Below are 144,179 nucleotides of genomic sequence, written 5' to 3' on the forward strand. Positions count from 1 at the left end.
ATTGACGTGTAAACGACGTGCTCATGACGTTCTGACGTACATCTTGTCTTTAGAATTGTGATTTACACGTCATTAAGACGACTCTTATATGACCACCAATGACGTTTTTTGGACAACTTCCATTTGAGCAAAAATACGACATATTGACGTCAGTTTGAAACGTTTATATGACATCCAGTATCTTTGTTTATTTTCGTCTAAAAGATTTTTTTTTGACGTCAGTCTCGTCTTTAAATTAGTAATTTACACGTCTTTATGACGTCTTTGTATAACAACCCAGACGTCAGAAAGACGTCACAAATATGTCGTCTTTTAGACGTCATCCATTAGAGCAGAAATACGACTTTTTGGCATCACTTTAAGACGTCTAAATGATGTCTGCTTTCTTTGCTTATTTACGTTAAACAAACGACAATTATTGCGCCTTTCTGAAGTCTAAATAATGACGTCATTTTTATATCTTCCATTTGAACAAAAATTCGTCTTATTGTTGACAGTTTCGACGTCTTTCTGACGACAGTAATGACGTGAAAATGTCGTCATTCTGACGACAGTATGTCGCATAGCAAACTGATATAACTCTATAAAACTCTATAACTAGTAGGCCTAACTATATGAAGTTATAAAGACGTCGAAAAACTTACGTAAACATAACGTTAATATGTCGCTTATATATAATAACGTCATAAATACGTCGCAAAACAACGTAAATTTAATGTCATAATACGTCATTAATATGACGTGATAAATACGTTGCAAATCAAACTGATATAACTACAAAACAATAATTCGTAGGCCTAATTATATGACGTCATGAAGACGTCGCAAAACTGACGTGAACATAACGCTCACATGTCGTTAATATAACGTCATCAATACGTCGCAAAACAACATAAATTTAACGTTATAATACGTCATTAATATGACGTGATAAATACGTTGCAAAACAAACTGATATAACTACAAAACTATAATTCGTAGGCCTAATTATATGACGTCATGAAGACGTCGCAAAATTGACGTGAACATAACGTTAATATGTCGCTAATGCAACGTTATAGATACGTCGCAAAACAACGTAAATTTAGAGTTATAATACGTCATTAATATGACGTGATAAACACGTTGCAAAGCAAACTGATATAACTATAAAACTCTATAATTCGTAGGCCTAATTATATGACGTCACGAAGACGTCGCAAACTGACGGGAACATAACGTTCACATGTCGCTAATATAACGTCATATATACGTCCCAAAACAGTGTAGCCTAAATTTCACGTTATAATACGTCATTAATATGATGTGATAAACACGTTGCAAAGCAACGTAAATTTTACTTCACTTATGCGTCGTAAATACGACGTGAATAATACGTCACAAAATTAGCTTGAATTTTACGTCTTTAGTTCGTCGCTAATATGACGTCATAAATACGTCTCAAAACTGAAGAAAATTTCACGTTAATACGTCGCTCATATGACGTCATAAATGCGTTGTAAAACAAAGTATATATTACGGTATTAAGACGTCATTTAGATAACGCTATGAATACGTTGCAAACCAACGTAGATTGCGTCATTAATACGTGTTTATGACGTAAAAATTACGTCGCAAAATTGACGTAAACTTTACGTCATCAATATGTCACCAATATTAGGTAATAAATATGTCGGAAAACTGACGTAACACATCAGGAGGTCCATAACATGACGTGATAAATTCGTTTCAAAGAGACGTTGAAATCACGTAATTTTCTTGTCATTTTAAGACTTGCGACAACTTTGACCATGTAGTTGCAACCAAATTGAGAAGTCTTTTTGACCTCCGTCTGCCAGCTGGGATGTTCATAAAGTTTGTTTCATCCCTTTCTGCCAATTCAACCGCTCATATGACTATTAGTGCTATATGTTTTTCCTAACCAATTTCTGTGCATTTTCTGCACGCATCCTAATGCATCCAGGCTGTAGAAACCGACAACTTTTGCTGATCTGAGATACAACGTCAAACGTTGAAATAGATGAATTTACATGTCTGTGTTTGAAACCTAAAGTAAGGGGAAGTCCAAACTAAAGATAACTTCTTTAAAAAAAAAAAAAAAAAAAAAAAAAAAAACCTTGGCAAATAAGAAAATATTATTGGTTAAAGATTGAGGAAAACTTTCTTAAGAAAGGCATCATTCTAATTTTCAACAAATTATAATCGATCAAGAAAATCAGGCAATCTATGACGTTTCCAGCGACTTCCTATACAAGAGAATAGAAAAAAAAAGTACATGTATGCAAAATTTCATATTCTAACGTAAAGGCATCATTTCCTTTTGCATATGAAACAAAAACCCAGCATTGGTGCTTCAAAATAGTTCTTAAATGTGCGTTAGGGATAGAAACAACCAATGTAAATATTTGAACCATTATCATCGATGTTATGTATTTTAGATATACAAAATGTGTACAATAGTTATAATAAAAACGTTTCCAGATTAAACCGTCTACAGTTATGGTTTAGTGAGAAAACTAGTGATATCTCCTTATATTTCATGCTTTATTGAAAACGTTTTATATGGTGGGATGTTTTGTGATACAACGAAATGACCTACACATAATATGCATCAAAAGTGATATCTTGAACATTTTTTAAATCACTGTTCTCAACGGTAAACAGGACCTTTAAAATACATGTTTGTATTCCATTTTAAATTCATCCTCTATAGTAATCACTCCAAATATTTTACAAATAACCTTTGTGACATCAGTTCTATTACTTCATCAAAACATCATGGAAAATACATTTCAAATAAATTTCTCAATGATTTCTTTACAAATTATCAAAATACTCTTCGTAAATTAAGTGACGAGCACATCAAAACACCACTTTTCTGCGGGGGAGGGGGGCAGAATGAATTTTTGAACACTGTGTAGGTGATTAATTCCTAGTGGAGTCAACATCTTGGTTTCGAACCAATGTTGGCTCAACCTTATACATGCACATAGTTATGTCGTGCCACGCTGGACTTACTATTCATGTAAACGTCACATGGATCGATGTTGGCACAATGTTTCACTGAATACTGTCATTGCTTTTAACATCTTTAAACCGTAGATTTTTTATGTTATACAACATAATGCGATCCTATACACTAACCCTTCACAGACAGCTGTTAACGCCATCCTAACAGTGAACTAGCAAATTACTATATCATACAAGCGCGCCGGAACACTTCTGGTTTTGGGGGGGCAAAATGTCAACGGGGGCACATTTATGTGCGATGTGAGATCCTCGGCGCGGGAGCGGAGCGAGCAAGCGGGGGGGGGGGTGTGGAAAGGGGGATTCCCCCCCCCCCCCACTGTAGGGAGCTTTTGTAAAACAGGGTACAAAAGTCGCGTTTATAGACCATTAAAAAGCAAATTTATAAGGAATTAAACATAGTGAAAAATAATCAATGCGAAGGACTATGATTCATACGGGAGTACATAATAATGTGATGGTGTGAGATCCTCGGCGAGGGAGCGAAGCGACCGAGCGGGGGGAGGGTGTGGGAGGGGGGATACCCCCTCCCACGGTAGGGACTTTTTGTAAAAACAGAGTATAAAAGTCGCGTTTATAGAGAATTTAAAGTAAATTTCTAGGGAATTGACATATTGAAAAAATCAGTTGGAAGGACTATGATCATAACATACGGGAGTACATTAATAATGTGATGGTGCGAGATCCTCGGCGAGAGAGCGAAGCGACCGAGCGGGGGGAGGGTGTGGGAGGGGGGATACCCCCTCCCACGGTAGGGACTTTTTGTGAAAACAGAGTACACTTGTATAAAAGTCGCGTTTGTAGAACATTTAAAAGCAAATTTCTAGGGAATTAACATATTGAAAAAAAAAATCAGTTGGAAGGACTATGATCTTAACATACGGGGGTATATTATGTGATGGTGTGAGATCCTCGTCGAGGGAGCGAAGCGACCGAGCGGGGGAGGGTGTGGGAGGAGGATACCCCCTCCCACGGTAGGGACTTTTTGTAAAAACAGAGTATAAAAGTCGCTTTTATAGAGCATTTTAAATCAAATTTCTGAGGAATTAAACATAGTAAAAGAAATCACTGCGAAGGAATATAATAATAACTTATGAAAACTTTTCATTTTACTATAAGTACGGGCAGAACGAGCGAGCCACTTTCACTTTGCAATTTATCTGAAATGTACTCATTAAAAGCTTAAACGTGATCGCATCGTTCGAACAATGAAAAATATTCTTATACTGCTAGAAAACAAAGAAGAAAATGAAAAATGTAAGGTTTACTAAAGGTATGTTTCAGCGGGCACACTCGAGGACACGAGGCTACCATCTATGCACTAAATTTACTCATATGTTCCTATTAGTGTATATAGATACAATACTGTATGTTGTTAGTGTATTATAATTTTCGCCCCGTTAGGGGCGAAAATTTTTGCATTTTCAGTTATGAAATTACTACATTTAGACAAGAAATATGCCTTTATTGTTCATTTTGGTCTTTAAATCAGTGATTAATTATTTGTTACAGGGGGCACTTTGGGGGGGGGGGGGCAAAAACTCGTTTTGCCCCCCCAACATTTTGTTTGGGGGGGGGGGGGGGGGCAAGTGCCACCCCTGCCCCCCGCTTCCGGCGCCCTTGCTCATCTTAGCTGTTGTAAAACAAAAGCAAAAGAACAATCGTATGGATGTAATTTATACGGTTTTGTCAAAAAACATAGACTTACATTTTTGTACGTTCACACACGTATACACATATACACGCACACACACGCACATAAATAGCCTTCGAGATTTTTAATACCATCACTTATTTAGACGTAAAGATGTATTGATTTATATTGTTCAAAAGTTTTATATAGTTATTATAAATCTGATACATGTTTACACACTTGTGTATGTTAATGCACACCACACCCAACACAACGTTGATTTATACAGATTAATATTTCTTTAATGTTATATATTTCTGACAATGACATTGACATTGTATTGCTGTATATCTCTTGCGTGTTTATCATGTGTATCCATGTTAAACGTGTGCTCTGTATATTGTATGTATCGATGTAACTTGTATGCATGCTAACAAAACAAATTTCCAGAAACGGACAATAAAATCGAATTGAATTGAATTGAAATGAAATTTCTTTTACCTCACGGCCTATGTACACATCATTATATCATGCAGCACTATTATCCTACTCTCTCCTCCCCCCCCCCCACAAAAAAAAAATAAAAAAAAAAATCATTCGTGGCTTGTCAACGGACACCACCTGACGCTCACTCCACTTTTGAGGCTGCCGCGTAAGGCAGCCCATAAATAATCTGAACACAAGTGATCGCTGTCAGTGAAAGTGACCAGTGATTTGTAACTTTGATTGAAAAAGGCACCCTCCCGTGTACCAGGGAGGTGAGAGAATTTTAGTCTCACCTCCCTGCTAATATACCAGCAAGGTGAGTCACCTCCCTGCTTATGTTGTACACGATATACCGAGTGCTGAGTTTTGTAAAATGATATACTTGCTAAACGGCTTGCTCATGTGAAACGTCTTCGAATAAAGCTCCAATTTACCATGTACGACTTGTGTCCTCACTTCTCATTTTCCTCTGGAACTTCGATTAATGGGAACGTGTTACTGTTGAGTGTATACTTGCAGTGCCAACAGAATAATACACACACACACACACAAAATATATTCTTTATTAGAATTTCATCGATATCAGGCCCATGTTTACAATGAAATGAATTTGAACAAAAATAAGCACCTGAATTCTTATCTCTTGTGCTTCTAAATCATATTTTTCTCACACACAGTATACAATATAGGCCTATATATACAAATCATACCATGCGTAGCGTGTTACTTGACATAGAATTCTGCATGAATATCTCAGAAAAGGCTTTCTTCAAGCCAATCCATATCTATCTAAATATCCATATTTATACGCACACACTTGTGCTACTGAATCACCTTCTTTTTTAAACACACACACACACACATACGCACACACACACACACACACACACACGCACACACACACACACACGCACGCACACACACACACACCTACACACAAACCCGTTGTTATGTTTGAAGGGCGTGCCATTCACATTCGAATCTGATTCTGTGTTAGCAGACGACCATGCCACTGGTATATGTGTACCAAAGAGATTTTCCCGAGAAAAATCTCTTTGATGTGTACATACTGTATAGCAGTACAGTATGCATAACTAAGTCCAAGCGCATGCGTACAAAACCAGCCAGTACACTGATAGTCTTTGCTCAAGTGACACAATAGGCAATTTCGACGCGTTAGGGTTACGGAAAAAAAAATCGCTCCCTGGCCTGCTGCAGGTAAGCATGCACACTCACCGTACCGTTCTGCACGCATGTCGAATACATACACATGTATACATGTATACACACAGCACATACTTTATCCATACACACAGCACATCCATACTTTATCCATGTCAAGCCAGAACTCCTTGGTCAACCAATCGCTGCTTTAATATTTCAGTGACAGGCCAAGTGGGCGGAGCTTGTTTGTGCGTGCCCGGCTGGCTGTATAGTTTTGTTCAATGGAGGTGGGATGGGCCTGGGAGAGTGTTTGTCTCAAGGTAGGTTGACAGAGATGGCTACCTATGTTGCATCATAGACAAAGCACATGCACATTGCCACATTAGCGCAGACATTCTCAGAACTACGTTTAACTACTAGTATTGATACAAATTCCATGTTCAATTTAGAACAAAATAAGAACATTATCTTCAAGAATAGACAAATTTGAATGCAAACACACACACGCACGCACACACACACATGTATGCAAATGTACTATAATACATGCACATAACTGTGAGTCGAAAAAAAATCGACTCTCGCGAGAGTCGAATTTCACTTAAGTCGACGCATTTTTGTCAGTCCCGAGAGCTTCGACTCATGCGAGGTTTACTGTAGTATCATTCTGGTTTCATCCAAAAGAGCCTTTAAATAGTATTGTACAATAATGTAGATATGAATTGTGTTTGATACTTGTTTGATACAAATTAAAAGTGCCATCAAGTGACTTACATATCAAAAATTATCATTCTCACTCATTGTAAGTGTTGAGTGCCGGTTTGGGACTAGTGATTTTGCTCATTCCCGATATTCAAAAAGCATAGTTTACCGTTCAATGCTTATAATACATTATCGAAAGTTATTCATAATTACTGCCTTTGCATATAGCCTAAGGAAATAGTATTATTTGCAAGGTGAGAGAAAATTACACAATGAAAAGGCAGCGTTTCCTGCAAACTTTTTTGTTTAAAGTTCAGAACACTCTTCTAAGGTTTTCCTTCTATTCTGGTTCCATAAAAAGTGTGTGTAATATCCTTCGCAAGATTTTCCTTCTATCGTTCATTGTTATGTGATTGTTTTTATCTACAGTAATGAGTAATAACCCGACAGAAGTAGGGACGTCGTGGAATTACTCACCAGGTAGGTATGGCACTCATAATGACCCGAATTCACGAAGGTGGCTTAGATTTAAACCATGCAATGTTTATGCAAACGCGCGTCTATATACTCACAAGTCAAAGGTACGCCAAATTCACGCTTATTTCAGACCGTGGTCTACATTCTAAGCTTCAACCACCTTGAACTTGGGACATTAGGATCTACAGTAATATCAATGACAGCAACGTTGAAGCTGAACCAGAAATAAGATCGTCGGCTCTATTATAATTGTAATCTCGATATCGAAATGTCCTCCAATTTCGATTAAATCTTATTTGGAAATTGTTAGAGACGTACCAAGGTTACTGAAAGTCTGGGAATTTCGAATCTTCTTATGGGTCTTCATTGTTTTATCCAGTGAATTCATGAAAGGTGTTTCTGCATGTGTTTGTTTTTTCTATTATAATGCCTGCAGAATGAATTTGCATCTTGAATTATATTTTATTTCAATCCAACAAAAGGATGCATACTTGAAATTCTATATTCTAGTCTTTTTTATTTATCTACGCTAATTTTATTCAGCATTCTTTACTCATCAATGGTCCATACACTGTCATTCTGTGGGGTCGTGCAATATATTAACAAGGTTACATTTGCCTTCTTCAAATTGATTTTGATATGTCGAGTTGAACAGACATTTTGTAACATTTTAGGTAAACGTGCATGAAATCAGCCTTTAAAACAAAAGTACTGTCAAACCATGAACACGATGATCTCGCCTTACAATGTGCGATCATATATTCTTATCAAAAGATGCAATAAGGTCTTATAACTTTTCACTCTTTTCCTTTCTCACAGATCCGACTACAGCGATGAAATTATCGAGCGACTTGATCCCAGTTTCAAGTACCGGAATTAATTCAAATGTTCCAACGCTTCGTATGAGTTCAGAAAAGATCTGCAACAGTGTTGCTCAAGAGGCTAACAATCCCCTTGTCATTACACTGAGTGTTGCTGTGGTAATCTTATTCGTCCTACTTTTGTTGGTGGTAATGAGATATACATGCCAGAAAGGAAGGAGAGACCAGGGAAAAGCTGCTGTCAGTAAAGACGATACAGTGGTTCAGAGCGCTGATAACCAATCGATCACTCACACATACCTCGCCCTCCACGCGGCACCTAAGGGCCCGCCCATGGGAGCACCCTACAGCCCCCCGAAAGCAGCGTGCCATACAGATACACCTCCACTGCCTGCAGGCCACCCAGCAGCAAGCATCGATTACACTTCACCCTATCAGGAGGTCGAACAAGAATACGAAGAAATGCACTCCATAGCTGTGGCTTACTCGCGGTGCCCCGAGCCGGAGTGCCACACCTTTTACACCACCTGGACTTCACCCAATCCTGAAGAAACGTATCCCATCACCCTGCCACAGTTGAAAAACAATGAAAGTGCCTGTCAGGATAATTGCCTCTCTGACGTACCTGCAGGCGTGTCAAACATAGATCACGAATATTTTCTCGGTAGTAGAACCTATGATACTCAAATATTTTAGTCGTATAGAATACTTCACTTTCGTAGTGATTTACCAAATTTTACGACCCAGTTAATCAATGTTAATAAGTAGTAAATCAACGATTTTGTGCGTAAACCTTCGAATTGTCGATTGTGGTGAAGCTGCGCATCACCCGACGTTAAAGGAATTGTATAGCATTGGTTGAGGTGAAGATTCAGCCTTTAACTTTTTGCAAGATACTTGGAAACAACTTTTTAAATGACTTGTTAAAGAGCATACAATTCTAATTGTATTAAATAGAAAGTTTATTCAGGGTAACCCCCCCCCCAAAAAAAAAAAAAACCAAACAAAAAACAACAACAACAACAACAACAACAACAAACCAACCAATAGGAATAATTTAGAGGAGCTATCAAACACTTTGACGTACTTTATGTTCATACATTAAATGTAGATACGTTTTCGTTTTGCTCATGTGTATGCAGACACACATAAACACACACACACACACACAATGTATATATATATATATATATATATATATACATATATACATATATACACATGTATCTTTATGCGTTTTTTGTACGTACAAAGATGAATTAAGTGGAGGAATAAGATACATATAAAACAATAACGCATTTGGTCATAATGCATAATACTTAACGGGCTTGGATGTAGAAGTGCTCACGTAGTTCCCTTTCACATAATATGTGAAAGGGAATAAATATGGCTTGATATCATAAAGCCCACCTAAAAAAAAAACAAAAACAACCAAACAAACAAACAAACACACACCAACTTTCAAATAAAGCACAGTTTGTGATGTTGGCAAATGAATGATAAAAACATATGGGAATACTTTTACTTCTGAGAAAATAGTCTCTGAGGCTTAAGGTTTACTCAGTACAGTGGTACTGAAGTCAATTTGATGTTTGTTTTCATTTCAAACAAATGCTTTTGTCAGATTATGGAATAACTTCGCGATAGATTCACATAGACTGAAAAGTTTGTTACTTTCTGCCTATTCTCAATCGTTATGTTATTTTTAGCTCACTGAGACAAAGGCTCAAGTGAGCTATTGCGATCAATCGTCAGGCATCCGTCGTGCGTCGTCCGTCGTGCGTGAACTTTTTACTTGTTTATCTTCTTCCGGAAACCCCTGGATGTTTTTCACCAACCTTGGCAGGTAGAATATCAAGGTAGGTAGGATCTCATCTGTTCAAATGGACATCATTATGCCATGCTTTCTCATTCTCATCTTCTTCTCGAAAACGCATGGCCAAATTTTTACTATGTATAGGGCGCCTATTTGTTCAAATGGGCACCATTAAATCTACAAACAAATTATCTGTAAGACGAGAAATATTCGGAGAAACTGCATTATTGAAAATAGTTCCAACGTAACTCTTGGTAAATCCAGCCCCCCCCCCCCCCCCTCCCCCTCCCAGGTTGCTATGTCCTCGTGTATTTGTTTTCAAGAATGCGGGAAAGGTGAACTTCCGATACTCAGATACCACTCGGTCTCTTGTTTTCTCTCGTAATCAAATTTATATCAAATTTTTATAGGTACTATTTTTTTCGCGGGGGGGGGGGGTGATAAAGCCGTATTGATAACAAATAAAATGATCAATGTCGATACGTTAGGTGGTTGGTATTTTTTTTTTTTGAAAATCTTGGCGAATAAGCATTTCGGCCGTGATTACAAAATAAACATCATCCACAAACTGAATCGTTTCATAAGTAATATTTAGTGTCTTTAGTGTAATCATTATAATCCACTAAATTAAATAACTTTGTCATCATTATGTCTATTGGAGATCAATATCACGTAAAATTCCTTCCGAGAACCCTACAAGACTTCTGATACTTTTCTGAGGATTCTTGCCTACCCGAACAATGCTGCTTTATTTGGAGTGTTCGCACTCGGTCAGGGACAAGCAGGGTCCCGTTTCATAAACCTTGTTATGAGTGACAACTGTCACATTTTTGTGACAAATTTGCTCTTAGCCAATCAGATGCAAGGATTTCAGTAGCTTATAACAACTAAGACAACTTGTCATGATAACAAGTTTTATGAAACGGGACCCAGATCATCAAAATACTGCTCTACCATTGTTCTGAGCGCTCCAACTACAGCGTGGGACCATATTCCTCCTCATATTCCACAAAGGTAAAGTTCTGTAACGAAGTCCTCGTACTCCACCTTATCTCTCCTCTTCTTGGCTGCTCTGTTGTCTCCGACATCAACGATCATATACATCTTTCGATACGACGATGATATCGTCGCCTGTGCTCGATGACATTGTCCATTTGGACATTGAACTCCTAAGGGTTTTCACGTAATCATTTTCGGATTTTTTTTTTCTTTTTTGTGCGTATACACGTACCATTTTGGTATTTAAGATAAACTCATAGATAAAGCTATTAATAGATAGAGATGAATAGAATGAGAGGTAGACATCTTTTAACGTTAAACATTCTGGAAATATGTGCTCAGGGATATTGTAAACCGTTTGCAGGCTTGCAACTGCAGGCTTCTTTCCCATCGATCTTGCCCAAATGATAAGATAAGATATAGACTGTGAAATTCACTTAAATTGTCGATTTTCTAATTATGTTCGATGTTCAGTTTTCCATTTGAATGTTTTTGTGCTTTTTTTTTCTATGAATGAGTTATGTGAGAAGACTGTAACGTTGAGAGAATATAAATCCAGTACTGTGAAAATTACAGCAAAGATCTGCAGATGTTTTGACTACACGCTTGATAAACGCAGTATGTCCACAATGAAAGCACCAACACACTATGTTCTTTCTCTTTCTGTGGTTATGTATTTCATACTAATTTATTTGGTACTTGTACGAAAGCCGTGATACACCATAAAAAATGGTAAAGTCACATAATAATATTATTTCCAATGCCACCTTCAAAGTGGAGATGAAGATCGAGGTCGAAGTCAAGAGGTGTGGGCCTAACAGAGCATGATATGAATTATGCCGATCCTCTGTCATAACCGGATTTGCTCAGGTTGCATTGCGACTGGCCTTACGGTGCTTATTTCACTGGTGTAGTTTCTAGGCAATCTTTGTTTAATTGAAATACATTGTATACATATTTATCTCGTAAACGAATGCATTATCGACAAATAAAACGTTTTAGGACAAAGCTTTCTTTAACTAAAAGAAGCAGCTTGTAGTATATGTGCCATTGATTTGAAAGAATTTTCATTCACCATGGATAATATATGAGAACTGTTTTAAGTCAGATTTCTCGGTATTTCAATCGAAAACAATCTTGCTCAAAAACTGCTTCCATGCACCATAAGCATAACTGTCATGACAATCAACATACCATTATCATCTATCTACAATTATCCTCGTGCTACGTTTATACGACTATTAAAAAGTGAATACAAAGTCATTACATAAAACTATAAACCAGATATATACTGCGAGAATTATCAAGTTGTATATATTGTTCGCATAAAATGTCCACAGCGACAGTGACAGTAGTACGTAGTCTTACTTTGTTAATAACGTCCAAAGAGAATTGTGCGATATCTCTTTATAACCTATGTAGAATGCGATAAAGCAATGTATTGTGCTCTAAATGAAACTTCTTCCTATAAAATATCGCCTCACATATTAATGATCCCTTACGTAACCATGTTACCGATCGTGACCTGGCATACAAAACAGTTCATTTGCACGTGGGTAAGAACATACATGTTTTTGGTTACGCCTAGATGATCACTAATACAAGTGATCTTACTTTGTGCAATCTTTGGTTGAAAGCAAAATGAACCCATTGCTTTCTTTTTCCCTTTCCTCTATTTTAGCTCTACGCAAGTCATCCCTCCCTTTTATTTTTTTTTTCTACATGCTAATTGTATGGTATCAACAAAGTGTGCACAATATGTACATAATTATATGCGTACAACCATAATGATCGATGCAGGAACCAATAAATCAAATCAATCTACTTATCTAGGTCATGCATAAATTTTGTTAAGGAAGTTATTATTCAGCCTTTAGTTTTTGGTGTTCTGATGGCGTTGATAGAGGATCACACCGATGCTGCAGACCAACATGGCGGACAGAGCGACGTATACAGTCACGGAACTCACGGACGTACCTGATGAATAGGGAGAGCGAAGCAAGGACCAAAAGGTAGAATCATGATGGACATCTCACTTGTTAACCTTAATACTTCTTTTGATAACGAAGGTGTTTACCTTCAGCAATATTAGAAAATGAAACAAGTGTATGGCAATGCAATTTAAAGGTAGGGAATCCCATTTGTATGCCTTAAATGAAGAGTCGTATAAATACAGTGGTATGTTGAAGAGAGTATCATTTTAGAAACTCCCATAAAGTATTGAAAGTGGAAGGTAACATTTAGCACATTTTTATTGACCGTTAGATTTTGAATTGAATTTTGGTCGGGGCTCGCCGTAAATTCCAATACATTACTAGGCTACCTTTGCAGACCCATGCACTGCATGTGTGTCCATCATGTATATTTTGTGAAGAAAGTTCATCAAAATTTACAAACATTTCTATATACATTCTTGCCACACACTCTATATGTTATTACATCAGCTCTTATACTTTTGGATTTGTGTTTATAGATAAAAAATACAGAAGACTGCAACAAAAAGGCTTAAGTGTGGCTGACACACAGAACTACTGAGTAGTTGAGTTTTGTGCATTACTCAAATTGTAGATTACTGTTGACTTCCAAATGTCCAAGCAGTGGCCTAAACAAGTCCCCTGAGGTTCATATTTAATGTTTTGCTGCATTTTGGGAGGTCTGTAAAAGGTATCCCCTACCTTTAAAGTGTAGTAGCATTCGTTTCAGTAATCTAAACATGCCAACATAATACTATTTAAAAGAATGTGTCAATCTTTAAAGACGACCTTATCCAGTGAGGTCGCTCTGAACATTTCATATACAGTTATTGTATGTCCAAAAAAAAAAATAATAAAATCGGATTTTCGCATTGATATCACCCAATATGAATAAACCGTCTAAATGCTACTTCAGGGTCTTAAAACATAACATCCTACCTCTATTTTGCAAAATACCCCCATTCAGTTTGGTTAAGCAGTCACACAGAAATGTGAATTGCTGTAAAGTATGCCATGAGTCCCCTAATTTTTCAAAGTGTAGCACTTGGATGCTCTTGGAACTGCATATTAGTGTGTGAACACAATAGACAGAACTTGGAGGGAAGAGATTGCTGACATGCTCTACAAAATTCCTCATTTCTCTTTAACCACAGAAGCAAATCAAAGGGGCTTTTTGTAAGATGTGGGCGATGAGTTATAGTTTCCTACCTTCAAATTGTATTTGGATTGATTTATCATTCTCAAAGTTATCGTTGCGGAGAGCACCGTTCTAATTTTTGGGATATACGATACATATTATATACATAATTATAATACACCCTCAAACCCTTACGCACATACGCATAATACATGGAATTTTGACGTCACGTAAAAACATATCAATGGAAATATAAAGTGATTTCCACACAATTTTATCTTTATTGAAAATACACAATACACATAGACTATAGTTACTGGCAAAATCTTTAAAGACTGAAAAGGATGAGGATTTCAATTCATTCCCTGCCAACACTGGGGCACATTCAAAAACCACGAATACCATCGATCTGCGAATACGTGCATCGAAGATGATGCTCACTGGTAAGACAGGGCTCGACACTAATGGTGGCCCGGTGGCCCGGGGCCACCAAAAATGAAAGTCGGGCCACCAAATTTCAAAAAAGGGCAAATATGGTGGCCCGCCTTGGGCCACCAAATTTTTTTGAAAAGTATGTCAATAAATTCGTAACTTTTTGCGCCGGAAATTAGCAGTCAAATTTGTTCAAAGGATGGATGAAAAGGATTGAATGAATGCCTGAGAGCGAGTGTTGCAAGTTTGTTAAAGTTTATTTATGAGTAGATATGTCCAACTTCTAATTCTTACTATCATAAATCTTAAATATTTGACTCATAAAAAAAAGGACTTTTAATGTTTTTTTATTGTTTTTTTTTCGGGACACCAAATTTTTCTCTCGGGCCACCAAAAATTAGAAATTTAGGATTTTGGTGGCCCCGTCGGGCCACCAAACAAAAAAGTTAGTGTCGAGCCATGGGTAAGTGATAGATTTTTCGACTGTGTGTATGAGCACTATGTCTTACACAGATATCACTGATTAAGCTTAGCACGATATAAAAACGTTGATTCTCGCAGAATTTGATATATCCGAACAGGGCCATTTTCCCTCTCCAGTAATTTCTAAGCTATAAAGTCTTTAAAGGAATGACATAATTTTGGTTGAGATGGGGGGGGGGGGGTTCATATTTTAGCTTTTTGCGAGTTAATTATCGACCACTTGTGAAATATCAAGGAGTATACCATTCTAAGAGGAATGTAATGCTAACTTGATGAAGACCAGCTTTGAAATAGCTGAGGTATCCAAAAACATAATGACACAAATTGGTTTTAATAAGACGTGGGACCCTCCCTTTATCAAGATCTTTTGTCTTATATCTCAACCCTTTCTAAACCGATTTTCATCGAATGAACTTTAAATTGCTCTTAAAATTGTATGCTCTTCCAAAATTGATAGATTTCTCATTATCTCCCAAAAATTGGAAACCTGAATTCCCATCTCAACCAAAACTATACTATTCCTTTAAATGTAATATCATTCCACTGTTACTCCCTCAGAAGGTAATGACATGCTTGTTCATAGTGCAAGACAGGACGGGTAGAAATATGTTGTGTTTCCCTTTTATACTTTTTGTAAAGTTTTCCATATGTGACGTCACAAATTGTTATATAGAACTATAAAGTTTCCCAGCCTTTCAATTGATTGTAAAATTTTACATAGTCTTTCAAACTCATGTTCAGGCGATCTTGAATATGTATACACTGTAAAAACATGGGTGTTAGATTTAACACCACGGGTGTTAAATCTAACACCGATCAAACTTCAATAAAGGACCACACCCACAGGTGTTAAAAATGCACTGTGATGGTGTTGAAAAGTGTTCACCTGACACTTCGTGGTGTTAATTTGACACTGTACCAGGTGTTATTTTGACACTGTACTGGTGTTAATTAAAAAATGACACCACATGGTGTTGATTTGATACTTGTTGGTGTTAATATCAATGGTTTAACACCCGTCCAGCTTCAATAAGGGACCACACCAGCTGGTGTTACTTTGGTGTAAAATTATTTTCACATTTTTTCAAAAATCTAGTATTTTAATGTAAAATTCTTGATCGTCTTGTTTAAATTAAAAATCAACAAGAAGTGCAGTTACTAAGAAACTCTTCAAAAAACAGTTTAAAATTTGGAAATGACACCCGGGGGTGTTAATTTAACACCATAAATGAGCACCAAAAATTTAACACCAGCTCGGTGTTCACTATTTAACACCGGACTTTTTGCAGTGTACTAAATTTGAATTTACATTCACTCCATCTACATTATATATTTTGATTTCATCCCACTTTAATTACAATTAGAATATATGATACTCCACTACCCAGCGCTTTTAGATTACAGTAGGTCTCCTGTTGAATCAAGAGAATTCTTCGTCACTCTCTCCCTTTCTCTGATCAAATATTGTACAACAATAGGATCAAAGATTATCGGATCCTCTGGAAAGATTGCAATTTTTGTTTTTGTGTAATGCAATCACTTTACCTCATCACCTTCTGTGCTAGCTGAATGGGAAAATAGTGGTATCAGCACTTTCAACTCTACTGTCATTAGAAAAACAATATAGGTAAATAAAAAAGCCTGCCGTAAGATTTCTCACTGGTTCTCATTACATTGTACTTAGCACACATTGAATGTTTGTTTGATGATTTGAAGACTCTTAGAATCTCCAATAAACATGACAAACAGCAATGTTCGTCTATAAATAGAACAATAATCAACTCCTTTTATCATTTACAGATGATTTTATTTCACACTTCAGCATTTACTCATATCACCGTATTCTTTCTTCAAATAAAAATTCTTAGGTAAAGTTAGCTGTTGTTTTAGGTTGTATTATAACTCCTAAACACCATCGTTTCTCTGAACTTAACTGAAATCCTGATGTGTTAATTATTCAAATATGCGAATCCTGCTTTCAAAGATATTAAACTGCATCTTTTGACAAGAGAACTATACTATAGCAAAAGCAGGGGGTCTTTCCTTAACCATCTCAATTGGAATCTTTAACAATCAATACCTTTGTCGCTCTCGGTGAAGAATGGTCCACTTGACAGGAGGTAAGCGTTAGCAGGGTTCCGATTCGAATACCTTTTGGCACGTGGGCCAGAACGGTCCGAAGTATGACAACTTTCCAGTCGATCGTTCTGTTGGCATGCCAGGACGTTACAGTGGATGTATGTCTGTCAAATAACCCAATGAAAAATCGACTACATTCAATGACGAGTGATATCTAATACATAATTACACAGAATATAACAAATCAAATTTTAGACAAAGTTTTCAAAATTCCCTCTGCAAGACTTGGATCGATCTGATGACCAAACTGTTATAAGCCGTTCTTTGTAGTCTCGACAGAATACCACGGCAACTACAATAGGGTCCTATCCTCCTAATGTGAGTAAAATAAGTGAGCGAATGAAAAACTTTAACCTGGTTAATCTGTAGTTTGTTTGTTTTTCTTCAAATTACCATGAGAGGTCCATTATCTACTGCCGATCTTTCACTTCCTTTCAACTGACGGCTTTAAATGCACTTTTCTCAAAAACATGTTATACGAAAGGGAGTTGGGCAGACAAGTTATTAGTTTTTGGTTAGTATCCTGAAAAAGGAGCTCCCTTACGATAGTCAATGATAACGTTATCCTAGGAAGATGACTCCCCCCTCCCCCCACCCAAAAAAGGATAGACGTTAAGATTCAGTACGTCCAAATGTTAAAAGCAATGAGATCCATAATGTCAAAAATTGCTGTCAAGACAAGTAAGAGGGGACTTACTTTGCTACCTCTTGGTCTCCAAAATCAGGACTTTAGACTTTGCCTACACAGAGAAGTAGTTCATTCACCATATTATTATTATTACAATCATACCTATCACGTTCATCATCGCAATGCGACGTGATCATGGAAATAAACGCTGAAAGATTCTCACCACATCTGTGACGCGATTGATCTTAAAGGTCCTGACGGAAAACGCCCTCACAGTAGAGTTGTTGATGTCATAGATTTCCACGTTCGTCGATACAGCCAGTCTGCAATTAATTTAGCCATGTATTTCATACTGAGTAATGATAAGAAATCATTATATCTGCAGACTCTACTCAAAATGTCTTGGAACGACTTGAATTAAAAAATATATATATATATATATATATTGACTGATATTGTTTATTCAGTATCGTACAGACTGGGTAATTTCTATACTCATCTTTTTTTTTTCATAAAAGTTATTTGCTATTCAACTAACCAACTAACAACAAACCTTGCTCAAGTTTTCCTCTACTTGCAAACCTATCAAGACTTACTTTAAAGGGCTCTTAAAGAATGAATTGATGAATAATTTGAAAAAAGTAACGATTTGAAAAGTATATTTTGAATAGTCTGTCTACATATAACTAAGATGTATTTAGAAATAAATTTCGTTTGTATTATACTGATAACTGATAAATGTATATTGAAATTATTTGTATCTCCCGACTGACCCGTTTTCTATCAGATCCCGGTAACTCCGATCTGCTGGGTCCGGAGAATGCGTCGCCCAGCAACGCTTGTTGAAGGCGTAAAGGTTCTTTATGGATGCGATTGTTGTGCCCAGGAAGACGGTATCACCTTCTAACACCTTGATAGTTTGGATTCAGTGAACCATTGATTTGATAAGTAGTTGAGGTAATCCTATAACATAAGGGTATCAAAATGAAACGCTACCGATTCACTCCAGGAAACCGACGTGGAGTGAGAAAAAGCTGCAATAGTAAAACGTATTAGTGAAAGTTTGAGAAAAATCGGACAATGTCTTTAAGAGGTATGAATTTGTAAAATCTCCGTGCCGGCGTTGGTGGACAACGCCGGCACCGAATTTTAATTTGAATTTTGGATATGAATTTGACAAGAAGACTACCAAAGTTTATGACGTCATAATGGACAACAATATCAAGAAAATCTTGGAATAAAAAAAAAACGATCGGTATAAAAAGAACACATTTCTTCAACTTATTGTTGGCATAATAATGTTCATATGTTCATATTCCACCTGCTTCCTAAAAGAGATACGGTAAAGTCAAGCGTACTTTCATCATTCTAGATAAGTGAAATATTTTTTAATTTTCATTACATTTCTTTATATTTCCGTCCATAATGACGTTATGAAGTGTAATATTCTCCTTATAGTAGCGAAACTTTAAAATGCCTGGATTTATAAACGATTGTCAATCAATATTCAAGTTTGAGCTTTGGTTTCCTTTGAGAAGCAGAAGCTACGTCTCGTAAATTTCTTTCTTAAATATCATCACGAGTTTTCTGGAGCAGCACGCTACTGACATAACAGCTACAGTGCACTCCCGTTATAACGAAATGCTCGGGACCGGCAGTATTCTTTCGTTATAACCGAGCAAATACAATATATAACGAAAACAAGGACGCCACACACATAAATTACTGTATATCATATTCTGTTTGTTGAATACTCATCATACGCTGGAAAGCTATGTGAAATGCGATGGTACCTTTTTAATTTCGTTTAGATGTTACATTTAAAAGAGAGCATAAAGTTGTTTGTATTGTCACGCATGTATAGAAACTGATGGTTTAGGATGCGGTTACAGTTCGCTATTCCAAAGGTCCGTTTCTTACTAAAATTCGTTACTCCGAAGGCTCCTAATTCCGAAGTTTCTCCATTCCTGGGACACCGAAGGTTTGCTCATCTGAAGCTTCGCTCTTCCGAAGATTCGTTATTCCGAAAGGTCATAAATTAGATAGAAATATATGGTTCGTTTTTCCGAAGGCTCGTTGATCGGTAAATGAAAATTTCATTTCCATACTTACGGACATTTAAGGTGTATCAGAATCTGTGTGTTTTGTAATAAAGAGCTTTCGGCACAATAAAACGAATAGTTTAATTTCAGATTATTGTATTACAATAACGCAAGTTCCCCTCGGAAACTGTGCGTGACACACGGAGCGAACACACAGTGATGTGAAGCGTTCGCCCATGCAGAGACGCCATAAATGCTTGTTCTGCTACGTATGTTCGAAAGCGATTCGCATTTCGTTATAACGGAGTGCATTTCTTTTGTTTTTCTTTGTCAGTGGCGCTCGGAAAACACTTCGTTATAACGAAAATTTTGCTATAGCCGTGTTCGTTAAAAGCGAATTTTGTACCATAGACTTTGATGGCGATAATGTATTTTGGGACCAGAAGATTAACTTCGTTATAACGAAATTTCGTTATAACCGTGTTCGTTGTAACGGGAGTGCACTGTATAGCTCTCCTGGTGAAAAGGGTTTAACTATTAGTCATCAACCATTCTTCTCTACGATTGAAATTACAATCTCCAATTCACAACAGGTATTGCAACATACTTAAGAATCTCCCTTCACATATTAATGCTGTCTTGATCAGATTAACTTAAATTAGTATTACAAGCTGATGCAGGGGACCTGTTGCGGGGGAGCCGGTTCCGGAAGAGCTACGTCAAAAGTTTGACTAGTGAATTGTCGAATAGCAATGGTGAAATTGCCATGGCCAAACGCCTCTGTGAAAACGGACACAGACGACTGGGCGATGTATGAGGTGTGGATGAGCTGTCTGCGCTTCACCGTGCAATTGACTATGAAACTCTGCATAACCCCGCTCACATCCTCAATCTCATTCGTGAAGAAAAAGTTCTCCTCGTCACTCTGAAAATGCAAAATGTTTGTATTAGAGTTATCTTTTTTTTTTCTTGATTTACATGATTGCTTTTGTGACTTCTTGCACATGGAAACGCAGAGAAAGATGGAGAGAGAGGGGGAGAGAGAGGGAGAGATGAAGTGAGAGAGAAAATAAGTAAAATTTGATGTGACATGGATATACGTTGCATGTCTGAAGCAATAATCTATAACATTTTACTTGCCGCCATCTTTCATTTTTGCCGCAGGTCAGATCAAGGTCACTTTGAAAGACCAAGGGTAGATATCCCCGGCCGTACAAGATATTCTGTGAGTCGACACTTTTTTTATCTGCAATGTATAGCAGTTTACGAGCCTCATTAGAGTGTCGTTTTGTTGACTCTAGTAGACGAATAAAATGATAGATAGAAATAGCTTCACAATTTCAAAGGGCATTTTTGGTACAATTTCCACACAGTAATTTACAAAATATGAATTACAAAATATTGCAGAATCACAGTGGCAGGACTGATTCAAAATCATTACGTCGCGATGTTTTGGACTGACAGTTAAAGAAGAAAATATTGGCATACATAAAAACGTTGATATCATCGCAGAATAAGTAATAACAACTATAATTTGTTTTCTTACATGTCAACAAAAAGACAGGCTTGATTAAGCTGATAACAGTTTCATAAGTCCTATCTGATTGTCGGCACATGTTTCCGCCAGACGTTGTCATATTTACCGCTATGCGCGTTCCACACTCCTCGAAAGATGTTGAAAGGCCGACGTAGTCAGAGTTAACAGCGTAACTATAGCAACGAGAACGGGAAAAGCGGATCTGGCTAGGAGCCGAGACTCGGTAGCTTTCCCTTTTGAGGAGTATTTCCATTCTGCCGTTATCACATGAGACCTTCGGAGCTGCCAGTGAGAAGAGATTCCAACAGAAAAAGTGAAGGAAACGAAGGATAGCAAGTAACAGTAACGATATTTCACAACCACAACAGAATTACATGATAATAAACTGATCGTAGTTGCACAGGGAAATTTTTTATTATTATGTTATGTGATGCTTATAGATTTGTAATAGTGCGTTTATAAATATCAAAATACATACAATGCTGATCAATGATTACCGTCGTATTGGTCATCGCAGGGTCCGAACTGGACGTCATCCACTCCTATGACGCTACGCTCTGGAGTACCGACCACGCCTTCGAAGATGAAATGCCCCTCACCCAGTCCAGAGATTATTACATCGCCTAGCTGCCAAAATGCTCCCTGGTCTCCCCGCTTAACCCAGACGACCGAGGAAAAACTTTGATTCGTGAAGTGCAGTTTGAGAATGGTGTCGCTGGAGACCCCCGGCATGATGAAGGCAAACCGTAGACAGGTGGCAGTCGTGCTTAGAGTGTTGGTATCTGGACTTGTGAAGTTAGCTCGAGCCCCGTCATCCTGTGTCGTGCCGTTGATGAACATACTGTAATCTCCTGACACACACACGCACACACACGCACACACACACACACACACACAAACGTACGCACAAAATGTACAATAAAAGAATTTATGTCGATGGTAGGTAACAGATTAGTTTCATAAAGCAATATGCCTTTAGCAATTTACTGATTATACCTCGTTCTCTGATTATGAACAAATGATTCATGACTGTACTTTCCTTCGCGAGCATTTGTAGTAAGAAAGACAATTTCTGTTTCAATAGCTTACAAGGAGAATATGTTCGGAGCGTGGAATTGTGAAGAATCTAGGAAGTCACTCCCCTTGGCTCTGAAAATAAAACGTAGTCGCTTCAAATCTTCAGTTATACATCACATAAGGTACATTTTACATGTACCTCAGGTACAGTGTGCCCTGGTTAAAAATGCCCCTGTAATCTAGCTTTTGTTTCGTAGATATTCTAGGTTTTCTACGGTGCAAGCATTGGCTGAAATAAGATTGGTATTTCCACTTACCAATAGATGGACCATTCTCTGAATGTCTGCTGACGTTACGTGGCAGCCGCAGCCAGTCAAAATCATCCTGGAAAGCCTGACTCCACCCACAAAGATTGGAGCCAAAGTTGTCGAAATCGCAAGTCCATTGCGATGGATCTGTAGCAACACAATGCTGTCGCTCAACATATGATACGTATAGTTATTTTTAATGCTAAATACGCTATACCAACGCCTTGCATTCATTTTACGTCGTTTGTGACACAATGTATGGTTCAGTGGTCCGAGCAGTTACGATAATGAGCCATCAAAACAAACGAAACCGAAAGTAGGGGAAGTCTTTTCTCTGATAAAGAAGGGGCATTATTTGACTGCGTAATGTATTAACGATTCTTATAAGTTTAATCTCTTCTGTTATACCAATAGGCCTAAGTATTTTTAGGCAATTTGTTGCTGTCGTTGACGTTTTGTTATTATTTAGAGTTACTAAAACCACTTTAACAACACGAATACACTCTCACAGGTGCATACAGAAAACAGAATCTCTGGTACATTGGCCTTTGGTGTCAGCTCGAGCTATATGTAATCGTGAAATCAGCCACTGCAAAGGCAAGTGTGAAACTTCTCAGAGGATCTATGGCTGCTAATATAAGATGATCCCTTTTATACTAATTCGCGAATTTGGTAAAACAGTTTATTATATCTAACCTTTTAGAGACGAGACTACGCAAATATCTCCGGCATCGGAGAAGATCCGATGACCGACGTATCGAACCTCTCCTGAGGTATCGTTCATGATTGCAATGACGTCAAGGGATACTTCTGTCAAGTATATATCTCCACTGTGCCAGGTGAGTCCATAGAAACCATTCCTAGTCAGCAACAGGGTTCTTTCGCCACTCAATAAATCCAGAGATTCGATCCTGTTGGCACTGTCATCATGCCAATACATTTTGGTACCTGCATAGAACCGGACGTGAAATGGGAAGAGCATTAGTTAAGACAATATTGAAAGCATCCTCCACGATAAACAACAGTTCTCTTTCTTTATCATTCTGCTGAAATCAATTAAAGAAACTGTCTAGAACTTTTTTTTTTAATGATCATCATGGGAACACTGTTATGCCCGTCTGTAGGCCTATATTACAGTGCCTACACCATTTGTTTTGTTTGTTTGTTTGCTTTTTTGTTTGTTTCATTTTTCATCTAGGAAGATGGTTGGATAGCCCATGTTCAGCTGCAATAGCTGGACTTCCATGGGGTGGAGTTTTATGTAGGGTGGGATCAATTCACCGGGTTAAACACCCTGCTCTTTGCGATGAATAAATGAAGTGGGATCTTTGACGTGAATGAGTTGTTAAACATGGAATCTATATTTCATGTCCTATCCGAGGGACATGTGTCTGTATATTCCATTTCGTGAAGCCCGAGTTCATATTTTTCAATGAACAAAATGGAACTCTACTGCAAAATAAATAATCTTCAGCATAAATCCCAATTTAATCAGAGGTAAATGAAAAAGACACACATACACGGCATAGGCTAACTAAATTCAAGACTTCTTCTAAATTGAAAGCAGTTTTTTTTTTTTTTTTTTTTTTTTTTTTTTTTTTTTTTTAAACACGGTTGCCTATTCACGAATTCGAATGACCGACGAGATTCCGTGGCCAGCTTGATATGAATTTAAATTTTCATTGCCGAAATGCGTGCTCCTCTCTTAAATTTGAATGCTCCGGTAGTGAATTAGAATGCTCCGACAATGAATTTGAATGCTCCAATAGTAAAGTCGAATTACCGGATTTTAGATTTCATTCCTGATTCAGTGCTGCAAGCGTGGAATGCGTGAAATCGAATGCTCCGAATAGGAACTTGAATGACAAAAGTATAAAATTGACCGGGAAAACCTATATTATACCATTAAGTCATATTCATTCAAATACATTGCATTTTTATTCAGTGGCAAAAAAACAAACAAACAACCATGATATCCCTTTTAAAAGGCCCTTAAAGAGTTGTCTGATAGCAACACAATGTTTGTACACACCTTCATTGTTAAAAGCGAGACCACGAATGGCACCAATTTGAGTTTCAACAACGTTCTTGGGTTCAGCGCTGAGGGCGTCTATGCTTATCCTTTGAATGGATCCTGGGTTTTGGACTCCCCAGCAAAGTTCTCTGGAAGATGGCAAACCAAGATTTACTAACAGTTACAGTTCTCAGAATCACCTGTAAGTCTCCCTTAGCGTCCATACTTTTCCCCTGTTTTAATTAATACACGTACATTGCCGAGGATATGTTTATTCAATCCCAACCGGGCATTAGTCCTAAAATTTGACCTTGGGCCCGTTTTATAAAACTTGTTATCAGTGACAACTGCCACATTTCTATGACAAATTTGCTCTCAGCCAATCAGATGCAAGGATTTTCAGTAGCTTGACACAACTATGACAACTTGTCACTGATAACAAGATTTATGAAACGGGGCCCAGGTTTCTCTTCGTAGCTATAGTACATTATTTTGTGTAATCACGCTTAATTCATATCAAGGAATATGGTTTCAGTAGCATGATTTACATTTAGGTGTCAGGAGATTAGCTTTTAGGGTGGATATATGATTTTTTTTTTTTAAGTTGGCGTCTCTGACTGCATAAATCAAGAATGTTAGAAATAAAGTTATGATCTGCTCATTAGCTTCCAAAGATTTTTCACGCTCTTTGCAAATGGTATACGAATAAAACACAGGTGTCAGTACATTGGTGGAGATGCACTCGAGGGCATTTACAACGGTGTACCATGCACGAGGCGAAGCCGAGTGCATGTTGTAGGGCATTGTGAATACCCGAGCTGCATCTCCACGAATGTGACAAAATTTAATTGTGCATTATTTGGTTTATAAAATGGTTTTACGATTTTTTTTTTCATTTACTTTTATGGGGAAAATGCCAGTCAGCTGCCTGAAAAAAGCTTGTTCAAGAGCCAACAGTTTATTGCCACTTAGTCTACTGTCAGATGGTCCTTTTCCACGATCGTCGAACACCACTATGGCTAAACTCATTTGGTCTACTATCAATTTCATTAAATGTCCGTTTGGTCTAATCCTAACTTGGTCTAATGCCCAGTTTGGCTAATTTTCATTTCGTCTAATGACCAGACGGTCTAATTTTCATTTCTTCTGCTTAGATTTTTTCTCACTTCGTCTAATATCATTTGGTCTTCTGTCAGTTCGTCTAAATTCCATTTAGTCTAGTTATCATTTGGTCTATATAGACATTTGGGCTAACTATACCTCTTGGTCTACTGCCTGATTGGTCTAAATCACACGAGGTCTATTTGGCAGTGAGTCTGCTCCCATTTCATCTAGATTTCCAGTTAGTCCACTAGCCAATTCGTCCAATTAGCAATTTGTCTACACACCGTTTCTGCCAATCACCTTTTTGGTCTGATTTCTTTTGGCCTTATTTCCGATAGGACTTATTCAAACTCTCTCTCTTTCTCTCTCTCTCTCTCTCTTCGTCGACAACATGCAAATAACACATAATATGTACATGTATATTACCGACTTGCCTGTCATTGAGGTGTCTTTCTTATGTGGTATATTTACAAAATGAATTGTGATTTCATCTGTCTATTTCTGCATGCATGTTCTAATTTCTATATTCATCGCCAGGGATTTGGCTCATAGTAATTCAAGGGTTTGCGTTTGACTACTATGCCCATGGTACCTGGTTTGTGGGAGGTTTTAGGGCAACTGATTAAAAAAAAACATTTACTCACGCCACATCAAGGCTTAGTAACATGAAATCAATAGATAGTCAAAACATGATGGTTGGAAGTTGTCGTTTGTGCATTTTTTCACTATCCCATGTTTGACTGAAGAGAGAAGTCTAATGCAAGCTTATGTTGACGTTGTAGCTATCCAACGTGCACATTAGACAAAATGTTCATTGACCAATGGTATTTAGACCAATTAGACATTAGACCAACTGGCTAGTAGGCTATTTTATTGATAAGTAGCTCATGTGGTTATTAAACTGATTGATAAACTGCCGAAATGGATATAGCCTTATCGTGGTTGGAACCCAAGTGCAGATCAGACGAAATAGTAGTTAGACAAAATGGATATTAGACAAACTGGAATTAAACGAATCAAATATTAGACGGACATTGGAATTGACCATGTGGTGTGTGACTTTCAATGCCCAGTTGCTATGCATTAGGCTTCTTATCAGAATTTGAATGAGTTGGTTGAATTTTACTTTTGCACAGATAATACCTTCTGACAAATACGTATTCACATATTCTTTAAATCATTTCCTTTTCGTTAATGCTTTGATGACTTCTTTGGATTGCACAGAAGACGAATTCGAATGAAAGAAAATGAATTTGAAATCGTATTCCTCAAAATATATGTGACCCGCTACAACAAAATGGTCCTAAAGTCGCGCACGGTCGAAGCCGTGAAAATCGAGTTTGAAGTTAGAGCATCAAAATTGGTCAAAACTTACGATTTTCTGAATTTGACAAATCATTAGAGTCTGACATATCTTCTATCATCTGTCGAAATTTTGAAGCAAAATGATGAAAGGAAAGACCAAAAAATAGCGTTTTTCAGGGCCATGTTTTTTTGTTTTTTTTTTTGGCGTTTCAACGAAGCAGAAACTGGTTCGAACATTTGGATTGAGCGCCACACATAGGCTCCGCCCCTAACAACGACCAGAGTGAGCTCATTGGTCAGTTTGCTGCTTGCCGTTAACCGAAGCGTGAAGCTCGCACACTGCCCAGTCGACTGGTGCGTGCGGGCGGGTTGCGCTATGCCTTGCCGCTTCTCCTGACATCCTGGTCACTGATTGGTCGGTGAGGAGACCGCCGACGCTGTGTTTGAATGAGCACTTCGGGGGTTGCTAGGGCTTAACTTCTATTGTCCGGAGGTGAATACTGACTTGCGTGTCTCTTGATTGTGATTGCGTCGCAAGGAGAACTTTTAGGGCGCTTATCTCGAAACAGTGATTTCCCAGACGTCTTGACATGCTCTTTTTTAAACATCGATATCTCCGCAGCCGATTATTTTTATGAGATGTGTTATACAATGTATATCAATGTAAAGCAGAAAGATTAGGGAATTGTGTCATGCAATTTTCAAATAATCGACCTCGCCCGACTTTAGGATCATTTTGTTGTATCGGGTCACATATGTTCTTCTTTATTCAACTTCAGGCCAGTACTTTAAAGATGTTGAAAGGCTTTTTTTTTTGGTAAGGATAAGAAATTTGAATGACATTTGAATGTTCAAACCTTAAATCTTAAGCACGCGGAAATAAATTTGACCCGTAATTTGATTTTTTTGTTGCACAAGCAACAAACTTTAATGAACGAAGAAGAATTCGAATGAAAACTTTCAAGGAGCTGACAACAATTAATTGTGCGGAAAAAAAAAAACACACACGAAAAAATGACTGCAATTGACTGCAAAATAGGCACTCTTCGTTCACATCGAAGCGAAAAGAACATGTCTATTTTTTTGAAGGAGTGCTTCACTTATCTTTACCTTTCTACATACTTCCCTGTATAATGTTTTATCATAATGTTCTTTGTTTGTTTTATTTCCCTTGTTTCATCCGTGAACCATCCAGCAAACAAAAAATAATTTACTTAAAGATAATAAAGTTTTGGTACCTCAAAATTTTCTCTGAGTTTCCTTGTCTTAGTTTGTGTTTCAGGTTAAAGTACCTTTCATATAACTAGCACTGTGAGACTTACTCGCCCCAAAGTGCTCTCATGTCTTAGTAATCATGCAATAATGGTTTCGTACCAGAGCAGAGCGGGCTCTGGAAAATTCGAACGAGCCGTTAGTTTGACTCGACGCGGTACCACGATAATCAATATACACGTATTGTACGAAACCATTATTGCATGATTACTAAGACATGAGAGCACTTTGGGGCGAGTAAGTATCACAGTGTTAGTTATATGAAAGGTACTTTAACCTGAAACACAAACTAAGACAAGGAAACTCAGGGAGACTTTTGAGTTACCAAAACTTTATATTATCTTTAATTTTCATTGAATACTCATAACTGATAAACTGAAGTAAAATCTCTGCAAATCAGTCAAAACACAGACATGACAAATGATTGTACCTACGGACCTACCCTCTTATGGGATTAATGATAACTCCGTATGGGTGCCTTTCTGATAAAGAAACTAAAGTTCTTGCCCCTGATCCATCGTAATTCACCACAGCTATTTTGCCAACAGAGGAGAAATGATCACTCCAGTATACCCTTGCCTCACTGGGATCGACTGCCACTCCGAAGGGTTCTAAAAAAAATCACGTGTGCCTTTGTAGAACAATTTAGCTTGTATCAAGATTTATGGCATACAAGATGAAGTGCAGCAATTAGTGAATCATTTACTAAGTTAACGATGAAGACGATAATATCCATTCCCACAAGCTAACATACAATTAATATATTAACTACCTGGCATGTTTTAATAATTCATTTGAAATTTTAACTGAAGAAAATGACACATGCAATCTTCTTCATGATTACCTTAATGACTGATCACTGATGACTATTATCTTTGCGATGAACACCCTTAAAAATTGTCAAAATTTCTTTACATTAATAACGCCTTCCAGAAATAAGAACACCATTGCCGAAAACCCTGAGCTGGCTCATTGCATGTATAAAATTAACATTATTTCTATAACTTAAAGTAAAAAGTTGGTGCCATAAAGTGAGATTTTGGCAACAAGCTTGTTTTAGCATGTGTCCGATATACAGTATGTCCCCCAAATAATTATAACGGGGCCCTCCGCAATGATATCTTTAAAAAAATAGTGAATCAATCTAAATACAAATTCAGGGTATGAAACTATAACTCATTGCCCACATCTTACAGAAAATCCTATTCGATTTGCTTCAGTGGTCAAAGAGAAATGAGGTATTTTGTAGAGGATGTCGGGAATCTCTGCTGTCCAAATTCTGTCTATTATTCACACACAAGAGCATTGAATTGCTAAAATTGGAAGAATGAGACTCATGACATGCTTTAGAACAATCCACATTTCTCTGTGACCGCTTAACCAAATTGATTGGGGTTTTCTGCAAAATAAAGCTAAGATGTTATATTTTAAGACCCTGAAGTAGCACTTAGACAGGTTGATCATATTGGGTGCTATCAATTCGAAAATCTGATTGTAATTTTTGGGGCGACTTACTGCAGTATGTCCCTCAAAAAATTACAATCAGATTTTCTCATGTGGATTGTTGTAAAGCATGTCATGAATCGGATTCTTCGGAGTTTAGCATTTTGATGATCTTGTGTGTTAATAATAGACAGAATTTGGACAGAAGAGATTCCCGACATCCTCTACAAAATTCCGTATTTCTCTTTGACCAATGAAGCAAATCGAGTGGGGTTTTCTGTAAGATGTGGGCAATGAGTTATAGCTTTATACCCTGAATTTGTATTTAGATTGATTCACTATTTTTAAAGATATCATTGCGGAGGTCCCCGTTGTAATTATTTTTGGGACATACTGTATATTCGTGTTTTTTCTTTATGGTTTAGTCCTATTTCGGGGGCGCAGAATCCCAACCTTGCATCCTTGAGAGTTTTGAGATATTCAAGATGGCCACCAATGTGGCCGACAAAATCAGAAATTCCTGTATTTTGTGGCCGTCCATTATAGCAAAACCAACAAAAAATCGCCGCCAAGATTGAAGGCCTACGTGAGGACTGAAAATAGGTGAAGTGGATGAACCTATAGTCAGTTTCGATTCTTATTTTCTGAAAAAGCAATCCTTCTTCTGCATAGGGCCTATATTTAGTTATTGAATTTGTGATCATAAAAGGAATGAGAAGCTGTGGATTTTTCTCAGTTTTTCCACAACACCTTTTTCGGAAGAAATGTGATTAGATGTGAATCAGAGGCTCCGTTTCACTTTTTGAAATTCTTTACACGGTCTTCTCTTTCAATTACTCCAATAACTTCTGAAAAGATAACTCTACTGCTCTGAAAGTTAGTAATCGTAAATAATAAAATGTCAAAGTGTGCAAAAACTCAGCGCAATCTGTTAATCTCTTCATCGCTGTTGCACGAGAGATTTTTTTTTCGATCGTTGCACAGAGCACAACTTGGTGAAATTAAACACTTAGACTCTTCTCTTTTTATAAAGCTTTTTTTTTCCCCAATGAAAACTTCTCCAGGGTGTGTAAATGCTTTCCATAATTTAGACAGGTTAGAAAAGTCAATTTGTATTGATTATACATCGTTGAAAAGCTTTGAGTATGCTTTTTTCAGCATCTGCTCCTTTCAGAAATCTATGTCTAACGCATCTTTGAGGGTTTTGACATATTATCAAAGGTTTTTGATGGCCACTTTGGAATATCTCAAATTCTCAAATATATAAGAGTTGCATTAACCAGATTTGGATTCAGCACCCTCAAATAGGTCGAATTTTCAGCTTATCTTCATTTTAGTCACCATTAAACAAGGAAAATCTTATATGAAAAATTCCACTTGTAGCGGCCATTTTGGCTATCTCAAAACCCTCAGGGATACAAGATTCGAATCATTTAGATTGGGATTCAGCACCCTGATTTTTATTTTATTTTATTTTTTTTTTGAGGGGGGGGGGGTTGAGGCGTTATTAAGTTTGTTACGCACTATAGTAATTGAGTGGGATTAGTGGGAGCTAGCATTCTACTGGTCAATTCACCCCACTTTAGCCCAAAAGGTTGACCCCTCTGAATTACTGGCACCATTCTAATTACATGATGAAAATGTCTGGACGGAATAGAAGTTGCCACAACATCCAAGAATCCCCCCACTAAAACAGCCCTTGCAGGTTGAGTTTGCCCAATACAGCGTGTGGATAGGTATAGGCCTACATAACGAAATTAGAAAAGCTGACAAGATATGACAGTGGTCAGGGGAAAGAGTTTGCCAAATTGCCCCCTCGTATTAAAACCGCTAACCGCCCCAACCACCCCCCCCCCCCCACGCAGGTTTAATCGTTAATTTACCCAAGATTACATTCGGACTATAGAAATGGTATTACATTTATTTTAGGCCTATAGGCCTATTATCTGGGGGGGGGGGGCCAAAGTCAGATTTGGAGCCTAATATTGTTTAACCGTCTGCCAGGTATTTTTGATGGTTCCATCCTATTTCGAGGGTGCTGAATCCGAAACTGGATGATGCTCCTGCATCCTTGATTGATTTGAAGTATTCAAAATGGCCGTAAAAATCCTATATATTGCCATATAAATGATAAACAGTCGAAAATGTTTGATGGTTCGAACCTATCTTGGGGGTGCTGAATCCCAGTATGGATATGACAACTTTTGTATTAGTGGAGTTTTGACACATCCAAGATGGCTTCCGAAAATCAAAAATTTGATATGAAGTATGTATAAATTGGATACAATTTAAAACAAATTAATGGTTTACCCTATTTCGAGGATGCTGAATCCGAATCTGGTAAATAACATACCAAAGAGATTAGAATAAGGACACAACTGTGAGCTATAATGTGCAAGTTGCGAATGCCTTAAGTGGTTTTTGTTTTGTATAAGGGAGGGGGCACACAACATTTAAATAGATATGTGCTGTATATCTGGTATTTCTGTATGGAATATTAAAAAGATATCATATACTATCCTACACCTTCCTTAGAATAAATTGGTACATGAAGTAACACAGTCATGTGAGTGTTGATAGCTAATGTGGGTAAATTTGTGGTCAGTGGGGGGGGGGGGGAGGGGAGTGGGTGTGTCAGGGGCGATTTGTCAACCGCTTTCTTGTGATCAGATATATTCTCTCAACTTCTCTAATCTTATTATTTAGGCGTGTACCTGTAGTAAAATACCATGTTTTAATTATCCGAAGACTACATCGGGAAAATTAAACCCGCAGAGGGTTGGTTAGGGGTTCCCAAGGAGGTGATTCGGCAAACCCCTTTCCTAATCAGATATCTTGTCAGCTTTTCTAATTTCCTTTATGCAAACCTACACCTGTCCGCACGCTACATTTGGGTAAATTCAACCTGCAAGGGGTATTTCAGGGTTAAGGCGAGGGAGGGGGTAGTCGGCCCCAACCAGATATTTGGTCACATTTTATGTTTTTATCATGTACACACTTCTTCTGACCAATTTTGGACCATGGGTTCCATTGGGCAAATTTAACCCTATGGGGTCAGGCTGAAGTGCACTTTTTAATGACGAGGGTGGCCCTATAACTCTGAGAGGTCAAGCTTTTTTTGATAAGTGGGGTAAATTGACAAGTAGCTACCGTAGCTCTTCACCTTTATACCCTGTTTTATCTGTCATGGAAGGTCAGTTTACTTATTTCCTCCATCGCTGAATATATTGTTTCTTCTTCTTGCAAAATTAGTATCAATTATTTCATACAGCATTCTTGAAGAGGAAAATTGACAGAAACAATACATCACTCATAATTTTTGTTGCTTTATCTGTTAATTTTTACACGATAAAACTATACGTTTTAGCAGGGTTTAATCGCCAGGGTAACAATAACACTTGATAACCAATGTCCCAGGGGCTAAAGACAGTTTGGTGTTGCTATCATAATCACATTTTAGTGGAACACTGTTTTACATCGTTATGATTATTAACTATTTTTGTTGCCATGACAAAGTGTATTGTTCCTTTTTAATGACATCATTCGTGCATAAACTTTACATTGCATTTGAAAAAAAAAAATCTTATCAGACGAATGAAAGACTAATCAAAAACTTGTACCGCTTTGGATCATGTTCCCTTTTTCTTTTTTTAATGATGGAAATTAATAAACTATTGAATTGAGTTGAACTGAACTGAATTGAATTAAATTGAATCGCCGCCTTCTCCTTGTGTGTTCTGCGATGTACAAGACATGCTTTCAGATTTCACGTCAAATGATACACACACACACACATACCGACACATCATCATTATCATTATCATTCATCCCATGCCAATTCAGTTGATTTTTACACACTGCCATATCTATAGAAAATTAGATTTGATAGCTGGATACTTTTTGGTAATGGCAGATTTCCATATCTCTCATAGCATTATAGGCGTACGTTCAACTCTTCAACTGTTTGTTGTTGAGTCCTTGTGTGAAAAAACAAATATGGAAAAAGGAAAATCATGCTCGCATCGGTAAGTTTGTTGATTATTTTTTTTTTTATGTTACGTCTTATGTCTCTTGAAACAATCAGAGTAACGTCTGATCCGTCGAGGTGAGAGCTCTGAATTCGTCCTGGATTCCCCGAGTGCGTCCAGAAGAGAAGTTGGCGAACAGGGTCAAAGTCAAGGCTCCAAGCGCTACCAGCGTCCAAGAGAGGCCCTGGGAGTCTTGTGTATGAGATATTCCTGAGGTTAGAGGCGTACACTGCTCGTCTACTGCTATCCGCCACCAGCATGAACTCTTCTATAACCATCGTATAGATGAATCAGTACAGTAAAGACGAGGAATACCGAATGTAAGAATTCTAGCTGAATGAAATGCCTGTTTTATGTATGTATGTATGTATGTATGTATGTATTTAGTTATTTATTTATGTATTTATTTATTTATTCATTTATTCATGCATTTGGAGGGGGAGTAGGTACAATTATCACAAATTGATAGGAACAAACGAAATGCTTTGATCAACACCATTATATAAATAAACAGGATGTACACATGAGGAAACAATAAAATATCATACTCTCTGGTGAAAAGAAAGTGCGTTGGTCAGTGGAAATACTGGAACCCTTTTTTTTTTTTTTTGCTAAAACATGTTCGAATCTTTAATTAAACTATGAATGTAAATTGTAACCACTTTTGGTCATCGGAAGAAAAGTGAAAAAAAAAATGAGATGAGGGTGAGAGGAGCAAGATGGGGGGGGGGGGGAGATTGGAGATGGAAAGGGGGTTGGAGGGGAAGAGTGCTGAGTACTTGGTTCGAACTCATGTTGCATGATGCTCTTACCTCCCAAACTCCATCGCAAGTTCCCTAGTGGGGTGCGGGTGCGTGCAGAAGGAGAACAGACGTGTGCAGAAACAGAGGCGGAGAGACATAGAAAAAAAAATCAACCGTTAGAAGGAGGCCTGTTGTTTCGTCGCAGGCTAAAAATATGTTTTCGTTGCATAACAACTGAGAAACTTAGGTCGTACTCATGTTGAGGAAGCAATTCGCCTGCGCAGCAAGAGGATAATGACTGGTTGGAAACAGCTACTAAAATCATCTAAGGTTTCTTTTAATATAGTCCAGTCAAAATATAAAATGACCCCCAATTAATTGCAACAGAAATGATTCTACTGGCATTTGACCTGGAAGAGCAACTGAAATAACATATCAATAGTTTCAAAGAAATCGAGTGGTGGATCAGTACCTAATTTGCATAAATTGAAAATGTCCGTGATACAACCTATTTATGCCTATATATCTGGACATAAAACCCGCAGAAAATAGATTCTGGTGTCTATACCTATTTTTTTATTTTTTTTTTGGGGGGGGGGAGGGGGAGGGGGGAGGGGAGGTTGGGGTGGGGAGTCAAGGAATACAATTATGATATTAGCAGTAACTTTCAATCTTCCGTATTTACATTTTCTTCATATATTTGCATATAATTAAATTCAAAATGGCAAACATGTTGCCTCTGGAGGCTTATATCTCCAAGTTTAATCTGTGAAAGGTATACCCAGTGATGGTGTCTTTGGTCTTAATTTTTCTGCTGGGAATCACTGATGTAGAATATGTTCCACTTAGGAATAATTACCTATAAGTCACTAAAACTTTGCATAATATATATATATATATATATATATGTAAATCTATTCAAATTATTACTGTGAATATACTTTCAGATAAATATGAATACAAGCTGCAGAACGGTAATTGTACTGTGATGTCTACATCCACGATTTTAAAGGCAGAAATTGTTAAACTACCATTCACAACCTTAATGATTATCCTTACACCTAGTTCCATATTCTTGTATTGATTAAAAGTATTGTATTACATTGTACTCACACTTTCTTGAGATAAAGCCTCAGAACAAAAAAAAAAAAAACAACAACAAACTGTAAGCAGCATCGCATACAACAGATTTTTATTTATCTGTAGTCTCAATTTAGCTTCCAAAGTGTGCTCAAAAGGTACCCAAATATTAAAGTCTCAAATTATGATGAGGTAGGAATCGTTAAAATATGTCATGATTGCATGATATTACATGTAATATAATATTCGTAATTTGCTTATACTTGGGTCTATGTTGCAATACTTCTATTTCTTTCTCGTTTTTGTCAAAGGGGAGGGGCACGTCATCACAATTATGATTATTCATGAGCTACTCTACAAAAGTTTCATGAGTTTGAAAATTTGTATAGAGGATGTTCTTGTCATATCAGGGTACCTTGTCACTCACTCACTTTCTGAGTAAAAGACCCAGGAGTCCAGCCCTCCTCCGAGTATCTCAAGTTCACCATCCATGCACTCTTGCAGACTAATACTTGTGAGAAAGGAAATAGGAAGACTTTGGGAACCTCTAGGGCCATATCTGGAAGCCTTCGGGGACCTCCAGGGCCCAAGGAGGCATGATGTCTATATATATTCATGACACTAGCAATAAATGCAACTGCAATACTAAGTTTGTTAAAAATTTGGCCTTGTGTTTTCATAAAGATGATCAGAAATCAAAAGTGGCCCCAATAATTTGGTGCCAGCCCCAAGGCGACCGCACCTAGATCAGATTTTAGGTGACTTTGGGAATCCCGTGGTCTATGTTGGGGGGGGGGGGGGGAGGGGTGTGGATGGTACCAATTTTACCAATATTCTACCGACCAAGTTTTGAAACAAACTGAAAGCACCTTTTGTGAAAATGAAAGTGTGAAAATTGATCCCTTTTGGGCAGTAGCCCCGAAGAGGTCACCTCTGGATCTGCCATGAACAATCTTGAAAGTATGCTAAAACACTCACCGATGTGTTTGCTCAATACTGGTTTTATGAAAGCAGCAACTGAACATGCTGAAGAGTTTGTTCGCAAAAACCGATAAGTCCATTTTTGAAGATTTTGAAGTACGGTCTCTGCCATAAAGTACAAAATAATACCTTTTAAATGATAAATTGGTCACTACGTATAAAGATACATTTTTGAAGTTATGGTCAAAAGAAGCAAAAATCTTTCTTATTATTCTCTTTATATTTCTTGACCTTTAATCGCAAATACCTCCATTTGGCAAAAATGGACTCTTCAACTCTAAATTCAGTACGTGCCCACACGTACAAAAATATTTGTGCAATATTTCAAAAAGAAGTTGAAAATGCGAAAGCAAACTATGCCGTCTCCAAGATATTCAACTATGCAGTCTCCAAGATATGCAGTCTCCAAGATATTCAACTGTGTACCTTATACCTAGCTCTGTTACACCTGGATCTACAATTGTTGTTGGTTTTTTTATGTGTGTGTGTGTGTGTGTGTGTGTGTGTGTGTTTGAGAGAGAATTTTTTTCTTTTTAATGATAGATTCCTTAATTTTGGGGTTCATGGACTTTTTGGACATGGTGACTATTTCAACACCTTGATAGTCCGCTTTGGATGACCAGCCTAATTTGTTGAGAATCTGTTATTACGTGGAGTTTTTTAAGAGAATCTGAAAATGATTTTTGAAATGTATGCATGACTGACGCCAGATAAATGATGCCTATTTGCAATACTAGCTCGCTTTCTTGAGCCGTTGGCTAAGATGAGTTTAAAATCTAATGATTAAAAGTTACTTGATTTCAAGAAAACTTTCTTCCATTTCCAGTACATCATTTTCATTTCCCTACTTAAGGCATGTAATGTGATCTCTGAATATATAGATCAATAATAAAAGTGTAAACCAAGTGAACTCGCTTACACATATAGTGTTCCATGCTTTTACAAGAAAATGTGGACTAGGTAATGTGAAATTTCAGTTGATTAATTTAAATCAAACAGGATCTCGGCTTCATTTCGCACAGACGTAAAGAAGTGTGGTAAGTCTCATGTTGTGAACTGCGTCGATGTCTTTCAAGAATGGTACTTATTCCTAGTCACCAATTAGAACAGCATCAACTGACCTCTTCACACATTTTAGACATATAAGATTATAAGTGCCTGATCTACAATGACCCGCATCTTCCAGTGGTATGTGTGCAGTCAAGTCTGTTTGCCTGCAATCTGGCTGTGAATCACAATGTTTGACATTTTTCAGTAGTCACTGGGTGAAATCGCGCAAAAATATGACGAAATCCACTTTCATACAAATTATCACGGTCATATATGCCTACGTTCCGTTGCTCATTGACAAACATGCGTTTACCAAAAGTTTTGCAACAAAACACACAAGTATCGACTAAACATGAATGGAAATCATCACAGGTAAGAAAAAAATGTTTGGAAAAAAATTCTGCTGAATGATTTAAGACCAATTTTTGTGTGACGTAACAACACTTTGGAAGCTATATGAGAGATAAATGAAAATAAACGATACATAAATGAAAAAAAATAGTATTACGATATAGACACATGTAGGCATTTACAATGAAGGAAAATTATTAGATTACATGCAGTTATACGACATATTTAAAAAATTCCTGCCACATGAAATTTTCAGAGGTTTTCTGAAGAAAATGTAATGTAAGTAGTACAATTCTTTTGAATGAATGGTATTATGCCAACATTTTTGCCTTCAAACTCGTAGTTGCAGGCATGAAATGCAACGTTCTGCAGGTTGTAAACGTGTATATCTGTATAAACTTGAGTAAACACGACACTTATTTTGAATAGATTTATAAAATATAAATTTATGCAGATCTTTACCGACTTATTCCTGAGTGTACTACATTAATGATTGTTTTGATAGCAGTAGAATTAAGACCACAAAAAATGGAACCATTTACAGATGAAATATACGGAGATACAGGCTTGCACAGGCAATATGACGGCCATTTTGCATGTAATTATATGCAAATATATTCAAAACCTATACATAAGGATGTTTGAGAGTTGCTACAGATAGCATAATTGTATTCCTTGACCTAAAAAAAAAACAATAACATAGGTTAATACACCGGAATTTACTTTTTGCCGGTTATATATCCCGAAATATATATAGGCATAACGGCTATTTTGAATATATGCAAATTAGACACTGACCCATCACTCGAATTTTAGGGAACTTTGAATATGTTGTTTGTTTGTTTGTTTGTTTGTTTGTTTGTTTTTTTGGATAGGTCTTCCAGGTCAGAGGCAAGTGGAATCGGTTCTGTTGCAATTAGGTTTGATAGCTCTTCCAGGTCAAAGGCAAGTGGAATCGATTCTGTTGCAATTAGGTTGGGCTTAACATGCTTAACCCACTTTTTGTCGAATTTTGACTGGACAAATAGCCGTCAGGTTCTTGATATTGTTGTGTTATTTGCAAGCTAACTTTGATTTTATTTGTCTCTTTTCTCTTCCAATGTGGCGTCCTCCGTACTTTCAGAAATGTGTTAAATTGTGGTCCGTCAATGAAGTTTAGTGTGGCATGTCATTAGAAAAGAAAATGCTCCCTCTGAAAAAGGGAAAAACGGAACTCAATTGACATACGACTTGGAAGCGTTCTACATTCACGTTACGGCAAGGCATTATAAAGGTGCCTTTGGAAGCCCGAATTGATATTGCTCGTGACAGTATTCAAAACGTTGTAAAATCCTTTCCACAGTTACAGTTACCATTCGCGTTTTCTGTCAATCTCTCTTACTATTCCTTTTTCTTTGTGATAGATTAATAATTAACTAACAATTATCTCGTCCAGATCTCTGTAAGATACCCACACTCAAGCGTCAAGGGACACGATGGGCTAAGAAAACAAAGGTAAAAACAAACCTAAACAAAACATGTAAAGCCTCTTTCGTGCTGAAGCCAGATTCTTTTTTCTTTAGATAGAAAATGTCATAAATATAATCATCCGTTCGTCTGTCTCTCTATTTTTGTCACGTCTACATGAAAAGAGACAGAAGATCTATAGAAACATGAACAAATATTCAAATATGTTCTTACAAAAAAAGTCTAAATTTGATAAAGCCCCCACAACGAGACATGAATGGTTTATTTAACGTTTAAATGTCATGATTTACAAGTCTCACATTACGTTAAGCGAACATTCTCTACAGCTTAGACAATCAAGACACTATCTTTCTTCCAAGTTAAAAGCACAAGAGAAAAAATAAGAATAATAATTCGTCATTCGGTCAAAAAGTTGGTAACGATGTACTAAATACTTGATGAAAAGATTACAACCTTTTTTGAGGCTAAGTGACAAGATACTTACCGTGAACGCATGGACTATGGTAGAGTAGAAAGAGGAGAGTTGTGGCAAAGACTGCTGTAAACATCTCAACTTTGCGATCTTCAACTCAGCACAAACGAGTATAGATATCAACCATGAAAGGGGAAATACGCTGGTTTCCTTCAGTGTGTCTCAGTACCTCAACAAATTCACAGCTCGCGATGTTTAGTAAATGACAAGTTAGGTTGGTGCGTCCTCTTACTGATAGGACCTACTTCTTGCTAAGGTGTTCAAAGACAATCTGATACTTTAGGCGTATGGTCACAGGTCTTTATCTCGAATAGAGCTTTTGGGTATAGGATGGATAGACATCTGGATGGCATGCGCACCTGAGAAACTGCCAAGTGGGCGTATTGCTGGTTAAAATGGGGAATTGGGAGATAACTTACTTTTGTTTCATACCGGAGTGAAATTGGACCTACTGCTAGGTAAAATAGGGAAGTGGAAGAATATTTGCTTTCGTTTCAAAACAGAATGAAACTGGATGTGTTGATAGATAAAATGGGGAAGTGTGAAAATATAATTTTTCGATTCAAAAGGCGAAGAAGAATATCATAACAGGAAAATGTGGTACCTGGTGGAGACACCCGTCATCCTATAGATCTTGGGCTGAGAAGGATGTTTTTGAAATCATATCAAAGTTGAGTCCTTAGTTCAAGACAAAGGAAGACAAAAGATCACATGGCCCCCATGGGAACTCAATTCCGGAAAAAAACAGGTATTAATACCCAATGTTCTTCCTGCGACCGATGTACAAACAATTTGGATGAGCTGTACTGTTTGTCACTGATTGAGTAAAGATGTAATTTCAGTCCTATTTAATTTAGATCTTGGCAATTCTGCACATAATGATCATCATTTGATCAAGTTTGATATAGCAATATACACAATAAAAGCAGTTGTCTGTACTCCAGAAAGGGGTTCTTAGACATCCCAGACTCTTCTTGCTTTACTGCATTAAAATAATCATGTCTATAGCAACAGCTTTAAATTGTTACAACTTTAAATCAGCTCTCAAATGTATGCGCAATGTTTCTGTGTATATCCGTTGTGTTTTATAATTGTCTTTACCCTTCGATGGAGGATCATCAGTGAACTACCTATCTTGAAATTGAAATGCGAATGCCCTCTTTAAAAGTAACCAAAATATAAACAGAGCGCACTGGCGTACCGTGGGTCGAGACATTGGGGGGGGGGGGGGTGGGGGCACCTCGTGGAAAAGTAATTTTGAGGGTGTGTATGCTTGTGCGTGTGTGCGTGCGCTGTCAGTCTGCAAACTTAATGGGGACTACAATACATTACGGAATGTGATACATTCAACAGTGCAGTCATTGAGCAACATTGTAAGTTTTCCTTACATGGATTGTGTAATGGCGGTGTGAAACGACAAATTACTGTCAGCAACATCAGGAGAATTGCATAACAATAAAATGCGAGCGAGCTTGAAAATTGTGACATTTTTACAGTCCAAAAACTGCCGTTTGTAGCTATATTTTTCGCTTTGGAAATTAAGGGGGCGCACCGGACGCAACTGCTGGCAATTACTGGCAGCAACATCAGGAGAATGGCTTAACGATTAAATGCGAGCGAGCGAAGCGAGCGAGCTTGATAATTTTGAAATTTTACAGTCCCAAAACTCCCTTTTGTAGCTATATTTTTCGGTTTGGAAATTAGGGGGGGGGGGGGGCGCACCGGGCTCAACTGCTGGCAATCACTGGCAGCAACATTAGGAGAATGGCATAACGATTAAATGCGAGCGAGCGAAGCAAGCGAGCTTGAAATTCTTGACATTCTACAGTCCCCCAACTGCCGTTTGTAGTTATATTTTTCGCTTTGGAAATTAAGGGGGAGGCGCACCTGGCTCAACTGCTGGCAATTACTGGCAGTAACATCAGAATTGCATAACGAATAAATGCGAGCGAGCGAAGCGAGCGAGCTTGAAAATTTTGACATTTTACAGTCCAAAAACTGCCGTTTGTAGCTATACTTTTTTCCGCTTTGGAAATTAAGGGGGGGGGGGGGGAGGCGCACCGGGTGCAACTGCTGGCAATTACTGGCAGTAACATCAGGAGAATGGCATAGCGATTGAATGCGAGCGAGCGGAGCGAGCGAGATTGAAAATTTTCACATTTTACAGTCCAAAAACTGCCGTTTGTAGCTATATTTTTTCGCTTTGGAATTTAAGAGAGGGGGCGGTGCGCCCCGTCCCCCCCCCCCGGATCCGCCACTGGTAGTCAAGGGTGTCGATTTATGCTCATGATTGGGGGAGGTATGACCAGCGAGGGGGCGTCGAAGTGACAAAGCGGGGGAAGGATATCCAAAATCTGCACTACAGAGCATCCCCTAATTTTTTTGTGTTTGTGTGTGTGTGTGTGTGTGTTTTATATACAATACATGGAAAAGTTAGGAAATAGTCTAGGTCAAGTCTTAGTAATGGCAATGGAAGGCATTTTAATATAGACTAGTATGTAAAGCAACACTGCAAAATCAATGATCTGTAGCTTTGATATAACAAAGCGTAAGGTACAAAGGTGTACATTCTACCAACTACATCACATTGCGCAACATTGCAGCGACTCTTTTTACCGTTCGGATGTTATGAGTACACTGCACACATCCTGCTTATATTCAGAATGCAAACAAGGAATCACGCCTCTTTAATTATGGTTGAAAGAAATCTTATAGAGAAATATCTTATTTCTTGATCACCCTTACATGTCGCAGGGGCCGCGGAAGCGGGGGGGGGGGGGGGGGGCTGGGGGGGGGGGGGGCTGCAGCCCCCCCCCCCCCTCCCACACACACACTTTTTGGTTCGTCAAAAAAAAAAAAAAAAACGAAAAAAAACCCGAAAAAAAAAATCGAAAAAAAAAATCACAACACTCATGAATTTCAATTCCCGAAGATTCCGCCCTTAGATTCTTCCCGTCTAAGGGGGGGGGGGGGGGGGGGGGTCTTGACCTTGCCACCCCCCGTCCCCCCGGTCCCGCAGCCCCCCCCCCCCCCCCCCACACTAAAAAACGTTCCGCGGCCCCTGTGTCGATTTCAAAAGCAGTTTACTAACACTTGAATTACCATTTTGGTATTCTTTTTTAAACCAGCGGATTGGGGGGCACGTGCCCCCCCCCCTCCCCCTTAGTTATGTCACTGACAGAGCGTACAGCCGACATTAGGAATATCACTGATTTTGTGCGATATCTAATTTAAACTTGGTCAGATTTCCTAGTGGGATTAAGATATCGTGAGTCCCCGTTTTATCAAAAGATAAATTTAACGTTAAGTCAAGATAATCCATGATTAACTTCTCATATCAACTCTAAGTCCACTTAATCTATGATTAACTTCCAAGCTAAGTTAAAGTCCGTTTTATCAAGACACCCACAGTTGGAAAAAAATTTAACTTCCTCCAAAATCAATTATAAGTTTTCTCAACCGCTCCAAATCCATGATTAACTTAACAGTTGATAAATATCAATCTTAAGTAGAAACAGTCTAGGTAGACTCAATTGTAAGGCAATTTAAAGAAGAAAGATGACTGTCACACTTTCCTAGTCTAGCTGGGGTCTTGTCACAAATGTTTGTCTGTTAACTGCTCACTTTCTCTAACATTTAGTTGCGTTTCTTTCATGTAATTATGGTCTTTTCCTTGCATGAAATTCACGATCGGCACGCATTGCTTACGCGACTGCTGCACGCAAACACCCTAGACTGGGCAGTCTCAATCCCAGCCTGCGTGCCCGGCGCCTCGGCCCGCCCGCCAATAGCCATCGCCAGCAAGGGCAAGTAACCGAGTACGGTAATGTAACTGGAACCGCGTCTGTGTGCAATGCATATCTTGCAAAAAAAAAAAAAAAAAAAAAAAAAAAAAAAAAAAACATATGCGAGGAAACCTGTGATTTCTGACGTGCGTAGGCCTACGTAGAGCTAGTTCGTCATTTGTTACTAATTAAGAGTTTAGTAGGCCTATACAGAAAATAAAGAGGTTATTTCTATAGCACCGAGTACGACAGTTGACCGAAAGATCGGTCTGTATCTGTCCGTCGGGGAATGTTCCGCGGAGACTGCGTCTGGCTTCACGGATCCCCTCCGTACGGAGGACAGCGTTAATGGCAAAATATAAAAGAGTCCTCCAGACAGACGGATCTTTCTGTCTAGTACGACAGTAACTTGAGATCTAAGTTAGGCTAACCAGTAATATAGGCTTAACGTTAGGCCTAAGTAACGTTCAGCGAGTCGTTTGTACTTACCGTAACACGAACTGCAGATTAGAGCGTCTAAGAGTCTAGAATTTCGACATGTTGATGTAGACTCGCGATCTATTCTTTACAAAGCCGATCTGCGCCGTAGAGGTAAAAACAAGCTACTGTAGTCACCACATTCTCACAAGTTTCCATAATCCTACACGTAAACACACAGGACTTCAGCCTATTGAATTAAGACTTGAAACAATGCATAGTGGTAGGCCTACAAGGCCTAGATCTATCGACCTACTTTCTTCAATACATACAACGCAAAACGGCGTATTTTGCGGTTCTGTCGCAAACTTAAATACTTCTAATTCAGCGGCTGTAGCGATAATAATACTGCGTCGCACTAGCAGACTACGCTTCCGTGGCCATGGCAAACAGTCATGTTTTTGTTGTTTGTTTAGCTTAATGTATTGTATTGTTTTTAAGCAGACAGTATCGGAAACCAGCCTCGTCCCGTATTTTTTGTTTTGACTAAATCAATAATTAAGTCATGGTGATCACCTATAAATATATATATATATATATATATATATATATATATATATATATATATATATATAACTCGACTGTTAAGTCTCTTCGGAAAACGGAAACTTGCTGTTGATTTAAAGTTATAGCGAACTTCAAGTTGGATAAAGTTAGCGTTGATTTCATCAACGCTAACTTTATCTTGATAAAACAGGGCCCTGCAAAGATCCGAGTATGTATAAGCCAGTACGAGGGGCAACGTCAGAGGGCAGTATTATGATTCACGGTACCACCTATCGTCACCCTAAGGATCTGCAGCTTATTTATTCCAAAAGTATAGAACGAATTCTCCTAAGTTTTGCCTCAAATATACCATAAATACTGGAGTTTCGAATATCGTGACCGTCCTGTTGATTCTCAATCTCCGTAATGAAATAAGGCCATTTTAGTGTGTGCGATGCATTTTCTTTGCACGGCTTTAAAAGAGTACCTCAACATAGGCACCCCTTCCTCAATAGGTTAAGATACTGTAACACCTTTCCGGGTAAGCTACGCGGGCTTGTTGCGAGTAGGGATTTTCCAGCACGCAGGAGAATTTTCTGCGGGCGGACTAAGATGTTGGCGACTTCCGTGCTTGCGCCTTACTGCTAGACGCGTACTATTTACCTGCTACTTGCGTGTATTCCGTGTGACCTGCTTGAGAGCTTTGAAACCGATACATTTTCAGCTACGAGCGACATACGGGGACTGCGAAGTACCTGTGTCACAGCTGCGAAACATCTGCGTTACAGCTGTGAAGTACCTGCGTGGGAGTTGCCTGCGAGTTGTTGCCGCGCTAAGGGCCTCCTACTGGTGTTCTGCGTGCACCTCTGCGGGCAAACTCCGCGACTCACCCGAAACGAGTTTTGAGCCTGCTCAAGGTCTTGTCAAACCTTGTCTGGGGAAGCCTTGCGGGCTGACTTGCAGGGAAAATTTTTCCAACCCGGATCTCCCAGCAGTTGCTCCGCACCTGACAGTATACTAGTCGCATCTCGCCTGTAGTTGCCTGTAGGTGTGAACGCAAGTTCGATTTACCCGGAGCCAAGTTTTGACCACGATCAATATTTTTTTCCGGGTGAGTCGCGGTGGTTGCCCGCAGACTACTGTAGGTCCACGCAGAACACCAGTAGGAGGCCACTAGCGGTAGCAACTCGCAGGCAACTCCCACGCAGGTACTTCGCAGCTGTAACGCAAACTTTCCAGTTCCCGTATGCGACCAAGATTATGACATTCTGTGGGACTTCTGCCATTCCTTCGGAGGGATTCCTTCATCGAGTTGTTAGCCCTCACTCACCACCCATGCACCTGACACGCAGGTCACACGTAAGTAGAACGTTAGTAGTGTAACACCTTTTTATTTTTAGTGGTGTTATTCGATGGCGTAATATCGGTGTTACATTGATAAAGTTTTTTCTCGACGCTTGACACAAAGAGAAGAAGAGAAGAAGAATAGACCGCGATGCCATTTCATATACAATATCCAATTCCGGGCTCTTTATTTTAAATAATCAAAGGAATGCTCGCTCCAAAATCATTTAAGAATATGACAACAGCTATATAATCAAAATTATGATATTCCAGGCGACGATGGGAGATGCAAGATTTAATATTCATGTAATAGGTACTCCCTATCAGACGGCCATTATGTCTTCCCTAACGAGGGATGGCGAGGGAGACCAACGTAATGTACTAGTCTTTACCCGAAGAAGGTGAAAAAGAGAACTCCTTTTCCCAAGCACATCATGCACGCGGTAACTTTTATAATATATGCCTACTAGAGGGAGGGGCTTAATCTACAATATTCAAAATAGAGGGATTCGAATTATAATAAAATAAAGGGGCAGGTTAGTACTGACCACGGTGATTCCATGGGTCACTTACATCAGAGATTTACATATTACATGATGGGAATGATGGGGGAGAAACTTGCAAACAATTAAACAATTGGGAGACAGGTTATCAAGTAATATTTATGCCCCCCTCCCCGAGTCTGTAGATGAAGCTTAGGGGTTTGTACCAAAAACATTCCTACATTTGATATATTACGTTACTTCCATCTTTCAAAACAAAACGTCCTCGTTTCAAGGAAGTTTATTACAGCGAGACAGGTGATCTAAGAAAGACCAATTGAGTGTATTCTCCGATGAGAAAATAAGAGAGGGAACTGGATACAAAATGTAACTTATGTGTATAGCAAATAATGAAACATACAGAATAATAAAGCATCAGTAAAGGATTATTGAGGAAAGTTGAAAGAGCTAGAAGGAAACAAAAGATCATAGAAATATCAAATAAAACATGGTGTTAATATTACTGCTAAAATATCAAGTAAAATGATAGTTAAAAGGCAATGAGCACATGGTGAACAAATCATGAAACCATTTTCTGTTTCTGTGTCGAAATACTGAAAGTTGTAAAACTGAGGCAGAAATGAGGGAATCACATTAAGTAGTAATTCAAAAACTATATGTAAAAAATATGTATGCACATTGGGTTTAAACAACTACATTAAAACCAGCTTCTTCTAAACAATATACGTAAACTACAATACTGAACACGTTAATCCAAAACAATTAACTCCATGTGTAATATTAAACGTAACACACAAAAAGGAATCAAAGAATTCCAAGAAGATAAAGTAAAAATCAAGGAGAAAGTGATTGCATTGATCACCTTGTCAGCGCATAAAAGGTCAATAAAAAAAAACACACATCTTGGTAGTTAGATAAGTAACAATATGTGCAATTGATATGAACGCAATATCAGTCACCTTGGAAAAAAAAATGTAAGAAACAATTTCAAGTCGGATATCCATACAATCAAAAGCAATATTTCCAAAGAACATTTTACCCCTTTCTTCCATGCTCCCAACAACCAACAAAACCAAGTAGGCCTACATCTCATCCAGTGGTACGACCCTCGTATTTCTTTCGCTACGTTTTTGTTTTGTTTTCAGAGCATAGTTTTGTCAGTCGATATATCATTATCATAAGACATGTATTTATATGACGTCCTTCGACCTCGTTAAAGGTTGAATCGCTACGTACATACAAATAAGTAAATATAAAATCCTTACACAAAATTAGATACCAGACGTACACACTGCAAGTATTATTGTCAAGATGTGTTCGTAATGTATGCTAACTCCGACATAAATGCCCACAGTAACAACGACAATAATGCATACACTTACACTGCTGTAACCTTAAAAGAGTATTCAGAGAAGTACCTTATTTTATGTCCGCGATATCTTGTGTAGACATAACTTACCATGAAGTTTGTTCTTGTTTTTGTTTTTCACACGCCCATGCACGACATGCAGCAGACGTCTGATAAACGTATTAATTTTGATCTACCGTTCTAGGTCATGCATAATTTTCTGTAGAATCGGCAATATTCATATTCAAAAACATCTCGCCTCGCCAGCCTTTAGTTCCTGGTGATCCGACGGCGTTGATAGAGGATTACACCCACTAGGGATGCAATGCAGGCCAACATCATGAACATGGCGGACAGCGTTAGGTATACAGCCACCGAACTCACGGATATTCCTGGGCAGTTAGAGCAACACAGACCAAAGAGTCAAAAAGGAGACCAACATTTTTAACTTACTTCTCCCATAACGAAACTCTCTACCTTCTGTTAAATGATATAAAAAAGTGAGTCAATTACCACGGAAAGCATGTATTGTAATTAGAATTAAGAGTACCAAAATTGTTTTCAGTAGTATTGCTAATGGTAACGTCAATCTCTGATACGGCAATCTCCAGTGATATACGGCACCTAAAAAGAATGTAGCTATCCGATTGGTCGACAGCCCATCACGTTACATTAAGCTAAAAGTGTTATGTGGCTGTCCAACAGTGTAAGTTTATTTGAGCAAAAATGAATATCGCATGTTTTCCGTCGCACAGCCCTGAGGTTTGGTTTGGTTTATTTGGGTTTATTTCTGCATTTTCTTTCTCCAAATACAATAACAAATGAAAACAAAGCAATACAGAGTATGCCAAAAAAAAAGGAGAGCTTAACATACTAATCAATACAAGATATGTCATTTCCATAACAACATTAGTCTGTAATGACATATGAATTAAAGCAACATATTAAGGCATACTGTATTTATGAACAAAGGAGAAATCAGTACAGAAGACCATCATCATAAGCAGAGCTAGACGTGGATGAGACCCGATCTATGAATGTAATACTAATGTAATACAACACCAATTATAAATGTACTCATAAAACTCTCAATCTTGATAAACAAAACACATTTTCCTAAAGAAAGAAAAAAAAACAACAACGGAGAAGAAAAACAGTGATTTGGCGCTTGAAAGAAAAAAAGCACATAGCACCATTGAATACTGGTATGATAGACAATAGAAGTGTAGGTGTGTGCGAGTGACAGTGCGTCGTGGGTGCAAGTGACAGTGCGAGAGAGATTGAGTGCTAAAGTATGCATATTTTGGGGGTTAGGTGTGCGTTTTTCTGAAAGGTATACAATATACAAATAAGTGCCCCCTGTCAAGTCATTATCAACGAAAAGAACGGGAGGGGGTGGACAAAATCGAAGGACTTTTTGTATGGGTCAGGGCTGACTGGGACTTGAGAAAAAAAAATGAAAAATACATACATTGATCAAAGACAACTGGAAACATACTTCGATAATAGATACCTTTTTAGATGAGCCTTAAAGGAAAACAAAGTTAAGTACACTGTTTTAGATGATCAGATAGGTTGTTCCAGACATCGAGACAGTAATGTCTAATTGATTTCTGAGCTAATACAGTTTTGGGGCTCACAAGGTGAAAGTCTGTCGAACGGCAAGTTGGATATGTGTGTACATTCGAATTTAAGTGAAATATATTATGAAGTAAAGAGGGAAGTTAATTTGTTGCGTACATGTACATGAATATACCTAATTGTAAAATGTTGATGTCATGAAGCTTCAGAGTATTCAAAAGATGAAGAAAAGGGTCTATATGAGATGAATATGTAGAATTAGTAATGATGCGCGGTCATCTCACATCGTCGTCTACTAAAAGGTTCAAACATCGTGGTACAAGAACAGTTAACTAAAGCGAACTTGCAGTTGCTCAACAGCGCAAGGAGGAAACAAGTGTCCTCTCTGTGTGGTCAAGTGATGGTCGTGTCATTGTGAAAATGAAGGCAACAAACGGAAAGACAATGAACAGAGTCATTCGAACTCAGAGTGACTTGAATGCCCTGTAACCCTATCGTGTGAAGCTAAAAGCCGATCTATTGTTTGCTTTTTCATATATTCCAATTCATATAATACCCATATACTTGAAATTGGGATGTTCTGCACTGTTTTTATTTTACCCTGATTTATTTGTAATGTGAGTTTTTTTTTTTTTTTTTTTTTGCTATGCCTCCTAGATATCCTTGTATTTTCTGTAAAAAATCAGTGAAAAATAGCCAAAATGCTATGTTGTGTACTCTTTGCAATTGTTGGGGTCATTTTGAATGTTCTAGCGAATCACGATCTTTTTTTGAGTCAAATGATGATTGGGCATGCGATGTATGTCTCTGGAAAATGTTGCCGTTTGGTGACTCTCTTAGCTCTTGTATTGAAGTAGAATCTACAAACACGGTCGCTGAGCCAATTGCAGTGACAACTGAAGAATTAGATAAAGTAAAGAGTAAGATTAGTAATTTACAATTTCAAAAGGGCCTAAAGATTGTTCATTTGAATTGTGCATCGTTGATGAAACATATCGATGAAGTTAGAAATTTTGCTCTTGCATCTGATATGGATATAATAACTCTCAGTGAAACTCACTTATCTCCTGTGGTTGATGATGGTGAAATTAGTACACCTGGTTACACATTATTACGGCGTGATAGAAATAGACAAGGTGGTGGCGTTGCTGTATTCATAAAAGACAATATAATTTTTGTACGTAAGGATGAATTTGATATATATGATAAGTTGGAATTGATTGTAATAGAAGTAAAACTTGAGTTGCAAAAATCGTTTTATGTAATGTGTTGGTATAGACCTCCCAATTCGAGTAATGATTTGTTTGTGGAATTTGAAAAAGTAATGATGAAAATTGATGATTTGAAAATGTCCTATTATTTATTGGGAGATTTGAATTGTGACGTGAAGAGTACATGTATACCCTGGCACACGAGAAAACTTGTGGATATCATGGAGTCCTTTAATGCTACACAGTTAATTCATGAGCCCACAAGAGTAACTCAAAGTACTACGACAACAGTTGATCTTATATTTAGTAATAGTGACGACAAAATATGTGACAGTGGAGTAATTGAAACGTCTATTAGTGATCATTATATGATATACTGTGTTGTTGGAAGGTCCAAATGTCGTAGCACTGGGCAGCATAAATATAAAACCGGAAGAAGTTTTAAACATTTTGATGAAGAACTTTTCTTTAATGATGTTAATAACATTGATTTTGATTGTGTATTTCAATCGAACGATCCGGAAAAGGCCTGTTCTATTTTCTCTTCTGCGATTATGACTGTGGCTGATAAACATGCACCACTACGGAAAAGGCGTATTAAGCAAAGAGATTCACCTTGGATGACCGACAGTATTTTGAGATTGATGCAAGAAAGAGATAAATTGAAAGCCCGGGCCAGAAGATCTACATTAAAGTGTGACTGGGATAACTATAAGAAGAGTAGAAACTTGGTTACAAGCAAAATTCGTCAAGCAAAATGTAATTTTATTTCGACTAAGATTGAAACGGCTGCTTCTAATGTGAAAAATGTATGGAAAACCCGAAGATACTTAGCACCTGAAAAAAAGAGGGAAAGTCAAACCATTTTTGTTGTTCATAATGATAAGCATCTAACTGGACAAGAATTATCAGATGCATTTAACGATTATTTTTGTACCATAGGTTCTAATCTACACAGTGCATCTGACTCTGCGGAGAAGAAAATAAGGTATCCCCAAACACCCCAACTGTTTACCAATAAGTTCCTTTTTGACAAGGTATTGCCCAAAGACACTGAGGAAATACTACGGAACCTCCCATTGAATAAATCTACTGGACCAGACAATTTCCCCGCAAAGCTCCTGAAACCAATAGCCTCCATTATTGCACCCCCACTGTCACACGTTCTTAACCAGTCACTGCAACTAGGTATTATACCTAGTCAGTGGAAGTGCGCACGCATCACTCCAATTTACAAAGGCGGTGACAAATCAGACATTGAAAATTATCGCCCTATATCTGTTATTTCGATTTTGGGCAAAGTAATGGAAAAGGTTGTATATAATCAAGTTAATATATTTTTGAATGAAAATCAGATATTAACAGAATGTCAATCAGGTTTTAGACCAATGCACTCAACGCAAACAGTATTATTAAACGTAACAGAAAAATGGCTGGATGCGATTGATAAAGGTAATATTGTTGGTCTTGTGACAATCGACCTCAAGAAAGCGTTCGATACTGTCGACCATTGCATATTATTGCAGAAGTTAGAAATGTATGGATTTGGCCAACATGCACTGAGGTGGTTCAGAAATTATTTTGAAGATAGAAAACAATATACGTCTGTGAATGGTTATATATCTACTGCATCTGATTTGAAATGTGGTGTACCCCAGGGCTCACTTCTAGGCCCTTTATTATTTTCTATTTTTGTTAATGATATGCCATACAATGTAAATCATTGCGAGCTATCTTTGTACGCAGACGAAACCTGCTTGTTTACTGCATCGAAAGAGCCAACTGATATTACCAGGAAATTGAATATTGATTTGCTTAGGTTATCCAGCTGGTTTAAACAAAATAAACTCACCGTGAATGCAAAGAAATGTGAAGTAATGTTTCTCGGTACACATCAGCGATTGAAAAAGTACCAAACAGTACTTAACAGTTGTTATATTTATATAGATGATAATGAAATAAAGAGAAATGAATGTTGTAAATACTTAGGTGTTATTATTGATCAGAATTTATGTTGGAAACAACATACTATTTATGTGAAGAAAAAAGTGTTAAAGTTGTTATATCTATTTCGTAGAATAAGATTGTATATTGATAGACGCACGGCATTATTGTTTTACAAATCAATTATTCAGCCTAATTTTGACTACTGCGATGTAGTTTGGGCAAACACATACAAGTCCTATCTTAATGAATTACAAGTATTACAAAATCGGCCACTTCGGATTGTACTGTGGATTATTTATTTCCTTCGCAAAAGTTGTATGATGTACTTAAACTAGAAAGACTTAGTGTGCGTTGGAGAAAGCACTCAGCATCCATTATGTACCAAATAACCCATAATTTTTGTCCATCATATTTAAGCAGTATGTTTCATGTGCGTGAAACCCCATATGTAACGAGATCTGGCAAACATAAACTCAAACTCACCCAACCCAAAACTAATTATGGTATACGATCTTTGATCTATCGTGGCGCAAAATTATGGAATGACCTAGATATATGGCAAATTTGTTTCAGTTGAGAGTTTTAAACGTTATTTGAAGACCATTCCAATTGCATTGAATGCTTTACATTATTGAGTTTATGGCATTTTGATTTGGTAAAAAAATGTACGAGATATTATTTTTGCTTAGCTCATTTTTTTTCTCTCTCTCTTCTTTTTTTTTCTCCTCCCTACCTCTGATTGTTTTTTTTTTGCTCCTTATTGTTTGAGTTCTTTTTTTCCTTACATGTACCTCGCGTATATTTATATTTGTTTACTGTTTCAGCTAAATTTGTGTATTTCTTGTACAGTCATTTTTTTCCTTTTGTTGTTTTTTTTTTTAATACTCTCCAATATTGAATGTTTTGTGTATTGTTATGTTGTTTTACTTTGGTTGGACCCCTTCGAAAAACAGCAATTTGCTGAAAGGGCTATCCATCCCACAAGTGGTAAATAAATAAATACAAATACAAATACAAATGCGAATGGCGCGCTTTTGGAGTAAATACAATGGATTCAGTTTAGTAATACATTACAATTTCCCCATACAATATTTGAATACAATATGTGAGGCAAACTTAAAGAATTGTATAAGATATTCCGGGATCGTTCAGATAAAAGATTTTTCATCTTCCAGAGTACACCAATATTCCTTGATAGGGTCCTATGTACGCATGATATATTGTCCAATTTCAATATCAAATCTATTTCCGTTTTCGACAATAGCATAATTGTTGCAGTCTTTTCATTCAGCGATGGTAGCACCGAACCTGTGTAATTCATGACTTTTCAACGGATTTTTCAATTTTCTTCAATCTCTCACTGATGTGTGCTACTAATTTTGCTGCATTCTCTCAATTCACATTATAATTGAGTTTTATTCTCCTTTGATTATTATCATACTCCACTACCTTGTATAATGTATACCCTCTTCTATTTAGGATCACAGTAAGTCTCCTCTTCTTTCGATACGTCTTCTTTGTTACTCTTTCCTTCTCTTTCTCCTTTTGTTGCGTCATTCTATGGAATATGTAAATGCAGCTTTCAATGATGCGAAACAACATGTTTTATACTTTTGATATCAAACCTTTGTCGTTCTTGAGAAAGAATGGTCCGCTTGACAGGAGGTAAGCGTTAGCAGGGTTCCCATTCGAATACCTTTTGGCACGTGGGACAGAACGGTCCGAAGTATGGCAACTTTCCAATCGATCGTTTTGCTGGCATACCAGGACGTTACAGTGGATGTATGTCTGTCAAATTAATCCATTGAAAGACAAAAAACAAAAATAAACAAGCCTAAGTTCAATGTCGAGTGAAACCAGACATATTATTAGACAGAATATAACAAATAAAGTTTTAGAAACAGTTTTCAAAATTCCGTCTGCAGGACTTGGATCGATCTGATGACCAAACGGTTATAAGTCTTTCTCTGTGGTCTTGATAAAATAACACGGCAACTACAATAGGGTCCTATCGTCCTGATGTGAGTAAAATAAGTGAGAGAATGAAAGACTTCAACCTGGTTAACCTGTAGTTTGATGTTGTTGTTTTTTTCTTTGAAATACTATGACAGGCCCCATTATCTACTGCCGATCTTTCACTTATTTTTAATTGACAGCTTTAAGTGCCCTTTTCTCAAAAATATGTCATACGAAGAGGAGTTGGGCTGACGAGTTATTAGCTTTATCAATAATTGTAGTTAGTATCCTGAAAAAGAAGCGCCCTTACAATAGTCAAGGACAATGTTAACCAAGCAAGATGACTTCCCCCTCCCCCCCCCCCCCCCAAAAAAAAAGAAAAGATTCAGTACGTCCAAATGTTGGAGGCATTGAGATCCATGATGTTAAATATTGCTGTCAAGACAAGTAGGAGGGGACCTACTTTGCTACCTCTTTGTCTCCAAAATCAGGACTATCTATGCCTAAACAGAGAAGTAGTTCATTCACCATAATTACGATATTATTGTTATTACAATCATATCCATCACGTTCATCATCGCAATGCGACGTGATCATGGAAATAAACGGTGAAAGATTCTCACCACATCTGTGACGCGATTGATCTTAAAGGTCCTGACGGAAAACGCCCTCACAGTTGAGTTGATGATGTCATAGATTTCCACGTTCGTCGATACAGCCAGTCTGCAATGAATTTAGATTTCATGCTCAGTAATGTTAAGAAATCATTATGTCAGCAGACTCCATTAAAAGTGTTTTGGAACGACTTATGCCCCAGTCACACAGTGCTTCACGATGGGTTACGTCCGAAGCTGATTGATACGGATGAGTAGACGCAAGGGGACGCAGCGTGGACGAAAGCATCCGTAGGGACGTACGTAGACGTAACTTTCCGTAATTAATCCGCAAAGAAACATAAAATGACGGCGCCAAGCCTGCGAAATTTTGAAATGTTCAAAATTTCTCAGAGGGACTCCACGTATGCAGACTTACGTAAGTAATCGTAACTAAACGTAATTATCCGTAACTGAATGTAACTATCCATAACCTGGATGCAGACCATCCGCAAAAGATTTTACCTCCCGTCCATTTGCGTTCATTTGCGTCCACCGTAAGTATCCGAAATTAATCGCAAGTTAACGTATCACCACACTTTCGTCCGCTTACGGAAGTTTACGGACAGTTACGGATGCTGCGGACGATTATGTCCTTCCACGTTTTCCTCTATCCACTCCCATTGGAACAGAAACACGTGGGAAACCACACAACCCATGTTGCCAAGCTGCAGCGCATTTATTTAAAGGAATAACTTAAATTTCTTCCACAAATGGTAATTCTAAGTGGCACCCATATACAAATGACATTGTTGACCCTTAGTGTTGAACTTATTTCTTGCACTCTCTAAATGTATGTTATTTTTGGTACAGAATGAGGTTACAGCATTTCATTTACTTTTCTGGCCGGGGAGGATGTGGGGCAGTGATAAACAGTTACTATATAAAATGAGAACGACTGTATTTCCATAAAGTCCTAACCACTTTACACTTCATGGAATGTGTATTACATTCTTTTTTTTATTTTGTATTTTGAAAATGGAGGGTGTTCGATGTTTATCTTTCTATACCTGGAAACTTATCAAGCATTACGGTAACTTTATTATATTAGTCTCCTTAACATAACCCAGTAAGTCATGACTATCGATGTACATTTACAGCTAAATCAAAGTTTGTCTATTCCATGACTGTAATTTATTTTTTTCTTACACTATTGTTTAACTTATTGATCTATTTCATATTTCATTTGTGGTATAATTATGCTACGTATACTGGACATTGATGATGTATATTCATATTTGAGTTGCACAGAATCAATACAAACTTGGAGTTCAAAATTTCATTTTTCTTCTATTGCTGTAAGACAAATTAAAGGAATACAAAAAGTCTTCACAAGTTTTACGTGACATAATTTCAGCTTTTCCCTATTAGTCTACAATATGAGACAGTCCGATATGTGATAACCTTGTTGTCATAATACACTAACTAAGCAGGGATGGTCAGAGAAAACCGTATTGTCCATAATTATTCATAACAATCTGTAACTATCCGTAACTCTCCGCAAGTATTCAGAAGTATTCGGAAGTTTACGCAAGTCGAAAAAACAAATAAGGTGTCAAATCGTAAGATTATCCGCAAGTGGACGCAGGTGTCCGCATCTGATCGTATCTGTCCATATCGCCTGCATTTTTCCTCTTTTTTTTTTCGTAAAGAAATTCTTGTGACGGCAAGGGATCCGCGAGAGTCCGCAGGAAAAATGACTTTCTTGGACGTAACTCCGGACGCAGAGCATTATGTGACTGGGGCCTAACTATCAAAAAATATCCGCAACTCTCTGGAAATATTCGCAACTCTCCGCAAGTGCTCAAAACTAATCGGAAGATTACGCAAGTTGAAAGAACAAATTACGTGCCAGTTCGTAAGATTATCCGCAAGTATTCGCATTTGGTCGTATCTGTCCGTATCACTCCGTAAAGATGTTCCGGTGACGACAAGTGATCCGCGGGAGACCGCCGAAAAAATGACTTTTTTGAAGGTAACGCCGCGGACGCAGAGCATAATGTGACTGGGGCCTAAGATTATGTTGAATGACATTGTTTATCCATTATCGTACAGGCCGGGTAATTTCTACACTCACTTTTCTCATGAAAGTTTATTTGCTATTCAACTAACTAACAACTAACCTTGCTCGAGTTTTCCTCTACTTGCAAACCTATCAAAAAATACCTTATAGGAATCTTACAAACTGAATTCATGAATTTTTTGAAAAAAAAATATTTGAAATGCGTAGTTTGAACAGTCACTCTACATATAACTAAGATGTATTTGAGAAACGTTGCTCTTTTCCATTATACTGATATATTGAAATCATTTGTACGTATCGACTGACCCGTTTTCTATCAGATCCCGGTAACTCCGATCTGCTGGGTCCGGAGAAGGCGTCGCCCAGCAACGCTCGTTGAAGACGTACAGGTTCTTTAGGGATGCGATTGTTGTGCCAAGGTAGATAGTATTGCCTTCAAACACCTTGATAGTTTTGATTCAGAGAAACATTGATATGATAAGTAGTCAAGGTAATCCCATGACATAGGGGTATCAAAATGAAACGCTGCCGATTCACTCTACCAGTCTTTAAATGAAACCAACGTGGAGTGAGAGAAAACAGCAATCGTGAAACTTATTAATGACAGTTTGAGGAAAATCGGACAATCCATTTTTCAAAGAGGTATGTATTTGTAAAGTCTCGGTGCCGGTGTTGGTGGACAAGAGGACTACCAGAGTTCATGACGTCATTATGGACAACTATATCAAGAAAATCTTGGAAGAATTCCAGAAAAAGAGAAAAAAATATCAGCATGAAAAGAGCACATTCCTTCAACTTATTGTTGACATAAGATCGTTAATATGTTTAAATTCCTTCCGCTTTCTAAAAGATGTACGATGAAATCAGATGTTAATGATAATGATAATGAATAACATTTATATCGCGCTTAATATTGATGTTTCTATGCGCATCAATCCGGAAAAAGAAAAAAAGAAAGTATAACATAAAAATAAGATATAGCGGTATATGTACATATTACGATACAACGACAGCAACAACAGAATTAAGGTGTAAAAAGATACGTTTTCAACAATGACTTGAACCTATCAACATTTTCAACATTAAGAATATAAAGAGGGAGTTTATTCTAAAGAAGTGGGGAAATAACTGAAAAAACCCCATCACCATAACGGGTACTGGTGCGGGGACCACGTGATAACTGGAGAGTGGAGGAAGAACGGAGAGAACGGGTTGAAGTGGAGGAGCGGAAGGAAATTAAGTCTTTCAGATAAGATGGGGTAAGATTATTACATATCTTGTAAACAATGAGGAGGATTGTTGGTTCATCATGCTAGAAAAGTGAAAATATGTTTAATTTTCTCTACATTTTCTTTATAATTTCCGTGAATAATGACGTCATGAAGTGTAATAGTCTCCTTATCCAGCGATGATGGCTCCGTAACTTGAAAAATGCCTGATTTTTTGATCGATTGTCAATCCTCAGTTAGATTTTGAGATTTGGATTCCTTTGAGAAGAAGAAGCTCTCTAGAGCAGCACGCTACTGACACTACAGCTGCATATAAGTCTCCTGGTGAAAAGGGTTTAACGAAGTCATCAGCCATTCTTATGTAATTGACAGTACAATTTCAAATTTACCACAGGTATTGCAACATAAGAGTCCCTTCACATGGTAATGCTCTTTTGATCAGATTAACTTAAATTAGTCGTACAAGCTGATGCAGGGTACCTGTTGCGGGAGAGCCGGTTCCGGCAGAGCTACGTCAAAAGTTTGACTAGTGAATTGTCGAATAGCAATTGTGAAATTGCCAAGGCCAAACACCATTGTGAAGACGGACACAGACGACTGGGCGATATATGAGGTGTGGATGAGCTGCCTGCGCCTCACCGTGCAATTGACTACGAAACTCTGCATAACCCCGCTCACATCCTCAATCTCATTCGTGAAGAAAAAGTTCTCCTCGTCACTCTGAAAAGGCAAATTTTTTGTGTTAGAGTTATGTTACTTTTTTTTATTGATTTACATGATTGCTTTTGTGACTTCTTGAAGATGGAAACGGAGAGAAAGATGGAAAGAGAGGGGAGAGAGAGGGAGAGATGAAGGGAGAAAGAAAAAGTAAAATTTGCATGTGACATGGATATACGTTGCATGTCTGAAGCTGCAATAGTCTATAACATTTTACTTGTCGCCCTTTTTCAACTTTGCTGCAGGTCAGAACAAGGTCACATTGAATGACCAGGGGTCAATATCCCCGTCCAATATACCCTCCCAGAAATCGTTAACACGTTCTGTGAGTCGACACTTTTTCTTATCTGCAATGTATTGCAGCATACGATCCTCATGAGAGTGTCGTTTTGTTTACTGTAGTAGATGAATGAAAAAGAAATAGATAGAGATAGATTCACATTTTCAAAGGACATTTACAATATCAAATTGAAGGATAGAATCTTTTGGTTCAATTTCCACCACTGAAATTTATGTACTTTGAGGTTTGCATTTTACATCTCACAGTGCAGGTCGTGACTGAATTACAGAATATGACAGAATCACAATGACAGGACTGATTCAAAATAATATGTCTCAATTTTTTAGACTGACAGTTAAAGAGGAAATAGTCACATGCACAGAAACGTTGATATCATCGCAGAATAAGTAATAGCAACTAAAATCTATTTTCTTATGCGTCAACAAAAAAAAAGAGGTCTAATTAAGCTGATAACAGCTTCATAAATCCTATCTGATTATCGGTACATGTTTCCACCTGTCGTTGTCGTATTTACCGCTATGCGCGTTCCACACTCTTCGAAAGATGTTGAAAGGGCGACGTAGTCAGAGTTAACAACGTAACTATAGCAACGAGAACGGGAAAAGCGGATCTGGCTGGGAGCCGAGACTCTGTAGTTTTCCCTTTTGAGGAGTATTTCCATTCTGCCGTTATCACATGAGACCTTCGGAGCTGCCAGTGAGAAGAGAAACAGAGAAAGTGAAGGAGACGAAGGATAGCAAGTAACAGTGACGATGTTTCACAACCACAACAGAATCACCTGGTAATATACTGATTGCAGTTGCACGGAGATGTTTATGTGTTATGTGATGCTTATAGATTTGTAATAGTAGGTTTATAAATACCAAAATACACACAATGCTGATCAATGATTACCGTCGTATTGGTCATCGCAGGGTCCGAATCGGACGTCATCCACTCCTATGACGCTACGCTCTGGAGTACCGACCACGCCTTCGAAGACGAAATGGCCCTCACCCAGTCCAGAGATTACTACATCGGCTAGCTGCCAAAATGCTCCCTGGTCTCCCCGCTTAACCCAGATGACCGAGGAAAAACTTTGATTCGTGAAGTGCAGTTTGAGCATGGTGTCGTTGGAGGCCCCCGGCATGATGAAGGCAAACCGGAAACAGGTGGCAGTCGCGCTTACAGTGTTGGTATAGGGACTTGTGAAGTTAGCGCGAGCCCCGTCAAACTGTGTCGTGCCGTTGATGAACATACTGTAATCTCCTGACATACACGCGCGCGCACACACACACAAACATACATAAAATTTACACTATAAAAAATGTGTCGATGGTAGGTCACAGATTAGTTTCTTCAAGCAATATATGAAGAGTTTGTTCGCAAAAACCGATAAGTTCATTTTTGAAGATTTTGAAGTACGGCCTCTGTCATAAAGTACAAAATAATATCTTTTAAATGATAAACTGGTCACTACATATAAAGGTACATTTCTGAAGCTATGGTTAAAAGAAGTAAAAATTTTCGTATTATTCTCTTTATTTTGTTGACCTTTAATCGCAAATATATCCATTTGGCAAATATGGAATTATCGGTTTTTGCGAACAAACTCTTCATATTCCTTTAGCAATTCACTGATTATACCTCTTTCTCTGATTATGAACAAATGGGTCATGACTGTACTTTCCTTCGCGAGCATTTGCAGTATTAAAGAAAGACAATTTCTGTTTCAATAGCTTACAAGGAGAATATGCTCACAACGTGGAATTGTGGGGAATCTAGAAAGTCACTCCCTATGTCTCTGAAAGAAAACGCAATCACTTCAAATCTTCAGTCATACATAACAGGTACATTGTACATGTACCTCAGGTACAGAGTGCCCTGGTTAAAAATCCCCCTGTAATCCGGGTATTGTTTCGTAGATATTCTAGGTTTTATATGGTGAAAGCATTGGCTGATATAAGATTAGCATTTCCACTTACCCACTGATGGATCATTCTCTGACTGTCTGCTGGCGTTGCGTGGCAGTCTCAGCCAATCAAAATCGTCCTGAAAATCTTGACTCCACCCACAAAGATTGGAGCCAAAGTTGTCGAAATCGCAAGTCCACTGCGATGGGTCTGTAGAAAAAGAATGCTGTCACTAAACAAATGATATGTATAGATATTTTCAATGTTAAAGACGATATATACCAACGTCTTGCATTAATTTTACGTCGTTTGTGACACATGTATGGTTCAATGGTCAAAGCAGTTACGATAATGACAAACGAAACCGAAAGTTGGGGAAGTTTTTTTTTTTTCTCTGATAAAGAAGGGACATTATTTGACTGCGTAATGTATTGACGATTCTAATAAGGTAATCCCCTTCTGTTATACCTATAGGCCTAAGTATTTTTAGGCAATTTGTTGTTGTCGTTGATGGTTTGTTATTTTTTAAGGTTACAAGAACCACTTTAAAGGGATGGTACAGTATTGGTGGAGATGAGAATTGGGCTTTTAACTTTTTGCGAGATACCAATAAAACACTTATGATATAGTACAGAGCATACCATTATAAGAGGAATTCAAAGTTTATTTGATGAAAATCGCGTTTGGAATGACTGAAACATAAAAAAAAAACCAAAGTAAAACAAAGCGGTCGTAAGAAAGTGTGGGTCCCACACTTTATTAGAATCGCTCTTTTTGGATATCTCAGCCATTTCAAAACCAATTTTCATCAAATAAACGTGGAATTCTTCATAGAATTACATGCTCTTTCATTATCTCACCAAAAATGTTAGAAACCTGAAATTAGGTCTCAACCAAAACTGTACGATCCCTTTAACAACACGAAGACACTCTCTGACAGGTGCATACAGAAAACAGAATCTCTGGTACATTGTGTTTGGTGTCAGTTCGAGCTACCAGTAATTGTGAAATCAGCCACTGTAAAGCAGGCGTAAAATCTTGTCAGAGGATATAATATGGCTGTTAATGTAAGATAATCCCATTTAAAATAATTCGCGAACAAGTGGGTAAAACCGTTTACAATATCTAGCCTTTTAGAGACGAGACCACACAAATGTCGTAGGCACTGGCGAAGATCCGAGGACCGACGTATCGAACCTCTCCTGAGGTGTCGTTCATTATTGCAATGACGTCAAGGAATATTTCCGTCAAGTATATATCTCCATTGTGCCAGGCGAGTCCAAAGAAACCCCTTCTAGTCAGCAACAGGGTTCTTTCGCCACTCAACAAATCCAGAGATTCGATCCTGTTGGCTTCGTAATCAAGCCAATACATTTTGGTGCCTGCATAGAACCGGACGTGAAATGGGAAGAGCATTGGTTGAGACAATAATTATTGACAACAAACAACAGTTCTCTTTCTTTATCTTTCCTATGAAATCAATAAAAGAAACTGTTTACACCTTTTTTTTTTCTTTACTGATCATCATGGGACCACTGCTATGCAGTGGACACAAATCTGGTTTGTAAGCAAGCGATCCGGGTTCACAGCTCGTTACCTGCTTTGGAAATATGTTTCTCGCTCTTTGATAGTCCTTGGCCAGTAGGCGTGGGTAATGTTCGTTATTCAATTCAATTCAGTTCAATTTAACTCAATGTTTTATTTCATTTTTCGACATGAACATATAAACATCACTTCTTCTTTTTTTTGTAACAGAAAATAAGGTGCGTAAAACTATGTGGGATAAAAAGAATATACAATGATTGTAGCACCTTACAATAATTATCATAAAACTCAAGTGATTTGAAGTAAGTAAACAGTGTGGATAATTCGAAAAATGCAGGGACCCACTAAAAAGACAAAGCCTGTAGAACGTGGGCCCCTCGGAAGAAAAACTTCGGTTGAAAGCAAAGAGAAGGTCTGGAAGCCCACTAGAGAGACAGGACAACAAAACAGAAACATGTAAACACGTGAAAACATAAAACGGGACTGAAACAGGAGTAACAGTACAACAGAGAGTTGACTATGAGACGAGACAAAATGAGACAAAACTAACATAACAGTAAGAGAACAGAACAGAAAAGAACAGAACAGACAAAACAGGCAAAAACGTTCAGCAGAGACAGCGATCTCGTTGGAAGTATGGAGAGAGAGTGAGAGAGAGAGAGAGAGAGAGAGAGGGAGAGAGTGACGCGAGAAAGAACAATGTACTAGAGATATAATCGCGGAAATATCCTAGTGTTATTACATGAGTATAACAATAAGAGAATATACGTAGCTATCAATACGTGGTTCTTAGATAAGGGGTTATAGCAGCTGGTTTATCCAGATCAGTAGAATTATAAGATCGCAGTAAAACAATTTTCAGTTTCCTTTTAAATGAGTATATATAGGGGGCATTTTTAATATCGGAATGCAAGGAACTCCAATAACTTGGGCCGGTATACACAAATGTGTTCTTGGCTAAAATCGTACGAAGAAGAGGTAAATGATATTCATTGGAACGTCGAGTTGGATAGTACAGTGTAACTACGATTGTTGAAAGGTACCACATCATTCTCTGTTCACGTATTCTTTGTTTTTCGTCTCAGTATGTTTTGAATTGTAAGGTCCAATCCAATCAGCAGTGCATACAAACAACACAACGACGATGTAATCATAATCTTTATGACACTGCATGCTTACAACGCCCAACACTAACCACATAATGACAATGCATCAGTTTAACGACATACTGACAAACAATGATCTCATATAGTCACGCAAAATTAAACCAATAAGATATCAATACACAACAAACAAGACGTATAGGCCTACGAAGTTCATGTTATCAGTTTCAATGTAGTCAATTTTTCCCCGATGGTGTCAAACAACCTTCCGTACTATGCTCGTCTGTAGGCCTATATACAATGCCTACTGTTTGTTTGTTTGTTTGTTTCATTTTCCGTCTAAGAAAATGGCTGGATAGCCCATATTCAGCTGCAATAGCTGGTCATCCATCATGTCCATGGGGTCCAGTAGGATTCAGGATGGGATCACTTTAGCGGGTTAAACAGCCTGCTCTTTGCGATGAATAAAGAAGGTGGGATCTTTTACGTGAATGAGTTGTGACTCTCTCAAACATGGAACCTCTATTTATGGCGGGATATGTGCCTGTATATCCCATTACGTGAAGCCCGAGTTCATGTTTTTCAATGAACAAGTAGAACCCTACTGCAAAATAAATAATCTTCATCATAAATCCCCATATATTCAATTCTAAATGAAAAAGACACACATACACGGTCCCAGGTTAACTGAATTCGGGACTTCTTAAAATTGACAGCAGTTGTTGGAACATGGTTGCCTATTTACGAATTTGAATGACAGACGAGATTCCGTCGCCAGCTTAACATGGATTTGAATGTTCATTGCTGAAATGCGTGCTCCTCTCTTAAATTTGAATGCTCCGACAGTGAATTGGAATGTTCCGATAGTAAATTCGAATGACCGGATTTTGAATTTGATTGTTGATTCAGTGCTGCGAGCTGGAATGCGTGAAATCGAATGCTCGGAATAGTAACTTGAATTAAAAAGTATGAAATTGACGGGGAAATCCTATGTTATACCATATTAAGTCATATTCATTCAAATGCATTGCATTTTTATTCAATTCAATTCAATTCAATTCAATTCATTTATTTCATTCTCATTTTCTTTCCGACAAAACATAACACGAGGTAAATCAGAAAATCCATCATAAGCATGTGTACAGTACAAAGTGCGAAGGATTAACGATATACAACAAGCTAATAGAGAATAGATGAATCATGTATACATACGGGAAAATACAAAGTTATATTTTGAGGAGAAAAAAAAAAGAGAACTGAGAGGTCCACTAAAAAGCAGTGCTTGTAGATTGTGGACCACTCAAGAATATCTTCCAAAAATACAGTACTTCACATACAATTACAAATACATTACCCACGACAACATGGCATAACTAAACTAAGGAGATACAATCGAACGGAATGGGACAAAAACAAAATTAGTGGAAGAAAGGGAAAGGAAGAAAGAGAGAGAGAGAGAAATGAGAGAGAAGGGGGGAGGGGGGGGGAGAGGAAAGATAGAAAATGCCTACACGCTGAACAAGAGAAACGGAAGAGAGAATTGATGAGGTGCTTCGAACAGCTGGTGACTGCACGCAGCTGTGTAGAAATTATGCAAATAACATGCCGTATTTCATTGCCTAGTAATGCCGTTTTTCACTGCGTAATAATGAATTAAATAACCGATGATGACCCTCATGTTTGCTGTAACCTGTATAGGTAATGAAAATAAATATCTCAGCTAGAATTTAACAAAAAAGATTTCAAATTACGCCTAAAAATGTATAACGATGAAGATTTTTTTTTTTATTTCAGGACCTAATGAATTCCAAAATTTAGGGCCGATGTATATAAATGTGTTCTGAGCTAATAAGGTTCTCAAAAGGGGTAAGTGAAACTCATTAGACCTCCTAGTAGGATAATCATGAAAAGATTGATTTCGTGGAAACATTGAATTAAAAATATTGGGAAGAGCATTTGTGTTATAATTGAACATGAACTGGCCCAGTTGAAAAAGAAACAAATCTTTAATTTTTAAAATCTTATATTCAATGAACAATGAATCTGAATGAGAACGTGGCAAAACCCCACAAATAATACGAAGTACTTTCTTTTGTAATAATAATAGTTTATCTAATAAAGTTTGATGGGCGCTACCCCATGCTAAAATTCCGTAATTAAGATAAGGTAATATTAAAGAAAAATACAACGTTATCAAAAATACGTTATACAACGTTATTCAGTGCCAAAACACAATATCCCTTTTAAAAGGCCCTTGAAGAGTTGTCTGATAGCAACACAATGTTTGTACACACCTTCATGGTTAAAGGCGAGACCACGAATGGCAATGATTTGAGTTTCAACAACGTTCTCGGGTTCAGCGTTGAGGGAGTCTATGTTCATCCTTTGAATGGCTCCTGGGCCTTGGATTCCCCAGTAAAGTTCTCTGGAAGATAGCAAACCAAGATTTACTAACTTTTACAGTACTCAGAATCACCTGTAAGTCTCTCTTAGTGTCCATACTTTCCCCCTGTTTTAATTAATACACGTACATTGCCGAGGTTATGTTTATTCAATCCTAGCCGGGCATTAGTCCTAAAATTTTACCGACTCCTTGGGCCCGTTTCATAAAACTTGTTATCCCTGACAACTGCCACATTTCTATGACAAATTTGTTCTCAGCCAATCAGATGCAAGGATTTCCAGTAGCTTGACACAACTATGACAACTTGTCACTGATAACAAGATTTATGAAACGGGGCCCAGGTTTCCCTTCGTAGCTATAGTACATTTGTGTAATCATGCTTGATTTAAATGAAGGAATATGGTTTCAGTTGCATGATTTTAATCTAGTTGTCAGGAGATATATATGAAGAGTTTGTTTGCAAAAACCGATAAGTCCATATTTGCCAAATGGAGATATTTGCGATTAAAGGTCAAGAAAAATAAAGAGAATAATAAGAAAAATTTTGCTTCTTTTGACCATAACTTCAAAAATGTACCTTTATATGTAGTGACCAATATATCATTTAAAAGGTATTATTTTGTACTTTATGACAGAGACCGTACTTCAAAATCTTAAAAAATGGACTTATCGGTTTTTGCAAACAAACTCTTCATATGTATATATGTATATATATATATATATATATATATATATATATATATATATATATATTAAGTTGGCGTCTCTGACTACATAAATCAAGAATGTCAGAAATGAAGTTAGGATCTGCTCAAGAGCTTCCAAGTACGAATAATACATTAGACGAATAGTAGGCCAAATGGGTTTAGCCGTAGTGGTGTTCTACAAGTGGGGAAGTGGGAAAAGGACCATCTGACAGTAAACAAAGTGGCAATAAACCCTTGGCTCTTGAACAAGGTTTTTTTGTTTTTTGTATGCAGCTGACTGGCATTTTTTAACAGAGGTAAATGAAAAAAAGTTCGTATGCCGTTTCACAAACCAAATAATGAACAATTTCAATTTCGTCACATTGGTGGAGATGCAGCGCACCCAAGGGCATTTTGAACGGTGTACCATTCACGAGGTGAAGCCGAGTTCGTGTTGGATGACATTGTGAATACCCGAGAGTTAGCTGCATCTCCACCAATGTGAGGAAATTGAACTTGTGCATTATTTGGTCTGTGAAACGCCGTCAGGAACCATTTTTCATTAACCTTTATTGGAAAATGCAAGTGAGTTGCGTGAAAAAAAAATTGTTCAAGAGCCAAGGGTTTATTGCCACTTTGTTTACCGTCAGATGGTCCTTTTCCCAGCTTAACACCTATGGCCTATTATCAATTTCGTCTAATGCCCGTTTGGTCTAATCCAAACTTGGTCAAACGCCTAATTTGGCTAATATTCATTTCATCTAATGCCAGATGGTCTAATTATCATTTCGTCTGCTTGGATTTAAATTTTCTAATATCAATTGGTCCACTCCCAGTTCGTCGAAATTGCATTTAGTCTAATTATCATTTGGTCTATTTGGATATTTGGGGTAACTATGCCGCTTGGTCCACTACCTGATTGGTCTATATTACACGAGGTCTAATAGACAGTTAGTCTACTCCCATTTCGCCTAATGTCCAGTTAGTCCACGAGCCAAATCGTCCAATTAGCATTTCGTTTACACACCGTTTCTGCTCATAACCTTTTTGGTCTAATTTCTTTTGGTCTTATTTCCAACAGGGCTTATTCAAGCACTCTCTCTTTCTCGACAAGATGCTAATAATACATAATATTTATATTACCCACTTGCCTGTCAAATGAATTGTGATTTCATCTGTCTATTTCTTCATGCATGTTCCATTGATTTTTGTACATTCATCGCCTGGGATTTGGCTCATACGTTTGACTACTATGCCAATGGTACCTGGTTTGTCGGAGGTTTTAGCGCAACTGATTAAAAAGGCATTAATTCTCGGGACAACAAAGATTGGTATCATAAAATCAATTGATAGTCATAGCATGATGGCTTGAAGATGTCGTTTGTGCATTTTTTCACTGTCCCATGTTTGACTGAAGAGAGCAGTCTAATACAAGTTTATGTTGACGTTGTAGCTAGCCAACGTGAACATCGTAAACAATGTTCAATGACCAATGGTATTTAGACCGATTGGGTATTAGAGTAAGTGGTCATTAGACCAACTGGCTAGTTTGCCCCCCAAGTAGACTAATTGATAAATAGCCCATGTGGTTATTAGACTGATCGATAAATTACCGAAATGGATATAGCCCTATCGTGGGTGGAACCCAAGTGCAAATCAGACGAAATAGTAATTAAACAAAATTGATATTAGACGAACTGGAATTAGACGAATCAAATAATAGACGAACATGACGTGATTAGACCATGTGGTATGTGAATAAGAATGCCAAGTTGGTAAGCATTATGCCTCTTATCAGAATTTGAATGAGGTGGTTGAATTTTCTTTTGCACACATGATACATTCTGTCAATTTCGTATGCAGATTCCTTAAATCCTTTCCTTTTCGTTAACGTTTAGATGACTTGTTTGAATAATTGTTGCACGGAAAACAAATTCGAATGAAAAAAAAAAAACAAACATGAATTTAAAATGGCATTCCACAAAATATATGTTCTTCTTTATTCATCTTCGGGCCAGTCATTTAAAGATGTTTAAAGATGATTTGGCTTTTTTGTTTTGTTTTGTTTTGTTTTTTAAGGATGAGAACTTGAATGATATAGAGTGAATTTGAATGTTCAAACCATAAATCGTAGGCCTATGCATGCTGAACTAAACTTGCTTGATTCCTTTGAAATGTTTGTTGCACGAATAACGAATTGGAATGAAAATTTCCGAGAAGCTCACAATTATCGTGAAAGATAACGCCTAAAACACTTAATTGTGCGGCAAAAAATGGACGAAAAAAAGTGACTGCAATTGACTGCAAAATAGGCACTATTCTTTCACATTTAAGGGAACTGTCATCTACAGAGTCATTCAAATCCAAACTTAAAACTTGTCTGTTCCTTTCATACTGAGGACTGTAATTGCTGTATGTCATTAATATTGGATCAATATTGTATTCTTAATTGGTATATGTTGTATTCTTCATTTGGTATGTATTTGTTTTGTTTACCATTTTCTTATTTGTTGAAATGTTTGAATATGTATATGCATGTAAATATGTGATATGTTTTCATTTTTGAAGCGCCATGAGCACTGAAAAGTGGACCTGTGCGCTATACAAGTAGCCACTATTATTATTATTATTATTATTATTATTATTATCATTATTATTATTATTATTATTATTATCATTAAGAACATGTCTATTTTTAGAAAGGAATGTTTCACTTTTCTCTCCCTTTCTGCATACTTCCCTGCATCAATTATGGGGTTTTTTTTTTCCATGATCACAATGTTCTTTGCTTGTCTTATTTCTCTTGTTTCATCAGTGAATCATCAAACAAACAAGCAAAAAATGATTTGCTTATTTTTCACTGAATAGTCCTAAACTGATGAACTGAAGTAAAATCTCGGCAAATGAGTCAAGCGACACATGTGATAGGTGATTCTTCCAATGGACCTACCTTCTTATAGGATTAATGGTAACTCCGTATGGGTGCCTGTCTGGAGGTAATGATATTAAAGTTCTTGCCCCTGATCCGTCGTAATTCACCACGGCTATTTTGGAAACAGTGGCATGGTAATCACTCCAGTATACCCTGGCCTCTCTGGGATCGACTGCCACTCCGTAGGGATCTGGAAAAAAAAAATGTAAAAGTCACGTGTGCCTATGCAGAACTTAACTTGTATCAAGATTTATGGCATACAAGAAAAAGTGTCGCAGCAATTAGTGAATTATTTACTATGTTAACGATGAAAACGATAAATATCCATTCCCATAAGCTAACATACGTATGCTATCTTAACTGTCTGGCATGTTCTCATAATTCATTTGGTATTTGTACTGAGAAAAATGACAAAAGCAATCTCCTTCATAATCACCTTGATGAATGATCACTGATGACTGTTATCTTCGCGATGAAGTCCCTTAAACATTTGCCAAAATTTCGTTACATTGATAACGCCTTCCAGAAATAAGAACACCATTGCCGAAAACCTTGAGCTGGTTCATAGCATGGATAGAATTAACATTGATTTTATAACTAAATCTAAAAGTAGGTGCCAAATTAAGATTTTGGCCCTAAGCTTATTTTACCATGTGCCCAATGTCTATTTGTTTTTGTTTTTTTCATGGTGTAGTCCTATTTAGGGGGCACAGAATGCCAACCTTGCATCTTTGAGGTTTTTGAGATGTTCAAGACGGCCGCCAATATGCAGCTAAAATCAGAAATTCCAGTATTATATGTGACCTTCCATTATAACAAAACCAACAAAAAATCGTCGCCAAGATTTAAGGCCTACGTGAGGACTCAAATGAAGTGGATGAACATATAGTCAGTTTTAATTCTGATACTCTGAAAAAGCAATTCTTCTTTTACAAAGTTATCAAATTTGCGATCATAAAGCAAATGAGAAGTTGTGGATTTTTCTCAGTTTCTCTACTACACCTTTTTCTGCAGAAGTGTGATTAGGTATGAATCAGAGGCTCCGTTTTGCTTTTAGAAATTCTTTACGCTGTCTTCTCTTTCAACTCCAGTAACTTCTAAAAAGATAACGCTACTGCTTTGGAAGTTAGTATTAGTAAATGATGAAATGTCAGAGTGTGCAGAAAGTCGGCTCAATTTGATAATCGCTTCATTGCGGTTGCCCTGGAGATTTTTGCTTTTGTTTTTTCGATCGTTACATAGAGTACAGCGTGGTGAGATTGAATAGTGCAATAGACCCTTTCCATTAAAGCCTTTTTTTAAATAAAAATCTTCTCCAGAGTGTGTAAATGCTTTCCATAATTTAGACAGGTTAGAAAAGTCAATCTCTATTAATTATGCATCGTTATCGTTGTAAAGCTTCGAGTATGCTTTTTTCAGCATCTCTTCCTATCAAAACTTTATGTCTAATGTAATTTTGAGGGTTTTGACATATTCAAAGATTTTTTGATGGCCACTTTGGCGGCCATCGTGAATATCTCAAAAATTTCAAACACATAAGAGTTAATTTAACCAGATTCGGATTTACCACCCTCAAATAGGGTAGAACTTTCATTTTATTTTCAATTTATTCATCATTTACAAGTAAAACCTATGTGAAAAATTCCACTTCAAAACTCCTCAGGGATACAAGAATCGAATAAGTCTGATGGGGATTCTTTGGGAGGGGCTTTTTAATTTTGTTAAGCACTATGCATATTTGAGTGGGATTAGTGGGAGCTAGCTACTGGTCAATTCACCCCACTTTAGCCCAAAAGGTTGACCCCTCTGAATTACTGGCACCATTCTCATTGCATGATGAAAATATCTGGTCGGGATAGAGGTTGCCACACCATCCCAGAATCCCCCTCCCCCCTCCTCCTCCCTAAAACAGCCCCTGCAGGTTGAGTTTGCCCAAATAATGTAGAGTGTGGACAGGTATAGGCCTACATAACGAACTTAGAAAAGCTGACAAGATATCTGGTCAGGAATAAGTTGCCAAATTGCCCCCCCCCCGTATTAAAACCACTAATCGCCCCAATCACCCCCCCCCCCCCCCTCCGCAGGTGTAATTTACCCAACGTAACCTTCGGACTATACATGGCATTACATTTAGGCCTATAGGCCTATGGTCTCGGGGCCAAAGTCAGATTTGGAGCGAAATCTTGTTTTACTGTCTGCGCGGTGCTTTTGATGGTTTCATCCTATTTCGAGGGTGCTGAACTCCTGCATCCTTAAGGGTATTTAAGTATTCAAAATGGCCTCCAAAATGGCCACCAAAATCTGAAGTAATCCTACATATTGCCATATAAATGATGAACAGTCGAAAAGGTATAAAGGTTCGAACTCTGATACTGAATCCGGGTAAGGATATGACAACTTTTGTATCAGTGGAGTTTTGACACATCCAAAATGGATGCCGAATGAGAAATTTTGATAGGAAGTATTGAGCTGATTTTCACAACCTTCGACATCTAGAGAAAATTGGATAGCTGGATACTTTGTGGTCATGACAGATTTCCATATTTCTCATAGCATTATAGGCGTACGTTCAGCTCTTCAACTGTTTTGTTGTTGAGTCCTTGTGCGAAAAAGCAAATATGGAAAAAGGAAAATCATGATTGTATCTGTAAGTTTGTTGATTATTTTTCAAATGTTACCTCTTATGTCTGTTGAGACAATCACAGTAGTGTCTGATCCGTCGAGGTGAGAGCTCATAATTCGTCCGGGATTCCCACGGCACGTCAAGAAGAGAAGTTGGCGAACAGGGTCATAGTCAAGGCTCCACGCGCTACAGGCGTCACAGACAGGGAGTCTTGTATATGAGATATTCCTGAGGTTAGAAGCGTACACTGCTCGTCTACTGAAATCCGCCACCAGCATGAACTCTTCTACAACCATCAGATAGATGAATCAGTACAGCAAAGACGAGGAACACCGAATGTAAGAATTCTAGCAGAAGGCAATACTTGTTTTATTTCATTTTCATTCTTTTTTCTTGAGGAGTGGGTACAATTATCACAAATTGATAAGGACATCAAAAATGCTTTGATCGACACCATAATATAGACAAGCGGGATGTATAGATGAGGAAACATCTGCCAACAATAGAATCATACTCTAGGGTGAAAGAAAGTGCGTTGGAAAATGAAAATACTGGAACGCATTTTTTTTTTTTTGCGAAAAAATGTTCAAAACTCAAATTAAACTATGAATGTAAATTGTAAGCCCGTTTTGGTCATCGGAAGAAAAGTGAAAAAAATGTGATAAAGGTGAGAGGGGAGAGATTTTTTTTTTTTTTGGGGGGGGGGCGAGATGAGGGAGAGAAAAGGGGTTGAAGGGGGTAGAGTGCTGAAGCAGGGAGGTGGGAAGTTATCACCTCCCTGGCTGAAGTACTTGGTTCGTGCTCATGTCGCATAATGCTCTTACCTCCCAAACTCCATCGCAAGTTCCCTTAGGAGTGGGGTGCGGGTACGTCCAGAAGAAGAACAGACGTGTGTGCAGAAACAGAGGAGGAGAGAGACAGAAAAAAAAAAAAATCAGTTGTTTCGTCGTAAGCCAAATATATCGTTGCACTTCACATGAGAAATTTAGGTCCTACCTATGTTACGGGAGCAATTCGCGTGCGCAACGACAGGATAATGGCTGGATGGAAACAACCACTCTGTAGTTATGTCTGTGTGTATTTTCGCTGTTTCATTGTAATGTCCAGTAAGAATAATTACCGTCATTTTCAGCGCCTTGACAATGTTGATTTAAGTATTCTTAAGGATTATCTAACTCCTTCTGACTCTGAGGAGAATGTCTTCTCGCAGGCGTATTTGACAATTAATGAATTTAATAATTTTTTAGATAGTAATTTTGAACTCAAACAATTTCATGATAAGATATTTTGTGTACATGTGAATACCCGCAGTTTGTGTCATAACTATGATGAGGTTGCATTGTTTTTAGACTCTCTGTCTGTACAGCCCTCTATCGTAGGCATAACTGAAACATGGTTTCATGATAATATTGCATTGTCTTTGTATAATACTGATGATTATAGATTTGAAGAAAATCATAGAAAAACTAAGCTTGGAGGAGGAGTTGGTATGTATGTATTAAATGATATTGACTATAAGAGACGCATTGATCTAAATGTAAACAATGATTTCATTGAAAGTATTTTTGTGGAAATTGAAAATTATAAGAATTCGTCAATAGTTGGCGTTGTTTACCGACCTCCAAATCAAAGTACTGATGAGTTTCGTTTTTATCTATCTCATATTTTACACGTTGTACATAACGAAAAGAAAATGATATATTTCATGGGTGATTTTAACATAAATTCATTGAATGCCGGGAAAGTGCAAGATGTTAATGAATCTTTAGATATGTTGATGTTGTAATCCATGTTCCTTTCTGTGCAATGCCCCACGCGAATCACAAAACAAACTGCCACTCTTTTAGATAATGTACTTACAAATGATACATGTGTTATTCATTTAGGAGCCCTTTTTACAGATATATCTGATCATTTACCGGTGTTTTGTATTTCTGATAATAGCATTAAGTCCCAAAGCAAGACAAGTTATGAAAAGCGGGATATCAACGAGACCACTATCACTCTTTGTGTACGTATGATGGAGAATGTGGAATGGTCACCTGACGCAAATGATGTTAATAGTATGTATAGTGATTTTTTGATTAAGTTTTCAAATGTTTATAATTTTTGTTTTCCCAAAAAAGTGTGTTACAAAAAAGAATTTAAGAAAGGTAAACCATGGATAACATATGAAATTCGTAAGTTGTGTAAAAGAAAGTGTCGTTTGTATAGATTATTTGTAAAGAATCCGAGTGAACATCATGAGACCGTGTATAAGAAATGTCGAAACAAAGTTACAAATATGATTAAACTTGCCAAAAAAACAACATCATGTCGGACAGCTAAACAAATGTAATGGAAGTACGAAAAAAAAAAACTTGGAATATTATAAATAAAGCAATGGGCAAAGAGAATAACACATTCAAGTGCAATGGAATATTAAAGAATAGTGAGAAAGTATCTCATAAGAAAGAAGTATGCGATATTATGAATAAGTACTTCGTTGATATTGAATATGATTTGAATTCAAAGTTTACACAAGATCTTACTGATAATTTTATGCAATATGTGAAAGTAAATGAACGCACTATTTATTTCAACCCTGTTACTGGAAAGAAATCATAGACATAGTCTGTAACTTAAAATCAACTACCAGTGCCGGATATGATGAAATTCACATAAAAGTTGTAAAGAGAGTTATACATGTGATAGCAAAACGTTTGTGTTTGATATTTAACAAGTGTTTTGAATTTGGTATTTTTCCAGAAAATATGAAAATTGCTAGAGTGATTCCTGTATTTAAAAGTGGAAGTCCGGAACTTGTTTCTAATTATCGGCCAATTTCAGTCTTGCCAGTATTTTCAAAAATATTAGAAAAGTGTATGAATCGTCTTTTTAATTTTCTTACACAGTGCAATATAATACATGAAAATCAATACGGTTTTAGGCCGGGGCACTCCACATCATCTGCAATGGTGAATTTTGTGCATGAAGTTGTAACTGCGATCGAGAATAAAGAATATATGATTGGTGTATTTCTTGATTTAAGTAAGGCGTTCGACACGCGTGATCATAGTATATTGGTACGTAAATTATATGCATATGGAATTAGAGGATTACCATTACAATTACTTAAAAGTTATTTGTGTGAACGTAAACAACATGTAAGCATCTGTAATGATAAATCGATTAATTTAAGCATAACATGTGGAGTGCCCCAGGGCTCTATTTTGGGACCTTTACTATTTTTTGTTATATATCAATGATATTTTTAATGTTTCTGAAACTTTAAAGCTTATTCTTTTTTCCGATGATATGAGCATATTTTTTTCACACAAGAATATTTTAGAGTTACAAATTATTTTGAACCAAGAACTTACTCTGATGACAAAGTGGTTTTATTCAAATAAACTTACAATTAATGTTCAAGAAACTAATTATATGTTATTTACCAAGAAAAAATGTAATAATGATAATTTTTCTGTCAATATCTGTGCCTCTCAGGTAAAACGTGTGTCGGCTTTGAAGTTTTTAGGATTAATACTTGATGAAAATGTTACCTGGAATGTTCATGTAAATAACCTTTGTAATGTGTTGGCAAAGAATATTGGTGTTATGTATAGATTACAGTCAATGCCTAAAGTGTTTTAAAAAATGATTTATAATTCAATCGTTTTACCACATTTGTCATACGGGATCATGATTTGGGGCAATGCATCAAAAACCCAGTTGAACAGAGTTTGTGTCTTACAAAAACGTGCAATACGTATTGTACACTATGCTTCATATCTTGCCCATTCAAAACCAATCTTTCATTTGTATAAGATGCTGCAATTTTATGATATTTATCTTTTACAGTTGGGTATTTTTATGTATTTATGTTATAAAAAGTTCCTTCCAGATTCCCTTTTAGATTATTTTTCGCTGAACAGCACTATACATAATTACGAAACAAGAAATTCTGCAAACTATCATTTATATCACATGCGCACCTCATTTTTCAAAAATTCAGTTATATATCAGGGCCCTCATATATGGTATTCTATCCCTAGAGAAATTGAAGCATCAAAATCCATATACAATTTCAAAATTAGATATAAACACTTTTTATTGGAAGATTTCAAACATAGTTAATTCAAGGCGTATTTTTGTTGTTGCTGTTTTCTGTGCTGTTATCGTCCATACCTCCGTAGTTTTATTTTGTAATGATTGCATTGGTTTGACTTGTTCTGTTTTGTCAACTTAACTGACATTTTTTTCTGAAATCTGTCAAAGGTATGTATGTTGCAGTATATGGGTCAGCTACTCACAAGGGCTTTTTCCTTTCTTGCTGCTTCCCCCACCAATGGCATTGTCTCTGTATGTGGTCATACCGCCATATTATTTTTACTTGTATGTCGTATGTCCTATGCATTTTTCTCTTTTTGTATCTCATTTTGTACTTTCATGTTTTATTGTATGCTCTGTATATTTTTAATGCCTGGTGCAAAATAAACTAAACTGAAACTGAAGTACCAAAATCATCGTGGGTTTCTTTTAATAGCCGTCAGGCTCTTGACGCTGTTGTGTTATTTACATACTAACTTATATATCAATTTGTATCTTTTATCTTTTAATGTGGCGCCCTCCGTACCTTAAGAAACGTGTGAAATTGTTGTCCATTAATCAAGTATATCATGGCATGTCACTGACAAGAAAATGCTCCCTTTGAAAATGCGAAAACGGAAATCAATTCACACACGATCTGAAAGCGTTCTGCATTTACGTTACGACAAGGAATTACCAAGGTGCCTTGGGAAGCCCAAATTAATTTTACTCGCTACAGTAATCAAAACGTTGTAAAATCCTTTCCACAGTTTGTTACGATAATTCTGTCCAGCTCTCTAAATATGTCTTTTTCTTTGTGATAGATTAATAATCAACCAGCAGTAGTCTCATCCAGACCTCTGTAAGATACCCACACTCAAGAGTCAAGGGACATCATGGGTTAAGAAAACAAAGGTAAAAAACAAACCAAAACAATGCATACAAAGCCTCTTTCGTGCTGAAGCCAGATTTTTTTTCTTTTGATAGAACATGTCATAAATGTAATCATACGTTCGTCTGTCTCTCTATTTGTCACGTCTACATGAAAAGAGATAGAAGATCTACAGAAACTGAACAAATATTCAAATATGTTCTTACAAAAAAGTCTAAATTTGATGAAGCCCCCACAACGACACATAAATGGCTTATTTAACGTTTAAAGGCACAGTTTACCTTTGGGAACAGTGATTTAAAGTGGTCAAGATATCACATTTGATGCATACGTGCTGATCTGTTGTATCACAAAACATCCTACCATATAAAATTTTCGCAAGAAAGCCTAGAATATAAAGAAATATCAGTATTATTTCTCAACAAACCATAACTGTTGACTGTTTAGTCTGGAAGCATTCTTATCATTACCATTGTTCACATTTTGTGCAATAGTTAACATCTATTATATGGAATCAAATTTTACAGTGATTGTTTCTATTTCTCACTCACATTTTAGAACTATTTAACGCACTAATGTGTGGATTTTGCTTCATCTGCAAATGGTAAATCATGCCTTTAAAAGTCATGATGACAGACAAGTTTCGTGTAATCATATATTAAGCGAACATCGTCTACATCATAGACAATCAGGACATTATCTTTCTTCCAAGTTAAAAGCATATTCTAAAGAGAAATTGAAATAGCTAAATCCAACACCATATTGCACTCGACTTAGGAATCTCAAAATAATAACTCGTAATTCGGTCAAAAAGTTGGTAACGATGTAGTAAAATACTTAATAAAAAGATTACAAGATACTTACCGTGAACGCGTGGACTATGGGTGAGTAGAAAGAGGAAAGTTGTGGCAACGACTGCTGTAAACATCTCAACTTTGCGATCTTCAACTCATCACAAACGAGTATAGATATCAACCATGAAAGGGGTAATACGCTGGTTTTCTTCAGTGTGTCTCAGTACCTCAACCGATTCACTGCAGCTCGCGGTGTTTAGTACTGACTGGTGAGGGTGGTGCTTCCTCTTACCAATAGGACATACTTCTTGCTGAGGTGTTCAAAGACAATCTGATACTTTAGGCGTATGACGCTCACAGGTCTTTATCTCGAATAGAGCTTTTGGGTATAGGATGGATAGACATCTGGATTGCATGCGCACCTGGGAAACTGGGCGTATTGCTAGTTAAAAACGGGAAGCGGGAGAATATTTGCTTTCGTTTCAAAGCAGAATGAAATTTGACGTGTTGATAGGTAAAATGGGGAACTGTGAAAATATAATTTTTCGTTTCAAAAGGGGAAGAAGAATATCATAACAGGAAAGTGTGGTACCTGGTGGAGACACCTGTCATCCTATAGATCTTGGACTGAGAAGGATTTTTTGAAATTATATCAAAGTTGAGTCCTTAGATCAAGACAAAGGAAGACAAATGATCACATGGCCCCCATGGGAACTCAATTCCGGAAAAAAAAAAAAAAAACAGGTATTAATACCCAATGTTCTTCCTGCGACCGATGTACAAACAATTTGGATGAGCTGTACTCTTTGTCATTCATTGATTAAAGATGTAATTTCAGTCCTATTAAATTTAGATTTTGGCAATTCTGCACATAATAATCATCATTTGATCACGTTTGATATAGTAAATATACACAATAAAACCAGCTGTCTGTACTCCAAAAAGGGATTCTTATTAGAGACATCCCAGACTTGTCTTGCTTTACTGCATTAAAATAACCATGTCTATAGCAACAGCTTTAGATTGTTACAACTTCAAATCAACTATCAAATGTGTGCTTTATGTTTTTGTGTATATCCGTTGTGTTTTATAATTGTCTATACCCTTTGATGGAGGATCTTCAGTGAACTACCTATCTTAAAAGTCAAATGCGCATGCCCTCTTTCAAAGTAACCATAGTATAAGCAAAGCGTACAGCTGACATTAGGAATATCACTGACTCTGGGCGAAATCTTATGCAAATTTGGTCAGATTTCCGAGTGGGATTAAGATGTCTGCCAAGATCTGAGCATGTTTAAGTCAGTGCGAGAGGCAACGTCATAGGGCAGTGGTACAAGATTACATTGGTTATTCAACATGGCACATGGGCAATGTTATCTTAGCAGCCCGGTCTGCTTTGGCCTGTTGAGCAGAAAGACAAAAATGCGAAATGTCATAAGATCATTAAAGTTAATTTTTCTCCTTATGCAAAGGGGGGGGGGGGGTTTGATTAATTCATTTAGGTAGGTTAGGGTAGTCCATTTGAATTGAGTTATACACCATTTTAAAGCCTAGAGTCTGCTCTATCAGAATCTGCCCTTTGACTAAAAATCCAAGTCTGGCGACTTTTTGTTGGTTTTGTGGTGCAGGATCACAATTTATGAATAAATTTCAAATCAAAGTGATATAATGTAACACATCAGAAAATAAAGGCAATCCAGTAGAAAAAAAAAAAGCAGACTGTAAAATTAGTTAACTGTCATGGAATAACAAAGAGAATCGGTAATTATCCTACATTATACAACGACAATAATTGTCGTTTCATATTTGCCCTGACTGACAATTGAATAGAAGATACAACTGTATTTCAGTACAACTAGGAAGGAGAGTCCACAAGTTAGGCCCATGTCTTATATATTTATATGCTACTAACAATTTCGGATTTGTAAGATGAAAATTCTTGGCATTACGAAATGGAAATGAATGAACTCTGTTTTTAAAAACAAAACAAAAATCAAAAGATGAAGGAAGTTGATTTTTAATATATTTAAACACAAACATGAAGAGCATTAATATCAGCCACATTTAGTGTTTTCAACTTATGAAACAATGGATCCGTATGAGGAAAATGACGTGATCCTATACAAACGCGGACTGTTCTTTTTGTAATAATAAAATACATTGCAACTGATTGACAAATTGCCCTACATCGACGTAAATAAGCACTGAATTGATCAGTGTTTTTTAGTAGTAGCCATGATAAAAAAAAAAAATCATGGGCGTACATACTCGAGCAGGATTCGAACCTACGACCTCCTGATCACCGGACAGGCGTCATCTCCACTAGACCACCGAGCTTTCGCCCGACAGCAAGTGTTGGTTCTAATCCTTATAGCATGCAGGGGTACTGCTTTGTTATTCAAATTCATGAATTTCTTCCGTCGAGATGTTTTCATTGCAACTGATTGACAAATTGCCCTACATCGACGTAAATAAGCACTGAATTGATCAGTGTTTTTTAGTAGTAGCCATGATAAAAAATCATGGGCGTACATACTCGAGCAGGATTCGAACCTACGACCTCCTGATCACCGGACAGGCGTCATCTCCACTAGACCACCGAGCTTTCGCCCGACAGCAAGTGTTGGTTCTAATCCTTATAGCATGCAGCGGGTACTGCTTTGTTATTCAAATTCATGAATTTCTTCCGTCGAGATGTTTTCATTGCAACTGATTGACAAATTGCCCTACATCGACGTAAATAAGCACTGAATTGATCAGTGTTTTTTAGTAGTAGCCATGATAAAAAAAAAAAATGAACAAAGCAGTACCCGCTGCATGCTATAAGGATTAGAACCAACACTTGCTGTCGGGCGAAAGCTCGGTGGTCTAGTGGAGATGACGCCTGTCCGGTGATCAGGAGGTCGTAGGTTCGAATCCTGCTCGAGTATGTACGCCCATGATTTTTTATCATGGCTACTACTAAAAAAACACTGATCAATTCAGTGCTTATTTACGTCGATGTAGGGCAATTTGTCAATCAGTTGCAATGAAAACATCTCGACGGAAGAAATTCATGAATTTGAATAACAAAGCAGTACCCGCTGCATGCTATAAGGATTAGAACCAACACTTGCTGTCGGGCGAAAGCTCGGTGGTCTAGTGGAGATGACGCCTGTCCGGTGATCAGGAGGTCGTAGGTTCGAATCCTGCTCGAGTATGTACGCCCATGATTTTTTATCATGGCTACTACGAAAAAACACTGATCAATTCAGTGCTTATTTACGTCGATGTAGGGCAATTTGTCAATCAGTTGCAATGAAAACATCTCGACGGAAGAAATTCATGAATTTGAATAACAAAGCAGTACCCGCTGCATGCTATAAGGATTAGAACCAACACTTGCTGTCGGGCGAAAACTCGGTGGTCTAGTGGAGATGACGCCTGTCCGGTGATCAGGAGGTCGTAGGTTCGAATCCTGCTCGAGTATGTACGCCCATGATTTTTTATCATGGCTACTACTAAAAAAACACTGATCAATTCAGTGCTTATTTACGTCGATGTAGGGCAATTTGTCAATCAGTTGCAATGAAGACATCTCGACGGAAGAAATTCATGAATTTGAATAACAAAGCAGTACCCGCTGCATGCTATAAGGATTAGAACCAACACTTGCTGTCGGGCGAAAGCTCGGTGGTCTAGTGGAGATGACGCCTGTCCGGTGATCAGGAGGTCGTAGGTTCGAATCCTGCTCGAGTATGTACGCCCATGATTTCTTATCATGGCTACTACTAAAAAAAACACTGATCAATTCAGTGCTTATTTACGTCGATGTAGGGCAATTTGTCAATTAGTTGCAATGAAAACATCTCGACGGAAGAAATTCATGAATTTGAATAACAAAGCAGTACCCGCTGCATGCTATAAGGATTAGAACCAACACTTGCTGTCGGGCGAAAGCTCGGTGGTCTAGTGGAGATGACGCCTGTCCGGTGATCAGGAGGTCGTAGGTTCGAATCCTGCTCGAGTATGTACGCCCATGATTTTTTGTCATGGCTACTACTAAAAAACACTGATCAATTCAGTGCTTATTTACGTCGATGTAGGGCAATTTGTCAATCAGTTGCAATGAAAACATCTCGACGGAAGAAATTCATGAATTTGAATAACAAAGCAGTACCCGCTGCATGCTATAAGGATTAGAACCAACACTTGCTGTCGGGCGAAAGCTCGGTGGTCTAGTGGAGATGACGCCTGTCCGGTGATCAGGAGGTCGTAGGTTCGAATCCTGCTTGAGTATGTACGCCCATGATTTTTTTATCATGGCTACTACTAAAAAACACTGATCAATTCAGTGCTTATTTACGTCGATGTAGGGCAATTTGTCAATCAGTTGCAATGAAAATATCTCGACGGAAGAAATTCATGAATTTGAATAATAAAATACATGTAGGATTAACTTTACTTTTACCACAATTAGCTAAAACAATATCACAACAGAATACATAATATGGTAATATAAACCAATCAATCAATCAATCAATCAATCAATCAATCTAATCAATCAATCAATCATTCAATCAATCAATCAATTAATCATTCATTTAATTAATCAATCAATCAATTAATCATTCATTTAATTAATCAATCAACCAATCAATCAGTCAGTCACACTTGTATGCATGTCTAAAGTGGCAGATCGACATAGGAAATATCACCTCCCCCCCCCCCCTTTTTTTTAGGTTTTTGGCATTTTGTTCATGCGAAATGGTCACTGCTCTCTTCCCTTGTTGTTTCCACCACCAGCCCCTTTACTCATGTATTGATGGGTGATTGATTGATTGATTGATATATTGATTGATTGATTGGTCAATCAACTGATTGATTAAGGGGATGAATGATATGAATATTGATTAATTTGGTACCACTACCATATTAATAAATAGCTGGCATATGGTATTGATGTGTCCGTGTATTGTCAAAACTGTGCTTTAAAGATCTTGAAGTAATTACATACTCTAATTCTCACAAATTAATTTAGAAATGAAATCATTACAATTTTAAAGCTGACAAAAAAACTCAGACTATCATAACATTATCAAAATCAAAAGAGCAATGTGTTTGAATGGGAGCACTTACTTGGACTGCTAGCTGAATTTTCCATCTTCTTTCAATTTGGCGCAAGTCATTTTTTACACTCTGGACAAAGAGCATCAGTGTTCAGCCAAGCGTGAACAAAATTATGTTTTGTTGATTGCACTTGATAGATTAGACTATTGGGCATCCATAGATGAAAAAAAAAATCTTCCATATATTTTGAAATGTAATTTAGACAATTGTTTAAAAAGTGTAACTTTTTTTGATACGCCCTGTATATGAGCATTCCAGCTTAAATTTTCATCAATAACTATTCCAGGAAATTTGAAATGTTGTTTCTGTTGAATAAATAACCTATCAATCTTAAAGGCAGTAGGTCGTCGCAGGCGATTCGCAGCTCAGTAGAAAAGCACGACAAGCTGCTCCTTCCGTTATTGTACCCCCGTACGTACCGAATGCCGAACACGACGCTACGCAGCGCACCAGCGAAAACCAGATGGGGCACGAGCGCCATGCGAGCTGTCCACTGTAATTTCAACATGGACGCCCGAATACCTACCGAATGGGGCCGAATGGGTGCATGCACAAAACCGCACAACAGCCATGCGCATGAAAATCTCTCCCGGTCGGGTCCGCGACACAACAAGTAGTGAGAGCTGTTTATGTCGGGTGTACGTACGTACGTATCTGGCTCCAGTCTCTGTTTATATGCACTATGGTGCCAATTTCAGCAATCTAAGCAATAATATTTCAAAATGTCTGAAAATATTATATAACAATATCATAAATTATTCATATATTACGTTGTTTCATACTTGGTATTTATAAATATGCTTTGATGAAGAAATATTAAAACTCTAAGCTTCATGTATAGCAAGTTGCAATGTATATGGCCACATGGCAGGTTGTTATGATCTCATCGTGCAATGTTGTCTGCTGCGTCAGCTGCATGTGTTATACGTACAGCTCACAGTACGTTGGGACGGATCGTAACATAACAAAGTTGATAGAAAGTCGTCGGTACCGGTATGTCAATATCAATATTGTGTGTGGTATGCGTGTACTGTTTGCAATAAAAAGTGCTGTACTGTTTCGGCTTAGCCTTGGCTTTGGTTTAGTAATGAAACCTCACAATGGAGATCAAACAGCCGTCCAACTCGAGGCAACGTATTTACTTGTTTGACGCTATCGACGAGTGGAGAACGCAGAGAGACGTGTTCTTAGCTGGAGGACAAGTAAGAGACCAGAGGAGGAGGCTTCAGCGTCAGCGTGCCGATGAAAAATTTGCTTTCCACTTGCTGGAGTTGCATGAACAGTTTTGCAGGAATTTTTATTTAGAATGTGCAAATTCGTGTTACGACATGCACGGTGGAATTGTGTTGCCACGGCTTAGGCCAATCAACCAACCCCAGCTGGCCAAGTCAACAACTTCAAGGAATCCAGATCCAGATGATGTGTAAGTAGAAGTCTACACATGAATCAATGATTGAAGTGGAATGACTTTTTCTAATCTAGTATCAGTAACTTTAGGGCATTTGCGTTTGATCGACAAGTAGGCCTATTTTTCTATGTATAATTCCGCGAAAAACTTCTCTAAGTTCTCATTTATGTCAAATTATGATAATGCCGTAATTGAAATGACATTTGCTGGGTCAGTTTAACGTCATTAGTCCCATTAAATGAGAAGTTTTTCATATCAATCATGTTATGCAAATTCCCCAAGAATATGATTTAGGATTTGCAAATAATTTTTTTTTTTTAAATGAATAGATCTATCGCAAGCTCCATCATACATGTAGTCTAACCCAATAGATCTGGTAGAACTCTAACGTTTAAACAGGGGAACTATAGGTTCAAAGATGATAGATCTAACACAGGGTTCATACACTTCCACATTTTCAAAATTCCCTGACTTTCCATGACTTTCCAGAGCAGAAAATGTAAATTTCCATGACCATTTTACACGATGTACACATCTTATTCTATAAAGTGTGTAAAAATACATCATCATAATACTAGGAAGCAAAATAAGTGTGTATACAGGGCTGTACACTAACCCATTTTTTCTGCCGGTCCAACCTGTCTCTGTCGAACCAGTATATGCCCCGTTTTACAATTTTTTACTGGTCCGAGCAGAAAATTTACTGGTCAAAAACAACCTAAAAAAACATTAAATGACTTGCGAACTTATTTTGTTTTTAATGGACTACTATTACCTCCCCCCCCCAAAAAAAAAAAAATGTACATTTTACAGATTAGTATTTTGTAAACTTGCATTGTTTATTGCACAAGAAATTGAAAAAGAATAAGAAAAAAAATGAATGTTTGTTTGTGAATTACAGTGTAAAATCAGATCGTATCAAATGCGTTTGTGACTTTTTCTCAACATCGCATATCGGCGCACGTATGTGTTTCTTAACTTGCTGCGTAATTCACACTCTTGGTGCTCAGTTGGATTGCGATGATTTCATGAATTATTTTAGCTGTGATATTTTCTGATGCATGCGCCACAAGGGGTTCTTTATTTTTCTCCCGATAATCTCTTCGCATTTGTGCATGCGTTCTTGAAAGGTACACGGCATGCAGGGCCGAATTCGCAATCCTTTTTGCGCCTATTTCTAACTCAAATATCAGCGGGATTGTGACGATTTCATTAATTACTTCGGCTGTAATCTTTTACGATGCACGCGCCAAAAGGGGTTGAAAATGTGTCCTTTATTTTTCCCGATAAACTCTTCGAATTTCGTAAATGCGATCTTAAAAGATGTACGACACGGCCGAATTCATGATACTTTTTGCGCCTATTTCTACCTCAAATATCAGCGGGGTTGTGGCGATTTCATGAATTATTTCGGATGTAATCTTTTGTGATGCACGCACCAGCTAGAATGGTTGAAAATGCGTTCTTTATTTTTCTCCCGATAATCTCTTCGCATTCCGTACATGCGTTCTTAAAAGGTACACGACACGGCCGAATTCACGATCCTTTTTGCGCCTATTTCTACCTCAAATATCAGCGGGATTGTGACGATTTCATGAATTACTTCGGCTGTAATCTTTTACGATGCACGCGCCAAAAGGGGTTGAAAATGTGTCCTTTATTTTTCCCGATAAACTCTTCGAATTTCGTAAATGCGATCTTAAAAGATGTACGACACGGCCGAATTCATGATACTTTTTGCGCCTATTTCTACCTCAAATATCAGCGGGGTTGTGGCGATTTCATGAATTACTTCGGATGTAATCTTTTGTGATGCACGCACCAGCTAGAATGGTTGAAAATGCGTTCTTTATTTTTCTCCCGATAATCTCTTCGCATTCCGTACATGCGTTCTTAAAAGGTACACGACACGGCCGAATTCACGATCCTTTTTGCGCCTATTTCTACCTCAAAATATCAGCGGGATTGCGATGATTTCATGAATTACTTCGGCTGTCATCTTTTATGATGCACGCGCCAAAAGGGGTTGAAAATGTGTCCTTTATTTTTTCACGATAAACTCTTCGCATTTCGTAAATTTATGCGTTCTTAAAAGATATACGACACGGCCAAAAATCACGATTCTTTTTGCGCCTAATGTTTCCTTAATCTTCAACGGGATTGCGATGATTTTATGAATTATTATTCGGCTGTAATCTTTATGATGCACGCGCCAAAAGGGGTTGAAAATGTGTCCTGTATTTTTCTCCCAATAATCTCTTCGCATTTCGTACATGCGTTCTATACGACACGGCCGAATTCACGATCCTTTTAGCGCCTATTTCTACATCAAATATAAAAGGGATTGCGATTATTTAATTAATTATTTCGGCTGTAATCTTTTGTGATACACGCACCAGAAGGGTTGAAAATGTGGTCTTTATTTTTCTCCCGATATTCCCTTCGCATTTGTGCACGCGTTTTTAAAATTAAACAATGCATGCAGGGCCGAATTCGAGATTCTTTTTGCGCCCAATATGTTTCCTCAAATTTCAACGCGGGATTGCGATAATTTCATGAATTACTATTCGGCTGTAATCTTTATGATGCAAGCGCCAAAAGGGGTTGAAAATGTGTCCTTCATTTTTCTCCCGATAATCTCTTCGCATTTCGTACATGCGTTCTTAAAAGGTACACGGCACGGCCGAATTCACGATCCTTTTTTGCGCCCATTTCTACCTGAAATATCAGCGGGATTGTGGCGATTTCATGAATCAATTCGGTTGTAATCTTTTGTCATGCACGCACCAGAAGGGTAAAAATGTGTTCTTTATTTTTCTCCCCCCCCCCCCGATAATCTCGTCGTATTTGTGCATGCGTTTTTGATAACCAACACGGCATGCAGGACTGAATTCAAGATCCTTTTTTGCGCCTATTGTTTCCTCAAATTTCAATGGGATTGCGTTGATTTCATGAATTGTTATTCGGCTGTAATCTTTTATGATGCACGCACCAAATGAGTCTTTTTTTCTCTCCTCTATAATCTCTTCGCATTTCGTACATGCGTTCTTGAAAGGTGTACGACGTGGCCGAATTCATGATCCTTTTTGGGCCGATTTCTAGTACCTCAAATATGTCAGCGGGACTGCGATGATTTCATGATTTTTTTTTTCTCCCGATTATCTCTTCACATTTTGTGCATGCGTTCTTAAATAGTACACGGAAAGGCCGATTTCGGGATCCTTTTTGCGCCTATCACCATTCTGAACGAATGAAAATATTCATTTGTGAAATGACTGTGTAAAATATAAATGAACGAACAAAAGCAGGTGTATCAAATCACACGCAACTTTTGCATTTAAACGCAAGTGCGTTGCTGAAAAGACTTGCGTTTGATAATCATATGAAACTAAATTGTACGAACCTGAAACTCAATTGCGTTTAAAGGGACTGTACAGTACTGGTTGAGGTGGGAATTCATGTTTTGAACATTCCTAAGTGAGATAATGAAAAGCCTCTTATGAAATATGAAAGAGCATGTAATTTTAAGAAGGATTCAACGTTTATTTGATGAAAATTGGTTTTCAAATGGCTGAGATATCCAAAAAAGTGCTCATAATAAAAGGCGACATGCCACAACTTTATTAGGATCTCTTTGTTTCACCTTGTTTTTGAATATCTCAGCCATTTCAAAACCGATTTTCATCGAATAAACTTTTGATACCCCTAAGAACTGCACGCTCTTTGCCATCTAATAGAGTGGTTTCTGAATATCTCGCAAAATGTTAAAAGCTAAATCCTCACCTCGACCAGAACTGTACACACCCTTTAAACGCAACTCAAAAATCAAATGCAAGTCCATCAAATCACACGCAACGATGTATATTTAAACGCAAGAGCGTTGCAGAGAAGACTTGCGGTTTTCGTACGAAACTAGAAACTGCGTTTAAAAGCATCTCTATACATCTACGGAAGTGCGTTATTGTTGAAAAGACTTGCATTACTTTTTTATGTCGTAAGCAAAATAAAAAACTAAACGCAACTCTGAGAACCAAATGCAAGTCCATCGAATCACACGGAACGCTGAAAAGACTTGCGGTCGATAATCATACGAAACTAGAAAATTGTAGGAAACTTAAACTCAATTGCGTTTAAACGCAACCCTAAAAATCAAATGCAAGTCCATCAAATCACACGGAACGCTGAAAAGACTTGGCGTTTGATAATCATACTAAACTAGAAAATTGTAGGAAATTTTTTTTAAAACTCAATTGCGTTTAAACGCAACTGTAAAAATCAAATGCAAGTCCATCAAAGCACACGTAACGCTGTATTCAAACGCAAGAGCGTTCCAGAGAAGACTTGCGGATTTTGTACGAAACTATAAGAAACTGCGTTTAAACGAATCTCTAAACATAATACGGAAGTGTGTTATTGTTGAAAAGACTTGCATTATTTTTTATTTCGTAAGCAAAATTATGAATTAAACGCAACTCTGAAAATCAAATGCAAGTCCCTCAAATCACACGGAACGCTGAAAAAACTCATACGAAACTAGAAAATTGTAGGAAATCTAAACTCAATTGCGTATAAGCGCAACTCTAAAAATCAAATGCAAGTCCATCAAATCACAAGCAACGCTATATTTAAAACACAAGAGCGTTGCAGAAAAGACTTGCGTTTTTTGTCCGAAACTAGAAACTGCGTCTAAACGTATAATAATTTACGGAAGTGCGTTATTGTTGAAAAGACTCGCATTATTTTTTATTTCGTAACGGAACTTTCGCCGTGACCGAACTTAGTCTGCACTTGCAGGGGAAAGACATCGCAACATTTACACTGACGTTTCAAACTACTGAAACGCATGGTGCTTCACGAAATGTCAATGAAAAATGATAACAAATTATTGTTTAAGTTCGCTATGCCGCAGGTTTAAATCTCAGTCCAAAGTTAAATTAGTCCGACAATGGAAAGAGGTTTGTTTTTACGAAGGTTAGTAGTCCGACAGATATCGTTTTCGGATGAACAAACTTTTCTTCTTCTTTTTATTTCAGCCGGGCCCGCGCCGTACAGAGCGGTAATTAATGTTGCAAATCGGAGTGCGCGAACAATTCATTTTCAGAGTATGGCAATAGAAATTTAAGCAAAACAAATATGGCGACTTAGGGAAGGAAAATCACACATTATTTCAACTCAGTCGGCACTGAACAGAATCATACGAAATCATACAGAATCATCTCGACAGAATCATACGAAATCACACGCATATCTTCGCAGCGACGCATTTGAATTTAAATCGCAAAGTTTAATGCAAATTGGGGAATTTGCGTTTGATATTTCAAATCAAGTTTAAAACGTAAAGTGTCTAGAAACGGGCCTAAGTTTCCGATCCCGCTCTCTCAAAATCTCTCTAGAGATTTGGGAAATGTGCTTTGTCGTTACTAACCCGCGCAATATTTATGCATAAGCTAAAACATTATTGTTGCTGATGTTAGTTGGCATGTTTTGGCGGCAAAAGGAGGAAGATTTGGGTAGCGATCCGCATCGTGATCCAAATCTTACTCTGTACAGGGGAAATTAGTTTTCATTTATAAGTCGACATTCGCGTAAGTCGACGTATTTTGCTCAGTCCCGATTATGTAGACTTACGCGAGGTTGACTGTACATGTACCTACAAAAAGGCAGACTTGCGGAAAACAACCATGAGATAGGCCCGGTCGCACTGCAGCAAAGTAGCGCTAGCTAGCTAGAGCTCGCATGCGCAGCCTAAATGCGGACTAAATAAGCAACCACGAGGTTGCGATATCGTCCGTCGAGTAAGCTAAGCAGACACGATTTTTTTGAGAGGTTCTGAAGAACACATGAGTGGCATATGATGCAAAATTATTTACATTGAAATGATTGTGTTGTCAATATTCTGTGGTAAAATGCTTTGATTCAAATTTTATATCAAAATCAAAGCACTATCTCGATCCAAAAGTAATCATACATTCGCGTTATTAGATGGCTGACGCTTCGATCATGCACGCATTTAATGCCAATCACATCACCAGCAGCGCTCATGTGACACCATATGTATGTATGTGTACACAAAGGCACCACGGCACCTTACACCACTGCAAGTCGATAGTCATACACACAAGTACACGTGCACATGCACATGAAGGACGCAACACAATATCTGCGTGGAGTTTATTACCATAACGGTCTTAATACGAGAAACCACAAATTTGACAAACTATTTTTCCTTTGTTGATAAGAGAAATCAAATACCATTTTAACAAATATCTTGAGAAAATGATTTTCCCTGACTTTCCAGAAGAAATAGATGGATTCCCTGACTTTCCCTGACTTTTTGCTTCTGGAAAAAGCACTTTTAAATTCCCTGACTTTCCAGAAATTCCCTGACGCATACGAGCCCTGTAACAATAATAGTAGGCCATGGGGTGAAGCGGAAAAAGAGGCTTAGAAAATGGGTTTCGTTCCAGCAACACTGGCACTACTTTTTGAATGCGGAAATGTGATGTTTTGTACATCCTAAATATACAGTAAAAAGTTCTCCTCGAAATATCTTGCAGTTTTTGCGAAAATCCATATTTTATAAACTGCGACCAGCAGCCCAATACACGTATCGTAATGGGGCTGCGGATTGTAGCATTTAGGATCATGACAGGCTAGTATTGCGGACAAACGTCAACCTTAAATCGAACAAAAAATTTTCAATTTGAAGACTTACAAGTAAGGTTGAAGTATTGACAACAGGGTTCGTGCAAGGTTTGGTTCTACAAATAGTCATTTTCTGTTCAAATTGATGACTTAATATGACTAGGTCGAGAGGAATCTGGGAGAGCTACGCTGAATTGACGGTCAGCGCAGGCGCACACATCACTGCGCACAAATTTCGAATCCATTGACTGGATATGATGTCTGTGTGCGCATGCGCTGGCCGTCAATTCAGTGTAGCTCTCCCAGTTTCCTCTTGACCGAGTCACATTTAGTCATCAATTTGAACAGAAAGGAACTATTTGCAGAAGCAAACCTTGCACGAACTCTGTTATCAATACTTCAAATTTATTAATAAGTCTTCAAATCGAAGATTTTTTCCCGATTTTAAGTTGATATTTGTCCGCAATAAAATATCTGTCATGATCCTGTATGCTACAGTTCACAGCCTAATGACGCTATGCGTATGGTGCTGCTGGCCGCAGTTATGCGTATGGGGCTGCTGGCCGCAGTTATGCGTATGGGGATGGGGCTGCTAGCCGCTGTGTAGTTCCCATAGTGTTTCTAAGCTGAAATACATATACACATTTTGTAAAGCACTGCTTTTAACCATATAGTACCTAGAAAAAAAAAGTGAAGTTTTGGTTTAATAGTTGCATTACATCTCATGTTTCAGCTTTTCCTGATGTGTATCAGAGGTCAAGGCAAATGCCTTATATTCTGTTCAAAGACATGTTATCAATCAAATGACTAATCATTCAAGGCAAAAAAAAAAAAAAAATCAGAGCGTTTGTTTGTGTGTGTGTCCGCGTGCATGTGGGAGAATCTTATTGCACACACACACACACACACACACACCCTCACATGCACACACACATACGCACACACATAGTTATGAAGATACCCAAGTGTATTACAATATTATTCTACATGCCTTGGCCATTTATCACATCAGCATCATAAAAAAGATCATCATAAACATGAACATACACAATGATATAATACATGTATTGATCAGTGCATTACACATACACACGTGCATAAAAACGCTGACATATTATATACACTCACACGCACACATACAAACTCATTTACACACATGAGACATTACTATTAAACAGATCATATTGTTTATCAGTAAACATGTTTTTCTTTTCTTCTTCTTAAGAAGCTTTAATATATTTAGATCACATAGCAATCACGTTGTTCATGAAATATTACAGTACTTTAGAAAATTTAATCTTCATAAGATTTCCTGAAGTTTTCATTGCTATCATTAGGTTGGTGGAACACTACCTCCTTTCATGTAAGATAGCTCAAAATGATAATCAGTCAAATTTTCTAGTTTTAATAAATTTTCTGGAACATTCCATGGTCCAAATATCCTTGAAAGGGTGTACAAGTTTTGAAAAATGCAAATATATAAAATAAAGGCAATATTATAGTTTACCCATTCATGAGTGAAAACTGTTGGATTCTGTATTGGAGGCAATATGTACCTGAAAATCTTGGAGAGAGTAAAACAGGTTTGGCATTAAAAATTATGATAACATTGCAATTAACTTCCAATATCAGAGGATCTGTGCAAACCTGATTCAACTTATGCACAATTTTCATTTGGCTGGTATTAGTTTTAGCAAACTGATTTTGTACTCACACCTACATTGTACTGACCTTTCTACATGAACATTCTGTTTCAGTATTAATAATAGTTACATATTTTTTTTCCCCAGAGTGGGAGAAACAAATTTTAATCGTAGTCATTCAGTTTTATGAAAAAAACCACACTTAGGAAAACATCTTTGTTCTTAGAATAATTCAACCCTAATCAAATCATAATAGTGGGCAGAAATGTTTACTAAAGGGCGAACAATCACATACTGAGGCAAGGAGTCAAAACATGTTGCATAAACATTGGCATTCAAAATACAGGAAGCAATCTGTATTACAAAGACATTTTATCATGCACAACTTTGGTAAGATGTCAATTCTTGAACATTAATCACATTGACCAAAGCATTGGTGCATACAGTACATTCTGTTGTTTCTGAAGTTTGCACTGAAGTTCTTTGTGTATGTGTGTGAATGTTTCAGTGGTGTATATATATTGCTCCATTTTATCAAGGACAACTTATAGTAACATGACAATGTTTTCATGCTTCAATATTAATCATATTGACCTATTTCCCTTGGCAAGTAATGAGCAGGTTGACTCTGTTGCAAATGATGCATTTTACAGGCAACACAGCAGAACCTGAAGAGCTTCCAGAAGAAAATCTTGATCTTGATGTGAGCGTCTTAGGGGAGGAAACAGATGCTCATGCTGACGGACCAGGCTCCTCCTTCAGCTTTCGTTTCCTAGCGAGATTCAGGCGTTTGCTATCTATAAACCTCTTGTAGCACGTTTCATGGAATCCTATTTAATACAATGGAGAAATGAACAGCAATGATTAGCCGTTGGATTTTGTTAGGGGGAAAAAAAGGCTAAACGCTAGGGGGAGGGGTTGAATATTACACTCAATATATCATTAAATGTACGGTAGACTATTGACTGCCAATATTTGAATCTTGTAATTACCAATAGGCCCTAGTACTATGCCAGGTAATCATTAACACCTCATGATCATTGTCACCAACTACTTCAACTTGTACTTGCAGTGCAATTACTGATTTTAAATGACATCTACAGCTTTCAGCACCTGATCACATGCAATATCAATCATCATAATTATGAATACAACTGCCTTATCATCATTAATACTAGTAATCCTTGGCCTTTCACTATCACCGCCACCCAGTGCCACTGCTTTATAATTTGGCACAACATAATGGTAATCATATGTTTTAGGGAGTTTAATTGTTGAAATTATGTCATTATTGTCATTGTTGGTTTTTTAGACCTATTTATATCAAATATTAATAAGTTAATTTAATGAGATGCTAAATGTGTGTTTTGAGGGGGGATTCGCCGATTTCGGGGTGAGAGAGACAGGATGGATTTTTAATATTAATGGTCCATGGCCATGATTATGAAAATATAAATTTACATGCAGTTTAGACCTTTTTCAATCCAGTCCTGTGTGTCAAGATTTTTACAAAACAATATCACCGATCAGCTACATCAACCTAACCTGGGCTGTACATAGAACAACAAGTAAAATTCATCTAGGCTACATTATAACGGCGCTATGCCATGCCAAGGTGAAATTCAAGATAATTTATCTAAAATGTAACAGACACGCTAACGGCTAAGCTACAACATTAGCGTCCATTATAACATACACAAGCAACGTTCATAACATAACGTTGTACTAAGTTGTAGTCATTACGCATAGATCTATATGAGACTGCACTGCAGTGTCGACTGCTACGACTGTACGCACGTAAACTAACCTGTATATTATCCTATGTACATGTAGGTTGCAGCAGTCCCCCTGAGCAGCTGAATCACTTCGTTCTGGTCTGCGATTTCACGGTCTCCCCCACTCAATTTGATCCACTCTTTGGCACACAAAATAGGTTTCGTCTATCTTAATTTTCGGCAGAGCAGACGACGTAGACGCGTCGACAGGCTCACAGGGGGCGGCCATTTTGACTCGTAAACAATAATTCTCGATTCGGATTGGATAACATACAACACATGATCGTTCGCGAATGAATATCGTACACGGCAAAGTGTACATATTCAGCTCCTCAGTGACAAAAAAGTTCACTGTTTCCCCCTAAATTACCAAAATACTGCAGGAGGGTTTGTGTCGAACTTTTTCCTGTAGCCTTTTTGGTTATTTGTTTACACGTAGCTATGGAGAAATTTTAGTGCCGCAGTTGTCGGAACGAAACAAGCGAAAAAACCAGCTCACCCCATGGCCTATAGATTCTAGTTTAGGCCCTACTTCGACTTGAAGATATGTCGGTTGGTGCACGGCCCCCTTCTACCACGGCCACAGGTATGGTTGGACCTAACTATACACAGCCCTGTCGCTGTACACAAGTGTAAGTCGCGACAGGGCTGTACGGTGTGGACACTCCGTAATCTCTGTATTCCGGGGCGCCGACGCGATTTTGAATTTACTGCATCATATTTGTTACTAAGACTACATAAGGTGAAAACTTTATCTATTTAGCTACCGTTTTCAGCTATTGATATTGATATACTCATTTTATAACTTACCACAAATTGCACCTTTTTTAATCCTGTACGCCGCAGAAATCGTAGAAATTGCAAAAATGATTCGAAATGTCGGCGCAGCACTGGGCAAAGAGGGCGCTGTCGACTTCGCGGGCGTACAAACTCTAGCAGCGCAATTTGCATCATTCAAAGCTGGGAAAAGTTTATTTTGAATGGCCCCGCGATGATCACAGCATTCCGGGTTAAGATTGGACTTTTTGCTCAGTGTATGTTGCGTGAGGGCTCACTATGGACTGAAATACCATGCTCATAGTCCAAGTATCTCAATTCACGTGAGTGATTCGTAAAATTTGTGAAAAGAATGTAGAAATTTTCAATAGTTTTGTTGTTGTGTGGCCGTGTTCGAGGGGTTTAGTAGATAATAATTATGTGTATGGGGTTCCGTAGATATGTATATCACACACCGTCAGACCCCGTGCTAGCTTAGCGCACGGTGTCTGGTCGGGCTAGGTTGGACCTACTACTAATCGACCGCCTAATGTTTATTTGCTTGATAAGAATATTTAACACTGAAATTCACGTAAAAAAACTTGACCTACGTGATTGAGAAATTCCAGCTCTATCAAATGCCGTTGTTCCCTTTTCGATTCGAAGTTTCAGTGCTATAATATCGCCGACGAACTTGCGTGGCCTCGTTTCAGCTCCCCGCGGTAAATCGCGTTTGAATATTGGGATCGACCGCTGTTTTTGCATTGACAATGCACGCAAACCGAGTTGTATTGAACACCGTGTTGTACGAAGCTTTTTAGAAGCCTTTTAGAAACTTCCATAGACATTACATTGTGCAGTCATTACGATTCGGTGAAAATATTCATTCGAAATTTTGTCCTTGATTAAAACCATTAATGAACAGTGAATTATCGCGTTTTCCCACACCATCCTCATCTACATTCAAAGCCAATCCATTTTTATGTGCTTTGCGCGCAGAGAAGTGCGTACTAAGTTAGTGTTCAGTGCGCGAATTATACGCGGTCGGTTTCAATAAGGGTGGTCGTTATGTAGTAGGGCTACTATACACTGTGCAGTGCAACTGTGGTCGTTGGCCCTGCACGGGCACAGTCGCTTCCCCGTCCTGAATTTACACACGCCAGGGCAAGTATGGTTGGACCTACTACTAATCGACCGCCTAATGTTTATCTGCTGGATAAGAATATTTAACACTGAAATTCACGTAAAAAAAACTTGACCTACATGGACTTTGAATTTCAGAAGGAAGAGAATTCCTAACATCGGGTCCGGTGTGTCTGACAGATTTCATAGCCATCACTGTTTTAGGATTTTATAAATGAAACTTATCAGATTGTCTTGTAGGATAAGAATGTACGTCCTTGTTTAATTGAAAAAGTGAGAAGAAAGAAAATGGCAACTGACCATTATGTAAGCGAAACATAAAAAAGAGTTTTGTAAAAAAATCAATATCATCTACCTTAAGTGTTTTTTTATTCTGCGAATAAAGGATCTGAATGGTATCGATAACCTGAGTTGCTGCATATATTTATAGCTTCTTTTTTTTTTGTAGAAGTAATATACTATCAATGTGACTTTTTGAAGTTGCCCATACAATGTTGCAATAAATGTACGATAATATTAACGAATTATATAGCATAAATAAAATATTCTGAGGGACATGATACCTTAACTTCTGAAGTATACAAACATTACGAGACACTTTATCAGAGATATATTGCACATGAGTGTTCCATTTTATATTTTCATTTATATATTCCGAGAAATTTGATACTTTCTTTTTGTTCCAATAATGTAAAAATCCACCATAATATTTAAATAATGCATTTCATTTTTATGCTATTTATTATGGAAATATATGAAATATGTCTTTTTCAAATAAAGTGATAATCTATTACTCTCTTAAACCATGTAGATAATTTTGATAATTCAGTATTGAGAGTTCTTAGGAGCGAATGAAAATCAGAATTGGAACAGAATACATTGGTGTCATCTGCAAACATAATACTAGGTATTACAAAATACATTTCCCACTTTTGATTCTTAATTATTCAAATACTATATGTCAGATAACACTGACATTGATATGGGCAATAGCTGAATAGTGTACAATTTTGTTGAAGGCAGTTTCATAATGACAGCATAATTCGGTTTCATTACATTAAACATTATTTTTTCAGTTTCATAGGTTTCAGATTTTGTTCTAATTTCAACCCTCTGTACAAAACTTTAACTTTGCACAGAAGTCACTTGGTGTGTATGGGAGCGTGTAGTTGACAACCATACAATGGTCCTGGACAATGACCAAGATTTGAATGCTCCATTATTTGTTCATGAGAAATTCCACTATCACATCTAGTCTGTATTCATTCTGAAATGTGGTGTATGCAAGCACGTGGAAACATGTGCTCCTTTTTTTTTTTTTTCATGTGCATGCATTTCACCCTTTGCTAGGAATTCAGACTAGCAGTGCCCAGGTAATCCATCATGAATAATAATAAAGCATTCCTGTGCCTTGGAGTAGAGCTATGAATAGGTGATGTCCAGGTCAATTGTTCAGGGTCATTGTAAGTACACGTACACACATATACATCATTAGGTCCTGTGTAAAGTTCAAGTTTTGTACAGACAGTTAAAATTTGACCAAAATCTGGAACCTAACTTTGAAATTAATCATGGATTTCAAGGAACTGATCTAGGCTTTCGTGTTCAAATCACCTCCAAATAAATTGTACACTATTCAGCTATTACTCATATCAATGACAGTTTTATCTGATATATTATAGTTTTCGAGATATTAAGCATCAAAAGTGGGAAATTTATTTGTAACACCTAGTATATTGCAGTGACTTTATAGGTGAGTTTGAAATATCATTTATATACAAAAGAAATAGTAGCGGTCCCTGTATGGATCCTTGTGGGACTACATATTGTTTAGGTATTACTTCAGAGTTAACAGATTCATAGTGCACATTGCTTTCTATTTGATAAGTAATCTTTCAACCATTATAGTGGAATGCCAGGAACTCCATAAACTGCAATTTACGTATGAGGATAGTGTGGTCAAGAGTGTCGAATGCCTTGCTTAGGTCCATGAAAACACCGATGACATGTTTTTGTTCAGCTAAGGCAGTCGACACTCTATCGTATAACTGGGCTAGTACCATATCTGTAGAATGAAATTTCCTGAAACCATACTGGTCTTGGTTAACTATATCATATTGTGTCAAAAAATCATACAGTCTGTTATAAACAAGCCTTTCTATTATCTTAGAAATACTAGGAAGAATAGAGATAGGACGGCAATTTGATACAAGAGAAGAGTCATCTTTTTTGTATATTGGAATAACTTTTACAATTTTACATGCGTTCTGAAATATACCAGTTGAGAGTGACAAGTTACAAATATGTACTAAAGGTGTCATTATACTACCAACAATTTGTTGTGTTTTTTTTTTAAAATACGTCCTCATTTCATCATGACCAATTGTATAACTTGATTTTAATGAATGCACAATGTCAAGGATCTCACTATAGTCTGTTGGTTTGAAAAATAATGAATTATCATTTGACGCACCTACATACTGCGAGAAATCAGTTTGTGTGAGATCTATTTTTCAAGCTTGACTAGGAACTATATTAACAAGGTACTCATTAAAACAACATGCTATATCCCTAGGGTTACTGAGTGTTTGTCCGTCACGCATAATTTGACATATTGACACATTATTTTGCTTACCAATGACATCATTAATAACTTTCCAAGTGGCTGACATATTTCAAATAGCATTTTTAAAGGCTTTTGTATACTACATCCTACACTCTAAGAAAAAAAGGTTCTCAAATGGTTCTCGTCGGCTCCAAAATGGTTCTCATCAGATGGTTCTCGCAAAATGGTTCCGATGAGCACCTATAAATGGTTCCCAATCGTAATGGTTCCGTTCGTCACCATTTGCTAGTATGCGACCCAGTCCCCGAGTGTTATTTGTGGTACTCTTGCAGGTCAAACAATATCTTTAGGTCCACTTTCATTTTTCCCCTTGCTGTATATTCGAATGCCAGATGTAAGAATCACCAAAACTGTGGTATTGGTACAAAAATATTGTATGTGTTTCTACTGCTTTGATAATAAAAAGTACATAAGATTGTTTTTATCGTAGACTAATGACTTCTCTTGGCTGCGTGCCAACTGACAGCTGCCACGATCCAATTTTAGCGCTCGATCAGATATGCGTACGCGTACACGTACACATACTAGTACTGCACTGTAGGACTATGTAACCGCCGCGGCACGCGCCGCGGCTATATGTAGCCCTGTGCTGCCTGCCTGCTGCGCGCCTATGCAAACCTACCACCACAGCGGCAGAAAGAGGAGAGTACCAATACAATACAAATACCATGCATGCAGCAGCAAGCTGCAGACGGCTGTGGACATACATCACCAGTATCACACCCATATAACGAACGGCACCCGGCTACGTTTAGACATTAATTTTGTCAGAAGTGGACTGGAAACGTGTCACTGTCAATTCCATTTTCGCCATGGCAGTCATCACAATTTAGGAGAATATAGGTAAGATTTTTAGTTTTAATGTGGTTTTATCTCATTTTTAGATGACATTCGTTGGTACAAAATCAAGTTAGATTCATCACTCAGTTTTCGTTTTCAGTCAGTGAACGGTTAGCTATATCTAGATCCTAACGTTAATGTTAGATCTAATTTGATCCAAGCTGCTATCTTGTGTAATGTTTACCAGGTACAGTACATCCAGATCTAACAATAACATGTTAGGCCTAACACTTTACAATTAGAAATTTGGCATAGCAATGGCCAATGGGCTAGCCCGAACAGACGCCGTGCGGGGCCGGAGCATGGCTGTCACGTTTTTACAGCGACTGGGCCGGGCTAAGTTACTTAGCTAGGCCTGCATTATATAACCCCGGGACGCTCCGTGTACACAGTTACACACTGTTGGGGCTGGTCGCAGTTAGGCCTGCATGTACGTTTATGCCTATTAAAAATAGAGTCTAACGTTACTAACTCCGAAACACAGCCCGAATGCCGAACGCAAAGATAACTGTGTACAAGGAGCGCCCCGGGGTAACATGGTAAGGTCTACCGGTACATGCAATAACTTTTGTTCTATACGGTAAGTTATAACTGTCATTGTTAACGTTTAATAGAGCCATAAATAGAGCCTAGAGGTCTGTCTACAGCCCAGTAGGCCTAACTTGGTAGGTCAAAATCTCTTCAGTGTGTTTTCAGGCTTGTTCTAAGTAAGGAGTCACGTCATGAAATGCCGTGTTCTGTTTATCGAATTATAGCAATGACTTTGTTTTATTAACGCGGTGTAGGTCTATTGTTTCTTTCAATTCATATGTCAGGGAAGTGGACACACCAACATGCACAGAAACCAGGGAACAAGTAACTCCGGCCGGGACGATGAAGCAGAACGTACGTGTTTGGGTCGCTGGTGCGGTTAGGGAAAAAGGTAGACTCTACATTGATCAGAGAGACAGCCCGTGACAGACCGTTGACAACATAGGCCAGAACCGTCGCAGGCTTAACACTAGCCAAGAATGAGCTGGGCGGCCACAAGAATTCATCGATCAGAATAAGAGCCCGGGATAGCCCATTTACAGCATCAGCCAGAACCCTTGGCTAGTCGAGAATGAGCTGTGTGGCTAAGACGATACATCGATCAGAATGACAGCCCGTGATAGCCCGTTGACAGCATCAAACAGAACCCTGGGCTAGTCAAGAATGATCTGGGTGACCAACAGAATACATCGATCAGAATGACAATTTTAGCCCGATAGCCCATTGACAGCATCGACCAGAAACCTACGCTAGCCAAGAATGAGCTGAGTCAAAGAAAAAACACTGATGCTGCCAGAGAAAACCTTTGAGAAATATGTAGATAGGGTAGGTAAGTCCCTTTGCATTGACTTATAGTGTACATTTTATAGCTGCTCTTTCAGAATCTGCCGTTAACCAAATATTCATGTCAGGCGACTTTTTGTTGGTTTGTGTGATGGAGGGTCACATATGTTTTGTTATGATTCCAATACAGTACAATGGATGTATTTTGAACTTACAATGTACCAGTGATAATGTTTCACTATGATTTGCATTTAACAGCTTTGAATCAACTGTATTGGGGGTGGGGGTGGGGGGGGGGGGGGGAGGGTAGACGTACCGAGATCAGACTACATGCCAATCTGAGAAGTGGAGTCATTCATAGTTCTAAACTTTAAAAGCACAAACGGAAAATGTTCTTTATACTTCTCCTGTCATTGTGTGGTCGATTTCTGCACACTTTTAAAGTTTGCACCTAGACTGGTAAAACTTATTGCATTTATACCCACGCAGGAATTACGTATTGGGTAGACAATTGAAGATTATGTAATTTATTGCAAAGCACTGATGCACCTCTTGTCACCAGTTTATATTGCTTTTGCAGAAATACAAAATGTGCATGTACGTGGTGGTGGTGTTTAAAAGACTGTTGGCAAATTTGGTGAACAAAATGAAAAATGCTAACAACATATTATTGTCATAGGCAGGTTATAGAACAGCAAATTCAAACCTCAGCTTTAGGCCTGCATCATATATAGTTTACTCTAATGAATTTGTTGCTCTGCTTTTAAAAAAAGTGTAAATTTTTATTGATTCCCAATGTTACATATTTTAGATCATGGTTGAGGAATTTTGTTCATTCATGCTTGTGAAACTGTGTGGGTGTCGTATCCTAGCTCTTTTCCCCTTGGGATTCTTATTATCCTTCACATTATAAAACAATGTGTTCTTTTCTCTTTTTTTCTTGTTTTTTTTTATGTGTGTTTTCGTAGGACATGCTGTAAATTGTCAGAAGTCATGATTAACCTGAATTGATACTCTTCTTGTGTTTGCAGTTGTATAGATGTGTCTATGGTGCTTTCAAATTGCAGAACAACAACAACAAAAAAGGTCACTCGTATACAAACAAAGATAAGTTAATTCAAATACTCGACGTTATGAATGTGAAGTGAAGTGAAGAAGTGTAAAGCTTATCCTATCCCAAGTATCATACCTGCAATATAATGTATGTTTTCTGTGACAATGCCAAAGGTCCTGTTTAATGGAATTGTTTTCCTGCCCTTTGTAGTTGCTTTTAGGACAAATATGCTTAAAAAAAAAACAACACCGAACAAACTAGCAAATATGTGGAAAAAGTTCCTCATACTACTTAAGTAATGTACTTGACCTTTGCCTTTCTTGAGACTGACACAATTACTGTATCTCATCCATGCAGGAATCATTTCACAGAGAATTAGAAATTTTGTTATGTATTTCAAAAGCCTGATGCACCTCTTGCTATTTCATATCATCTGTACAGAGATGTGTGATGGTATTTCAAGAACTGCTCGGTACACAAATGACAAATATTGTGGAAAAAGAATTGTAATAGTGAACAAATGAAAATATTTTGTTAAGAATATTTGACTGATTATAACATGACAAATACAAACCTCACCTTTAGATTGTAAAAGTGAAGGTGAATAAATACATTTTTGCGAATTTGTGAAAGAGCAAATTTCTATGGTTTTCAGTTATTGAGTAATGTTTCATGAAAAAATATTGGTGAATGTCATGCACATGTATTCATGCTTGTGAAACTCTGTGTGCATGGGTGTGTTATCCTTGCTCTTTTTTTTTTCCAGTGTCAATGATAATGTGTGACATGCTAATGTATTGCTAATATACATGTTTTGAACGTATGTTTGACTGATGAGATGAAATTCAGATGAATTCATTTCATTTCAAATGAGTTTGTGATGCACATTTTCAATGCAGATAGGTAATGTACCTTTAAGAATGGTGCCAATGAAGCACCTTACCAGCACTACATGTGAAACACACCAAAAATACACAGACATCAATTCACATACTACATTCTAAGAAAAAATAAAAAGGTTCTTTTGAGCACCATTAAATGGTTCTCAGCACTGTCACAATAGCGACACCTTTTTTGGAGCCTGTGAGAACCTTTTTTAAATGGTGCCTGTCAGCACCTTTTAACATTGGTGCCCATTAGAACCTTTTCCAATGAAATGGTTCCCATGAGCACCTTTCGAAAAGAGTCAAAAAGGTGCCCATCTTTAGTCAAAAAGGTGCCCATGGGCACCTTTTAAATGGTACTGACGAGCACCATTTCATCGGGAAAAAGGTTCTAATGGGCACCTTTTGCAAAAGGTGCCGACAAGCACCATTTAAAAAAGGTTCTCACGAGCACCTAAAAGGGTGTCGCTATTGTGACAGTGCTGAGAACCATTTAATGGTGCTCGAAAGAACCTTTTTTTCTAAGAGTGTACGAGAAAGCCTTATAATTTGTGTCAATTTATTTCTATATAATCTATATCGATTAACATTATCATTATTAGGATAACCTATACTTATATAACATATTTCTTTTTATTAATTAATCGGAAAATTCCGTATGTTATCCATGGATTTTTAATTTTTCTATTATTTTTCATTTTAATTGTGGGGATATGTTTGTCAAAATAACAAATAAATATATTTCAGAACATAGCATAAGCAATATTTGGGTCTGCGCAAAGGAATACATCATCCCATGTTTCCGTGATTAAATCGTCGTTGAGTGATGACATATTTTCTGATGTGAATTTACGCTTTTTCTTACTTTCTATTTGCTTGACATGGGAATATTGTGTGTCGTTAAAGATGAACAATGTAGGTAAATGATCAGATATATCACTATATAAAAAAACAGATTTCGAATAATCAGTGTCAATATTAGTTAAAATATGTGACCCGCTACAACAAAATGATCCTAAAGTCGGATGAGGTCGATTATTTGAAAATTGCATGACAAAATTCCCTAATCTTTCTGCTTTAAATTGATATATAACACATCTTATGAAAATTATCGGGTGCGGAGTTATCGATGTTTAAAAGAGAGCATGTCGAGACGTATGGGAAATCACTGTTTCGAGAAAAGCGCCCTAAAAGTTTTCCTTTCGACGCAATCGCGATCAACGGGCACGTAGTCAGTTTTCACATCCGGACAATAGAAGGTAAACCCTAGCAACCCCCGAAACCCCCCGAAACCCCCGAAGCGGCTGGGCATAGCGCACCCCGCAAGCACGCACCAGTCGACTTGGCAGTGTGCGAGCTTCACGCTTCGGCTAGCGGCAAGCAGCAAACTGACCAATGAGATCACTCCGGTCGTTGTTAGGGGCGGAGCCTGTCTGTGGCGCTCAATCCAAATTTTCGAACCGGTTTCTGCTTGGTTGAAACGCCAAAAACATGGCCCAGAAAAACGCTATTTTTTGGTCTTTCCTTTCATTATTTTGCTTCAAAATTTCGACAGATGATAGAAGACATGTCAGACTTCAATAATATGTCAAAATCAGAAAATCGTAATTTTTGATCAATTATGATGCTCTGACTTCAAACTCGATTTTCACGGCTTCGACCGTGCGCGACTTTAGGACCTTTTTGTTGTAGCGGGTCACATATTATCAATCACTGTTGATGAGTTAACCGTAATTCTCGAGGGCTTATCAATTGTGATATTACACAAATTTGCTTGCAAAATATTGCAAAGCTTATTCTTAACATTATTTTCTTTTCTAATCTATAACACCTTTACCAATCATAAACTTTCTGTAATTCCAAATTTATTATATTAACTATATTTCCAAGTTATTATGTGAATGAAATATATTCCTTTCATCAGCAACTAAAATGATTGATAATAAAGATGTCGCATTATAAAGGCCTATGTCATTTACAAAAGAAAACGAAGAGGCCGTAAAATTGAGCCTTGTGGAACTCCGCTACTTATTGGGGAGAAAACACGATTCTGTGCCATTAAATGAAACATATCATTGTTTCTATTTGAGAAAATCAGATTTTGAGAATCATAGTAGTATTACTTGATAATTTCGGAGATAACGAATCGCTTACTCCTTCATTGATAGGCAGGGTGGGTATGATTTGGCAACAAGGCGGTAAGAGAATGCTACATAAAATCGTACCTAGCGAAACAAATCTAGACGACTAACCCATTTCCGTGTATGATGTCATTCCAGGAGAAGAATTGTGTTGCATACGTGTACGCAATCCAGAACGCACTCTTTCTTGCGCGCGTACCAATGGCCCAAACTTCGCGATCTTAAACTTCTCGATCTTTTGCCAGTCTGACCGCGCCTATTATTGTCCGTAAGATATAACTGTGGTAAAACACCAGCAGCATTAAAATAACAAAACTGACAAAGATGACAAGCGCAAGCATTTTGTACTGTAAGTTTATCTTTTTCATCCAGGTCCTCGTATGCATCATAAACGGACAGGAGCTATCAATATCTTCCCTGGATCAAAACGATGACGTCTATATCTCAAAGGGTAAGAAAAAATAAATAAATTGCCTGAATAGGCTTTACTTTCTTAGCGCACCTACTTTATACGATATATATGTAATGCTAGATATTACTGTCGTTTTGAAGGATATCAAGATACCATGTTATTTTCTATTGTAAAGATTCTTTGTAGCAGTGCACCGATGGGGCGATTTGAAATATCAACACTGTTATTTTCAGTTTTGTAACTTTTACTATATAGATTGTTATGTATTTCTTTTTGTAAGCACAAGCTAAATGTGCCAACGGTATAATTACAGTGGACGGTTACTGCAGAGAAATAGTAGAAGTACCCCTCTGATACCGTGCCGTTACTTTATCAATAGCTTGGTACGATTTGCATGGCATTTTCGTACTGAAAAATAAGCAACAAGCAACAAACCATGTTGTTTCCTTTCAAAGTTTTGGGGCATATATCCCAGATCATTTTTTCTACTAAAATCACTTTGTGTTTATTTAACGTTAATGCTTTTTTAACCTTTCACTTTTTTCATTGCGATTATTGAAAAAATCAAACCGTCGAAGGTGAATTACACCTTTTAAAGTGATTACCTACCATTGAACTCTTGAAAGAAAGGATTGTAGTGATTTTACTGTCACTGTACAGGCATGCTAACGTGGAAACATTAAACTGCACATTACTTGAATATGAGACCATTCTAAAGCAAACAATTTTCACACAACAATAGATGAAGGGTTTGTTTGCAAAAACCGATAAGTCCATTTTTGAAGATTTTGAAGTACGATCTCTGTCACAAAATAAAAAATAATACCTTTTAAATGATATATTGGTCACTACATATAAAGGTATATTTTTGAAGTTACGGTCAAAAGAAGCAAACATTTTCTTATTATTCTCTTTATTTTTCTTGACCTTTAATCGCAAATATCTCCATTTGGCAAATATGGACTTATCGGTTTTTGCAAACAAACTCTTCAGATATATAATGTACGCTTAAATGAATCCCACAAGGATTGGAACAATCATCCCCCGGCATTCCCACTGATTCCAACTGATCAGTTACTAGCCATCCCCTTTAAGTCATTACATTGGACAGCCTGAAAACCTGCAAAGAATATTAGAGTGGTTGTGGTTCATGTCCGTTTTCAATTGTAAGATATTATGACGTTTATCGGTTTGCTTTCTCTATCACTTCAAAACATTCGTCACTGGGTGATTAGTATGATGTATAGGGTCATCATCATTCATTATAAAATGGGTTCAAGAATGTAGCCAATTGGAAGCGCTGAAATGAGTCACGTGTGCTTGTATTAATTTCTCACTAACATCCACGGCCGACGTCACAATGTTTGCACTAGCAGTGCGCACTCAATCAGTTGTTACAAGTGCGTCGCGCGCTACTATACGCGCTGTCAATCCTGTAAACAACTTCTAGTTCGGGCTGCCGGCCGGCCTTTCTTTAGTGCATAACATGTGTGGCGTACGTATACACTCTGATACGTACAGTACTTATATGTGCGGGATTTCCGAGTGCGACGCGACGTGCGTAAATGTTTGGGACGAACATCTTCGGACATCTTGATCCAAAAAGGTACGTGAAAAATGCTGTTAGTTTTCGACCCATTTTATAAAACAAATGATGCACAGGATTATTTCGTGGCGTTAGTGGAGATGCAGCTCACTCTCGGGTATTTACAATGTAGTGCAATATGCACTCGGCTTCGCCTCGTGCATGTTTCACAATTGTAAATACCCTCGAGTGCGCTACATCTCCACTAACGCACTCTATCCTGTGCATCATTTGTATAATCATCAACGCTCTCATGCAGTCCGTTTTCAGGTATCGTTCCGAAGATTTAATAACAAACAAGGAGGTTTTAGTTCACGTTTAAGTGGCATTTATTTCTCAGAGAGTTCGGTCGTTACATCGCGATAGTTTACATAGATAAAACTATACATTCTACGCTCTATATCAACTCGCTATTCTAAATAACGTTAACCGCTGTGAATTTATACAACTCCTAAAGGTAGGGGATACCTTTTACAGACCTCCCAAAATGCAGCAAAACATTAAATATGAACCTCAGGGGACTTGTTTAGGCCACTGCTGAGAAATTTGGAAGTCAACAGTTATCTACAATTTGAATAATGCACAAAACTCAACTACTCAGTAGTTCTGTGTGTCAGCCACACTTAAGCCTTTTTGTTGCAGTCTTCTGTGTTTTTTTTTAATCTATAAACACAAATCTAAAAGTATAAGAGCTGATTTTTTTTTAATCTATAAACACAAATCTAAAAGTATAAGAGCTGATGTAATAACATATAGAGTGTGTGGCAAGAATGTATATAGAAATGTTTGTAAGTTTTGATGAACTTTCTTCACAAAATATACATGATGGACACACATGCAGTACATGGGTCTGCAAAGGTAGCCTAGTAATGTACTGGAATTTACGGTGAGCCCCCCCCCCCCCCCCCCAAAAAAAAAAAAAATTCAATTTAAAATCTAACGGTCAATAAAAATGTACTAAATGTTACCTTCCACTTTCAATACTTTATGGGAGTTTCTAAAATGATACTCTCTTCAACATACCACTGTATTTATACAACTCTTCATTTAAGGCATGCAAATGGGACTCTCTACCTTTAATGGTTAACCTAATTCCCAACTGATTCTGGAGCGAACTGAACCAAATTTCGACTTAACTTTGTTTAGAGTAGTGTCCGAGTATTGAATAAGCCAGTCGCGTAATATTGGCCTTGGACGTCCTCGAGTGGCACACGACCGCTCTTAAAAGACTAATTATCTCGGAGGACAGACTAATCTTACTTGGTCCTTGGATTCAGGCAGGCCGAAACACCTACCTCGCTGGCCGACGTATAGTAGAAGGGGTTATTCGACTATATATCTTTCTGCTCGGCACAGAAAAGTCTAATGTATTGGTCGATAGCACGACTGACATCAGTGCCAACATCAACTTAAAAAGTGAGCCAGTGAGAGAAGTGTCCAGCTTCAAGTACTTGAGAGCAATACTGTCCAAAGATGGCAACCGCACAGCAGAAATCCGAAGCAGGATTAACTCAGCAACAACAGCATTGGCCAGATTGAACAGGGTGTGGAAGAGTGACATCAATTTCAACATAAAATACCTTATCTACAAATCACTAGTGGTCTCCATCCTACTATATGAATGTGAGACATGTACACTGACAGCAGAGACGGAGAGGAAAATCCAGGCATTTGAGACCAAGTGCAAGAGAAGACTGCTCTGCATTTCCTACAGGGAGCATAAGACCAATGACTTTGTTCGGAGCCTGGTCACTAACCTAGTCGGACCCTGTGAGCCTCTATTGGCAACAGTCAAAAGACGAAGTTGACCCGGTTTGGTCATACTCTTCGTCACATTACCCTTTCCAAAACGATCTTACAAGGTACTGTTGAAGGCGGGGGAAGAAGAGGACGGCAGAGGAAAAACTGGTTCAAAAATACAACGGATTGGACCAGGATGACGGTGCCAGATCTCCTTAGGACAGCTGCCAACCGAACAGCCTGGAGAATAACTGCTGCATCTTCCTCATATCCCCCCAACGACCATAATGGTTATGGGACTGAGTGAGAGAGTGAGTGCTTATCCTGATCTTCCTCCCTGAGGTAAGGATCAGCATGCGCTGCATGGCTCAACCTCTTGAAGACAAGTGCAGGGTTTGGTTCCTGCTCCTGCGGAGGAGGTCGGCGGCAGTGACCCAAATGACGGTCACTATGGTGCTCCCGCACTAGATCTGACACGGTAAAAGTCGGCTAAGACGTTCAGTCTCGGTCAGGTGAACGTCTGAACTGTGATGGACCGAAATATTACCGTAATAAGGCCGTTGTAGACGCCGTTTATAGATTCACCGTAAATACCGTATTGACTGACAGTCTGTGCAAAAGTTTTGGACATGTCTCAAACTTCACGTGACTGATCCAAAATGACACAAGTAAACCGAATTAATGACCTGACAACAATCATAAGACAATATGGGCCGTTACAAACCCTATACGAAGTGTAATGTCAGTCTTCCCTAAAAACGGTTCATGAATTCGGAGGTCCAGTAAGGTCATAATGACGATCACTACCGCCGACCATTACGGTTAGTATATGGCCGAGCGGGGGTCATTCGTATATGAGACGGTCTATGGTGGTCATGATCTATATGGTTTATTACGGTCCTTTACGGTCGAGTTTGGTCTTGTAACAGTATATCACGGTCCAGTACTGTAGTACTGTAGTCTTTTACGACCCAATATGGTTTAAAAAAAAATGTAACGTGGCCAACCGTTTTGCTTTCTTTGATCTTCAGGACAACCTTGTACAAAGACCAGACCGTCAAGGTCCAGTACGGTCATGTAACCGCTTGTAAGCGTAGGTGGGCCGTAGCTCTATCTAGTGTGAGAGAATTAACACTTTTTAAACGGTAAACTAATACGGTTAGTAACGGTCAAAGACGGGTTTATAACGGCTGTTGTAAGGTCATTTAAACTTGTGTAAACATTCTCTCTAAAACCATCAGATACTACGGTCTTTACTTTCTGTCGCGTTTTTGTAGCGGTCACTCCTTTACACGGTTTGCCGGGTTTCCCATTCGCACGTGCCTGCGAGGGACATGTGCCTGTGACATGTTGTAAACGTAGCATTACTGTTCTTTTTATGTAAATAATATGATCTGCCTTTACCCGGTGTGGTGGAGTGGATGTCATCAACCGATATTGATCTTGCTATAAGAGCAATGATAAGCAGTTGCCACAGTGGATGTTGCATCTTGGCTTAGCTCCTTGTCTCTACCCTAGCTTTCATGAACGAAATTACCCTTTCCTCCTGTTTGATTTGATACCAATAAAAATAAAATCCATTAAAAGCAATATCATGCATTATGACACGTCTTACGCAATACCATGTACTATTCGTCTATATACCATAATGTATTTGTCATACTAAATTTGTGCTTACCATTCCATTTAACGCAAGGTAGAGGTGCTTCCATTTGATTAATGAAACACATATTCCCACGCTCGATTTTTGCAAGAGGCTTACAGGAAAAACATCTTCCCGCTAAATTTTGTATGGTGCAATAATTGTCTGGTGTCTTGAACTTAAGTGATGTATTGTTCACTGAGTACCATCTAAGTGGAAGATGGAGTTGTGTGGGCGACAATTCTCAGTTTCGAAAATACTTTGATTAACCGTCTGAAAAGAAAAGCGTGATATAAGCGCATATGTATAGGTATGTATGTGTGTGTTTATGTATGTAATGTAATGATTAATATGGGCAACGAAGAGACTCTTTAAACTTATTTCTCTTATTTCCTCCCACTGTCTGTTGGACAATAAACCAGATCCTCTACTCAGAATGAAAGTCCGCAAACTTTAGTACTTTGTGCAGATTATTGCACAGTTCCTCATTCCATACCGTGACCTAGTAAACATTACTAGGCCTATGTATACGCTACTCATGTTAAGTAGTCAACATGGCATTTCCCTTATGGAACAAACACAGTGTTACCACACTGTGTTAACATAGTTAACTATGTAAAATGTGTGAATATAGTGTGTTCACATTGTTGTCACAATGGTTAATTACAAGCTAGGTGGTTCACCGCATACAAGTCACATAGTCATACAGTTACCAAAGCTTACCACACAATATGGTCACAGTGTGGCACATGCTGCAGTATAAGGGCATGGTTTGTTCACAGAATTGTCATATTATGAATTTTCAGACTCTGTGGTAAACGACATAGTAGTCCTACCTGTAATAATTATGGTATTATGGTGACATGCAGTTACCATACAATAGCCACATTGTGTCACATTTTGCAGTCTATTGAAATAGTGCCCCCACAGAGTTATAACAGTGTGAAACGCTGGACTATGTGGTTTATCTCCTACTAGTCACATAGCAGTATACAGTTACCACATAATAGTCACCGTGTGCTACATAAATTATTTCTGCCTGTGGGGAAGATGTGTTCACGTAAGTGCACAGTGTGTATTTCAAACTATGTGACTTACCGCATGCTACTATCATAGAAATGACAGTTACCACAGCTTACCATATAATGACTACAGTGTGTCACATACTGCAATAGTTGAAATTTGTGTGCCCACAGAGTTGACACAGTGTGGAATTCTATCTATGCGGTTCTTCACCAAAAGTCACATAGTAATCACAGTTGCCTCAGCTTGCCACCTAAAAACCACATTGTGCCACATATTGCAGTATGTGGGAATATTGTGTCCGCCGAATTGTCACAGTGTGAAATTCTAGATTATGTGGTTTCTCACTCCAAAGTCTGTACAGTGACTCGTCACCACAGCTTACAACAAAATAACCACACAACGTGTCACATGTAGCAGCATGTTGGAATGTAGTTCTGCAGATTTGTCACAGTAGACCGTCCCACAAATGAATGCCAGACCTAGGAATGATTATCCTAGTAATGGCATGAAAAAGGTGAAATCACCTCTTTTCAATGAGACCTAGGCAGACCTAGGAATGATTCTCCTAGTAATGGCATGAAAAAGGTGAAATCACCTCTTTTCAATGAGAAAACAGATGACTTAGATTCCTATCTATGCAGATTCGAGAGATATGCTGAGAGAATGGGATGGGCCAGAACTCAGTGGGCCCTACCCTTCCGTACACTTTTGACAGGCAAAGGCCTGGAAGTGTACTCCCGAATGCCGTCAGACCTTGCAAATGATTACGATGAATTAAAGGCCGCCCTACTCCAAAGGTATGAGTTCTTGGAAACCTCAACTTTAGAAACAAGTGGGGGAGAATCTAATTTTGGGGCCCCTGGTTTCCCCTTCCCTGGCGCCCTTTCTCGTTTCCCTGGTTGCCAAGGATGTACTTGACAAGTCTTTTACTCAGTACGTCAGGGGGGACAGAATTCTGACAATTTCTACTGGTGTGGCCCTCCTCTCCACACTTGAAGCAAACAACACCAGTATTACTCTGCTGGGACGACTGAGGTTTGGGGATTTGGCCAGTAGAATCTGTCTCTAGCCAACGCTATGGACTTCACTGACTCCTTAGGCAACCGCCATCACCATTTAGTATTGCCTGCCCAGCGCCGTGTTGAGGCAATGAGGGGCATACATGATGGTGTTGGCCACCTTGGGATCAAAAAGTCCATAGCGTTGGCTAGAGACAGATTCTACTGGCCAAAGATGAGTGCTGACATCACGGAATGGGTCAAACATTGCCCTCGTTGCGTTGCAAGAAAGACTCCTCCAAAGCCAGCAGCCCCATTGGTGAGTATCCATACAACCAGCCCCCTGGAGTTGGTCTGCATGGACTTTCTCTCCCTTGAACCAGACCGTTCAAACAAGAAGTCTATCTTGGTAGTGACGGATCACTATACACACGATACGCACAAGCCTTCCCCACGAAGGATCAGACTGCTGCCACTGTCGCCAAGGTCCTGTGGGAGAACTTCTTTGTACATTATGGTCTGCCCCAGCGCCTTCATTCTGATCAGGTAGGGACTTTGAGAGCAGAGTGATCCATGAGTTGTCAAGGCTCCTTGGCATTGAAAAGTCAAGGACAACTCCTTACCACCCGCAGCGAGACCCTCAGCCTGAGCGTTTCAACAGGACACTGCTGGACATGCTGGGGACCCTGGAGGAGGAGAAGAAGGCAAACTGGAGCAAATATGTAAGTGCACTTGTACACGCTTACAATTGTTCAAAGAATGACAGCACTGGTTTCTCGCCTTATTTCCTCATGTTCGGCAGGGAGGCTAGGCTGCCTGTTAATCTGCGATTTGGCACTAGCCCTGACAACTTCACTGGGACTGACCACGTGAAGTACGTCAGTGGTTTGCGCGATCAACTTACGCGGGCGTATGAACTTGCGTCAGCTGCATCCAACAAGTCTGCCAGTGCCAACAAGGTCCGCTATGATGCGAAAGTGCGAGCCAATAGCCTAAAAACCTGGCGATCGCGTCCTAGTTAGGAACGTTGGACTGACTGGTAAGTAGAAATTAGCTGATAGATGGTATACAGACCCTTATGTCATCACAACGCAACTCAACCCTGATATGCCGGTTTATGAAGTTGCACCTGAAGACGGGGTTGGTAGGACACGCACATTTCACCGCAACCTTCTACCAATAGAATACTTGAATGAGGCCCTAGCCCATAACTCAGAGACCAGGTAAGAAAAGGAGTCCAGCCGATCGGACTCGTTCCAAAAAGTCCATTGCCCCTCCGAGTGAGGAAGAGTCTGATAGTTCAGACTCAAGTGATGAAGAAATTACTCTGCTTTTCGATGTACGCAAGCATATTAACCGCCCACGTTCAGAACTTAACATATATGCGCCAGAGTTTGTCCCCTCCCAACCTCCCAGCATCCCCTCAGAGACTGCCAGCGACACCCCTGAACATGTCAACGCAACTGATGTGGCGAGTGACACAAGTGTTTCCCTTGGTTCCGTTCCATCCCCTGAATCTATTACTGAGGAGACAATAACCGATTCAGACTTGGAGAACCAGGCTGGCGGTGACATCAGCGTAGATGCCACAGTTACATCCAGTAGTTCTGGTAGAGTAACACCAGATCATGCAGTCCCCGATTTGAGAGGGGAGAGCATGGAGGAAGAGAGTAGACACACTAGCCCTTTACCCCCAGACACAGAGTCCAGAGGTAACACCCCTCATACTCTAGCAGAGCATGAGGCTGAGCAGACGCAAAATGCAAACCAGGCAATCAATGCAGAGCCTGGCCCGCAATCCATCAGGCGCTCGACTCGCTCTTCAAGGCCGCCGCTGCGCATGCAATACGATACCCTTGGTAAACCCTCTGGTGCTAGGCAAGCAACTTCATCAGGATTCTTTGCTGACCTTAGGCGTAAGATCTTTGGCTTTGATTAATCTAAGGTTCACAGGAGTGAACCCTGGTTTGAAAGGGGAGTTTGGTTATTCCTTTCTTCGTTCCCCACATTCAGAGGAAAGGGTATCCCTGGTAGTATGCCTCATACTATCTGGTATGTGGACGTCATTCACGACGTCAAACACAAGTTTCTAGCTAGGTCAAAACAGGACCACATCAAAGAATTTTGCTTTCCGTGGACAGGAAGTGATGACGTCAAGCAGAGGCTTGACCAATGCAGAATGAGATACTCGGGGAAAGTTTTGTCAGGCAGGAAACTCCAGCCAATAAGAAAAGGGGGCAGGACTTCTGTAAAAACTTTCTAGGAAGTCACTTCATTTAATTATTTTACATGGAGACCTATGGTCCAACAAATGTATAAAAATGCAACGTTTAGGCACATATATAACAATACAGCTGATGCTTGTAAGGGTTTACCAGTATTTTGTGGTAACCTCTCGTCAGATAAATGTGTGAGAAAACTCTGGATCATACAGTCGATGTACATTGTAACAAGCAAAGTGGATGCAGACCTCAAAGCGCTGGCAGGAAGCAGATATGCCTATTTGCTCCAAAGCTATGGGCTTTTATACTTTTCTAACTTTACGTAAAATGTTAATATTACAAACTTTCTCGAGAAAATCAGAAACTTCCAGGAAGTTAGCTGACCAGCAGAAATATCATTGGTTCATGTTTCTATGACATCATTCAAAGTCTGCCTCATTGGCTAGAGGTCACTCATTCCCCTTGACTTCCAGGAACATTACTGACATACTGACCATTCACTTCGCCAGACAAAGTCTTAACATTGACCAAGGGCAGTAACGACAGGCTTTCCAGTCACTCTCAAGCCTTCTGGCTACAGGGCTTTAAAGTTGCACTCCTGTGACCTTGGCCACTAGAGCTGCTGCCTAACCAGCATAGCTACACATTGTTTATACTCATACAAACACTGATCTAGTTAACATACTAGACAAATCATATAGCATAAGTCATAAAAAGCACTCAATTAGGGTATTACCTCATTTGCATAAATGATGTATCAAACTTAACCACTGCACATACATATCTCTTAAGCTGAAGTGCGTGGATCACACTTTGTTCTGAACATATGGCATATCAAATAATAATCTTGCAAACAGTCATACCCTTACAGCCATTGATAATATATAGCACAACAGTATCTGTAATATAAAATGTAACACGAGCAAAGCAAATCTAGTAATGTATGGAGTTACTCTGCTTTAAGGCACACGCGAAACTAGCCTAAACAGTTCATTGGAAATTGGGGGGGGGCAGAGAAATGGGAGGTGAAAATAATAAGAGGACAGAATTTGGGCTAGACATGCACTCTACGTCATTGTCGCAGAAAATGTGGGTCTACAGTTAGAACCAGTCCACTCTGTATAGGCTTTGCCCATGATAGGACAGTATCCCTAAATCCCAAAGCAACTACTACTTTGTCCTAGCGAGAATGACCTTCCTCTTCTGAGACATGGTCCTTTCGTTTCTCTTGATGTGCCTACACACCAACAAAGGGGGGGGGGTGCTTAAAACTATATCCCTAGACTGGCTAGCTTGCTCTCTCCTTGAGTTTCATTACACCTACATAGTCTAACACCAGCAGGGGCGCTTCACAGGGCTTGACCAGTCTCAATACCCATAGGGTTACAATTGGACATTGGCTACTGGGGTCAAAGGCTGAAGGGGAAATCTTAAGACTAATCATGGAGGTTACTAGTGCACTGATCGAGGGGTTGTTGGAAAACAGGTTGGGTACGGACGTCAGAGGAGGGATGAATGGAGGGGGTAGTAATAACAGTGACCATGGGTCTTCCAAGGAAGTAGGAATCTAGTCTGACGACATTCTGGAGAAATCTTAGTAACCCAAATTTTGGTGGGGTTACATTTGTACCAATATGTACATGAGCTAATTACGAAATGACTTATTGATTGTCCCAGATTTTGTTGTTTTTTCGACTTTGGTTGATAAGACAGTGTGAGACTGTGAGAGGCTGTGATAGATGACACAGTGTGAGAGATTGTGGAAAATAACACAGTATGGGATGCTTCAGTTTAAAATAGTGTGTTACCTACCACAGTCTTATTCATTGTAATTTTTGTGTGGACAGTACTGTGGGGGGTTATATGAATGTGACACGCTGTGACATTTTCAGATAATACTATGTGTTAATGAAACCTGTTACCACAGTATCCACTGTGTGATTTTCCATAGTGTGATAATAGCAAAGCATATTCTCATATCCGAATTTCATAGGTAACCCCCATGTGATATAAAATTACTTACTGTGTTTCACACTCTAAATCACAGTGTGTTTTACTATGTGGCAACACTTTTACTGTTCCATAAGGGTTGCCATCATGAAATACTCAGTAACTCATCATAAATTGGGTTCATTTTTTTTTTATAGAAAAATAGTTAGCAGAGAGAGGGAAAGTGATATTTCTCCTCCAAATTAGTGCGGTTTAGAACATTTCGAGATATCAAGGATTCATATTCATGCTTTCTGAAACAGTTTTGCAATTTCTTATAAAAAATACTTCTTTTTTAGCAAATCTTCCAATTCGGGTATTTTTTGTATTCCCAAGTGCGGCGGATGGGAATTCTAGTAAACGGGGTCGCAGGTGCATGGTTACTCATTATATTGGCATGATCCAGTTGTGTTTGAATTACCAACACGAAATGTGGCAATCCCAGCGGGTAGAAAGCTGATAATGTTTGTTAGACTGGTAGAATCGGTATGATGCGAGAATGTAACAAATTGGAATGTGGAGCCGGTAGCGGATCTCTCAGCAGGTTGATAGTAAGGACTGGTAGACTGTGATACCGGTAATTCGGATCCGCACGCTGGGGTTATCATCCTGATTGCGCCGAAGGTCTTCAACGACCAACGAGAGTAGAAAGGCGCGCTGCAGAATAAGTATATGCATGGACACATACATAGGCATACATACATACATACATACATGCATACCTACATACATACACATGTACTCACATGCGCTTTAGCTTCTCCGTCAGAAAGAGAAAATAATATTTCCTCCATACAAGAAGGTATTCTATACATACAGTTTCACTTTTTTTTCACAATAATGAAAGGGTAGATGATCTTCCAACAGAACATCAAGGGAAATGCTATTAATCTCAGCTCACTACGTAAATAACAATTATAGAAAATTAGTACTTTATATAAGAAGCTGAAATCTGATGAAAGTCTCATCATAATGTTCTATATTACGTTCCACTGTACTGTACGTGAGATATTTGTAGCCTTCTTATCCAGTGATATTTTCATACAGACTTTCGACAAAACTTAAGAAATGTTTAATTTTACATATGATCTGACTTTCCTTCGCTTATGACGATGCTCTTTACTGATACTTTCGCATTCATCGTGTCATTATTATTATTTTTTTTTTTGGGGGGGGGGGGGAGGAGGATAAACTAGCCATTTTAAAGATTATGGCTTATGTCGATCTCGTAGGCGTCACAGTAGTAACCTTTCCTTGTAATAATTATCATGAAATAGAAAATTAAAGTTATGCCACAGTGGATTATTATGTGAATCTCGGTAGAATTCTTTGTTTTCACTCCTAACATTTTTTTTTTTCATTTCGTCCTATATCTAATCTGTAGTAAACGAGGGTGGCATGCTGGAAGATGCTTCTGGGGACTACGCATCAGGTAAGAATGGGACTGCCTAATACAGTCTAGTTAGAAGAGGCTCTTGTGTAGTTATTCGTTATTGATGATAGAACACGGATTGTTAGCCTTCAAAATGGACAGAGGAAAAGACACCACGTCGATTTTTTTTTTGCCCCGAAATAAATTTTCTTGTTGACATCCTGATGACAGTGACGTAGCGTAGGGATTTGTATATACAGTGTGTTTGTTTGGGGTTAGTTAGGTTTCCATATCTTGGTTTCTTTTGTATTTCCGCTTTTTAGTAACAGTATATCAATCATGATGTAGTTTGTTATATTACTGGGGGGGGGTATATGCACCCTACAATCACTGCTTTTTAGCATTCCTCTCCATTTCCAGTATTTTCGTATGCTGAAAATATTCTGTAAACTTCTTTTATGTATTGCTATGTAATTTTTATGCATTCAATTTCTGTAAATTATTCATATGTTTCTGCTGGAAGTGGATAAAATAAATGAATGAATGAATGAATGAATGAATGAATAAATGAATAAGTAGATAAATAAATGAGAATGTGCACACGTGAATGTTAAAAAGGAACAATTGAGACCAGAATAACAACCTTCATATATTATTTTGTCCTACTGTAAACAGCTTTGAGGAATATGCTTATTGTTATATTAAAAACTTCATAGTTGAAGTCACGTCAGTATGCTCCTTATCCTCAGGAACTTGTGATACAGAGTTGTTTGTATGATAATCACGCAACCTCTTCTGTGCATGAAATACGACTTCCGGGTTCCTTTATCATTTCTGAGGAATCGATGATGAATGAACACACAATGTATTATTGTGAATAATTTTCAGTGACTAATCTTCACTCAATCACGGTGCTGAAAGTGATGTACTACCCTATCAGTACTGGCTATATACTGTCTTTGCTCACCTCGACCTTTTACCTTTGTTTCAGAATCAAATGTACCCTCCATTAAAACCACCAAAACCCGTCAGCCTTGAATTTTCTTCAAGTGTAGGGCAGATTCCATAAAAGAGCAGACGCTAAGCTTCAAAATGACCCATACTCGATGCGAATGGTCCTTCTTAACCTATCTAAATAATCGGACAAATTCACCCTCTGGAAAAATGTTCACTGAGAAAGAGGGTTTGAAGTTATGGGGTTGTTCAAATGCAAATTAACACATAGTATAGCAGTGCTCTGTGCAGTGAATGTGACAGAAATATAATGATTTATACAAACATGATAATGGTTTTGCGGACTTATATCATTTCCTCGAGGGATTTCAACTCCACGGTATGTCTTTGACCTGAATAAAAGTAAATGAAATTGCACTTACCGATTGCATATCATATCATGTCACAAATTAACAATTTTTCAGTGGTCCAGTGGTCCCTGTTAGGGTCATAGCATGGAGTTGAGATCCCGAAAAACAAGAATATCAACAATGTACCGAATGAAAGGAGTCTATATCTGTTTTATATACCGAACAAAAGTAGATGGAAATATAACCTGGCCAACAATTCTCCGAATAATGCAGTATATTATTTTATCTCTTTATTTTCTTTACACCCTTCTACTACTGTGACATTAACGTTTATAGCCTTCTAATAAAAATATATCCTTTGACGAAACTTTACAAATGTTCAAATTTGTAACTTATAATCTGATTTTCCTCAACCTTTACTTATGTTGTCTACTAACATATCCGCATTCATAGAATCATTTTTTTTTTTATGTGGATAGATCACCCTTAAAAAAATCCCGACATACAATATATAGCCATTAGCCAATGCCAATTTCGTAGGTGTCAGTAGTAAAAATTTTTTGTAACATCAGGAAATAAAAAAAAATTTAACTAATGGAGTTGATGATTAACATTTCAAGGACACTAACAAAAATGCCAACATTTGCCACAAAATGTTTTCCTTTGAAGTTTGAGGTTCATAAAATGCTGTCAAAATTGTCATTTTACTCTCCCTCCGGTGATGTGATTCTCAGTATCTAGAATTGTTCAGTTTCACTCCTAACATTATTTGGGTTTTTCATCCTATGTTTATTCTGCAGCAAACGAAGATGGCATGACAGAAGAAACTTCTTGGGGCTACACATCAGGTAAGAATAGCGCTGAGCAGTACAGTCTAGTTAGAAAAGGCTCTTATGTAATCACCACTTTATTATTAACGATAGAACACAGAGTGTTCGCCTCCAGAATTGAGAGAGGAAAAGATATCATGGGGATTTTTCCAGAAATGAATTTTCTTGTTTGTCGTTGATTCGTGTCGAAAAAGCACGTGGCAACATGTAAAATTTATACACAGATAACAAAACAAAAGAGAAAACGATATATCGCTTGTGCTCAAAAGAAGTGAAAAAGATATTCCTATATGTATTGCAAACATCTATAGAGTAAAGTTACATTAGTATGTTCGTCATCCTTGGAAGCTTATGTTGCAGAGGGGGTTGGGTTATCTCACCGTAAGATATCACGCAGTGTCATGTGTGATCCCTATCTAAATGGTGCTTGCCGGCACATCTACCTGACAGCAAGAATAGTATTTTGCAATATAAAAGGAAACAGGCTGCTATTGCATTCAATTTTTCTTCTGTTAATGCCTTATCTTTGTTGTTAAAGTTGGTGCTATCGATTTTTATGATAAAATACCAAAAGTATGTTATTTTGGGTTTTTTTTTCGGGGGGAGGGGGTTGTCACTATGAATCAGTTGATGTGTAAAGTGTAAGTTCGTTTTATTTTATTTTTTTTTTCTTTATGTCTCCCTACTGTAAAGTTTGATGTAAACCAAATATGGTTAGTCTTCGGGGGCCGTATTCTGAGGGCTTATTAAGCGTCTGATTAGCACTTAATTACCGAATTGGTATTCTGAGAGATTAAATAAGTAGGGGTCTATTAAAGTGAAAACTAAGTTCTGGTAAGGGCTTGAGAACCCGTCTGGCACCATTTCATATTTGCTTGCAATATATCGAAAGAGTCTACAAAGAAACTTACCTGGCTGACGCGGTTTGCCGGAATGATGAGTCGTTTTGGAGTATTTTGAGAAAAATAATAAAAGTCGGTAAACCGACTTTTATTCCAGAAGGCTCCAGACTAACTCGGTGTCAGGGAAAACTCGACTCTATTTCAGACAATTTACACACAGTTCGTGATCGCCATGTTCATCAGTACTCTATAATATTACGGGCACCGGCCAAACGAGGCCTTACTGAGCAGACAGGAAAGTGCGTGCTAATCCTGTACAAAACAAATGGACAGCGCGCGGTCCTCAAGCCTACTAGCAAACAGCGTGTTTCTACAGAACCCCAAATTCCGGGTCTATCGGATTGTATCCGATAGAGGGGGCTGTAGAAACACACCAGTAACGGTTTCTTTCCGATGCAGATTCCGATACCGATTCCGCTTAACTTAACCGTCTAATGAGGTAGTTCTTTCCGGGGCAGTTTCCAGTGTCAGCGCTGTAGAAACACGCCAGGTTCAATAATCCGATACTGACCCGGAAGACAATCACCAGTTTGACAAACATGTGTACGGTAATGTGGCCATGACTTTTATGTGCATGCATGTTGCAGCTATTTTATCTAACGTTGAATGATCCACTTTTACAGTATAGTTGGGTGTCTCCAAAACGTCCGAGTATCAGGTTCTAACGTTACTAGTCACAATTTGCCTCAGATTTGACAAACTTATAAAGAAAATACTCTGAATTTTAATATAAAGAAAAGACATACGAACAGGGGCAGGGGTGTTATTTTAACACAGTTGCGCTGTAATTTTAAAACCAAGGCAACTAACAGAACACTAGATCTAGCGTTAGTATTAATAGTAACTGTTCTCATATAGTTAGGCCTAATGTAATACTTTTTAACGTTAGATTCGAGCTACTAACGTTAGAACCTATAGTTCTACGAGTACGACTAACTTGTTACATTCTAATTGACAATACTTATACTAACTAGCGCTAACAATACGTGTGAGATGCACATAGAATCTAGTCGGGGTCTATCAAAAGTAGATATTCTCTAACATTAGGCCTAATACTTTTTAGTTCGGAAAAGACAAACTTAAAGTCTAGCATTAGCAAACTAGTGTTAGGGTTTGTTTTACGAAACGTTTTTGTCGTTATTCTAAAGGTTCGTTACTAGGGTCTAGTTTGTTAATCCGACAAAGAATCAAATAGAAATATGGATCTTGGTAGGGCCTATAAAAATACGACGTTTCGTTAGTCCGAAAATGAAAGGAAATTCAAACATTCATTTACTGAGTATCGAAACATTAATTGAAGCACATTTTGTCAATCCAAAAGTGGAAAAAGTGAGTCCACCTGGGGTGTAACGTTAGAATATGTCTAGACCTAGTTAACGTTAGATTTTAGAGGCAAGGTGCCAACTGTACCTATTAAACAAACTTTACCGTACGTTAGAATTAACGCTAAATGTTAACCGTTAAGTGTTTTGTTAGGCATCCTAACAACAGCTGCTTCTGTTCTAAAATCTAACGTTGACTTGGAATCAACAGTTCTTTAATGTTCCATAAACCCGAGTTTCTACCCGAATTAAATCCACAGTTAACACAAACAGTCAACGTTAGCCCTCACGTTTATAGGCCTTTGTTCTAACGTTACTTATAAATCCAATGACACACAGTCGATCCTTTTAGTTGTAACGTTTAGGCCGTTTGTGTTTAAGACTCTTGACAGTTTATAGACTGAGAACGTTTTAACTTGTTAAGTTAGAGTGGTTCTCTAGCTAGCTAGGGCCTAATTTAAAGGGGCCCTGAAATTCAAATGCATGTTGATTTGTGTTGATTTAAAATACCCTCAAGTTCTCAATACCACTTTTGTGGTGAAACGGATATCTAACACGATTAACGTTAGAAACATTCTATTTTACTTTTAACGACTTTTTCTTTTTATTGTCCAGATTAACGTTAGACTCTACTTGGGAACGCCCACCAAAAAAAAAAAAAGAAAAAAAAAGAAACCACCTTCCAAACTAACACGTAACAAGTTCTAACGTTAGATCTACTTTAAGACATTTCTAATCAATATTATTCCTCATCTGTCAGTCATTGGTAAAGACAGTATGTGATGCAGTAGTAAAGACTAAAGTACGTCTATTGAAATATTTAACAAAACTAAAAAAAAAACACCTTCCAAACTAAGTGTTAGTTCTAGATTGACTTTAAGACATTTCTAATCAATATATTGCCTAATCAAAATAGAGCCTATAATATGGAATGTTTCTTAGAACCACCCTTATATTCCCAAAAGTGATGTTTTCAAATAAAATTGGATTTCAGGGCCCCTTTAAGAACGTTAGGCATCCTAGTAAAAGTAGGCCTATAGTAACGTTAGAATCTAACGTTAGGCCTAATGACAAGTAGAAATGTGGAAATCAATGACATGAATAGTCTAACATTTAACCGTTAGAGCTAACTTGTAGTATGGGCCTAGGCCTAGTAGTAGATTCTAGTAAGATAGTATCCAGTCGCAGTAGGTAGGCCTAACATGTTAGGCCCAACGACTCTTTACGCCTAAAACGTGTAACTGCTAGGCCCTAATCTAATCATTTTTTTTTTTTGTATCTTAACTTGTTAGCGTTAAATGTTAGACTAGCCCAACAGTTGAGTAGGAGGTTCTACTTCTACTCTAGAAACTAGTTAGAATTGATGATAGAACTTACAGAACTCAGTCAGACGCGACAGAAGCTGTGTCTCTGTGAACTGCTGTTGTCTCGTCACATGTGATAATCCAGTTACAAAATCCAACCTTAAGATCCGTGAAAAATTGACGAACCGAAGAATTGGTAGAAAACAAAACTAGTTTCTTATCCATATAAACGTTGGAGCTAACGTTAGAGTAGGAGCCCTAACGTTAAGTTAGATGAAAACAAATTCGTCCAGCAGCCGGTCGTAACTTGTACCCACACTAGGCCGGGCCGGCCGGCCCATCAGGGCTAGGCTAGGCTAGCTAGGCAGGCCCTGTGCTCAGTTTCGTTCAGTCGGTGATCGCATCCGCATCATCATCAGTAGATGCTTGACCTTGACCCACGCCCACAATGCACCAGCCAACTTTCCAGACATCCGGTCACACCTGCATTTAGGTGGAGAATCGGATTCAATCCGATTATGCGCTTTCTGTAGAAACAACCCGGTTCCGCGTTAGCGCACTGTTTGATTACGCGCTTGAAAATGCTAGGTCTATCGGATTCTCTGTAGAAACACGCTGAAAGACGCTTTATAATACGCACATCACCTCAGTTGCTGAGACGCGCGGTCTTTGAAGTTTTTGTTGTTGTTTATCAATTGTCTTTGATTGTTTTTAGAGGTGCTTGAGAGGCGCACACTAATTTTGCATGCGCGCCAAAGAGGTTTTTGATGCGCGTGTTGTAACAACTCGGACCATTACTGCGAGTAGCCAGAACGCTACAATGTAGTTTATACAGGCCGCTCCCGTATGCATACTGTACAATCCAGAGGGAAAACCAGTAGCAGTACAACTCATCCCGCCGTCAAGCAAAGCGAGGCCGAGTTATCCCCGAGTCCGAGTCTAGCCTGACCCCGTTCGGGTAAGTTCCGAGACTGAATGTTTTTGGTTAATATATCCCATTTTCGTCCTTACCCATCGAATATCTTGTTATTACAGCGTTATTCCGCACATTTCCTAGGCATACGTTCACATTTTTAAGCAAAATTTGACAACTTTTGCAGGCATACCAGAACTTTGTTTGGGCTTTAACTATCATGACAACAAGCGTTTTGGCGGGAAAGTATTACGCGCTTGCGCGTATTGACGCGCGTGCACTTCTGAGAGGACTTAATCACAGAGTTAATTACAAATCTGTATTCTGAGCGTGTGATTAAGTATGAAAGTTAATGGAAAACTTAATGATACTAAACAGTGTCATTAACTACTCCGATATCACGCATTACAGCGTTTTTTCTCGGCCAAAACGATGCTTACCCTCTTCGGTAACCGAGGAGCGGTTGAGTCTTGTCGTCATGGTATCCATAGAATTCAGAGAAACAAAGAAATATAGGCGATCTTCGAGGAATTTTGTCATTTATGTGAGCTCCTCGCGTGCGTAGATGAAGGGTTGTAATCAAAGACCGGAGTGTGCGCACGGAGCTCTTGCGTTGTAATTACAGGGGGTGTGTGGAGGAGCGCGCATTGAGGGCATAATTTTGCGCGCGTGATCATCATTTTGGCTTCTAACAACGCGTCTGATTGGATGGAATAACAATTAGATGGGAGGAACCTAAGGGTGCGTTCGAACGCTCTAAAGCGAACCAAAGCGAACTGAACTAAAGCGTACCGTACCGTACCATGCCAATTTTGGAGCGTTCGAGCGCTCTGTGGAGAAAGCGTACTCACGAGTTATTTTTAGAAAGGTCACGCTTGTTTGTAGCAAGAATGTCATTCACCCCTGGCGCTTGAACTACTTACAGCTGTCCAGAACAAAGAGAATGATGTTTTTGCATTGTGACGTACGCGCATGATACGCGCATGCTTTACAACGAACTTTTGGTACGCTTTGGTACGCTTTTGGAGCACATCGGGAAGTGGTCCACTTTTGGCTCGGTACAGTACGGTACGGTACACTTTAGGAGCGTTCGAATGCTCCTCTGGCGCGGGTACGGTACGGTACAGTTCGCTTTAGGAGAGCGCTCGAACGCACCCTAAGATAATCATAGGGGACTTAATCATACCTTAATTACGTCCTCAGAATACCGATTTTGCCCATGATTAAGGGCCTATTAACTTCTAGACTTAATCACGAAGTTAATTACAGACTTTATTACGGCCTCAGAATACCACCCCGGACTTTTATTTGGTGTTTTTTAATAAAAACCGAAATTGAATTGAATTGAATTGAATACATACCAATGATATGAATGCCTGCTAAATTTTCAACTGATGGAGTATTTTAATTCCCTTATCTACACGCAAATTCATTCTTTGTTAAAACATGAGGTAAATAAATTGTTACGTCGGGCAAGCTCATATGCATTATGCCACTTTGAAAGCGAGTGAAGTGCCTAACCATCTGAGAAAAAAAAAGAAAGGTCATTTGTACCAATGCGTACATGAGCTAATTACGAAATGGCTTATAGATTGTCCCAGATTTTTTTTCGACTGTGGTTAATAACACAGTGTGAGACTTTGAGAGGCTGTGGTAGATGACACAGTGTGAGATATTGTGGAAATTGATGGTATGCTTCAGTTTAAAATGGTGTTTGAGTTTGAGTTTATTTATAACAACAACATAATGTACAGGAAAGTTTTAATACATGTTAATACATCAATATTAATACATAGCACATGTAACTCTCTAAACGATCTAAAAAAAACATATTGAATATAATCTATAATAAATCATGGATAAATGATTATGTATTCTAAAACTATTTATCAAAAAAAAAAAGAGCTACAATATGGCAATGTTGTACATAATGAGGTTGCTAAAAGAACCAAGAGGTAGCCACAGGTGCTAGTAGGTGTTGGTCCTTTTAAACACGTATTACATAATGAACTAATAAAATACAATTAAAAATACTGTTATAACGTTATTGATTTGTAGCACCATTGTCTATACAGATTTAATGTGTTTCTGGTAAATTGGAGTAACTTTTGCTATTTTCAGAGCATCTGGGAAAACTCCATTTTTGATTGAAAAATTGAAGATATAAATCAGTGGTTCAGAAATTAGATGCGCTGAGTCCTTAAGCAAATGTACTGGTATATTGTCAAAACTATATGCTTTCCTTCTATCCAATGACTGGAAGTAATTGCAGATTTCCCCAGGTGTAACTGGTGTCCAAAATAATGATTTCTCATTTCTCAATGAGAGATATTCAATATGATTGCCACTTCCTGCTGGAATCACTTCTGCTAATTTTTGGCCGATGTTCACGAAAAAGTCATTGAAGGTCTCAACTACATCTTTTTCTGTTGTGACAATCCTTTCTACACCATCAGTATTTCTTACCAATTTATCCACTTCAGTGTTCTTTTTACCTCTATTTCCGCCATTCAGTAATCATGGTAATTCATTGACAGTTTTCCAGGTTTTGCTAGTATCATTCTTATGCTCATGAAATAAATTACCGTAATACATTCTCTTTGCATTTTTCAAAACAGTTCCAAGAGTATTTCTGTATCTTTTATACAATCGTAATTTGCGGCATGAATTCCTTCAAAGTTTGCTGCCTTGCATACCTTATGTAACTTATGTTTTTTGTTGATAGATTTTAAGATTGCCGAAGTCACCCATGGTTTTCTAGGGGAGTTTCTCTTTTACCGATTGCATATCATAATCATGTCACAAATTAACAATGTTTCAGTCGTCAAGTGGTCCCTGTTAGGGTCATAGCATGGAGTTGAGATCCCGAAAAACAAAAATATCAACAATGTACCGAATGAAAGGAGTCTATATCTGTTTTATATACCGAACAAAAGTAGATGGAAATATAACCTGGCCAGTAATTCTCCGAATAATGCAGTATATTTTTTTATCTCTTTATTTTCTTTACACCCTTCCACATGACTACTGTGACATTAACGTTTATAGCCTTCTAATAAAAATATATCCTTTGACGAAACTTTACAAATGTTCAAATTTGTAACTTATAATCTGATTTTCCTCAACCTTTACTTATGTTGTCTACTAACAGATCCGCATTCATAGAATCATTTTTTTTTTTATGTGGATAGATCACCCTTAAAAAAACCCGACATACAATATATAGCCATTAGCCAATGCTAATTTCGTAGGTGTCAGTAGTAAAAATTTCTTTGTAACATTAGGAAATTAAAAAAAATGCAACTTATGGAGTTGATCATTTGTTATGTCAAGGACACTAACAAACACAAAAATGCCAACATTTGCCACAAAATGTTTTCCTTTGAAGTTTGAGGTTCATAAAATGCTTTCAAAATTGCCATCTTACTCTCCCTCCAGTATCTAGAATCGTTCAGTTTCACTCCAAACATTATTTGGGTTTTTTCATCCTATGTTTATTCTGCAGCAAACGAAGATGGCATGACAGAAGAAATCTCTTGGGACTACACATCAGGTAAGAATAGCGCTGAGCAGTACAGTCTAGTTAGAAAAGGCTCTTATGTAATCACCACTTTATTATTAACGATAGAACACAGAGTGTTCGCCTCCAAAATTGAGAGAGGAAAAGATATCATGGGGATTTTTCCAGAAATGAATTTTCTTGTTTGTCGTTGATTCGTGTCGAAAAAGCACGTGGCAACATGTAAAATTTATACACAGATAACAAAACAAAAGAGAAAACGAGAGACTTGATTCATAATGTTGATATATCGCTTGTGCTTAAAAGTAGTGAAAAAGATATTCCTGTATGTATTGCAAACATCTATAGAGTAAAGTTACATTAGTATGTTCGTCATCCTTGGGAGCTTATGTTGCAGAGGGGTTTGGGTTATCTCACCGTAAGATATCACGCAGTGTCATGTGTTGCAGATTTGGTTGCAAGAATAAATGTTCTAAGAATTCTTTGGAGTTTTCTGGCCTTTCATTTCACTTGTTTGTATGGTATCATATGGACATGATAATGACAATGAATTATAACAACAAGAATAGAACACAACAAAACAGAGAAGAACCCTATCTACACGTAAGTAAATGTAAGTAGCACTTTGCAATGACGTACATAACTGCACACACATGCAAAAACGCCTTTATATAATAAAGTAATCTTTATCTATATTCTTATGAGGTAAGACACTAATAAATGGGGTCATCCCAAAAGCCCGACAGTGGAAAAAAGGTCCATGAGTCAAACAACCCATGAGTTCGACGTACAGATAAAAACAGCCCACGAGTTCATCATTACCACACGGGGTTTCAAGGGATGGTACAATTTCGGTTGAGATGGGGCTTTAGGTTTTCTGCGTTTTTTAATGATGATTTTTGGAGAAAATGAAAAAGTTCTTATGAAATATGAAATAGCCTGTAATTCTGAGAGGAATTCAAAGTTTCTTTGCTGAAAATTTGTTTTTAAATGGCTGAGATAGCCAAAACAAAGCGATCCTAATAAAAGGTGGGACCCACCTTTTATTACGATCGCTTTGTTTGACTTTTTTTTTTTTTTTGGGGGGGGGGGGATATCTCAGCCACTTCAGTTCCCGGTCTAGGGCAATTACCCCCCCCCCCCCCCCCGGGCAATTACCCCGGACCCTTCCCCTGGCCGTAAACCTAATCCTAATCCTGAACCTAATCCTAACCCTAACCCAAACCCGTAAACCTAACCCTATTTAAACCATAAACTTTACTCTAACCTTACCACTAACCAGTATTTAGCCGGGGGGTAATTGCCCTCTTAGGGTAGTTGCCCGGATACGTACTGAGTATCTAGCAAAAAAAGTTGAAAGCTGAATCCTCACCTCAAATCAGTACCATACCATCACTTTAATGTGTCGGTCTTCTAGGACTTGTTTGCTTAGTGTCGAACTCATGTGCTGTATCACGACTCGTGGCCGGTATAACTCGTGCGCTGTATGACTCATGGACTGTATGACTAGTGGGCTGTATGATTCATGGATGTCGAAGCAGTGACGTGCACCCCTCATAAATTGGTCATTGATGATGAGAGAACGCGATATTCTATTCACCCAGAAAAAAAAAAATAAGTGAATGAAGAAAGTCGTTCAATCCGCCATGAATAACATCTCTCGAAATTTTAGATTTAACTTACGAGAAAAAAAAGGAAACGATGTTAGGTGTAAAATCTTCCTCATATCTAAGGCTTAATTTACAAAGAATATGCTGCTCCTTGCTAATCCATACCATGTGCAGATCCTTATATTCGATACATTGGCGATCTTAATGCCTTAAAAGGTTACAGTCAGGTGTCATTTAACGCTTAAGGCAAATGAACTGTATATACCATGAGTAATACACATGCTTTAAATCAGACCACTCATTAAAACAAGGAAACCATTGCATAAAGGAAGAAAATGTTTCCTAAATCGTTTTGCTTTAATGTTCGTTGCACATTAGTAACTCTGGTGTCATTGTTGTATTACAAAGTCTCAATCGAATCCTTTGTTAAAACTTTTAACATTATTTTGGAATTTCGTCTTGCGCTTAATCTGCAGTAAATGTTGATGGCACAACAGAAAGGACCTCTTGGGAGTACGCACCCGATGAGAATAGCGATGAGTTGCAATTTCCTAAGAAAAAGCTCTCGTGTTATTATCGGTTTGTCTTTGACCATAGAACGCAGACTACTCGATTTTCAAAAGTGGCAGTGGGAAAGACATATTATATTCTGGACTCTCTCATCTCCGTCATTCATTTCTTCTAACTTCTAACAGAAGAAATAGCAATAACACCTAATCATTATACAGTGCACTCAAGATTATAACGGTTATAACAGATTTCCGGTTACATTATCAGCTCTATGTTTTTATTGTTTATTTGAAGGGTTTGTTTGCAAAAACCGATAAGTCCATTTTTGAAGATTTTGAAGTACGATTTCTGTCATAATGTCCAAAATAATACCTTTTAAATGATATATTGGTCACTACTATTATAAAGGTATATTTTTGAAGTTATGGTCAAAAGAAGCAAAAATTTTCTTATTGTTCTCTTTATTTTTCTTGACCTTTAATCGCAAATATCTCCATTTGGCAAATATGGACTTATCGGTTTTTGCAAACAAACTCATCATTTGTTCGCTTATGACGAAATATCGATATAACGAAAGAAAACTGCCGGTACAGAGGGCTTCGCTATAACGGGAGTCCACTGCAGTTTATTCTGGTATTTAATAATTATCTGTAGTAGTCAGTAAGGAAGATTTTGATATTGTAAGATATGCAGTTGTTCTTTTTCTCACCTTTTATTTCAGTTGTGAGAACGTTAGTGCTTATGACTTTATGCATGTCACAACTTTACATCTGATTGTTTTGCTATATATGTTTGACTCATGAAAATCAATAAAAAGAAAAACTAGAAAAATCATGTAAGTATGGACATAATAATGATTTAAAAAGAACCGCCTAGTAGCATTTTGGAAAGGCGTACACACAAATATAAACACACACACACACAACAACAACAACAACTTAAAATTACTCATTAAAGCTTGTCTATGTTTATAGTAATCAATTCGTCTTTTATGGGAGAGAGCAAATAATAGTACGAAGTAATATAAGTTTTAAGTTTACAATCTTCATCATTTTAATGCTTAACACAGTATACAAGTAGAATGCTTCTTCTCGATAGTCCACACCATGTTGAGATCATTACGTATCATGCCGTTGCCTTATACATCTTAATATAGTGTTCATTGGCAATTCTGATGAATTAGAAACTTAGTAGTCGAGTCTTCTTTTCGTTTACTGAAAGGAAATGAAGATAGAAGAAAAGAAGGAAATTAGATAGAACAAGGAAATTATACTCTGGTTTTATTGATTGCGTTTCAGCAGTATATGGATAGAAACTATAATACTACTACTGATTTTATTCTGTGTTTAATGTTCAGTAACTGATGGCACGACAGAGAAAAATCCCTTGGGACTGCGGATAAGGTTAATATGACGGTGACCTACAGATTGTTCGAAACGAAACTCATTGCAATTTCAAATGCTCATTGATGGTGAGAAAGTAAAGCATCAAAAAAATATCAAACCTCCTATACTTATGAATTGTAAAGCTCTCTCTCTCTTTATGTGGCACATTATAATGTGAAGAAACTATAGGTAACAAAGTCGGGGTGGAGGAGCGAATTGATGGCTATTCATCACTGGTGTTTGATAGCGTGGAAAGGGGACTTCATCATGACCCTTCAGTTTACACTAGGAAATATATCACTCACTTCGAAATTTCCTACAAAACTCTTGAAGAAACGAAGTTTGTAGCAGTATGTAAGGTTCTTTAACGCATCATTAAGATGAGCAAACAAGACACAAGAGTAAATTAAGTACAACTTCTTGCCTATGTCTTGTCAATATTATGCGATATCATAGGATTTCATCTTTATCCAAAGGTGGTGCAGATTCTGTATTACTTGTAGATATTCTTTTATTATTCTTAATTTCTCCTATGACAGAATCATCGCATGGAATCATATTTATCGAAACCTCGAATATTGATGACGTAGACGTGCCAACATCTCATGCGAAAACAGAAAAACCAAGAAATGATATCGCTACAAAGACTGCTAACAATCCGCTAGTCATCACACTGAGTGTAGCTGTGGTAGTATTAATTGTCCTACTTCTGCTTGTGGTGGTATGGTATGAATGGCTGAGAGGAATGAGAAACCAGCGGAAACCGGTCAATACAGGCGATAAAGTGGATCAGGGTAATAATGTCGAAATGACCATCCGTACATATCAGGCCCTCCACGCACCACCCAAACTGCCCGGGACGGGAAGCACAATACCGAGCACCGAAAGCGCTTCACAATCCGGACAAGCCCCCGCAGCATGCAGACGGCAAACAGCGGCAATCGCCCCTGTCACATCACTAGTCCAGGACGACGATCATATATACGAAGAAATGCCATCCATTTCTGTGCGTGACATGTTGCCCTCAGACCCGGGGTCAAACCCCTACGTCCGTTCACCAGGTGCTGACGAAAGTCATTCCAATACATTGCCTAATTTGGAGAGTAACGGATGCAAGTCGGACACTCAGAACTTCCCTGTTGATAATGATGCCTGCGTTTTAAACGCTGATCAGGTTGCTGTTCTCGATAGTAGAATCTATGATACCAAAATAATTCAGATATGAATATCGCTCACTTTATATCTCCATTACCTATTCAGTGAGTCAAGTATGATAAGTACACTGTAGTCACTTTAAGGGGAACGAACGGTTAGCACTACCTGCACATAAACTTACTGATTATTTGCTGGGGATGTAGGAACTACTATCCAAAAAAGCTTCGATTGGATTATGCAGAGGTTGTCATCATCAACTGATTTTCTTAAATTCTGCTCATGCATCAATAGGCGTCAAATAGATACATGCACCTGTATCGATTTATATGCGATACAATGCTTTTGTAAAATCTTAACTAAGAAAAAGTGCTAACGTGTGAGAGCAGTGCATGTTGGATCTGTCGATGCAACAGGTAGTACACATTATCTGTTGTGTGTGTCTGTGTGTCTGTTTGTTTGGATGTGTGTGTGGGTGGGCTTGCTTATGTGTGCTTGTGTGTGTGTGTGTGTGTGTGTGTGTGTGTGTGTGTGATTGCGTGTGTGCTTGTAGTGTAATAAAAAGGTTTTATGGACAAGGGATTTCCAAGAGGTTCCCACTTCCATGTGATTCATAAGAACAAAAACCCGCTTATGGTACTTGGTTTGTCCTTCATAAACTACTTGCACTTTCAGTTACAGAATGTAGTGAACAAAGTTGGGAAAGTTCTGAAAGTACCCAAATACTTTTTTCTTTGTAATAATTTCAATTGCTTTTCTCAAATTTGGTTACGATTTGTTACCTGATTGTAAGTTGCGTTTCATAGCAGCTTTGAAAAAAAAATCATAGAGCATAATTTAACAGCAAGCAGAGAGTGCTCCACAGGTCAGGTAAATACGAAAGAGCGAAGCAAAGATTTTGGGCAGTTTAATAATGAATAAAATTAGTGTACTCTTTCAGATAAAATGATTTTGAAGAATCAGTGGTATGGATTGATTTCAGTCAAAAGAAAAAATGCGACCGCGAAGACGTTTATTTCACAACCTTTTAATTTTGTACAATTGATGGACAAGGGTTTTGCATCAATCAAATTATGTTAATACAGCTTTCTGTCACAAAACAATTAGAAAAAGTTGTACCTAGGCACAAGTTGCCAATGCAATTTTGCAATAGATTTAATGTACAGGGAATTACCATTATGCCATACAGTACAAACAGTGTCCAGGATGATGACAAAATTTTTCGTCCCCATCGTTGATGATGAAATTAAAGAAGTTGTTCGTAAAATGAACAATAAAAAAAGTACAGGTAATGATGGTATTTCAATTTTTCTTCTAAAAATGTGATAGATGAAAATAATAAAATGAAATAGTTTCTCGTCTCGTTTACATGTTTAATCAATCTTTATTAAGCGGGAAGTTTTCTGATAAGATCAAAGTCGCTAGAGTTGTTCCTATTATACAAAAAAAAAAAGGTTCTAAAGAACATGTTAATAATTATCGCCCGATATCTCTTTTAACTTCAATCTCAAAAATTTTGGAAAAGCTTGTCCATAAAAGAACTCTTAGATTCCTTGTTAACTGTAATATTCTTTCGAATTTTCATTTCGGTTTTAGAAAACAACATACAACATGTAGCATTACCCACGCTTTATTGGCTTTTATTGATAAAGTGGCACATGCTCTTGACGATGCTTCACACACCAACGATTTATAAGTGAAGCCATACGGCATTCGCTAGAATGGTTTAGAGATTATCTTAATGATAGAAAGCAGTAGGCTATGTTTATTTAAATTCAATTCAACTTTATTTTCATTTCCATTGAATAGACAGGGAAAATTATATACAATGTATTAACAGAACATTTTTGTAACAATTTCAAAGAAAATATACATGTAATCACGAGTAACAACATAAATTCATTTTCTAAGGTATATACATATGCATAATACAAGGATTAGAATGGAAATGGAGGGTCCCACTAAAAAGCAAAGCTTGTAGGGTATGGGACCCTCGGAAAATACATACACAAAATCAAAGAAACCAATGTCAACTGATATGAAATTAACTTAGGAAGGGAAAAAAAGAAAAAAAAAAGGGAAAATTAGACTGTGGTACAACACGCGCCATCGTGGACACAAGTACACTGGACATCATGATTTAAGTGCAATGATAAAACGTTCCCTGGATTGGTATTGCGAAGGATAGGGTATATATACCGGTATGAATGCAGAAGAACGGATATAAAGAGAGAGAGAGAATAGACACACTGTTATATGGTGCAATCTCAGTAATATCTGAGGAAAACTTATGTTTGACAGATTATTTTTCTTTAAAAAAATGATTTCTGTATGATTTCTTAATGCTTGTAAAAAGATGACTTGATTGAGACAATAAAAACGAACCAAATTCGGCTGTATATCATAACATTTCAATAGAAATGATTTTAATTTGTTCTTGAAAGAATTCAAAGTTTGTGCTGATACTATGTAGTTGGGAAGTGAGTTCCAATACTTTGGCCCATCGTAGATGAAGGTGTGCTGAGCCAGCAAAGTCCTAAAAATGGCAAATGGAATTCATTGGATCGCCTTGCCATGAGTGGTCATGGTCACGGTCATGAGTCCTCCATGAAATCAATTACATGTGGTGTCCTCCAGAATTCCCTACTCGGCCCGCTATTATTCATCTTGTACATAAATGACCTCCAAAATTCGTCAGAGATTCTTTCTTTTATATGATTTGCAGATGACACAAACTTATTTCTCTCACATCGTAATTCTAATACCCTTATTCATATGTTGAACAACGAACTGAAACTTGTTCAGTCCTGGATTCATGCCAACAAGTTATCACTAAACAGTGATAAAACATATCATATGCTGTTCAGTAACTCTTTGCAATCTATTCCTGGTTGTGTCCAAATTAATGGCATTAATCAAACAAAGATTGACAGTATTAAGTTTGTAGGACCGCATATTGATAGCGATTTATCTTGGAAATCTCACATCAACTTTTTAACCAAAATTTTAGCCAGGAATACAGGAATTCTATTTTCAATTTCAATTTCAATTTATTCGGCAACTGTATGATACAACATGAAAAATTGCACATTATCAAAGACATAACATTCAAGGGCCGGGACCCCTTGTAAGCAACTAGTGCTTGTTATGGGGCCCCTTTGCAGCAATTAAACAATCAATAACAAAAATGCAATTAAGCATATATCAAGTATATCGAAATTTCTGTCATAAGTAGTAAATTAAAAAATACAGAATTAGGTTACAAATTACACATAGACATACGCAAGCATACACTCAGTAAAAATGCAATGCAAGAGATTGGTAAGAGGGTGAAGAAACGAAGATAAAGAAAGAAGAAAAAGTACAGCTGTAAAAATTCCTATACTTCTCGATATTTTAGCGGTGATGTTTGTAATGTGACACTTCCAATCGAGAGACTCATGGATTGAAATACTTTAAAAACTTATTGATTCAGTTCTATCTAGAACAGCACTTTCTATTTGTATTGGAGAAAGATTTTGTGGTATTTTCTTTCTTTTGGAATGGAACAAGACATATTTGTTTTCTTAAAATTCAAAAACAGTTTATTGCATTTAAACCACTCATCTAACATACAACGTTCTTTATTCAATGTAAGTACAAGTGAAGTAACATTTTCATGAGAGTAAAATACCACAGAATCATCTGCAAAAAGTGAAAATCTCAAAATTTTTGAACAATTATGTCATTTACATATACAAGGAATAAAAGGGGCCCAAGTACAGAACCTTGCGGTACGCCAAGAGTTACATCTAACTGAGTGGATTCGACACCATCGACCACCACATACTGCCGTCTATTTGATAAATAACTACCAAACCATTGTAGAGGTAAACCTCTTATTCCTTAGAGATGTAGTTTCATTAGCAGGATGTGGTGGTCGATGGTGTCGAACGCCTTTGAGAGATCCATAAATACACCATAGCAATAGTTACCTTTGTCAATTTCTTGAAGAATGTAGTCAGTAAAGCAAATAACACTAAGTGACGTAGAATAATTTTTACGAAAACCGAATTGCTCGGAAATAAATATATTATTTTTAGTGAGGAGCTCGTAGAGCCTGTCATACATAAGTCTTTCTAGAAGTTTAGAAAAAATTGAAAGAAGAGCAACAGGTCTATAATTATCAATATATTTTGGATCATCGTTTTTATACAAAGGTACAATCTTCGCTGTCTTTCATTTTTCGGGTACATAGCCAGTGCTTAAAGATTTATTAAAAATATCGCATAAGGGGTCAACTATGTAATGTATACAATCCTTAACAACACGAGGGGATATATCATCAGACCCACTTTCCTTTGAAATTTTTATAAAAGAAGACAATTTTAACAATTCATAAATAGTAGTGGGTTTCACAAAAAATGATTCAGCGTTCTCACATGAAACAAACTCTTGGAATGAATGTGATGGTCTGCATACCGATTTTGACAACTTTTGGCCAACATTAATGAAATAAGAGTTAAATTGATTCACAATGTCTGCTTTGAAGAAAACTTACAATTATCAAAATACATATTATTAGGCATTAAATTATGTTTTTTTTTTCTTACCTAAAATACTGTTTATATGACACCATGTTTTCTTTAAGTCACCCTTTACTGACAAGAACAATTTCATTATAATATCTATATTTAGAATAACGAATGGTGTTTGTAAGTTTATTTTTATAATCTTATAAGCAGTCTTATGTTTTATGTATGGATTCTTTAAACTTGCTTTGTATAATCTGTTTTTACGATTTATAGACTTAAGAATGTCTTTAGTAATCCAAGGTTTTTTACATTTATCCACCTTATTATCACATGAATAATCTTAAAAGGAAAACAATCATATGTGACCGTGCACCTCAAAACGAACATAAAGTCGCACACACTGATTTTTCGTGAGGACTGAAAGTAAGTGAAATGGGTCAACCTAGCCGAACTTGACTTTTTCATATTTTCTGAAAGAGCGGGTCTTCTTTTACATTATGCTAAAGTTTGGTATCATATAACGGGCAGGAAAGTGTGTTTTTTAGCAGTTTATCCCGAACATTTTTGGTAGAATAATGTGATTAGGTGTGTCTTTAGAATCCCTTTTTCATTTCTGAAAAACCTTGTCCACACTCTCCACTTTCAGCTCTAATAACTTTTGAAAGGATAGTGCTACTGCTTTTAAAGTTGGCATTGATTATGGACAGAATGTGTCAATGAGGCATGCTTAATTTCAGTTTAATCTGATAATCCCTTCATTGTTGTTACTCTGGTGGTTTACTTCCTGTTTTTTTGTCCCATTCATCGCACAGCCAGCACGGTTTGGTAAAGATTAAGCGCTTGAATAGACACTGTACTTCAGAGCCTCTTTTCTCAGTTCACACTTTTCCTGAGTTTGTGCTTTCTTTCCAATATTTAGGTAGGTTAGGAGAATCCATTTGATTTGAGTTACACATCATTTTAAAGCTTAAAGTCTGATCTTTCAGAATATGGTCTTAACTAAAAATTTATGTCTGGCGACTTTTTGTTTCTTTTGAGGTGCAGGGTCACATATATATTATAAAATTTTTCAAAAAATGTGTTATAACACTCGTCAACATTTGTACATTCTTTTTACATTTGACCAATCGACATTTTTAGTTTCTTACGAAATAACAAAAGGTTTGTATCATTAATAATTCTTTTACGTACTTCTTTTTTCTTTGAAATGTTATGTTTAATACTCATTCTTTTTTTTACTATGCCAAATACTGGAAAGTGATCAGAAAGGTCATCATAGATGATTCCACTGTAAGAATTTTTTCAGGGGTGTTAGAATATATGTTGTCAATTAAAGAGGCTCTATCATTGCTGAGATGTGAGTTGGTTTTGTGATCATTGGAAAAAAAATGAAAAGAATACATCATGTCTAGGAATTTATTTGTTTCGTGATGGGAACCAGAATTTAGTAAATCGATATTGAAGTCGCCTAGGAGATAGATTTCTTTCTTTTCGATTTCCAGTATTTCAAAAATATCGTTAATTCTAGAAGTAAAATCTGATATGTCAGTGTTTGGTGGACGATAAATACATGCAACAACAATAGATTTGTCATTAAGGCTAACTTCTATAAAGAGCATTTCATAATTGTTTGATATACATGATAAGTCGGTTCGTAATACAAACTGATATTCATTTCTTACATAAAGAGCTACACCACCGCCAACCTTTCCAGCTGGTCTACAAATATGAACAAGAGAATAATTATCAATATCATACAAACCTAAATTCACTTTTGTGTTAAACTATGTTTCAGAAACTGCTATAACACTGAAATTAAAATCAAGGGAGGATAAGAGGGTGCTAAAAGAATCAAATTTTTTTCTGAAGGCTTCTTGCGTTTGTATGAAAAAGGGAAAAATCAGAACACTTATTTGCATATTTTGTATGAAAGTCTTCATTGAACATATATTCACAATCATTTCCGAAATAGTTCTGTGCGTCAGCAATTTCATTATTGTCTGTATGATGTACAGAATTAAATAATAAAATGGTTAATCTTTAATGACTGTATTTTGCTGATATCAATCTCAGTAGACAAGTGAAAAAAGCTGCGTAAAGATAGAGAGAATTCATTATCATCGAAAATATGGTTAATTTGCAGGGCATCTGAAACACAGTTTACACACAACCATGACTGAGCAGAGGAAGAAGCATTGCAATTCACACACGCATACATTCACGTACAGAAAAACCTATTGTTAACTAAAGCATGGAAATATATATTATCAAGCTGGTACGAGGAAGAAATTGTGAGAATGAATGCTGGGATAACTGTTGTAGTGCCCAGCAATGTAGCCTTATTTCTTCCCAGGCAGTAACAATTTCAGACTTTTAATTGCAAAAGAGAAAAATACAATATGAATTATCTTTAACGTAAATGACAGATTTGCATTCGGCAGAATCAAGCTTCGTCTATTTAACGAAAATCAAATTAGAACAACAACAACGAAAAACTTTAAGCAATTCAAGTGATTAAAAAGGAGAAAAAAAAAGAATCCTATTGAAGGGGTAAAAATTATAACAGTCACTTTTTACGTTTGCTCTGTAAAAAAAATACTACGTTCGTCAATAATTACATTTAAAAGTATGTAAAAAGTTGATATTGCACTTAGAGCATTGAGTATCATAATTGCACAATTAAGTACACTGGAGAAGTAGATTAAAATATCTGCGATGAGTTGGCAAGGTAAATTAAGGTCGGAAATGCAACAGCGCCGAGGATAAAGAGAAGACATTTCCTTGCCGAACAGATGATAGCATGATATAAAATTTAGTGGCCAGGTTTTTGTGTACTCAGCAAGGGGGGGGGGGGGGGAGGGTTCCAATCCAGACGAGTGCACTGCTGTATGTTAAACCATATGTGGAGTAGGCTGACGAGCGAAAGCCCCGGCCGCGCGTTTATGATCACGTGGTCACAAAAAGCGGCATCTCGCTGGCATCCAAGGGTTCCGCATAATCTGGCGTCCTCCACACACATATACGCACACACAAGAATAAAAAAAAAAAAAAAAAAAAAAAAAACTTGATGCCCTTGACTAAGTGGGTAATAGCTTTTGCTTGAACATAATGTGAACAAGGTTCCACTGGCAGAGCTCAATGGACGAGAACAATTCGTCGAAGGATCGGCCGTGACACCGGAATGGGGGGGGGGGGGGGGGGTTCGATCCACTCGAGTGCACCGCTGCATCCAGGCCATACATGAGCGAACACCCCGCGCGTTTTTCATCACGTGGTCAGAAAAAGCGGCATCTCGCTGGTATTCGAGGGTTCCGCGAAATCTGGCGTTCTCGCCACGAAATCCTAATGCGCTTGACTAAAGCCAGGCTGACACTTGCACGATTCTTTGGCACGCATTGGCACGACTCGAGTCGTGCCAGTGCGCAAACTAGTCGTAAACTGGCGTGAAGTGTGCGTAGACCCGTCGTGACCTGCGTGCCATGTCGGGACGAGAATTTCGAATTGTTCAAAATTTTGGTCACGACTTGCCACGACAAAATCGTGGCCAAAAATCGTGCAAGTGTCAGCCTGGCTTTAGCAAGTAATACCTGGGCTGGACAAAAATGTGAAAAAGGTTTACTGGCAGGGCCCAATGGATGAGCAAGAATCGCGATTAAGGATGCCTTTCCATGTCAACAATAACCCAAGATAGGATGCAATATATAGACAATGACGTGAAAAGGGAATCAATTAGTGAGCTCCATCTCAGAATCAATGACAAGTTGCGTTCTCATTTCAACTTTAACAGACTTGCACAGATTAGGAATTTACCATTAGGTTCCTGAGGTCGTCTTTGCTCTTAATGGCGACCCTTCTCTCCCCCTGTTTAAGCAGTGCATAGATTCGGCCATCTTGGGTCCAAGCGACCTTTACAGCCTCTGATGATTTGACTGCCCAGAAAAGCTCACTTCTTGTTTTGGTGAGGCTTTCATGAATGAAAACAGGGGTCCCTTGGCTATTCCGGAGCACTTTCCTTGCCCGGTAGATTCTGTCACGAGAGTTGTAGTTCGCAAATTTAGCTATGATCCCCCTGGGTTTTCCGCCATTTCGGCGTCCTAGTCTGTGGCTCCTATCAAGATCTTTACAATCAACTTGTAGATTCATCTTTTCCCTGCATAGCTTTATAATAGTTTCATCAGTATTTTCTCCTTCTGTCTCGGGTATCCCATGAAATTATGCAATTTCTCCTAGAATATTGTTCTGCTTCCTCATTTTGTTGGCTCACTGATTTAAGTTTGTTTTCGAGAACAGCAATTCGGTCTTCACGTAGCTTTAATTCATGCTCGAGAGTTCAGTTAAAAGATTCAGCCACTTTATCAGTTATGATTGGTGTTAGTTCAGAAATTACTGCTTCTTTGATGGCACTCACCAGTTTATTAATAGTTTCGTCGTCTTCGATGGCTTTGTGTAATTCCTCGTGTACGGTGCTCGTCAGGCACTGGGGCGCCGGGTTTTCCGCTTGAAGTTTTGTGTTCTGTCCGCGAGTCGGCATGGTATCCGCAGAGCATTAATTCAAGTTGTGTTACAAAAATGAGTAAAATCCAATGTCCAGGATCATAAATTGATCAAATCAGAGATATGTACACGTAGATGACTATAATGATACTCGTAAGGAAAAAAGTTACACGGAGAATGATGTGCAAAATTGGTGACTAGGCGAAGCAGCAAGCATAAAAGAGGAGCTCACGGAAAAACACGTCCGTTCATGACCACGTCCGTTTAGTTCTGTCTGAACTCTAAACAAACTGAAAGATTATTTCCCCACCAATATATTGCAAATTATATATGATTTCCCCTTATCTCATCCATGGAATTCTGGCATGGGGTAACACGTCCCAATCTTTGCTTGACTTGCTTTTCCTTCTACAAAAGCGCGCTATTAGTATAGTTAATAAGACTGGGAATTTATCTCATACAGATGAATTTTTCCATAAGAACAAAATTTAGAAACTGTCAGATTTGTTTCATTACAATTTAGGGATATTCATGTATAAATTATCAAAAAAATTATCTTCCTGATATTTTCTTCCATATATTAAAAGAAATTATTCTGTCCATAATTATCTCACCCGCCAACGTGAAACTTATCACCTTCTACGTACCCGAACCATTTTTGCGAAAAGAAAAATAATGTATGCAGGACCGAAGTACTGGAACGATCTCCCCGTAGAGCTCGCAGATTGTTTGTCGTTGTCTACCTTCAAATACAAACAAAGACAAAATTTATTGAATAATTACATTGCGTAAGTCCATTGAAATTTCCTTCTGTCTCGTTTATGTGCCCTTTGCTGCTTTGTTGGTTGTTGTCATTCAAATCAGTTAAGCCTCACTGTTTGCGCTCTTACATTTATCCACACCAGTACCCTTTTTCCTACCGTAAGACTTACTTAAGAACGCGTGAACAGCTGGCTTCGTTGTATTCATCTCAGTGCTATACTGCCTAGTAATTCTTTTTTGAATGTTGATACTTGTAAGTTCACTCCTTAGGCTTCCCGTGTCTTTTCCGAGGACTCGCATGTCGAGTTGTTCTTTTTTTCAGCATTATTCAAATCGTATTATTACAACATATTGTCAACATTGCTAAATCAACTGTTCTTACGTCTGCAGAATGTGGTTGTCTGTTTATCACTATTTGTATTGAGAAGATTCTGTTATTGCTCCGGGTATTTTTGCCTTTAATTTTTGTTTTCTTTATTTTGGTCCTATGTTGCATCCGTGCTCGTCATCTGTATCAAACACTCTGTTCTGAATTTGGGACCTACGCTTAACAAGTTCGCTTTTAAGTAGGTTCCATCATATTTCTTTAGCGTTATACATAGAGCCAAACTTACGAAGATTAACCGCTATGTTTTATATGTTTACATTAATTTACTGTGCATCCAAGCCGGATATTATGATTCACTTCATTTTATTATATC

General features: G+C 37.9%; 2 protein-coding genes and 1 long non-coding RNA gene across 3 annotated transcripts; 1 reads left to right on the forward strand and 2 right to left on the reverse strand.

Annotated features, from left to right (window-relative positions):
* Window positions 1-12,284: 12,284 nt before the first annotated feature.
* Window positions 12,285-40,208, reverse strand: LOC140234281 (uncharacterized). Its single transcript, XM_072314341.1, has 14 exons — window positions 40,145-40,208; window positions 34,801-34,824; window positions 34,020-34,256; window positions 28,960-29,128; window positions 24,855-24,985; window positions 23,519-23,770; window positions 22,832-22,969; window positions 21,995-22,348; window positions 21,604-21,779; window positions 20,646-20,885; window positions 18,692-18,828; window positions 18,142-18,241; window positions 17,232-17,394; window positions 12,285-13,102 (listed from the first exon to the last, which is right to left on the reverse strand). The coding sequence occupies exons 1-14, from the start codon at window positions 40,206-40,208 to the stop codon at window positions 12,999-13,001; spliced, it is 2,289 nt and encodes a 762-aa protein (XP_072170442.1). The 3' UTR covers window positions 12,285-12,998.
* Window positions 40,209-48,334: 8,126 nt separating this feature from the next.
* On the reverse strand, window positions 48,335-70,395 carry LOC140234302 (ZP domain-containing protein-like). The gene is made up of 11 exons (XM_072314364.1): window positions 70,274-70,395; window positions 66,528-66,658; window positions 62,716-62,967; window positions 61,658-61,795; window positions 60,588-60,941; window positions 60,208-60,383; window positions 59,156-59,395; window positions 57,753-57,889; window positions 55,394-55,493; window positions 54,440-54,602; window positions 48,335-48,467 (listed from the first exon to the last, which is right to left on the reverse strand). The coding sequence occupies exons 2-11, from the start codon at window positions 66,613-66,615 to the stop codon at window positions 48,346-48,348; spliced, it is 1,770 nt and encodes a 589-aa protein (XP_072170465.1). The 5' UTR covers window positions 66,616-66,658; window positions 70,274-70,395; the 3' UTR covers window positions 48,335-48,345.
* A 30,906-nt stretch (window positions 70,396-101,301) lies between these two features.
* Window positions 101,302-103,584, forward strand: LOC140234229 (uncharacterized). Its single transcript, XR_011901605.1, has 2 exons — window positions 101,302-101,933; window positions 102,923-103,584. It is a non-coding gene; the product is annotated as an uncharacterized lncRNA (long non-coding RNA).
* The last annotated feature ends 40,595 nt before the right edge of the window (window positions 103,585-144,179 follow it).

The sequence above is a fragment of the Diadema setosum genome, chromosome 10 (assembly GCF_964275005.1).
Source record: "Diadema setosum chromosome 10, eeDiaSeto1, whole genome shotgun sequence".
Classification (NCBI taxonomy): Eukaryota; Metazoa; Echinodermata; class Echinoidea; order Diadematoida; family Diadematidae; genus Diadema; species Diadema setosum.

Excerpts from the sequence above, each read along its gene's own strand:
- LOC140234281 (XM_072314341.1), bottom strand. The coding sequence starts at position 40,208 with ATGTTTACAGCAGTCTTTGCCACAACTCTCCTCTTTCTACTCTACCAT. Across the intron at positions 23,771-24,854 it reads TCTCGCTTTTAACAATGAAG|GTACCAAAATGTATTGGCAT; the intron begins GTGTGTACAAAC and ends GGTTCTATGCAG. Across the intron at positions 18,242-18,691 it reads CGGGATCTGATAGAAAACGG|ACTGGCTGTATCGACGAACG; the intron begins GTCAGTCGGGAG and ends AATTAATTGCAG.
- LOC140234302 (XM_072314364.1), bottom strand. The coding sequence starts at position 66,615 with ATGAACATAGACTCCCTCAACGCTGAACCCGAGAACGTTGTTGAAACT. Across the intron at positions 61,796-62,715 it reads TGTGGTCTCGTCTCTAAAAG|ACCCATCGCAGTGGACTTGC; the intron begins GCTAGATATTGT and ends CTTTTTCTACAG. Across the intron at positions 48,468-54,439 it reads CTTTCTCAAGAACGACAAAG|GAATATCCGTGAGTTCGGTG; the intron begins GTTTGATATCAA and ends CTAACTGCCCAG.